The sequence below is a fragment of the Lampetra fluviatilis genome, chromosome 6, assembly GCF_964198595.1.
Source record: "Lampetra fluviatilis chromosome 6, kcLamFluv1.1, whole genome shotgun sequence".
NCBI lineage: Eukaryota > Metazoa > Chordata > Hyperoartia > Petromyzontiformes > Petromyzontidae > Lampetra > Lampetra fluviatilis.
The window spans coordinates 14,673,681-14,804,588 of NC_136280.1; the positions used below are offsets into that span (position 1 = coordinate 14,673,681).

Sequence of the window (130,908 nt, forward strand, 5' to 3'; positions counted from 1 at the left end):
AAGGTCGGGACGGCTGAAAAGGGGGTGGTGTGACCAGCAGAACACATCACCAACATGTATAGAACTACTCCACATGCAGACACAATAAGTGAAGAAGACTTTTCCCGTTATGTACGTTGAACTTCTTTCACACCATGTGTAGCCAGAATCAGAATATACATTTAGACTGGAGGAATCCAATGAGCGAAAAAGCTCTTTTTCACAGATGTCCAGTCGGCGCAGGTCAGAACGTTACAACAACAAACAATACGAAAACATAATAAGGAGTGCAATCGTGCTAATCGAAGGTACTGTGGTAGAACAACAAAGCACACATTCACAGATGCTCATCTTATAGAGATAAACCTCCCACTTTGGTCACCAATAAGATGATCACCACTGCAATGTTTTCCCGAGCAAGAACACTTTTTGACTTGTCTTTTGGTTGCGTGGTGTGCGTTCGCACAGGGCGGCTCGCACTCCGCGCGAAACGATTCGAGCTGCTGGTCGAGAGGATGCTGAGGAGCCTTCTGCGAGCGCAGGCCAGGCGAAGGCCCCTCCGGCTGAGGAGGTCGTCCAGGCTGCGTCGCATCGGCACAATAATCCATCGCAGCGTTTTCTTTTCGCCAACAAGAGACTGCGTCCCTTCTTCAGGCGATTTCTTCACAGCCATTCCTGCTGCGGCGGTGGAGACGTTGGTTATTGACACCGTTGAGAAGATGTGTGTTACTCATAACGTGAACTTGTAACGCAAATGCGCGGGATGTTCTATCACACTATTATAATATATTAGAAAAAAAGCTTTGCTGGCTGGCTGGCAGGCTGGAAGGAGGGACGGTATCTCTTCACTCTCCTTAACACTTTGACCACGGCGAAAAAGTGCCACGTTCTTTGGAGCGCGTCCCAAGTTTGGCTTATGTTGATCGTCTGCAGAGCCAAGACGTCGATCCTGGCTGAGTGGCGCTTCTCTGTGGCCGCTCCCGTCATATGGAACTCTGTCTCCCACAAAGGAAGCATTCACATTCCCTCTAGCGCAGGGGTCGGACACCAAAATCACAAAACGAGCCATTTATTTTCAAATTCGGTGAAAAAACCCCTCATTGTTTTAAGAGCCGCAATGCATGTGCCTTTGAGACGGTCCTTAATAAATAACGTCACGAAGCAGTCCTTTACGAGCCAAATGCGGCTCCGAAGCTGCAAGTTGACGACCCCTGCTCTCGCGTTAGGACCCAGCTGAATGTGCAACCCTTGTTCAGGCCAGCGCACGAGGAACTGAGCCTGTGCGCATCGCGCCTCCGAGTTCGCGCCAACACAACGACTTGTCTGTTGGTCGAAATGTGTGCGCATTACAAATTGTTTCACGATTTAATATTATTATTACCTTCACAACCTCGTGTACTCGGGGCTTAATTTCATCTGGGTCTCAGCTGTAAGTTACCCAAGTTAAACCAGGCCTTGTTTAGGATTGTTGTGAATTGGTCTAAATGCTAAAGGGTACAACAGCCAAGCATACACAGCTCATCAAAGATCTAAGGATTGGTAGGAGAAACATCCAAATTCGCCCAGCGTGGCTGCCTTGTGTATTATGATGGTGTTGTAATACTGGTAGGAACGAAGTGGACCAGACCACCAATAGATTATATCGTCCGTCCGTCCGTCCGCGTCCGTTTGTCCGTCCGTCCGTCCGACAAGATGGCCGCCCGCTCCCCCTGCGATCTGTGAATTAAACAAGATGGCCGTCGCTTCCGGCGCCTCACGGCGAAACTTTTTGATCGACTGACTATGGGCGAACTCATTTATTCTGGTGGGTGAACAGTGGCGGGGAGGGGTGGAGGAGGAATTGATGATAAAAACAAACTTGCACCATCGTTACAGCTGCCGCGACGAGAGATGTGGGAGGAGAAGCGGCGACCGCTGCCTTGCAGGTGAGAGGTGCGTGTGTGTGTGTGTGTGCGCGTGTGTGCGCGTGCGTGCTTGTGTGTATGTGTGTGCGTGTGTGTGTGTATGCGCGTGTGTGTGTGTGCGTGTGTGTTTGCGTGCGTGCGTGTGCGTGTGTGTGCGTGTCTGTGTGTGCGTGCGTGTGTGTATATGTGTGACTGTGTGCGTGTGTGTGCGTGCGTGCGTGTCCGGCCCACTCGAGCGGCGTGATGAATGGGCGCTATTGGGCTTCGGATCGTTATTCACGGCGAACTGGAAGCGTAGCAACACAACTTCATTACGTGTGCGTGTGCGTGCGTGCATGTGTGTGTACGTGTGTGTGTGTGTGCGTGCGGTGTGTGTGCGTGTGTGTGCGTGTATGTGCGTGTGCGCGCGTATGTGCGTGTGTGTGTGCGCGTGTGTGTGCGGTCGATATCCCTGTACCGGCATTAGTATTATTCCTACCAGCCCACCCTGCAGGGTCCTGTTATATTGCTGTATTGTCCATTTTAGTGACTTTTTTTTTATAAGTTCTCAATATTAAACCAATCATATTTAAACCAAACTCGTAGAACTCTTTTATTGACTACTGTATTTCTAAAAGTCGAGCATCGGGATATGCCTGGTGTACAGTACAACTTGACTGTATAACGTGTCTGAACACAACATTTCAGGGCACTCGATGGGATGGGCAAATTGTGGCAACAAAGGGGAGGAAGTTAACGACGTGAATTGTTTCAGTTTCATTTCTTTGGTATAGCCCTGTGAGCCATTCGGCTCTTGAATCGGGTGCAACCGCAACAAACAAAAACAAAAACATGAACAAGAAAACATCTTAAAATGACTATGCGCAAACAGAAAAATCCAGGAAATAACTGCTAAAATCTTCCAGAAAAAGCACCGTACACCAAGGATGAGGAGAGACAGTTGCTTGTGTAATTTATTCATAATTGTACTTTGATCAGCCTAAAAATAATCTGGCCTCAGCGGACTTACACTATGTTACAGGGCATATATTATTCAACATTGTTTCATGCTTAAGAAATATTTTTCATTTATCATATGGTGCAGTTGTTTTGCTTTGATGTCTGTTTGCTTCGTCGCTCCACTTCATTTTGGTTGTGTTTGCTTTTGTAATTATGGTGACCACCCAGGTCTCTCTTGCAAATGAGACTCAGCCTGGTCTCTTGCATTCTTACCTGGTTGAAAAAAATCAACTGTGAGAGACAGTCCCGCTACTTTGATGTCATATCCACGAAGCTCATGGTTCACCCTAAATCGCATTCGCACAAACCATCTAGAACAGATCGTACAACGTATAACGACGCAATGCCCGATCCACAAACGCGAAGGAGACATCACAACGATACACTCCGCTGCTCCTGACGCAGTTATCTATCTTAACCACCTGAATGTGAAATTGTAGTTGTTGCTCCACATCTACATCAGCCTTGCTAAAGAAAGAAAAGATATCGTCTGATCATGGAGAAGATCAGAATTAACTTCCTGTGTCTTTAGAAATGTATTGCGGTGGAGATCAGCAGAACGTGTCTCTACAATACGTGTCTTTACAATACCCATAACGAATACACACCCTATGGATGTGTATTCGGTATGGGGGTCAGGTGGGGTCGTGGCGCTGCGCTTCCTGACCTCATCGTCTGCTTTTCTCGCTTTTTCCGCCCGACCTTCTCCCAACGCCGTGAATGACTAATCACGGCTGGCCTGGTAACCTTTTTTTGCGCCCATACACTATTCAGCCAATTCGATGTAAATTGTCCTGCGACGGTCGGCCAATCCCCTGGCACCAGGAAACCGTGGGACTTTCCTCATAGGAACCCTTCGGATGAAACCCCGTTGTGCCAAGCTGTGTGTGTGTGGGGGCCGGGGGGGGGCTTGCAGAGTGGCTTTGAGGCTGTGGCACCACACGTGAATACATTAATTAATTTAAAGCTAAAAGTGGATTTTAAAAACCGGTCATTAAAAAAAATGTTCTTAAATATTATTTGGGTCTCTCGGTAAAGCCACATAGATAGAAAAATATGAATTCCTGCAGTCACAAAAGCTTTAAGTCAAGATGTTCTTAAATGTAACACGTGCTTGGCTTTCGCGACCGATATTATCGATAATAGAGGTTTCTGGGTTCAATCGCGTAAATTTAAATGTGTCGTTAAACCCGCCACCACCCCACAGCCAATTAGTAAGGTTTGTCATGTAAAAAAAATTCAAATTCGTTTCTAGTACAGCACACCGTTGTGTTGGAGAGTAAATCCACAGCATTTACAATTCAATGAATTGTATGAATCAATGAATTGTAAATGTTTTGTTTACGTGACAAACCTTATTAATTGGTTGTGGGGTGGTGGCGGTTTAACGACACATTTATATTTACGCGATCTAACCCAAAAACCTCTAATATGGATGTTTTAATTGCATTCTCATCAGGCCCCATGGTGTAAAGTGCAGTCTTCAATGTGTATTATCCACTAGCGGTATCTCTCTGGCTCTCCTCTAGTTACTGCACTTATGAAGGGTCATTGCCCGAAGCGTCATTTGCTGTGTGTAGTTTTGGGCCAGTTCAAGTAAATCTGAATGTTGAGCCCAGCGGTTCCAATCACACGTTTTTGTTATTGATTGTGCAACCACCGACATTCCCAATGAATCATTACAAGTACGTCATGTAAACGACAAAAATAAACACGTAACGTAAACAACATTCCCTTAATTCTATAGTACATAATTAACATCGCAAACAATAGCCCTGCTACGTGAATGCGGGCCAGAGATAAAGTTCATATGGGGTGGGCTCTGCGCTTAACACCATGGGGTCTACTCTTTGGTTCTTTCGGTAAAGTTACGTAGAAAGAAAATACATTTAATAATAGAATACGACGTTTCGATTGCAACACAAGCAAGCAAGAGGCATTGGGTCTCTGTGTGTCTATGTTGTGTGTCTCTCTCTGTGTCTCTGTGTTGTCTCTCTCTGCTTGTGTGTCTGTCTGTGTGTCTATGTTGTGTGTCTGTGTTTTGTCTCTTTCTCAAATTTAGTTCTACCTGATGACGGTTGCTTGTGTTGCAATCGAAATGTCGTATTCTATTAAAATTATTTTCTTTCTACGTGGCTTTACCGATAGAACCAAAGAGTAATTCCTGCAGTCACGAAAGCTTCAAATAAAGTTTGAACCATTGGGTCTGATGACAGTTTACATGTTTCTGATGACCAGTTTCAAAGAAGTACAGGTGTATGTATAATTAACTAATAGCTATTGAGTAACAGACGGACTCTTCGGTAATCTTCAACAATCAGCAATTGCTCCTCAATAAACGCATTTATTTGCAAAGTAAATTTTATTAAATGTTGCCTGGCACACTGCATTGTGGGAAGATTTTGTTCGTGTGAGACCCTAAAATGAATTTAACAGATCTACATTCCTGAGGCGGAGGAGTCTGAGAAATAAAGCCTTGAAGCACAACTTCGAAGCAACCGTAAACCGTGCGCTGTAACGTCAAAACGTTTGCCGAGCACTTAATTTATAAACTAAAATGTATAATCACGTCTGGTGCCATCATGCGCATTAACATAATACTACGGAAAGAGGTATCACGTCCCATCCGGGATGTTTGTTCATTAACATAACCACGCCCATCATCGCAATAATTAACATAATTTATGCTGCCACGCCCTCTCAACGGCGCTTCCCAGCTAAAGCGCCACCGCGGTGAAGCGGCCGGCCACTCCGTCAATCCGATCGCATCGGAGCCATTGCCAACGACGCCGCGGCCCCATCTTGGTCTCTACGAGAGCACAAGCCGCCCAAGTTACTCGCGAACGAGGCAAGTGACGCGACGCGGGCCGCGTTTCGCGACACGGTGCCCGCCCGATTGTTCGCGACGCGGGTCGCGTTCAAGCAGCCCGGGGGAAGGGGGGCGGGTGTGTGATGATGAGGGCCCGCCGCCATCTTCCAGTGAGAGGCCTGCCCCCCCCATGGCTCTTGTGCCTCATGACCCGCTTGTCGTTCTCGATGTATCACTACGATCGAGGCTCGCTCGCCTCGCCCGAGCCGCGTTGTTGTCGCCCTCTCGAGCCTGGCCCTCGCCTGCTGTCACCCCCCCCCTCCCCCCATGCGGTTGTTGAGACAACTCCGGAGCGCGTCGCCGGCGTAAGATGGCGGGGAAGGTCGCGGAGTCTTGAGAGCCGCGACAGGCCCGGGCTGGAAATTTGAAAGGGGAAAGGTGGCGGGGTGTGTGTGGGGGGGGGCAACACGAGGGGCCAGTAGGGGTGGTAGGTGGCTGGGTGGGGGGGTCGAGACGTAATTATATGCAAATTAGAGCGTTAATTGGGGCCTTGCTTTGAATGGTCGGTGACGTCACGGCAGCCATGGTGGTGGTCGGGGCATTGGGCACCGATGGTTCGGATTTTGGTGATGGGGGCATTGCCATATTTGAGGTGTTTGATGGGGGGCCCAGTGTGGTTAAAGTTGTTCTCGTGTTCAGTATGAAAGAGCCCGGCGTGGTGATTATGATTTTACCTCCTTGCGGGTGGCTGTGGAGTCGGTGTTCAAATTCCAACATTCGCTAGCCGAGGAGCCTATTGTCCTCCATAGACAAATAACCACCGTATGGGCCCCCCCCCACCGAAGTGGTACTCGTGTGATGTTTATCGACCGCAAAGATGATGGTCCCATTTGGTGGTGACTCGGGTCACTTTCGGCGCCCCCACACCACCTCCCTCCACTGACCCAGCGCCATCCGGGTTGGGTTTAATTGCTTTAACGCAGCTGTGAGAAGTATACATTATTCGCACACGGTGCGAACCCAACTCCTGGTTTTAGATTTGAGAAGAAAAAATAGCAACGGTAAGAATAGACCCATGAACGATGTGTATAGGAAATATACAACGCCTATGCTAGCATCGTGCGGAGGGTTAAAATGTTGTGCTTTTGATTATAATGGCTTACACGAGGGATGTTTATATTCAAACGCTGTAGATGTGCGCCAAAAGCACAGTTGTATATAATTGTTTACAAATAATAAACCAGTAAAATGTTACGAAACATATTACGATCAGTAGGCTGGAATCGCTTGCACTGTGGAAACCTGGCTCTTCAAATAGGCACTGGCTTCCATTTAAATATATAGCACATCGGTTTCATCGTTACATTATTTTTGTGAAACACCTATCTTATTACATCCGGCGGCGTGGTGGTGCTTGTTGGTAGCGCTGAGCTCTTAAAATTGGAGGGTCATACGTTTCAGCTGGGGTACCACTCATCCCAATATCCCTCTGGGGGATAAAAAAAAAATGGGGATTAAATGAGTACCACTTTGTGAGAGAGGTCAACAGATGGCATGCCATGGTGAGCATTGCGTACTATGGAAATATGGAATGGAAAAGTGTTTGCCGATTTCTGTTTTGAAAAAGGGAGACGCTTTGACTCGTGAGAAATATCGCCCCGAGATTCGGCACTTGTCAAAATGCATTCTAAACAGAAATATGTTCTTGTGAATTTATGCTGGATATGTCGAGAAATCTGCACCATGATGCGTGTTATATCCTACAAGAGTAGACCCATTTGAAATATGCCAACATCCCATGCTCTATGTGATAATGTCGGCCACAATGCAGACTTGTGTGTGTTATATGCCACTGACAGTGTTAACAGTGCAGATTTTGATGGATTACATTTAACGCTCGACGAGTAGAGGTCAGGTTAAGTGTTGATGGGTTTCTCAGGATAACAAAGCTAATAAGAGGAAGTTGTAAATGTTGATTGGCACCAATGGTTTGACCAAGATGTAGTGATGCTGTATAAGCTGAACTTTCATATTGCAACATTCATGTGGACCTGAAGAAAAGTGATGGTCAGCTGCCATTGGTCTGTGAATAAGCTGACCTGATCTTTCACACCTGGTTAATGTCAAGATTGGCAGCATTTGGAATATGTTGATATGTTGAGCTACTTTCACACCGTACGTAGCCAACCGTTCTAATCGGAGGTGTGGGGAAGGACAACAAACTAAACACAAAAAGCTGAAATGAATTAGTTTTCAATGTAGATGTAGAATGATCTCTCTTTTTTCGGCAATAAGACCTGCCTCGTGCGCGTGTGTGTTCACAAGTTCTGCTCTCTGGAGGCTTAAATAGATAATGTATGCTACCAGAGAGCATGTCGCTTTGAGATGTAGGGACAGAAAGTTCTTGGGAGTGTTGTCACATCTTGATTTGGGGCTGAATTGCTTGCAAAATAAAATTAATTGAAAGAGAATGTAGGTCGTATGCAGTGTCTTAATTCATGAAATAACAATGCCCTTTACTCGGGTAAGCCTAACTTTTTTAGTTCCAAGACACTTTCAGGATGTTGAGCAAATTAAAAAGTGGCGTGAGTGATGACATGGGCATATTCAGAGAAAAACTACACATGATTCGGTCATGCTCAAAGCTCTGCGTAGTATATTTTCAATCATTGCAGTACGGTCTTCTTCTGACCATTTTGGAGTTGTCCGATCATGCTCCTCTCAGTTTGTAGCTGTGACACAAGTTTTTGTTTATGAGACATTAATCAATTGTGAAAAACGGTTATCTGGTACGGTGCAGGGTAGTGTTTCACTTTTATCTTTCCAGTGCAGCACAGTGAATTTTTATTCCAGTTTTATTAATGTTTGTGTGTGGCAGTCAGCTATGCTGTTAATGAGGAACAATGTGGATTCTTAAGGGATTGGTAAAATGGTTACTTGACTCTTGGCCAATGCCACGGTTTTACCTTCTCGGTTGCCTGCCAAATACCTGTAATGTGTTGTTTACAGTAGTTAAGGTAACCATAGTCGAATAGTGCGTGTGCTTATCACAACGTAATTTTCTATTGAGGCGGTGGTTGAGTTTCTACCACCAAGAGCTTGGTAATTTCCAGACAAAACTATCAAATTGTAACACTCAGTAGACTAACATCAGTAACAGACCATTTTATGCCAATGTCAGTTGAAATCTTACCTTAGAAAATATTTCCTCAAGGGTTGAAACAATAAGTATTGCTTTGTGGATAGTCAAGTAATTGTCTTTTCCATTATAGGAATTAGAAATTTCCATCAGTTGTTTGAACCCAACGTAGGTGTCACCAGCTTCGTTGCACATTGCATTAACCACTATGCCACCTCTACATCATATAAAGTAATTGTTAAATGTGTATGACTCTTATGTTGTTAATTAATTGTCAATTTTTAAAAAAACGTTCTTAATGATCAATTTCAACAGTCACGGAATCGATAGCCAAATCCAGTTAAATTTGAGTAATAATTGAACCGATTGCCACACATGAACATTGAAACCACACGGCGGGTTCCATTGTGATTGGGCATGTGGCAGGACTCTTCATCACTACGTAATACTTTCGAGCAGACAAAGTCAGAGGTTGGGCTTTTATTGTTTGACATTTCGATATACTTGGAAAACCAAAAATTTATTTAAATATTTTTTTTACTTGCATTTATGGATAATGGAAAAAAAACCTAAATAAATGACTACACAGGTTGCCCAGAGATATTGTTCAAATAGAATATCAGGATGAGCTGGTGTCAACCACCGAATAAAGATTACGATGATTTCCGTGTTGTATGTCTACATGACAAAAAATAAGCAGTGCCCTGTTAGTGGTGTTTCATGTTTTTTTAATCGTGCCCTTGCATTATGATACGACAGATTTAAAATGCAAATCCAGTCGTTATTATGAAGATGTACAAATGAAAACCGACACTCAATTGTAATTGGTTGCTCAGGCAGACACATTCGTCTCGATACAGCCAATGCACAGAGAAATACCACTTGGCCTGAAATGTGAGCATGTTCATTACTCCCTGGCTCATTGCAAGATGCGTGCATGCACATTGTGTCCTTGTTACTGTGAAGTGCAGTGTCACTTGGCCTTAGAACATACAGTTTTCTCATGTTGGCTTTATCGGTTGCTCTTTCACTTAACAAATTCAGTTTTGACATTGGCTGTCTGCTTAAAAGTTATGGATTTTAGAATGGTATATTCTGTGTAACTGACCAGCAGCATGGTTGATTACAGTCAAGAAACCCCCGTGACTGGGAAGAATGGCAAGACTTTAATTCAGTAGTTGCTTAATAAAGGGCAATACATTATGATTATTAGTATTTTCCTCTTGTGCTATGGCACAGGGATTATGAGGTGAAGAATTTCCGTTCCGGTCACTCGCTCTGCAGGGCTCCACGCTTTGTCAGGGAATGGCCCTAGAATACAAACCTGGAACTACTTATCACATTTTTAAGAGCCCTTTCTTACCTGACCAGAGACTGCCTGACCCGAAAAGTGGTTTGCTGCATGTCATTTATAAGGTCTGTACAAATTCTAGTCCAGAGTGAAAGTGAGCAGGAAAAAAATTGTGACCATGTTGAGACATATCAAATTGTTAAAAGTGAAAATCCTTTTTCACTTCTTGTAAGTATTATCTATCTCCTTGTGGGTTTCTTCCAGATAATATGGTTTCTACCTACATGTGAACACTTAATGAATTGGACAATAATACCATTTACAGAGCCCTCCTGAAAACAGCCTTAAGACTGTGTGAATTGCCTGTTTAATTAAATGAGCTTGCCATATTATACCATTTTTAACGTGGCAGTATTGTTTAGCCTGCTTGGTCTACTGTACAATATTCAATCTCATTCACAAGCACACCACCTTACTAATTGGAGCGCAGTGAGGTGTTAGTGATGTACATTTCAGCTATGGCGCAGTATATGAGGGGGGGGGGTACCCATTAGCTCTTAATGTCACGAGTGCCTTGTTGACGCACGCAAAAATAACCAATGAATTTTTCATTGCCTTGGGGCTAGATCCAGGATGAAGTCAACACATTCCATACAGTAGTCTCCTGGTTACAGTGTGACTTGTCACACTGCAGTTTACTATAATCTGCAAATTATATGGTGATTTATTGAAACGGTATTATATAACCTGTGATTGAGAATCAAATGCTATTTTATAATTTTGTGTTCACAAAAGTCTCAGGTTAAATACTGTGCATACGAATTGTAAAATATTTCCTAATGCCGTACGTTATCGCTTGACCTACCGCTTAAAAAGTCCGTGTTCAAGGAAACTTGGGTCCGTGTTCATCCCTGTTGGTGGCCCTCAGCCAGCAGTTGAAGTTTCACATTCCCATTGCATGGGCAAGTCTATCCATAGGACAACCACTGCTGACTTCCTGCAAAGTGGTACTTATTTTGGCAGCCCTCAAGGAACGACAGGCAGAGTTGACCCCTGACAAACATTTAAATGTGTAATGTTCCGATTATTATGGGTTTCATTACTGTAATTGTGTTTCTACATGGCTGAATGGGTTTAGAGTCTGTTCACGATATCCTGGAAATCCAGGTTGCATAAAGTTCTTAAAATACACACAACAATAATTATTGTCAAGTCTTTAGTTGGAACTTGAACTGTTACGTCAAAGCAAGTATAGTCCTGTTATTCCCTGCCTTGTTCATTATCACTGGTATGCATTGATGCACAATTATATTGCAGGATGGATGGGCTGTTTATTATGTATGTCTATGAAGTACTATTTCTGCTTTAAGATTTTCTGTTCATAGTTATTATTTAAACCGTTTATGCCAGTTTGAAGTAAAATCAAGCACGTGCTTGAAAAAGAACAAACTTTTCAAATTCCCATAATACATGACCAATTATGTTGTCGTCGTGTGTTGTGTAGGAGAAGCAGCAACAGAAGCAACAGCATCGGTGACGGAAGACACGTGTGCATCTTGTACAGCGGAGAGAGCACGCACCCTCCAACCCACGCGAGCGCGACCTGATGTGTGTGCAGCGCGATGTCCGATCGTGCGGGGTCTAACGGCAAGGGGAACAATAGTCGTCCGAAGTACGCTTCCCTGAGCCTGTACAACACTTACAAGGGGCGCTCCCTGGAAACTCAGCGCACCACCAGTGAGTGCCATCGCTTTCCGCGAACACCCACGCTTTTGCTGCCGCCACTCGCAGAAAAAAAGGCTTGTAAAAATTCACCCCTGCCGCTCTCGCTGTTAACCGATTTACCTTCCCATCCCCCGAGTGATTGTGTGAATTTTCACGATGAGGGGTCCCGATTTGCCAAACTGCCTATATCATTTAATCTGAGTAACACGTAAATTGTCAGATTACAAAGGGCAGTTTATAAGTAATCTTAAATTACTTCTGTTTTCATTGCATAATGAGGTTTGTCACCCCATGTACCCCACAACTGCTGATAAAGCACGTAAATAAATGTGAATCTTCCACTCGCTGAACATTCATCCAACTATATTCATAAAAATATATGATTTATGTTTTGTTAAATTGAGGGTAATAAATAATAAACAGGAAACTGGCTGTTTGACGGCCAAAAAATGTAACCTGCCAGTCAAATTGATCCATTTTTTGACAAAGGGCTGGAAAACATGGGTTCATAAGGACCTGCAGGACTAAAATGTAAAATCTGTTTTGGTGAAATAGATCCCTGTTTCTATTACTCATGAAGCTGCTTAGGATGAAGTTTAAAATTACATTTTAAAAAGGGTACAATAGGAGTGCATGGCCACTTTGAGTCGTGGATGGGAAGGACAAAAGTAATAATTTTCATTGTTACTTTCAAAAATCAGTGTTGCCAGCAAATAAAAGGATGTACTTGCACATATACAAGTGGGTGGGGTGAGTGGTAAGCCTTTACTTAGCTATGAGGTCATGTACAGGGGGAGTGGCATCTACAGGGTCCTGTATAACGTCACTATAGTTCTTCCAAACTGCAGGAGAAAAGAACAGAGTAAGGATTCCAGATGGTTGGGTGGACTTGTAATTCGTGATGGTTGCAATGCCCACAGTCGCAACGCGCCATGGCCTGCAGAGCCTTGGTAAAGTGGCCACAACACGCCGCGTGCCGGCTCCTCCCAACTCGTCCGGCCTGAATGCCGAGGGTGGTACGGACGGTGACGACGCCCAGGGATGGACAGACACTGCCAGGTGAGAGGCAAGGTCACACGCATTAATGCACTCGAACACATGAGCGCAAAAACAAAAGCAAACTCGTCACTTAATGGTGGTGATGTGATTGTGTCAGGCAAGGTTTACTTTGAGTGCAGTTGGAGTGGTGAAAACGCACTGATAGATTACAGGACTGACCATGGTGTTTAAGGGTGAATAGAACAGGGTAACTAGCATATTTACCACCAGGACTCCTCACGGAACCAGTGTTCTGTTTAAGGCCCGTGCTCTGCAGTTGAAAGCGTCACTCCTTTGCCTTCCATTGTTGCCAGAGCTTCCACAGTTGCCCAGTTGTATCTTTCATGATCCCCCTCTACAGAGGCCAATCTTCCTACCACAGGCTACGTACGGGGCAGAAGTTCTCCATACATACTCTATGGGCACATCTCTTATCTTGGCCATTATCATCCCCTTCTCTTGACCAAACAACTTGCTTAGCCATATGGTGGCTGGTCATGCAAGTTTATACAATCCAATAAATGAAGGAGCCTATAAATGGGACTTTTCCCAGATCTTTTAAGTATTTGTGAGCTCCTCGCATCCAGCCTAGATTAACTCTGGATGAATTGTAGAACGGCCAGCTGAAATATTCAAAGCTGGCACAAGTGTCTGTGCAAGGGGGGATCTGTGTTTTGTAGGAATAGAGAAGAGCGAATGATCATGACAGAAAATATCCAAAGTTTATTGTGGAGACAGAGGCTAGACTGCTTCCCTACAGTACTATTTAGCCAATGAAAATATAATACCGCTCTGGTTTTATCTGCATATGAACACTCGTGTATGAATTATCACAAATGGTTTTGCTGTTGTATCGCATTCTTCAGATTGTAACACACCCATTTTTTGTTTTAAAGTACAAGGGTATAAAGTGTTTTATCATCCGGGGAGTACGCCACCTATGCAAGCAAAAGGTCTTTCTTGCATGAGAATAGTCATTCATAGGAATCTTGCTATGATTGTGGTGTGTGTTGTGGTGTTGGTGATGATGGATGTAACGTGGCGCACACCGTAGTGTGTTGTGTACTGTAGCTGGAGTATGCCATGATGTGGTAAGTGCTATGGTGTTGTGTGCATGGCTTGTTTTTGGTGTGTGTGCTCTGTGGGTGTGTCGTGCGTGCCGTAATGTTGTCCTCGTGGCGCCCGGGTGCCTTCCGCAGTTCGGCTGCTACGCAGCCACAGCAGCCACAGCAGCCGGAGTTGCCGCCGCAGCAGGATTCATCTCCATCTGCCGAGACACCGGATTCCGAGAGCACAGAACCAGTTGCCCCTCCCCCAAGCCAGGTTGGTGCTCCGTCTAAACTGGGAACTGCGAGCCACTACCACCATGAAAGCCAGAACTGCTGAAGAGCACTTTAATTAAATAAGCCTATTTTACAGATTCACCTTCGGTTTCCCCTGCTCCGGTAATAGAAAAAATTGAGAATGCATTTTCAGTACAGTGAAACTTCTGCTAGCTAATAGGGCAAGCACTGATTTGGCTATCTGAAAAGTCCAACTAGCTGCTACAATAATGACATTCTAAGTGATGTTGCTAATTATCCTATACATTCACCTAATATTACAAATTTAAAATACATTAGAATCTGTGGTGTTAATTGTGTACTAGGTGGTGGGGTTATGTACTGTATACTGAAGTGTGGTGCCCTCTCAAGTCATGAACCACATGGTATCCTCAATAAAATAACACAAACACCGAGTGAAAAAGAATGCACTACATAGGGGTGAGATTGAAAAAATGTGGAACTTGAAATCTTAACACTGAATAACACAGGGGTAAGAGCCTAGAATATGCTAAACACACAAGGCAGGCACATGGGGAGGGTTGGCAACTGCTTCCACGTGCTGTGAGTAGCAGCAGAGACTGCTCGTAGATGGTCAAAGTTATTTAATAAATTTACCTAATCTGGTGTGGCTAGATGTGTAATCTGGCTATCCAGAATTCTACAGTGTATCAGAGGCCCTTCGAAGTGGATAGAGCTGCAATATTAATCCATGTAGGTCCAAGGAGAACCCAGTCTAGTGAGAGATCCGCAAAAGTGCATTATTATTCAGTCATTAAAGCCCTACTCGTACTAGTTATATATAAGAACTATGATATAATCAAAGCGTCTTCCTTGTCTATTGTGAAATGGGTGGTGTTCTCCATTGAAGGCCCTAATTGAGATTTGGAAATTCCCCATCATATCAGGAACCGTTTCTTCCATATAACCACAGTTGACTTTCATTACCTATTTTGTTACTCGAGGGATGAACAAAGTCAATGTATTACCGGGCTAAATATATCTCGTTTAACCAAAATTATATTAAAGCCACACCTATGTATAATAAATAAGTAAGTACGTTATTGTGTTTTTCTTAGGATTTAATGCGCCACAGATGAGCTGTCACGTTATGTGTATGAATAAACACATCTTACGACTCGGCATGTTCTTATTTAACCCCTCTACTAGTTTTTCCAGTTTTGCCCAGCAGGCTGGGGTGTCATTTTAAGAGAAGATGCAATCCATTTATGTGGACTTAATATCTATTTTTGCTTACGACATGATCGTACTACATTAATAGTTTGTTGGATTTACAAAAAGTCTTAAGAGTATATTTTCTACTTGGGTCCCCTGGTGCTGTGGGTCGACATCAGCACCGAGGAGGCCAGTTATATCGCTGGGCATGCCGCTGCCTCGTGTGCCGTGCCCCATTATTGACGACTGGCAGCACTGACTGTGAGGTTAAACGGAGGTGTTTGCTCTGCTTGTGTTTGTGCGCGTGTACAGACGACGCCTGCGAGTGCAGAGGTGAATACGAGCGGGGCCACTGGCCCCCCAGCGATAGCTGGTGGGAATGGGGGCACAGTGGCCAGAACCTCCCCCCCGCCCGCCGCCACAAGCCGATCCTGGGCCCAACCGGCACCCAAGCCCGTCGAAGGTAGGCTCCTGCAAAGACAAGACCCCCTGTGTAGTTTAGCATGCTGATGGGACAAGTGCTGTTTGTGAGCACGTCATGAAGGCCGACACTGCACACGAGGTGGTTGGTGGCCCGCATCACGTGGCGATGCATACAGATCGCACCGGGTACTTATTTGAGGCTGAGTCGAACGAAGGGAGGCCCAGGACTGATTCGGATAATTGTCAATGGTGTTGGCCATGAGTGGGGAATCGAACACTGGTCGCTGGGTTCATCGCTAAGCACTATAATCGCTCACCACACACGCATACATGTACACAAACACAAGCTGTGTTTAGCATGACATCGGTTCATGTTACGCCTGATCTGCAGTTGGCTAAATGTCATTATTTTGACAGCCTTATAGGAGAATAATACACATTAGGGTAATGTTTTGGGCATTTTTTATTAAACATTGTGTTCTGAAATTGTTCTTCATGTAACCTTTTTTTCTTTTGCAAGATAGGCAATGTTTTATGTTTCAATGGTTTTATCTTACCGCTTGGTTAAATAAGGAAACCTACAGTGGTTCTCAATAAGGGCCATTGAGAAAGATATAGGCCTAATATACATTTTTCTGATAGAAAACGCAGTGTTCATGAAGATTCCGTATTTTTATTTCGCGCAAACACACCACAACCAATCGGTCCATGAACTGAAATGTAATGGTCTAATTCACATGAACTAAATGCAAACCCTGCTTCAGGTTAATCCAATTAGTGTTCACGACTGGCTTTTACCCTATTACGTTTCTATTCTTCTTTACCTATTTTGGGAACTAAATTTTCAACCTGAGGAGAGTGCCTGTTTAAATAACCTTCACTTTCCTGGTGTTCTTAAGTGAGGAACTGAATGTACTCCCCGAGGTTAGATGCAGCTAGTCTTGACTGATGAATTAATGCATTAATATAAAGGTCGGTGTTATGTAGCCGGATGGAGTGCTTTTGTAAAGCTGACTTTGAAAATAAAAAGCAGTATACCAATGTGCATGAACAAGTGATTAAATTAGTACATATAACCCACTATGATTTACCATACACTGATGGTTAATGGAGCAATAGCTAAAATGTGTTCAAAAATAAGCATAGCGACACAGGTGTTTGAAATTACACCTGAGAGATCTAAAGGTGGGGCGTGGATCGGGGCACTAATCAAAATTAGAAACATTGTTTAAAAATAAATAGCCAACTTGGGTGATGGGATGGCAGCCAAAGCAGAGGTTGACAATTGTGTATATGGAGCGAAGAGGTCTGTTACTCTGCAGGCATGGGATTAATTCTGGCATTGCAGGACAATGACTGTTGGTGATGGTGTAAGGAGGCCTTCATCCTGCAGTGGATAGATGGTAGCTGATGGTGATGATGAATGATGGTTTGGAATTAGTTAGCAAGGTTTTTGCATTTCTTCTGATGGTCTTGACATGACTTGGATGGAGGCATTTAAAAAAAATGTAAAAGCTCATTGACACTAAAATGCACTGTGTTAAGGGAGACTTGGATCACCTTTTAAGATAATTACTTTGCTTTTACAAACAGCAAGTTAGACGGACAAAGCAAATAAAAAAGAGTTTCAACCTTAGTTGGATAGGTTAAATTATTGATTCTTAAGAATAAGAGGCTTGTGCCAATTGTGTGTGTGAGCATTGCATTTAGGAAATGCGTAATATAATGATTTTTGGCTAATAATATGGAACATGAGGGAGTGGAAACAAGACAAAAATGTATCTATTGGAACATTTTTTGCCAGTATCAAAATTATTGGGAAAAAAATAGGCTTTAACCTTCCTGGCAATAAAACAGGAGGTTAAGATGTTCCAACCCTAAACAGATACCTACTTCAAAGCATCAAGTCTGCATTCACCACACATGCTTGTGGGAAAAAATGCAAACAAACACGCTCCGATAATATATGCATCGTCTTTGAAACTTATTGGCCTACACCAGAGATCCAGGTGTGTGGCATTCAATCCGAGATCCCCCTTTGTTGTGCTGAGAAGTGGCCTGCTGTGTTGCTGAGTGCAGTTGGAGCACGAGTGGGCGGCCTGGCTCAACTCTCCCAGAGGGAATTCCCGTCGCTGGGGGCGGGTGGGGAGCAGGTCCCGGCCCCTCCCTCCGACGCTACGTCTGGGCGCGCACTAAACCTCCGCCCACAGAGTGCGTACTTGCACACATGCATGCATATGCACGCACGCACACTGACATGCACAACTGTGAGTTTCCAGGAATCCACGCAACTGCCAAGTGACTTGGCAAAAGGTTGTGAGTTTGAAATCCTGGTTGGGGAGTTACTCGGCCTATCATCCGTTTGGGGTCGACATAACTTGTATCACTTTGTGGGGAAGTCAACAGTGATTTTCCCTATGGATATGCTCGATCTTCTCATCGGAATGTAGAACTTCTATTCCTGCCTCAGGGCTGTTAACAGGAGATGCGCAGTGCCTTAACGGTCATTTTGAGCAGGAAATGACTTTGAGTTGGAGCCACACACAGATGCCCTGGAAACATTGTTCGAAGTCAACTTATCCCAGTATTCCAAAGCCTCAAGAAAGCATTTGAGGCTTCATGTTTTGGCAAAAAGGCAGCATTTTTTTCTGATATTTGTCAGTTTCATTCCTGATAAATTTTGCCTGAATTTATAGTTTAATTTTAAATTCATAGTGACTAAATATGACTTAAAGAGGGAATACGTGCATCCAGAGAACCAAGAACAAAAAGAATACAGGCTAGCAGGGTATCTAGTGGAGAAAATAAGTCCGCTGTACATTAAGGGTGATAGAGATGACACTGATTTAGGAAAGGCTTGCAGTTAAAGGAGGAGCAGAACAAAGGAGAGCTCTTAATAGGCCTGGACTTGAACAGGGGGGAGGGAGTCAGCAGCCAAGGGGAAGGAGTTCTAGACGTTGATGGCAGCAGAGGAGTGACTGGATGTTTCTAGAGACACTTGGTGGTTGCATTTGAAATCTTCATACAATGTCTCTTGTTCAAGGAAGACTGAAGTTCAGCTGGCCGATTTAAATGTTTTGTGCAATTACCAATTTTAACATGGGGGGAGGGGGGTCTGAGTATTTACAAAACCCATGGATGTATGAAGAGCTGCACAAATAGGTCAGGAACCAACTTGTTGTGCTGCCATCTCCTGGTTGCATTGCATCCCGGCAAATTTGGGTGTTTCACGGAACATGGTATAATTGGCATGATTCCCAAAGAAGGCCTTTGTTGCTGAGATTGACACCGCCCTTGCCAATGCATGAATCAGGCGGTTGAGTTGGCACTGAGTGCATTGAGAATAATGGACTGGCTGTGTATGTGTGTGCACATTCAGATGTAAGCAGCTGGCGTGAGGGTGGGGGTCCGGGCGGGCGAGAGGAAGGCCCCAGTGCAGGGCTTTTGCCCATCCCCACCATGGGGGGCCCCAACGGGGGTCCCCTTACTCATGCTGCTGGATATCGCCCGGTACGTGCACTTACCTTGCACGCTGTACGTTTGTTATATTGAAGCGATCACCCGTTCTTGATGGTCGTGCCGATGCTCGGTGCTTGAATATAGCTGCGTTAGGGTTGCGCTTTATAGTGCGCCCGATGTGTTTTGGGGTTGTGCCGCCTGTTGGGCACGATGTCGGGCACGAAACTTCAGACCTCATGGCAAAAAACATGCTGTTGCAACCTACCAACACATGAGAGATTTGCCATCAAAATTGCAGATTTTATGTAAGAGAATAATCCTGTTTTGCAATCTTTAGGTCTCGCTTTAAATGTCTTTTATAGTCAAATATGTCGTGCTAAATTGGTTTTATTTTCTTTTGTATAAAAACAGCAAATGCCTATATGCGCAATTGATCTTAGGGCAGTGCTCATCCTCATTGGCAGCCCGAAGCTACAAGTGAAAATGCCCTATTCCTTTAGCATTCGCGGTTCTCCTCAGAACGACCGCTGTTGAAATCACGCAAGGTGATGTCCGTTTCATTGACCCAGGAAGGAAGTTGGTGGACCAAGTCAAACTCAAACCAGGAGTTGTGAACTATTGGCTGTTCGGTTGGCAGTTTGAGGGCTTTGCCACAGTGCTACCTGGCTGATTGTCAGCCATGGTGAAACCTGTATTCAGTGAATCCTCACCGATTAAAAAAAATATATATGTATGGGGTAGGGCAGTGCTCTTTGAGCGGTAATTGTAAAATAAAGTCTTGTTGCGTTGTTTGCCACAGGACGGTACGCCGTTTGGGCCCAGGTTTGGGCCACCACCTGGTGGCCGGGCCTACCCTGCAGCACAGCAGCCTGATGGCAGGTGAGGTTACGTATGAATCTGGCACTTGTGTGTGTGGACTTGAATTGATGTGCACGGTCTGTGTGTGTTCTGATATCAGTTTCCCACAATACTGTAAATACCTCACCTGGTATGTAGCAGGTCGTGGGTTCAATCCTGACGCATGTATATTTCGAGTTTGCATGTTCTCTCAGTGGTCGCATGGATTTTTCTTCAGGTTGTCCGTTTAGAGTATTTGGCTGCTTTACATTTCCACATGATAAGCTACAAAGCTCATTGGGCCTTACCTGCTAAATAAAAAATAATTATAACAATACTTAGTGATACCAGTTTCCCATAATTTCATAATTGTATTTAACTTTATTTTTGTGCTTTGCACTTGCCATAAGATTAGGATCACTTAAAAGTTATAAGTATTTTATTACTGCACCTTTACAACATAACGTTTGTTGGACATGCTGTCAATTACACAGGCAATCATTGAATACATTTAGAAAATTATGAGATGTTATAATCGCCATGCCAGTCAGTTGCTTAAAAAAATCTGTTTAATTGGAATGTTATGCTTTTATTTCAGTAATATTTTGTCAGGAAGTAAAATATGGGGAAACATTTATTTTAAGTGTGATATAACTATTTTGCAAAACACACGATGCAATTATTGTGGATCATATATTATACGATGTATTGTAGTATCATATTGCAGCAACCTGTGCGCACATGCAGTTTGCATGTTCATCGTATTTGACCTGTATGTGGTTGTGTGTGCATTTAATGTGTGTATTTGCATTATTTTCGTATACTCTGAATCATAATATTTATTTAGACTGCAGGATAAATCCGATGAGCTATTAAGCTATTTTTCATAGATGTCCAGTGTGGGCGGGTCAGACAGTTACAACAGCAAACAATAAAAAAAATTATAGGAGTGCAAAATAGAGAAAATGGTAGGCAAGTCACTAAATATAAGTAATGAACAAAGTCATGATTTATTTATGCCAGTGAGATTTATTAAGATTTGGCAAGGCAGAAAAAACAACACCGTCCCAGGCCATGCCAAGAGAACACGCAGTCCCTCAATAAAGTGGCGCATTAACGTTGAACTATCAATACACAGATAATGAGCAAAGTGACGTGCCTGTGTGCTGTTACATGTGCTCTGCATGTGCCCCTGTGTATCCTCAGACGTGGAGCACGGCCGCCCTGGCTTGCAGAAGCTGACCGGCCGTCCATCGTGAAAGCAAATGATTTGAAGGAGCTGGACACCCTGGACACAGATGCTGATGATGGCTGGGCTGGTGCGCACTTTCTTCACTCACTCATGACAATTTATATTTTCAATTATTCTTTTTTTGGCAACGGGAAGTTGAGGTTTGAGCGGTGATGCAACGGTTGGCACGCTGCACTATCGACACGGCGACCGGAGTTCAATTTCCAGCCATGGCGTGTGTGATATCAGAACCGGTCCTATGCCTGCCCCTCTATTCTCAAATCCGCACTGACATCGCTGTAAAGTATGGTACTAAAAACCTCATGACCCGATATTGCATGGGGAGGTTTAATCCATCAGTGGATTGAGAATGGATGGAATGTGTTTTTACCCAGTTTGTCCCATGATTAAATGCACTGGATATGTACCTATTTATATTTTTAAATGTGCTTTAATACGGTGGTTACCCTACAGGGAGACTGGTACTGTTATTGGAACATGCAGTTTATTCCACTAGTGCATGGCTGCCAACAGATGAGTGTCTTCCTTTTGTGCGATGAGAAATAGGCCGCAGCTTATCGTTTCTTCCCCATGCAGATACTATATATGTCATCGGGTATCTTGTATATATTCTAATGTTTCATCCACATGAATATGATGTTTATATTAAATGGAAGCTCTGTTTTTAGTTGTGCTTGCTGTCATGTAGTTATAAAAAAAATCCGTACCCTTTTGTTATTTATTCAGGCGTTACGTTCGTGCCATATACTGGTTCGGCGTGGGGAAAAACTAGCGCATGAAACATTAAAGCCATTGTGCGTGCACACTTAAGATGCAAACATGTAAATAATACTGCAACTACTAATCAATCAGTTTTAAGAAAAAAAAGACACCTTCACATCCAGTGTATTTAGGAATTTTGACTTTCTGCAAGTAGTTATTCAGTTTTTCCTCTCCATCATGCTTTACTCTTGAATCCTAAACTTTTTTTTAATCCCAGAGAGACTTAGAATCCCACTCCTTCGTAATTACTTTCATTGATCTGGCTGTAGCCACTGTTTTAAACAGATCGTTGCCCATTTAACGCGATACTTTGCAGACATTTTTAGGGTGTACACCTCCCTGGTAAACACAGCCGTGAGATAATTAAGAACAATGGCACTCCAGATTCCTCCCACAGAAAAACACTAATTGAAGTGAGAGTTTCTCACGTATTTCAATGCGGTAACCGCATAGTCTTGATACCCTCTAAATTGTTATTTCTTAAACGGTATAGTCCCTGGCTTCATAACTTAAAAGTGGCTTTGTCCATGCTCGTGCAGGTGTGCAGGATGAGGTCGACTACACAGAGAAGCTGAAATTCAGTGACGATGAAGATGAGGAAAGGGGCGGGAGCACACGGTCTTGGTGAGTTACACACGCGCACAAGCTGCTGTGCGTTGCGCATGCGCTGATAGTGGGACGGCAAACTGTGCCACGTGCAGTGGAGTTCTACACACTTGCAAGTGGACATGTTCTCTTACTTGCACGCTGACGCACTCGGAAAGCACACTTATTTGAGTGATCTACCCGATTGTCTTCATCCTTAATGTCATTGATTTAATGAGCTGACGTGTTTTATGCATTGGTAATGGAAGATGCAACTCAAACAAATAGCTTTCAATGCTGCTTATGTAACTGGGATGTCATACTTCCCTATACGCTTTACAACATCACTAGAGAACTAAAATGGAGTACCCTAACTGTAAGTGGGATTTTTCCCCCCAGAAAAAAACAGCTATTTGGTTTTTGGTTTGCATCTTCCTTAAAGTCACTATCATACAATTTAAATTTGTATCGCAAGTGAAAAAGGTAATTTAAAGAATATATTTGGAGCTATAAGGCGAAGATGAGGGGAGGCTATAGTAGTGCAGTAAGAATGAGTGATAAGCACGTTACAAAGGAAAATGCAGTAAACTGTATAGAAGGGGAATATGGAGGTTTGAACAAGAACTTTAATGTTGGGATGAACAATAAAGAGAATGGAGTTTCTGATAGCAGTAGCAGTAAGGAGGAGCAACCGCCAAGGAGGGAGGGTAGGTTAAGTTGACATTTGGCCTGGACAGTTTGCATTATTTTAATGGTGAAGCCTGTTTTGTTGAAACATCAACTGGTTGCTGTGTGGGAGGTTGCTTTGCTGCTACTCCCTGTAGTCTGGAACTCCTTCCCACTGGCCTACATATTGTTGACTCCTTATTTAAGTCCAGACTCTCAAGACCTCAACTGCATCATGACTGTCTTGTCTTTTCTCTTCCAAAACGTTTGTGTGTGTGTGGGTATATGCCTCGTTTACATGTGCCACTGTGTATGTACAGCATTTTGAGAAGCCGGGTGCATAAAGACACTTTATGAATTCAAAATTTTGTTGTTAAAAAAAGTGTGCCATGCTCATGATGACTTTTCACCTGGCTTGCCAGATATACAGATGTTTGTTTGCTTTTTCCATCAATTTGAATTTTGTGGCCACCTTTTAACGATTATGCAAAGTCTTAGGTTGTCAAAGTGGATTTGCCACCACTGGCTCAGGGCCACCAAAGGAGATGAGCTGCACCCTTGTTCTTGCATGAGAAGGGGAGACACTGTGACCTTGTTTTGAGTAGGATTGCCGCGATATAATTTGTCAAAATATGATCAAATGTTTCCCTGACGATTATCGCGATATCGGTTTCCCATACCTTTGTAATTTGTATTATACAATTTTATTGTATTGTTTTTTTGTGCTTTGCTGTACAAATAAAGATTGCTTAAAAGTTCTTCAATTGAAATTCGCTCAACATAAGCCTTCCTTAGGTATAAGTATCATTAGACAATGAACTTCAAAGACGAAGTCATATAATCACCATACCATCAAGATTACTCCATAAAAATGTTGTTTAAGGACTCATTTCATGGGTAATATTTATTTTGAAATTTAATTTGTCATTTCACATTTTTTTAATTATATATATTTTAACAAAATTGAGCTACGCTCATTATGGCAATGATATTTTGCAAAGTGTAAAATACAAATATATTGGACCCTACAGCATATTATGCCTCATTGCATGGCCATATCACGGCAACACATGGTTTGATTAAGGTCATGAGTTCAATGCCTGGAGAGTCAACTGCCCCACTGTCCCTTCAAGGTCTGTAAACAAGCACCACCTGCTGAGGCTGCACCACTTTGATAGGAACACTTTACTGGTTGTACCGCCATGACTAGTCCTCTCCCTTGTGGGAACGCGGATTTCTACTGTCGACTGTCCACTTAACAATGAAGATTAGTGCTACCTAAAGTTACAGCGCTTGTGAGTAAATCGCCCCCAATACAACCGATCTCGTCAGATCTCAGAAGCTAAGCAGAGTGGAGCCTGACTTGTGCTTGGATGGGTGACCACCACACAAAACAGGTGTAGTTGGCTGCTGTGGGGCCAAGTTGTCGGCGGAGGTCAGTGCAGCAAAATCATGTGCTCTGCTGTACTGAACTATGCTCCAACTGCCTATGCTCCCCACCTTAATCACCTTGCACTGACCTGCGTGGTGAAGTATGTCAAAGTAACTCTAACAAGCCGACGTGTTAAACTAACTCCCACAACTCGCACTGTGTGGGGTGGCTGTCATAGAGGAGTGGATTGACAAAAGGCCCGCACACACACACAACATTGCAGAAGAGGTGATGCTTTGACCCGCGATTGTGATTGTCATTATTCACCAGGGCTGACAGTGCGGGTCCAGGAGCTGTGTCCGAAGGGGGGGCTGCTCGTGGCTCTGATGCCTCATCTGGAGCTGTGTCTACGAGCTGGGGAGATACTGCCCCCTCCCCCCCTCCGTCTGGGCCTGGCTCTGCCAACTGGGGAGATGCTCCTGTCAGGCCGCGGCCACAACACCCGGTGTGTGTGCGCATGCGCACACGCGGACATTTATTTGTGTGTGTATATTGCTGGGGAGCAGTTGGTGTAGTGGCTGCAATGCTGCGCTATGAACCTGTCCACCAGAGTTCGATTCCCGCACGAGGCCAACACTCGTGATTATTTTAACCAGTCCTGGGTCTCTATATTGACTCTGCCTCAAATCAGTACGTTGTGTGATGTGTAAATGTTAACACTGGGAAGACAAAGGCAGCCAGGCGTGATGTTGGCCACTCACCCCCCTCGTGTGCCATGCCGGTATTCATAGGTGCTTTCTAGCAGCACTTTCCCCATCAGCCTATTAACGCTATACAGGGATCTTGTCTTTGGATGGGCGCTTGTAGTGTAGTGGTGCAAGCATTGTGCTATGGATCCAGCGATCCGAGTTCAATTCCCGGCCACAGCTAACATACGTGGTAGTTATCTGAACTGATGCTGGGCCTCCAGTAGGTCCACTCAGCCTTAATGAATACCTGATACAGTGTGTTAACCTCAGCACTGGGAATATTGCTGGCCACACTGCCCCCTTGTGCACTGTGCCAGCCTTCATAAGTGCTTGCTAACATCAATAATACCAGTAGTCTATAAGACTATATAGAGTGGTCATTTGTGTATTGGGATTATTGAGGTGTCATGACAATCTGGCGAGGTGCTCGGTTCACAATCAGAACATTGTTCCAGGAGGGTGCACTCAGCCCATCATCCTTATTTGCAGGATTACATTAGTACCACTTTGTGGGTAACAGAGGGCAGTGCAGCAAAACACACCACTGCTATGTCCTCATGTCTGCTCCCTGCCTTCAACCTGCACTGTCCAGGATAGTGAAGTATGGCCAGGTAAACATCCATCATGACCCTCATGGGGATGTAATTTACAGACCTTTTCATTTTAACACGTAGGCTTTTGCGACCAATATCCATCATATAGGTTTTTTGGGTTACATCGCGTAAATATAAATGTGTCGTTAAACCCGCCACCTCCCCAACAGCCAATTGGTAAGGTTTGTCATATGAACAGAACATGCATTCCAACACACAGGTGTGCTGTACTCGTAACAAATTTGCATGTTCTTTTCACGTGACACCTTGCTAATTGGTTGTGTCGGGTGGTCGAGGCTTTAACGTCACATTTATATTTACGCGATCTAACCCAGAAAACGTATATTATGGAGCCATTTTTATTTCCACAAATAAATGTAATGAGCTATGTATTGTGCTTAACCCCATTGGCTTCCATTGCATCGTGCTGGTAATAATATATTCTATCAACCAGCTCTTTCTCCAAGTATCAATCGGCCATTGGTTCAGATTCTTCATGGTTGTGCTTAGAAGGCTGTGTTGTTTGATGAATTAATTCACCTTTTGATTGAGTTTTCCACTGCCCAGTTAGATATTTATTTACCATTAGGCTGGCTGACATGTTTTTAACTGGGTAAGCATTGCGGCACGTTCTATATGGCTACATTATATTTCCCTTTGCAGGCATCGTGGAGTCAACATCAGCCGCCACGGGAGCCCATGCGTGGGGGTCATGAGCACAGGGGAGGTCCCCCTATCGTGGTTCCTCAGCCGCTCTTAGCAGGCCCAAGGGGGCCCCCTGCCCTCATTGTCAATCAACAGGTATTAATTGGTCATGCCAGCTTGCACTCTGCTGCAAATTTAATTCCTCGCAGTTACAAATAAAATGCGTACATTTTTGCATGAAAAGTGTCGTCATACATTGTATAAGTGAAATAGACTTGGGCAACACGGCCGAGCGCACAGTCTGCAGCAGTAAGAAGTTGTACCCTAATAATCTGGACAGGTGGCATTCTGAGTGCGTGACCAAGCAATCTAAAAGTTGAGCGTTAAAATCTCGCAACGGCAGTCGGCTGAGCCTATCATTTAAACTGTAACATTTCAGGAAACATTCAAAAATATGTACTCAGAAAAATAATAACAGCTATGAAGGTTTATAATTGAAACGAGTTTATGATTGTATGGACGTGAGCACCCAGGCTGCCTTGCCCTTGGCTGCCAGCTTGCGTTTACCTCACGCCAGCTGTGTGATCTTCACTCTGTCCCGTTCTCCTCTGCAGCGCTATCTGGGAGGGCCCCACCAAGGTCCAGGGCACCTTCAGGGTCCTATTCTGCACCATGGTCCAGGGCCTCATCAGGGCCCTATGCTCCACCTGGGTCCCCACCAGGGTCCAGCAAATTTCCAGGGTCTCCACCAGGGTCCCGGGCTGCATCAGGGCACTGGTCCCCATCAAGGCCCCGGTCCCCACCATGGCCCCGGTCTCCACCAGGGCCCCGGTCTCCACCATGGCCCCGGTCTCCACCAGGGCCCCGGTCCCCACCAGGGCCCCGGTCCCTACCAGGGCCCCGGACCCCACCAGGGCCCCGGTCCCTACCAGGGCCCCGGTCCCTACCAGGGCCCCGGGCCTCACCAGGGCCCCGGGCCTCACCAGGGCCCCGGACCCCACCAGGGCCCCGGTCCTCACCAGGGCCCCGGTCCCCACCAGGGTCCCGGGCCTCACCAGGGTCCCGGGCCTCACCAGGGTCCCGGGCCTCACCAGGGTCCCGGGCCTCACCAGGGTCCCGGGCCTCACCAGGGTCCCGGGCCTCACCAGGGTCCCGGGCCTCACCAGGGCCCCGGGCCTCACCAGGGCCCCGGGCCTCACCAGGGTCCCGGGCCCCACCAGGGTCCCGGGCCCCACCAGGGTCCCGGGCCCCACCAGGGTCCCGGGCCCCACCAGGGTCCCGGGCCCCACCAGGGTCCCGGGCCCCACCAGGGTCCCGGGCCCCACCAGGGTCCCGGGCCCCAACAGGGTCTTGGGCCCCAACAGGGTCTTGGGCCCCAACAGGGTCCCGGACCTCAACAGGGTACCGGGCCCCAACAGGGTCCCGGGCCTCACCAGGGTCCCGGGCCCAACCAGGGTCCCGGGCCTAACCAGGGTCCAGGCCTCCTCAAGGGTCCTGGGCCCCAACCCATACCTGTTCCCCCACAAGGACCTGCTATCGGGGGCTCAGATGATGAGGCGTGGCGCAACCGTCGCCGTGATCAGCAAGGTGGCCCTGTGGCTGCGGATGGTCCTCATGGAACAGCTCCACATAGAGGCAGGCCTTTACAATGCATCTTGATACATCTTAATGCAGTTGCACCCCTCACAACCCTGGGCTGGATAAAACAAGTACCATTTTTTCCCCGAAGTCAACAGTCGCTGTCCTATAGAGAGAGACTGGCTTCTGTCAATGTAATGTGGAATATTCATTGGCTCGGCTGCTATTCGGCAAATGGCCGCCCAGCACCTGTGTAAGCAAGGAAATGCATTGACTTTTGTACAGTTGTATTAAAATAATTGTTGATGGTACAGAGTATTAGATGCACAGACCTTGTGCAAGAAAATAATGCTGAAATTAGTTATTTTGTAAACGGTATTAATTTGCTTCCGATGCCCATTGTGCAGGCGGGGGCACGTGGGGCAGCAGCGCAGAGGTGTCGGCAGCGGTGGAGCGAGCGCGACAGCGCAGGGCGGCCGAGGAGAAGAGGATGGAGGAGGAGCGTCTGGCAGCCTGCGCTCAGAAGCTGCGTCTACTAGAAAGCAAGATGGCCGCCAGCGTTCCGGCTGGCAGCGGCGGTGGAGCTACGGCAACGGCAGCCGGAGCCGCTCCCGCCGTCGGCGGGGCCAGTGACAGCACTGGCGAAGACACCGTGTCTGAGGACGGGCCTAGCGCCGTGCCAGCATCGTCGGCGGCGGCATCGGCGCCTTCAGTCACAGCGGCGGCTTTCAGCGCGGGGGAGACGGCCTTGAGTGTGGACATGGCTGCTACGGTGGGAGACGAAGCCACTCTGGGCACAACCACGGATGATGCCGTCCCAAGTGTGGGGGACGCCGGGCATTTGGCAGGTGGGGCTGTTGCACCGGTTGGGGGAGAAGTTTCTGCGGAAGCGGCCTCGACTCCAGCAACAGCGATCGTATCATCAGCAATGAGTGGAGGTTGTGCCTCCCCGCTGCTCGACACGCCTGTTTTGAACTTAGGTGCAGCCAAAGATTGTGTCGCTGCGAGCACAGTCGATACCGATAATTCGTCCACCCCCGACTCAGATTCGACAGCTAACGGGAGTCACGCACCAAGCACGCGTGGGCCACCTCTACGAATCGTCACACGGAATGATAGCCGGGGCAATGCCGGCCCGAGACTCGACGGCGGCGACGACGACAGCGGCGGTGGTGGCTGCGGCATCGTTCGGAGTGCCGGTGGTGACCATGACCAACCCAGGGGAGTGGTGGTGGACGACCGCAGGCCCAGGGGGGGGACAATTGGTACCGTTGGACGGACTGTGGGTGCTGGCAGTGGCACCTCTGTACCACCAACAGCTGATGCTGCGTCGGTTCCCTTCTCGGGCCCAGCGGTTGGAGCGAAGGCGGTGACTCGGGTCGGCCCCATTGGGACTGCGGCCTCACCAACGGGAAGCGATGGCGGGCCCGGTGGAGGAGTGAGCGGGCCGCTCGCACCCCCAGTAGCTGCACCGATAGTCAGCACGGGCCATCCTGTTGGGCCTGTGGGGACAGCGACGGCCGAGAACGCCGCTGGGGCCAGGGTTAGCACGGAAAAGCGGCATGCGGTGGCCGAAGGCGAGGTCATGGTGGAACCAAGCGCTGTGGGTGGCCGAGCAGGGCCACCTGGCGGGGAGTGGCGTGATGGTGAGGGCCCGAGCAAGCGGCGGCGGAGGGACAGCCGTTCTCCCACCGCGGCCCCACCGCAGCACCACCCAGGTAGTGGCTGACACATCTGCGATGAGGTTTTTTCTGAGACCTGTGCTTCTGTAAATCCTCTGCACACTGCACTGCCAAGTGTGCATTCCTACTGCATGATGCTGCTTTTTTGTGTTTCAAGCCACATGTTTCACTTTGGAAGCTTATCAATCTAAATTGTCTCAATTCTCATATACGCAGTGGGGTGGCACCCATCTGCATTGACGGCCTTTAGCCATTTACAAAAATGTCCAATCCCATTGTGAAGAAGATTCGTATCGCATGGAGCTGTACTTTAGGCTTAGGTGGATTTAATGAGGTTAAGCAAGAGGTGGTGTTCTGAGCCACCCAGTCACCTTTAAGTTGCATCTCTGAAATTGGAAGGAAATGGAGACTCCTTTTCCTTGGCACATCTTAGACAGCGCAGGGCTCTCAAGGTACGGGTGGCAGTACACTGGCGATTTGCCTTGCTGAGCTAGGCTTACAAAACATCTTAATTTGACATTGGGCCTATTAGGGCTTATGACGGGTGTTATTGCGTGTGATGTTGGCGACACGGCTTTGCTACTGGAGTGGATAAAACAACCTTGTGCCTCCTGAGCCACATTGGGCCTGCTCTGCATGTCCCAGGGATGACTATTTTTGGACAGTTAAAAGGAGGTATCTGTGTGTGCTTTGTCTGATGGTGCTCGGTTATTGTCTGCAGAGCCACGGCCCACGTTTGTCCGCCAGGAGAGCGAGGAGACGCAGCCCCGATCAGAGAGCGCCCCGCTCCCACATGCACACGCGCATACTCATGCTGGGGCCAAGACCTACCATAAGACGCTCCCCCCGCGCTTCCAGCGCCAACAGCAGGTAACATGCACGTGGGGAATTTGTTTTCCTGTGTCGAAGGGAGAGGCATCGCAAAATAAAGCAAATGGTTATTTTGTAGATGAACATTTGAACTTTTAATATGAGCCTCCAGACGTGAGTTTTAACAAAAAAATATGATTGTCACAACTAGGCTTGGTGATCTCACAGGTGCGCGCCAAGTCTTTTACCTCCATTCTAGGAGTAAACCAAATAGCACTTATATCCTTCTGAATAATACGCACTTCATTTTACAGCCGTATTTGAATTCTAAGCCAAATAGTGAAGTATATAGTTAAGGTGTGACGTTAAATAGAAGTGAGCCAGGGATAAGAGCAAAGTAACGTGCTGAAATGAGATGATGTTAATAGTTGTGTAGTCAATTGAGAAAGAGGAGGTTGAGACCAAAGGATGTAGTTATTAGACGTACGGTGTGAGATTCATCATTGGCTGGGTGAGATGCAATAAAGATGGATATAGCGAGATGAGAGCGAGACAATAGATATGAGATAAAAGATGAAGCTTATTTTGGAGCATTTATGTAATTAAGGCACATCTATTAAGCAGAGAGATGTGCATAAGAGATAGAAATGTGTTGAAATGGCAGCTTGTGGATGAGTGAATTCTGTGATATGTAGACAGATTTAGAGAGATGTATGTAGGTGGGGCAGGAAACCACGGTATAACTTGAATATAGGTTTAATCAGGATGGATAGGAGAGGTAAAATATGTATTTGGTTAAGAGAAGAGAGATGGTAGATGTATGCAGAGGAGCTGGCTGATGGAAGAGAAGATCTATTCAAACACATTAAAATAGATGGCGATATTCAGACCTGATATAAGAAAGAGTTCATTTTGAGAAATATGAATTAACATTATGTAGAAGAGCCATAAAATGTACTTAAATATGATACAAGCTGGCGTTTATCGGATGTGTATTGAGACATTATTGGAGATGTGTTCCGATGAGATAAAAAAAACCTAAAAAGAGAGATGTATTAAGCAGACAGAAGGGAGATATGGATGTCAGATGAGAGATGTATGATTAGATGCAATAAAAAGGAGATTATAAGAAATGTATTCATGATCTAGGAGATAAATGACGTTTTCAAAAGAGTAGAAGAATGATTGTATAATTAAAAGCATGTCGGTACAGCACTTGCCAGATTCTGCAGACTGGGGGGAGCCTCTTTGTCCCGGATGTGTCACGATGAACAATACATTGTGGGAATTTCTCCATGTTAGTCTATGGAACCCAATGCACAGAGGTAAATAAAAAAAATGCATAATGGTATTACATTACTGTTCAATAAGAAGCAATGTTTCCACCTTGCTAACACTTTGTTTGCGTTGCTTGCTTTTCTTTATTCTGTATGACGACAGGAGCAGCTTCTGAAGCAGCAGTGGCAGCAATGGCAGCAGCAGGGCCCTGACCCAGGCCAGCCCAATCAGTGGCGGGGAGGTTCTGCAGGTCCCCAAGACCAGAGCCAGCCCACTCAGTGGCGGTCAGCCGGTCTACCGGACCCATCTAGCCAGCCTCCTCAGTGGAGAGGGGTTATGGGCGGTGGTGTCGTTGGCCCCGATCCGGCCTCTTCCATGCAGTGGCGCGGCGGCGGCGGCGGTGGCGGCGGTGGCGGCGGTTGTAGCGGGATGATATCTGACCCAGAATCTCCCACATCACGGAGGGGGGGTGGCGGGCGGCACATGCCAACGTCGCCACAGGCGTTCGATGCACGGAGGCCTCCTCAACCGTATGTGGACATGCGATTTGCCGCAGGTGAGTGGGCTGGGCAGATCTCCGTTTTGGAATGCAGTTTGCTCGATTTCGTCAATGTCAGGCATTCTGCCAAGGTGAAATTGTCCTTTCAAAATGCCCGTCAAAATATTACATTGCCATGATTTAGAACAGCCCTCAGCAGTGGTAGAAATTACACATTCCTTTAGCAGGAACCTATTTCCATAGGAAAAGCAATCAGACTTGCCAAAAGGAGGTATTGTACAAGCACCCAGTATATTACGGTCAGAGTTAGGCCCCTTACCAGTAACTGACCTCGCGATAAAACGATTAATTAAGTGACTGGCTGCTCTAAATGCGTTTTTAAGCACTTCGATCTGTTGGCGAGGAAGCTGCCACTTAAGTGCCATGACAACAAGAGATCTGAGTGTAGTAACCATTATTGGGTGTGCCTTTGTGCGTGTGCTTGGTGTGGGTTCAGGACCTACCTCTAGGCGCGAGCGAGCCGACAGCGCCAGCTCAGAGCCGTATGAACCCCGTCAAGGTCACGTGGTGGAGCGAGATGTCCGTGTGGGGCATCCCAACGTCAGCAGGTAAGGTAGTAGTCATAAGAATCGGATCCTTCCGTTATTCAGGGAAGTCCCAATGAGAGTTTATATTGTACTTTTTTCGCACCGTACTCAGCCAACCATGCTAATCGGAGGTGTGGGAAAAGGGCAACAAACTAAACACATAAAGCAGTTTGCAGGTGGTCCTGTTTTGTGATATTATAGCCAGTTCATATTTGTGTAATTTTGCTTGTGGGAGGGAGTTGGAATCCCTGGTGGAAATCTTCACATACGAACTGACTGCAATTGAAAATAAATCCAGTTGGCCTGAAGGATATTTGTTATTGTTGGATATATGGCCTGTAAATGGAAATATATAATGGGTAATGCATAAAACTAAATTGGCATAATCATACCCATCGGGTTGGGGGAAAGTCCCTTGAGCTGTGTGGTGTGAGAGTGTAGCAATGGTGCTGTTAATATATTTGTATATATAGCATAATTCATGCAAAATATCCATACTAAATAAATTGTAATGCACGTAGTTTTCGCATTGAGGCGTGGGTAACCACAATCGGGAATACAACCAGAACCGGTGCCAACAATTGCCCAATCGCTGTTGTCCTATATTGGGATGTTTGGCCACCTCCATGAATTAGTGTTAATGTGGGAGAAAAGTAGAGGACCTGGAAAAAAAACCTGTGTGGGCTTGAGGGGTTGTGGGTAGAAAACACTAAATCCCTGTACAGATTGAATACAGATGAAAATTTATCCAATTGCTGTACAACTGTATCTTGGCAAGCCAAGAGATGGATGGATATCGCTATAGCCTTGGGTTGAGAGTTTCACAAATACATGTGATCCGCTGACTCGTTTCCAAAGTGCTGCATTGCAGGTGTGCCACAAGTGCTATTGTACCTATCTACCTGCCACACATACCATTTTTGGTATTTTTTTACTGCGGTTAGGGTTATTATTAGAGAATATCGGAGAGAGAAATGTGTATATCAGAGGACTTCAGCTAGAATTGCAATGACAGTTTGCGGCATGACTAAGTTTTCGGTACGGTGGTAACACTTCTACCTGACAGCAGGTAGGCCCTGGGTTCAATTCTCAACTTTGGTGCCATTTTGTGGAGTTTATGATGCTCCCCCCTTTGTCCTGTATTGGTTTCTTCCTGGGTTCACCCTTCCATAACTTAAAAAAACATACAATGTAGCTGGCATTGGCCAAACATCCCAATGCTGGAAAATCACCTGCAAATTATGAAATTTGGATTACACAGCAACATGGCCCCCCTAGTATAAAATCTTGGGAGGACCCTCCTAAAAGAGAATATTCAGACTCCCATGAGATTTTCCTGGGTAAACACTTGTCATTATAATAATGTTAACATGGTTTAGTGCTTGTGTATTTACGTGAAATTAACGTGCATGTGTGCGCGCGCGCCTTCAGGCAACACTCGGACACGGAGGAGCGCCGTGGTCCACTGCTCCGCAATCCAGATGAGCCGGCACATGGACCTCGGGACCAACAGCCCCAGCAGCAGTTGCAGCAGCCTTCAGAGCAGCCGAGAGGAGGACCTCACGCACAGGCGCAGCGCAGCAACCAGGTACTGCGTCATGCTTCTTCTTGAGCTGCAACACCCACTCATTTGTTGGGGCATATTTGGGCTTAACACGTAGGTTTTCGCAGTCCCAATCTATGTTGTATGTGAGCCCTACGTAGCCACCAACGGTGCTAATCGAAGGTGCGGGAAAATCTGATATTGCTGTTTTTTGAGAGTTTTGGTTGTCATGGTCATGAACCTGCCCCACCACTGCCTACAGCTGCATACGCTATCCACATGTGCCGTCTTAGTCCAATCAACTTACATTTTAGACCACAGTTGCCAAGACTCACAGGAAAAAATGCGGCGCTGCCTTTAAAAAAACAAGCCCAAAACCCGCCGAAAGTCTGTCCATATGGAGGAGAGGGGTGGGACCCAAAGAGGAAATGGGTCAGGGCCTACAAAGTAAGGTGTGGAGCCTATCGAGGAAAGTATGGTGCCTACACAAGAAGGGACGGTGTATAAACATGAAGGAGGCTGCCTGAAGGGTCTAAAGAGAAGTCGAATTATAGCAACCTCCAATGAACTTCCCTATTGGTTTAAGAAAATTAAAGCATATCACCAAATATGTGTAGCAGTTAGCAAACATTTAATGCCGCCAATGTTGCTGCAGGCCAACTGCTATTATGATTCTTGATAGATTTTGGGTTACGTCATGTAATGATCTTGACCAAATCTTTGTCAGTCATGACCTATTTAAAAAGTATGGTCAGGTGATATTGTAATGCTGGCTTCCTGGATCTTCTCCGGATGTTTGTAGTTTCAAAAGGGAAAATCATGTATAATTGAATTTTTTTTGTGAGATTTTTCTTAAATTTATCTGCGAGATAAAACAATAAGTGGTGGTTTAAACGCTTGTACATGTGACACTACTGTGTTTGGGCTGCGTTAGTAGTGTGAAGTAACACTGTTGTGAAATCATTACGTGACCTAACTCAATTGGTTATAAATCTGATATACTCTTGCTAGTGCCTAATGTGGTTGTAGTGTAACGGTTAGCGCTTTGCGCTATGAACCCGGCGACCCGTGTTCAATTCCCACTCACGGCAAACACCAATGACGATTATCTGAACTTCTTGTAAGCCTCTTCCCTCTGTCGACTCGACCTCAAATGAGTACCTGGTGTGGATTGTAATCCTTGCCACTTGGGAGACAAAGGCGGCCAGGTGTGGTGCTGGGCACCCACCCCCTCGCCTTCATAGGTGTTCGCTAACAGCACTCGCCCCAATAGTCTGTTAAGGCTATAAGGGTATCTTGTTTTATGTGTGACAAGCTAGGTGTACATAGGGTGTGTGGGTGTCCAGTTTTCATTGGATGCACTATTTAAGATGCTCTTATGAATATAGTATTGTGTGTGGGAAGAAGTCATTATATGCCTGGTTACCAGCATTTGCAGATTAATGCCGGAGTGGTGGAGGAGTTGCCTGGCTCCAGGTGTGGCAGGTGAAGTTGTCCACTTGAGAATGTCATTCCAATGACTGCTGTGGCCGGAGCATGTTATTAAAAGGGGGAACGGTTGCTGTTGAGAGATGTGCCGCATGTTCTGTTATCGCACTTGTATTGCATACATTACCTCATAATAAAAAATGACAAACATTCAGGTTCTGCATTGCTGTAGCAGTTTTCATTTATTCAAATAATTGTTACATTTGTCAATACTGAACTGCAATCAAGTCAACATAATAATATACTTTTAGACCTCAAGTCATTTTCCATTTTTATAACTTTAGCAAGCAACTTTTAATAATTTAATTCATTCAACACAGCATTCATTTGTATATATGTTATATTCTTTTTCACTTTTTGCTTCGTATTTCTTAATTGTTAAAGGCACTATTCAAGATATACCAAGACAGAGCACTATAATCCATTCGCTTAGTATTACACTTTAAATTGTGATGAGTCTTAAGGTTTGGATTTTATTTATGGCTTTTGAGATGTTCATTATCACTTCCCTTCGGGGACACATTCACACATCTGTAGGCTTGCTCAATTGTCCTTGGTGGTAGGTAGGCACTGGTTTCAATAATCACCCTTACTCATCCGTGGGTGTTCCCAGGCTTGGTGCAGAATCTGTCTTTATGGCCTCTGCTGCGACCGTAGCCAACTTGTTAACCTCGTTGATTGAGACTATGTTTTTTTCTGTGGTTTCGTCGTGTAATTCTTTTACGACAGGTTCCTTCACTGTTTGTTGAGGAACCTTGACTTTTTTTCCGTGTCCTTTGGGCTTAGTCGATCCAGTCTTTGCAGGTTTTACAGATTCCTTAGAGGGTTTGTCAGTTAAGTTTAGAATGTTCCTTGGTGGGTTTTGCATCCTTCTTAGTTGGTGTAACAACTTTCTTGAAGGGCTTTGCTTCCTCCCTGGTTGGTGTAACAGCTTTCTTGAAGGGCTTAGCTTCCTCCTTTGTTGGTGTAACAGCTTTCTTGAAGGGCTTGGCATCCTCCTTTGTTGGTGTGACAGCTTTCTTGAAGGGCTTAGCTTCCTCCTTTGTTGGTGTAACAGCTTGCTTGAAGGGCTTGGCATCCTCCTTTGTTGGTGTAACAGCTTTCTTGAAGGGCTTGGCATCCTCCTTTGTTGGTGTGACAGCTTTCTTGAAGGGCTTGGCATCCTCCTTTGTTGGTGTAACAGCTTTCTTGAAGGGCTTGGCATCCTCCTTTGTTGGTGTAACAGCTTTCTTGAAGAGCTTGGCATCCTCCTTTGTTGGTGTAACAGCTTTCTTGAAGAGCTTGGCATCCTCCTTTGTTGGTGTAACAGCTTTCTTGAAGAGCTTGGCTTCCTCCTTTGTTGGTGTAACAGCTTTCTTGAAGAGCTTGGCTTCATCCTTGGTTGGTGTAACAGCTTTCTTGAAGGGCTTTGTATCCAACTTGGTTGGTTTAACAGCTTTCTTGATGGGCTTAGCGTCTTCCTTGGTTGGGGTGACAGCTTTCTTGATGGGCACAGCGTCTTCCTTGGTTGGTGTAACGGCATCCTCGATAGCTTCTTCCTCTGTTGGTGTAACCAATTTCTCGATAGCATCTTCCTCTGTTGGCGTCGCAGCTTTCTCAGGAGCTTCTTCCTTGGTTGGTGTGACAGCTTCCTTGATGGGCTCAGCTTCTTCCTTGGTTGGTGTGACAGCTTTCTTGATGGGCTTAGCTTCTTCGCCAGTTTGTGCGGCAGCTTCCTCAATAGCTTCTTCCTCTGTTGGTGAAACAGCTTGCTCGATAGCTTCTTCCACGCTTGGTGTCACAGATTCTTCTATATCTCCTTCCTCGCTTGGTGCGACAGCTTCCTCGGTTGGTGCAACAGCTTCCTCAATAACTTCTGCCTCAGTTGGTGTGACAGCATTCTTAATGGGCTTAGCCTCTTCCTTGGTTGGTGTCACAGCTTTCTGGATGGGCTTAGCTTCTTCCTCTGTTGGTGAAACAGCTTGCTCGGTAGCTTCTTCCTCTGTTGGTGAAACAGCTTCTTCAATAGCTTCTTCCTCTGTTGGTGAAACAGCTTGCTCGATAGCTTCTTCCTCTGTTGGTGAAACAGCTTCTTCAATAGCTTCTTCCTCTGTTGGTGAAGCAGCTTGCTTGATAGCTTTTTCCCCGCTTGGTGAAACAGCTTCCTCAGTTGGTGCAACTGATTTCACAATTGCTTCTTCCTCAGTTGGTGTGACAGCTTTCTTGATGGGCTTAGCCTCTTCCTTGGTTGGTGTCACAGCCTTCTTGATGGGCTTAGCCTCTTCCTTGGTTGGTGTCACAGATTTCTTGATGGGCTTAGCCTCTTCCTTGGTTGGTGTGACAGCTTTCCTGATGGGCTTAGCTTCTTCGTCAGTTTGTGCGACAGCTTCCTCAATAGCTTCTTCCTCTGTTGGTGACACAGCTTGTTCGATAGCTTCTTCCTCTGTTGGTGAAACAGCTTCCTCAATAGCTTCTTCCTCTGTTGGTGAAACAGCTTCCTCAATAGCTTCTTCCTCTGTTGGTGAAACAGCTTGCTCGATAGCTTTTTCCTCTGTTGGTGAAACAGCTTGCTCGATAGCTTCTTCCTCTGTTGGTGCAACAGCTTCCTCGATAGCTTCTTCCTCTGTTGGTGAAACGGCTTGCTCGATAGCTTCTTCCTCTGTTGGTGAAACGGCTTGCTCAATAGCTTCTTCCTCTGTGGGTGTGACAGCTTTCTTGATGGGCTCAGCGTCTTCCTTGGTTGGTGTGACAGCTTTCTTGATGGGCTTAGCCTCTTCCTTGGTTGGTGTGACAGCTTTCTTGATGGGCTTAGCCTCTTCCTTGGTTGGTGTGACAGCTTTCTTGATGGGCTTAGCTTCTTCCTTGGTTGGTGTCACAGCTTTCTTGATGGGCTTGGCTTCTTCCTCTGTTGGTGAAACGGCTTGCTCGATAGCTTCTTCCTCTGTTGGTGAAACAGCTGCTTCAATAGCTTCTTCCTCTGTTGATGAAACAGCTTCTTCAATAGCTTCTTCCTCTATTGGTGAAACAGCTTCTTCAATAGCTTCTTCCTCTGTTGGTGAAACAGCTTCTTCAATAGCTTCTTCCTCTGTTGGTAAAACAGCTTCTTCAATAGCTTCTTCCTCTGTTGGTGAAACAGCTTGCTCAGTTGGTGCAACTGATTTCACAATAGCTTCTTCCTCAGTTGGTGTAACAGCTTTCTTGATGGGCTCAGCGTCTTCCTTGGTTGGTGTCACAGTTTTCTTGATGGGCTTTGCCTCTTCCTTGGTTGGTGTGACAGCTTTCTTGATGGGCTTAGCCTCTTCCTTGGTTGGTGTGACAGCTTTCCTGATGGGCTTAGCTTCTTCGTCAGTTTGTGCGACAGCTTCCTCAAAAGCTTCTTCCTCTGTTGGTGACACAGCTTGCTCGATAGCGTCTTCCTCTGTTGGTGAAACGGCTTGTTCGATAGCTTCTTCCTCTGTTGGTGACACAGCTTGCTCGATAGCTTCTTCCTCTGTTGGTGAAACAGCTTGCTCAGTTGGTGCAACTGATTTCACAATAGCTTCTTCCTCAGTTGGTGTGACAGCTTTCTTGATGGGCTCAGCGTCTTCCTTGGTTGGTGTGACAGCTTTCTTGATGGGCTTAGCCTCTTCCTTGGTTGGTGTCACAGATTTCTTGATGGGCTTAGCTTCTTCCTTGGTTGGTGTGACAGCTTTCTTGATGGGCTCAGCGTCTTCCTTGGTTGGTGTGACAGCTTTCTTGATGGGCTTAGCCTCTTCCTTGGTTGGTGTCACAGATTTCTTGATGGGCTTAGCTTCTTCCTTGGTTGGCGTCACAGCTTTCTGGATGGGCTTAGTTTGTGCGACAGCTTGCACGATAGCTTCTTCCTCTGTTGGTGAAACAGCTTGCTCGATGGCTTCTTCCTCTGTTGGTGAAACAGCTTCTTCAATAGCTTCTTCCTCTGTTGGTGAAACAGCTTCTTCAATAGCTTCTTCCTCTGTTGGTGAAACAGCTTGTTCGATAGCTTCTTCCTCTGTTGGTGACACAGCTTGCTCGATAGCTTCTTCCTCTGTTGGTGACACAGCTTGCTCAGTTGGTGCAACTGATTTCACAATTGCTTCTTCCTCAGTTGGTGTGACAGCTTTCTTGATGGGCTTAGCCTCTTCCTTGGTTGGTGTGACAGCTTTCCTGATGGCCTTAGCTTCTTCGTCAGTTTGTGCGACAGCTTCCTCAAAAGTTTCTTCCTCTGTTGGTGACACAGTTTGCTCGATAGCTTCTTCCTCTGTTGGTGAAACAGCTTGCTCGATAGCTTCTTCCTCTGGTGAAACGGCTTGCTCTATTGCTTCTTCCTCCTCTGTTGGTGAAGCAGCTTCCTCAATAGCTTCTTCCTCTGTTGGTGACACAGCTTGCTCAGTTGGTGCAACTGATTTCACAATTGCTTCTTCCTCAGTTGGTGTGACAGCTTTCTTGATGGGCTCAGCGTCTTCCTTGGTTGGTGTGACAGCTTTCTTGATGGGCTTAGCCTTTTCCTTGGTTGGTGTCACAGATTTCTTGATGGGCTTAGCTTCTTCCTTGGTTTGCGTCACAGCTTTCTGGATGGGCTTAGTTTGTGCGACAGCTTGCACGATAGCTTCTTCCTCTGTTGGTGAAACAGCTTGCTCGATGGCTTCTTCCTCTGTTGGTGAAACAGCTTCTTCAATAGCTTCTTCCTCTGTTGGTGAAACAGCTTCTTCAATAGCTTCTTCCTCTGTTGGTGAAACAGCTTGCTCGATAGCTGCTTCCTCTGTTGGTGAAACAGCTTGCTCGATAGCTTCTTCCTCTGTTGGTGAAACGGCTTGCTCTGTTGGTGCATCTGATTTCACAATTGCTTCTTCCTCAGTTGGTGTGACAGCTTTCTTGATGGGCTTAGCCTCTTCTTTGGTTGTTGTCACAGCTTTCTTGATGGGCTTAGCGTCTTCCTTGGTTGGTGTCACAGCTTTCTTGATGGGCTTAGCCTCTTCCTTGGTTGGTGTCGCAGCTTTCTTGATGGGCTTAGCCTCTTCCTTGGTTGGTGTCACAGCTTTCTTGATGGGCTTAGCTTCTTCCTTGGTTGGTGTCACAGCTTTCTTGATGGGCTTAGCCTCTTCCTTGGTTGGTGTCACAGCTTTCTTGATGGGCTTAGCCTCTTCCTTGGTTGGTGTCACAGCTTTTTTGATGGGCTTAGCTTCTTCCTTGGTTGGCGTCACAGATTTCTGAATGGGCTTAGTTTGTGCGACAGCTTCCTCAATAGCTTCTTCCTCTGTTGGTGACACAGCTTGCTCGATAGCTCCTTCCTCTGTTGGTGAAACAGCTTCTTCAATAGCTTCTTCCTTTGTTGGTGAAACAGCTTCTTCAATAGCTTCTTCCTCTGTTGGTGAAACAGCTTGCTCAGTTGGTGCAACTGATTTCACAATTGCTTCTTCCTCAGTTGGTGTGACAGCTTTCTTGATGGGCTTAGCCTCTTCCTTGGTTGGTGTGACAGCCTTCTTGATGGGCTTAGCCTCTTCCTTGGTTGGTGTCACAGCTTTCTTGATGGGCTTAGCGTCTTCCTTGGTTGGTGTCACAGCTTTCTTGATGGGCTTAGCCTCTTCCTTGGTTGGTGTCACAGCTTTCTTGATGGGCTTAGCCTCTTCCTTGGTTGGTGTCACAGCTTTCTTGATGGGCTTAGCTTCTTCCTTGGTTGGTGTCACAGCTTTCTTGATGGGCTTAGCCTCTTCCTTGGTTGGTGTCACAGCTTTCTTGATGGGCTTAGCCTCTTCCTTGGTTGGTGTCACAGCTTTCTTGATGGGCTTAGCTTCTTCCTTGGTTGGCGTCACAGATTTCTGAATGGGCTTAGTTTGTGCGACAGCTTCCTCAATAGCTTCTTCCTCTGTTGGTGACACAGCTTGCTCGATAGCTCCTTCCTCTGTTGGTGAAACAGCTGCTTCAATAGCTTCTTCCTCTGTTGGTGAAACGGCTTGCTCGATGGCTTCTTCCTCTGTTGGTGAAACAGCTTCTTCAATAGCTTCTTCCTCTGTTGGTGAAACAGCTTCTTCAATAGCTTCTTCCTTTGTTGGTGAAACAGCTTCTTCAATAGCTTCTTCCTCTGTTGGTGAAACAGCTTGCTCAGTTGGTGCAACTGATTTCACAATTGCTTCTTCCTCAGTTGGTGTGACAGCTTTCTTGATGGGCTTAGCCTCTTCCTTGGTTGGTGTCACAGCTTTCTTGATGGGCTTATCCTCTTCCTTGGTTGGTGTCACAGCTTTCTTGATGGGCTTAGCCTCTTCCTTGGTTGGTGTCACAGATTTTTTGATGGGCTTATCCTCTTCCTTGGTTGGTGTCACAGCTTTCTTGATGGGCTTAGCTTCTTCCTTGGTTGGTGTCACAGCTTTCTTGATGGGCTTAGCTTCTTCCTTGGTTGGTGTCACAGCTTTCTTGATGGGCTTAGCTTCTTCCTTGGTTGGTGTCACAGCTTTCTTGATGGGCTTAGCTTCTTCCTTGGTTGGTGTCACAGCTTTCTTGATGGGCTTAGCCTCCTCCTTGGTTGGTGTCACAGCTTTCTTGATGGGCTTAGCTTCTTCCTTGGTTGGTGTCACTGCTTTCTTGATGGGCTTATCCTCCTCCTTGGTTGGTGTCACAGCTTTCTGGATGGGCTTAGCTTCTTCCTTGGTTGGCGTCACAGATTTCTGAATGGGCTTAGTTTGTGCGACAGCTTCCTCAATAGCTTCTTCCTCTGTTGGTGAAACAGCTGCTTTAATAGCTTCTTCCTCTGTTGGTGAAACATCTTCTTCAATAGCTTCTTCCTCTGTTGGTGAAACAGCTGCTTCAATAGCTTCTTCCTCTGTTGGTGAAACGGCTTGCTCAATGGCTTCTTCCTCTGTTGGTGAAACAGCTGCTTCAATAGCTTCTTCCTCTGTTGGTGAAACATCTTCTTCAATAGCTTCTTCCTCTGTTGGTGAAACAGCTGCTTCAATAGCTTCTTCCTCTGTTGGTGAAACGGCTTGCTCGATGGCTTCTTCCTCTGTTGGTGAAACAGCTGCTTCAATAGCTTCTTCCTCTGTTGGTGAAACAGCTTGCACGATAGCTTTTTCCTCTGTTGGTGAAACGGCTTGCTCAATAGCTTCTTCCTCTGTTGGTGTGACAGCTTTCTTGATGGGCTCAGCGTCTTCCTTGGTTGGTGTGACAGCTTTCTTGATGGGCTTAGCCTCTTCCTTGGTTGGTGTCACAGATTTCTTGATGGGCTTAGCCTCTTCCTTGGTTGGTGTCACAGATTTCTTGATGGGCTTAGCCTCTTCCTTGGTTGGTGTCACAGATTTCTTGATGGGCTTAGCTTCTTCCTTGGTTGGTGTCACAGATTTCTTGATGGGCTTAGCCTCTTCCTTCGTTGGTGTGACAGATTTCTTGATGGGCTTAGCCTCTTCCTTGGTTGGTGTGACGGCTTTCTTGATGGGCTTAGCTTCTTCCTTGGTTGGTGTGACAGCTTTCTTGATGGGCTTAGCCTCTTCCTTGGTTGGTGTGACAGCTTTCTTGATGGGCTTAGCCTCTTCCTTCGTTGGTGTGACAGATTTCTTGATGGGCTTAGCCTCTTCCTTGGTTGGTGTGACAGATTTCTTGATGGGCTTAGCTTCTTTGTCAGTTTGTGCGACAGCTTCTTCAATAGCTTCTTCCTCTGTTGGTGAAACAGCTTCTTCAATAGCTTCTTCCTCTGTTGGTGAAACAGCTTCTTCAATAGTTTCTTCCTCTGTTGGTGAAACAGCTTGCTCGATAGCTTCTTCCTCTGTTGGTGACACAGCTTGTTCGATAGCTTCTTCCTCTGTTGGTGAAACAGCTTCCTCAGTTGGTGCAACTGATTTCACAATTGCTTCTTCCTCAGTTGGTGTGACAGCTTTCTTGATGGGCTTAGCCTCTTCCTTCGTTGGTGTGACAGCTTTCTTGATGGGCTTAGCCTCTTCCTTGGTTGGTGTGACAGCTTTCTTGATGGGCTTAGCCGTTTCCTTGCTTGATGTGTCGGCCTTCTTAATGGGCTTTGCCTCTTCCTTGGTTGGTGTAACAGCTTTCTTTGTAGGCTTAGCATCTTCCTTGGTTGGTGTAACAGCTTTTTTGATGGACTTAGCCTCTTCCTTGGTTGGTGTGACAGCTTTCTTGATGGGCTTAGCCTCTTCCTTGGTTGGTGTCACAGCTTTCTTGATGGGCTTAGCTTCTTCCTTGGTTGGTGTGACAGCTTTCTTTATGGGCTCAACTTCTTCCTTGGCTGGTGTCACAGCCTTCTTGATTGGCTTAGCCTCTTCCTTGGTTGGTGTGACAGCTTTCTTGATGGGCTTAGCTTCTTCCTTGGTTGGTGTAACAGCTTTCTTGATGGGCTTAGCTTCTTTGTCTGTTTGTGCGACAGCTTCCTCAATATCTTCTTCCTCTGTTGGTGAAACAGCTTGCTCGATAGCTTCTTCCTCTGTTGGTGAAACGGCTTGCTCGATAGCTTCTTCCTCTGCTAGTGCAACAGCTTTCTCAGTAACGTATTCTTCGATTGGAGTAACAGCTTCCTCGATAGCTTCTGGCTCGGTCGTTGAAGCAGCTTCTTCAATTCCTTCCTCCTTGGTTGGTGTTACAGCTTTTTTAACGGGCTTAGCCTCTTCCATTGCAGGTGACTGAGCTGCTTTCTTTGCCACAACCTGTTTAACCTTAGGTTCTGTAATTAATCGTGGCATCTGCTGAGATTCTTCCTCTTTTACTTCTGGAGCCCCCTCCACGGCAGTCTTCTGCGCGTCCACATGTTCCGTGACTTGCTTAGCAGCAGGTGTTAGATCTTCAGCTCCTTCTGTGACTGTTTTATCGTCTTCACCATTTTCTTGTTTCTCTGCTTCTACCATGCTGGGCTCCTCAACAACAGGTCCGTCTTCATGGTGGCTTGTTTCTTCAGGTGTTGTTTCTTCAACTTCAGGTTCCGTTTCACTTTCCTCAACTTCAGTGTTTTGTTGTTCCTGTTCTACGTCAGGTTCCTCTTTAAGTTCGGCTTCTGTTTCAACCTCTTGATCGTCAGCATCGTCTAGTTTGGTTTCCACGGTTTCTTCACTGCCTTCTTCAGTCGCAGGTTCATGTTCACCTGCTGCTATTCCGTCTATTGTTTCCTCAACTTCATCTTCTGCTTCATCATCTTCTGCCTCTGGTTCAGAAATGTCTTCAGTTGTTTGTGCCTGCGTTTTTACAGCAGATTTATCTTGTGGCTCACCTTCTATGGCTTCTTCAGTTTCCTGCTCTTCAGTATCACTTTCAGTCTCACCTATCTCCCCAATCTCAGCTACAGCATCTGTTTCCCTCACAGTTTCTTCAATTTCGGCTTTCTCAGCCTCGACCTCTTCTTTAACTTTCTCGTCGTGTGTTTCTTCAGCTTGTTCCACTCTGAGAGTGGGGAGCACTTGCGTCTCTTCCACGAGTTGCTCGCTTGCGCTATCCTCCAACTTTGTGTCTGACTCACGGCTCTGCTCCTCGTCGGCCTCCGCTTTGGATGCGCGCGGTGCAGTGCTCATGACTGGTGCCCTAGGCATTTCGCTGCTGTAGTGAGCCTCCTCCCCATCCAGCAGTGTCCTGTATGAAAACGGAGAGAACAGCCATTGTTGGAGGAGGGGGGGTGTTTATAAAATGATGTGTCGTCTTTGTGCAGTCTGTTATTAATGGTTTTGGGGAGTCTGTGAGCAGACTAGAGCTGTTAAGTGCGGCAGCAGCTGCAATTGCACCGTGACCTATGTGATGCAGGGAACGTTGCCCAAGAGCCCATACCAACGCTGGGCAGGAGCCAAACCTGTAGGCAGAGATCTCGATGTCGAGCGCCATCTTCACGTTGAGCAGGTCCTGGTACTCGCGCAGGCGACGCGCCACCTCCCACTTGGAGTCTCGCAGCTCCCCCTGTAGCTGTTCCATCACGTCCTGTAGGTGTGTGTGGGAGGAATGGGCACCACCGTGTGAGCTCCACTGTTTAGGTTAATGTGGCCCAAAACCACTTCGCCCAAGTGGCATGGAGACCAAAATGGCTCTTGAGCAAGGGGATTGATTCATGTAAAATGTTCCTCAGATTTACGGGGCATGGGGGCAACTTTCCTCTGTCAGCAGTTCCGAACCACGTGTCAAATTCCACTCTTTATATTATGGGAACCAGGCTAACGAAAAGAAAACTCTTCTCGATTTCTCACTATGGGCTCTGTTGACCCGCGATTTAAACTTGTGAGTCGTGTGTTTTGGCCACAGCGTCACCTGACTTTTTTCAACGCACATTGAAGGGGTATTTGAATGTCATGTCTTGCACAAATTAGGCACAAACCAGTGGTGGTTGAGGGAGGGCTATAGTTACCTGCAAGTTGCCCACGTCGATCTGGTGCCTCTCCTCCATGTCGTTCAGTTGCCTCTCGAGTGAATCCCTGGTTCCCAGCAGCGCGTCCAGCTCCGTGCTTCGCTCATTGAGCTTGTGACGGTGCTTGGAGAGCTCCTCCTTTGTCGATCGCAGGGCCTCCTCGTTCTGCTCCGCTGCCTCTGTGAGCTGCGTGAACTTGGACTGGAAGCGTTCTTCTGCAGCCCCCTCAACCTGCCCTTTGAGCTGAAATTTGCCGCGAATATCACGCAGGGCTGCTGCGATGCCAGCCTGTCCATAGTCTACATTCTCCACCGAGACGGAGGAGGATTTGATCTGCTCCATAAGTTGGTCCACCTCCTCCTCATGGTTCTTTTTGAGGAAAGCGATTTCATCGAACAGAGCCTGTATCTGCTTCTCATTGCTCATTTGTACCAGAGGCATAGCCTCTGTGTGCTTGCTGAACATCTTAAAGAGCTCGTCAGCTTCATTGCGTAGACGAACTTCTTGACCGCATTTCTCTTCGAGCTTCTTGATCTCTTCATCCAGATGCTCCTGCTCCATCTGCATGGATGTCTTTTCTCCATTAATGTGTTCAATGAGCTCTCGCAGCTCTTTGATTTCACACTCGTAGACATCGTTAATGCCAGTGTGAGTGGTGCCAGACTGCCTCTGTTTGAGTGCTGAGATCTCATCGTCCAGGTCTTTGTTGTTCTGCTCGAGATCGTGTACCTTGGCAATGTAGCCTGAGAAACGATCGTTGAGATCCTGCAGGAGCTGCTTCTCGTTGACTCGAGCTTGCTGCATGGCGTCTCCTGTGAGCCCGATGGGGCGGCTGTGCTCGAGGCTGTCGGTGTAGTTGAGAGCAGGCATGCTGTAGCCATGCACGAGGCTGCCGTAGCCCGAGCGCTCACCTCCGAGTCTGGTTGACGAGTATGATCGGACTCCGCTGGAGAGGATGCTCTGGAGCCGCCTGCTGGAGTGAGGCGCGTCCCCGTGAGCTCGTCGGGAGGAGCTGCTGATGCTTGAGCCTGCGTAGCTCATGATGGCGGTGCTGGAGGAGGTGCTGCAGTCCGATGCGGGCTCGGAGCTGCTGCTGTCTTCCTCTGCTCGTCTCGCCCCTTAAATACACGGTTTATGCTGAGCGCTGCAGAATGTCACAGCTCATGCCGCATCACACCTGTAGGCAGATTGCGGCTCTAAAAAATGCAGTCTCATTTCTTGGCTGCCTTACCCGTCTGGCCCGTTGTTGCTGCACTCTGCAACTATTGATTTTTTTTACATTGAAGCTATGTTTGGAATTGATATTTGTGAAGGCTTTAATGTAATGATACTTTGGTTTTAAAATGTTTTTCCATTTTATATGCTTGCGATTTCATATTATTCATAAGTTCTGATGGAATTATTTTTTTAATCAGTGGAAGCCTTTGCATTGTTTTTTGGACAAATTAGGAATATATTTTACAGGCTTCGATTCAGTTTGTCGTATGCAGACCAGTTATATAAACGGAGACCCCACCAAACATTTTTGGTTGACATTGGAGATATTGATCAGGGCTTGTCCTTTATTGACCTTCGAAAATTTCAGCTTTCACTTGCTTTTGTTTCTGTGCAATTTCATGTTTTTCTACGTATTACAACAATACTAATCAGGAAATTATGAAATTAAAAGGTACTTGCTTGCTGTGATTGATTTTAGAAAGTGGTAATTCAGCTTGAACGCAATTGATTTTCGGCTGAATGGAAGTAGATCTTCTTAGCACTGCTATTTCTGGACTGCAGATGGTTTGCTAAAACACAATGGCTTTTGTCATCTTCATCCTTAAGCGTGTTTTACGCAAGATTTTGCTGTGCAGTGGTTTTTCATGCTGTACATATGTTGGCACTGCCTGTTATGTGCAAAATCTCGTGAAAGAGAAATGCAGAGGCTGGCTAACAAAACACTACTTCGAATTGCAGCCTTCACTTTGCAATACCGTGAACAACATTGATCAACTCGGATGTAATTCATTATAGAGGTTTTTGAGTTAGATCGCATAAATGTGTCGTTAAATCCACCAGCACTCGACACAGCCAGAGTTGGCTGTTGCCTGAAGATGGAAGATGTAATTACTGGCGGAACGTCGTACTCCAATTGGAAATGTTGTGGGTTTACTCTCCAACACACCGATGTGCTGTACTAGTAACAAATTGCCATGTTTTGTTCACGTCACAAACCTTACTAGTTGGCTCTGTCGGGTGGTGGCGGGTTAAACGACACATTTATATTTACGTGATCCAGCTAAAAAAAACTATGGCAATCCATGGATATTACATTTCCAAATAGTAACACTTAACCTTTCTGGAATGTCACTCGCTTTTAATATGAAGTGTGCAGAGTTTGACTGAGGAAGAGGAGATGGGGCCTAAATCGGAGGGATGGCAGGGCCCTAAGGCTTTATTGGGCTTGCACCCAAGGTGTGAAGGAAGCGGTGCATAAAGAGGGATGGTTCCCGAAGGAGTAAGAGGTGGGGGGGCATAAGAGTAAGGAGGCAGGGGTTGAAAGAGGAATAGACGGGTCCAAAGCAGGAAGGGGTGGGGCTTGAGGGGTGAGACAAGGGTGGGGGGGGCATAAAGAGGAAGGAGGGTGGGTACTCAGGAGTAAAGAAAGACGTGAACTTAACTGGTAAGATGATTTGGCATCGAGGAATCAACGTGGCCTAAGGGGTAAAGGATGAATCCTAGAGATTTTGTACTTTTCAGTTAATAAATGCAAAGCATAGAATAAAATACATGTAGCAAGCAACATACCTTTCTTTAGTGACCAGGGTGTGGCTCACAGGCAAACTTGTGTGTAATGTGATTCAATTGCTCCTTTGAAACAACACATTTTAGGGGTGATCACTATTTTTTTCAGTCATCCATAACTTATAGTTGGTTACAGATGAAATCAAAGAGACACACTGGGTTGTCACTAAAGAAGAGTCAGCTAGCTTGTTGTTTAGTCCCAAAATGTTTCTTAAAGATTCAGCTTGGCAAACCTATGGAGGCTGACAAAGACTTTTAAGACTGCAATGAATTCTTATACCCTGAGGACTTATAATCATTGACCAGACGGAATAGCCAGGAAAGGACCCATTGAAGTGTTCGCTCAAACCTCATGTTAAAAAGGGCCAGTCTCAAAGCCAGTTCATTGTTGGTGGCCTTATCCACTCATGGAGTGTCCTGTAGCAGATATAGCCAGGATTCTCGTGACAGAATTTCAAAATGGTGGTGTCAGCAATCAAGGTTTGGAGTTTGCATGTTCTCCTTGTGGTCGAGTGGGTTTTTCTCTGGGTCCACCGGTTTTTCCCTCCACATTAGAAATGTGCGTTTAGAGTATTTGGTTGCTTGAAATTTCCACATGATAGGCAACTTTACTGAGCCATCATTTGTGGCTATATAGCTCAGTGGGCATTACCTGGAAAAAAATAGTAACAGTACATGAACACCATCCTGTACCTGGCACCCATCTATATATATAAAATCGCGAATCTGTCTGTCTGTGTGTCGCCGGACCATACGCAGTTTCATTGGACGGCGGTTGCCCCTGGCAACGGGTAGCGACGCCTTCGCCGCTTTCATTGGACGGCGGTTGCCCCTGGCAACGGGTAGCGACGCCTTCGCGGCGGGGTGGACGCCATTTTTAATTCCCGTTAAAAATAGGCGCACGCATTAACACGCGACTCTGAGGTAAATTCATCAAAGTTTCACGTCCTCTTGACTCCCCCCCCCCCCCCCCCACCACAATGTGTGCAATTACTATTATAGGGTCGGTCGATTATAAAATTATAGCGATTAGACAGTATTATTGTAGCGCGGGGGGGGGGGGGGAACGGCACCCGTACCCAGCGTCAGCCGGGTGGGAAAATCAGGCGAGGCCGGAGGCTCTGCACGGTACTAGGCCTCGACACCCACCACGCGACTCTGAGGTAAATTTATCAAAGTTTCACGTCCTCTACAGAGTGGTGAGGGAGGGAGAGTGGTGAGGGAGGGAGAGTGGTGAGGGAGGGAGAGTGGTGAGGGAGGGAGAGTGGTGAGGGAGGGAGAGTGGTGAGGGAGGGAGAGTGGTCAGGGAGGGAGAGTGCTGAGGGAGGGAGAGTGCTGAGGGAGGGAGAGTGCTGAGGGAGGGAGAGTGCTGAGGGAGGGAGAGTGCTGAGGGAGGGAGAGTGCTGAGGGAGGGAGAGTGCTGAGGGAGGGAGAGTGCTGAGGGAGGGAGAGTGCTGAGGGAGGGAGAGTGCTGAGGGAGGGAGAGTGCTGAGGGAGGGAGAGTGCTGAGGGAGGGAGAGTGCTGAGGGAGGGAGAGTGCTGAGGGAGGGAGAGTGCTGAGGGAGGGAGAGTGCTGAGGGAGGGAGAGTGCTGAGGGAGGGAGAGTGCTGAGGGAGGGAGAGTGCTGAGGGAGGGAGAGTGCTGAGGGAGGGAGAGTGCTGAGGGAGGGAGAGTGCTGAGGGAGGGAGAGTGCTGAGGGAGGGAGAGTGGTGTGGCGTATTAACATCGCCACTGGGGAGACAAAGGCGGCCGGGCGTGGTGGATACAAGTCCCGGGCGAAGCCGGGTAGTACAGCTAGTGAAGTTATATTTATAGTGAAGAATGCATTTATTATGTTTTAGATGTGTGGGCATGGTTCTCAGAGTTTTTTTTTCTAGTGCTACACTTAGGGCAATAGTGCCCAAAATTGTTTAATATGGGACGTCTAGTCACCTATAGTAAATAAGGCGACAGTCGCCGAGTGTGAGGAGTGCTGGGATGGGCCGCTCCATAGCTCCAGTGCTTCGCAGACGCAAGCCGAGGAGAGGGCTGTATTGGGTGGGCTGACTGGAGGAGTTTGACATCTGAGAGACTACTGGACATGTGTGAAAAATAACTTCCTAGCCCATTGGGTTCCTCCAGTCTAAGTAAAGATTCTGATTCTTTTTATTTGGAGTTGTGAAGGTCCTGTGGTCGGGATGCCAGCGGCCAAGGGGAGCATTGCGGGGTATCCAATGGGCCCCCTGGGGCTGGAAACATACCTACCCATTGACCTCCCAGGAGACCCTGAGAGACAAAGGCAGATCGGAGCCATTGGGCAGTTCCCGTCTGCATTGCCAAGGTGAAATTAACCCGGAATAGGGTGATACGCCGCCGGTAGGGTCCATGTCTGAGGGCAAAATGCAGCTAAGGGTTGCGGCTCGTGTAAAAGACCAATGCCAGGAGACTGGAACTAGCCAGCAAGAGGGACCATAGCCCCTTGCCAGAGTAAGATAAGCTGGGAGCTCTGAAATCTGGATTTTGAGAACTGGGAAAAAGCTTCTGAGCTATGGAGAACTCAGGCAGAGGACAACCTGAGGTTATCCCAGAGAAATACCTTTGAGGAACTTGAGATCGCCATCCCAGGCTTGGGAAACAAAGTTTTCAGTGTTATTGTAGATGGGGCGAGAGCCAAAACAAGCAAATACAGTGCCCAGTCCTCTCCCTAGCAGGGTAAACGGGACACCGTAACCAGTAAAAATGGTAATTACAATCAAAATGAACAGGCTGAGGAAGGGGGAGTACTTGGAGGATGAACCTTGCACTGCAAGGAGCTAGAGAGGAAGGGGAATATTTCTCATCGGTAGAAGCTACTGCTGAAGAGGGTGAATTGTTTTAAGAAATTTTCCAGGTAAATGTCAGAAGGTTCAGAGTGGTGGCTGAGGGGCCTCCAGCGTCAATCAGTAGCGCTGCAGCACATCGCCCATTTGGCCCTCACAATCCTTTTCAACCCTCGTCAGGAAATATCTGGGCTCGGCAGCACCCTCACCTGGACGTTTAATCAAATTGCCACCAGATTTTAATTCTCTGTCAATACAACAGCTTTGGCCATAGTGACTCAGCCAATTTTCAAAACCTAAACCCCAAGACCAGGCAGTTCCTGAACTGGACAAAGACCTGACAAATGACAAACTTGCCATCTTTTAAGGTGTAAAAAAAAATGTTGCAGATGCATTCAGCCACCACGGGATGGCTTGACCCCTGGTTAGTGAGCACTGTAGTTGCTCAAGGACCTTACAATAACAAAGACGCTTTGTCCGCTCGACGCCGAGCTTGTTTGTAACTGAGGCCAATCACTAGTTACCTCGCTTTCCTACACATGGATAGTGGGGGGGGGCTTGACGAACCAGGCTCGGTGCTTTTGGATGCAGATGACGTCACCACCACATGTGCGCACACCTTGCACATCCATGAATCCAGCCAGGCAGCCCTGAATCCAGCCAGGATTTTTTTTACTTTCTAATATAGTACGATATTCTCCACAATGACTGTTATTATTATTCTCATGGTGCCAGGATTGTAGGCACAATCAAGACTTACAATTAAAAACCTTTTGAGTTGGCTTATTTGGAGCCAGATTGATTGGGCAGTATATTTTTTATTGTATTTTTTATTGTAAAGTGCCCCCGAGGGGCTTTGCATTATACATGCTATCATTCATCCTTTTATAATTGTGTAGTGCCGTAGATGGGCCACGCTTACCAGCAGTGGTGGACGAGGTCCATCTGCAAGGGTGCCCCGTACTGCCAAGGGGGGGGGGGGGGGGGGGGGCTGCAGGGGAGCTACGATGCCACACAACGCCACCCCTCGATGGGGACCCCAGGCAGCTAATCCCCTCGGCGCCACCAACGGGGGGGCTGCGGGGGATCTACAATCCCACGCAACGCCTCCCCTTGATAGGCAAAGGGGGATAAAAGGGGACCTCCCCAGCCGATCGGGACCAGTCGCAGCTCAAGACCCAAGACCAGCTTAGGACCCTGGCCCCCCTCGCCCCGCTTGTCCTAGTAAGGGCCGGGACGCTGTGCGGGCCAATGGTGGGACTCTGGGACTCCCGGCTCTACGTCCTTGTAAGGGCGAGTTCCGAGGAAGCCAGAGTCTAGACCCGCACCTTGGTTGGGTCGGGTCAGGTAGCCTCCCCTAGGGTAATCGTAGCCGGAGGACCCGAGAGCGTAGCTAGAGTAGGCTGTGTCCCTAGGCTGTGTCCCTAGGCTGTGTCCCTAGGCTGTGTCCCTAGGCTGTGTCCCTAGGCTGTGTCCCTAGGCTGTGTCCCTAGGCTGTGTCCCTAGGCTGTGTCCCTAGGCTGTGTCCCTAGGCTGTGTCCCTAGGCTGTGTCCCTAGGCTGTGTCCCTAGGCTGTGTCCCTAGGCTGTGTCCCTAGGCTGTGTCCCTAGGCTGTGTCCCTAGGCTGTGTCCCTAGGCTGTGTCCCTAGGCTGTGTCCCTAGGCTGTGTCCCTAGGCTGTGTCCCTAGGCTGTGTCCCTAGGCTGTGTCCCTAGGCTGTGTCCCTAGGCTGTGTCCCTAGGCTGTGTCCCTAGGCTGTGTCCCTAGGCTGTGTCCCTAGGCTGTGTCCCTAGGCTGTGTCCCTAGGCTGTGTCCCTAGGCTGTGTCCGAGTATCAGGACTGTTGGAGTGTGGTATCGTAATAAAGAAGTTACCTCTACAAGTATCTCCGGAACCCATTACAATTGTACTTCTACAAAATGGATACTCAAGAGGTTACGGAAATTGAATATATTTTGTTTTTCCTGGTTAATCAAGTCATTACAAAATGTGCTATGCAATGGATACATCACTCTTTGCTTTATGAGCTGTATATAGCTCACACTTCATGTTTTTATCGTGCTAGTGCATTGTTGCAATTTTTTTAGACTGATAATTATTTATGGTCTTCGATGCTGATGATACAGGGTGTTTGAAAAAGATGGACCCAATTTCAGAGCAGTATATTTCACGATGGCAACATGTTACAATTACACAAAAAGTTAGACGGTTTAATGAGTTAAGTTTAACTAATCATTTTATAAATGTTCTGTGCCCTCCACCTGCTATACGGACAACATCGAGACGATAGTTGAATTCGTCCCAAACGCCTCTCAAAGTGTCTTCTTCCACTGAAGTCACCGATTCCGTGATTCTGTTTTTGAGGTCATCCAGATTAGTCGCTAATGGTGGCACAAAAACACGGTCTTTAAAGTATCCCCACAAGAAGAAGTCACAGGGTGTGATGTCTGGGGATCTTGGGGGCCAAGAGTGTAGCGCCAAGTCTTGGGGTCCCGTGCGACCTATCCAACGTTGAGGCAGCGCGTCTCGCGAATGACTGAGGCGAGGGGCTGTTTGTGCGCTGGGAGAGTCATCTAGGGGTAATCATTTGAAACTCTATGCCCCGCCCTTTCAAGTGGTAAGCATTTCATTCATGGGTGGTTCGTGGTTGCAGAGATATAGTGATTTCAAATCAGGTCCATGGTTTTGAAACACCCTGTATTTGAATAACCGGACTAATTCATCATCAAATAAGATGCGTGCATATATGGATTATTGTCTCCATGATTTGTGTGGGGGTGCACATTTTTGACATCGCATCCCCATTTAAGGCCAAAGACTGGAGGACATTTTCACAATTCTGGCAACTGTCTGATGATGCTGATTGTAAATATTGGTGAAACTTTTTGTCCATTTGTTGAATTTCATGAAATTTCCCTCTGACATACTGGCAATACATTGACACTTTTGTTCATGTGACAACTTTATTCATTGGCTGTGTTGATTGGAAAGGGTTTTCACCACACTTTTACTGACACGATATGACCCAAAAAACAATTGAGTTCATCCACAAGTTCTAATGTGAGAAGCTTGCTGCTGAAAGTTTGGCTATGGTATGAGATCCATAAAGTGCAAAGGACTCGAATGTTACGTGAAATAGTTAGCCATAAATTATATATTTTTGTTACCATCTTGGAGTGTCAATGATGTTTGTTCAAGACATGATTTGTAGTTCTGTGATATGTCAGAAAACGTCTGGGCATGAGGGAGGTGAGCTTTGTGTACCATGCCTGGGAACTAAGTGGGTAACTTAAATTTCAAAATACAAAGGGGGAAAATAGGCAAATGTAGGGGGGGAAACATACTTAAGGGAAGTCTCATGGTCATCTTGAGATGTGGAAGTTGGCTATGCCACTGCTGATTTAAATAAAATAAACAACTTAACCTCTGCAATAATATAGTATTTATATATGATGGAATACTAGAAATAGTAATGCAGTATAATTTGTATACCATCTAAATTAGTTATGGCAGTATAAGATTAACATTTTAGTTTTTCTTGTATTATGTATGTAGCATATGCAATAACTTGATTTTATATTAAGAATTGTGGTGTAACCTGAAAAATTTACTTTTAAGAAGTAATCGTTTTTGATGGCAATGGTAACTTTGTGTGGCATACTTTTTTCTCACATTGAGCTTTTATTGGCATTTTCTTGGTAAATTGCCATTTTAAAAAGTTCTGAGCACTTGTGTAAACGACTAACTAAATTTAGCAACATTTTAACCGTGCATTTTGCATAATCAGTTGGCTCGTGGGTTAGTTGTGAAAAATATCAGTCTCACCTTAAATATACCCAGTTATGAACCATGATCACAAGGTCGTGGTGTTAAATTAAGGTCAGGAGTCAAAGGATGTGTGCAGCAAAATTCATTTATTTTCTTTAAGCATCAGCCCTCCAGGAATACCATGGTATAACATCGACACTTGTTATACTTTGCTAATTTCCTATTGTCCTTTTCCATTGCAAGCATCTGGACACGAAACGGCCTTTGCCGATTTTAATGTTTGTCTTGCATACATTCGTGGAAATATTTAACACATGCCACTCTTTTATTAGCCACAGGTACTTAGGCACACGATACAGCTGATGTGCAGAGCACAATGCAGGGTGGGTAATATTGAATGCGAGTTTCGGGTGGTGTTCAAATCGTGGTTCCTTGTAAAACGTGGGAAGGTGCTTGTTAAGGGTTGTCCGCTTCACTTATGGGATGATCTCGATGCCGATCTAGCTTTGCCGTGGTCACCCTTCTTGGTCGTGGAAACCACGGTCTCCTCGATTATCTCCTCGTATTCCTCCATCTCGGTCTCAGAGCTAATTATCTCTTCCACCTCGACTTCCTGCTTGTGGTGAACTGTCTTGGTCGAGAGGAAGGTCTCCTCTGTCGTCTCTTCATAGGTTATCTCCTCCTGAGTAATCTTCACCTCGTCTTTCGTCACCGTCGTCTTTGTAGCAGAAGCTATCGGCTGAACCTTGAAGGAAAGGATCTTGAGGGCACGTTTTGACTCTGTGTCTTTCTTTGGAGCCACTGTTTGTGGGACCGTTGTATCTTCCTTTTCAGGCGTGCCTTGTTCTTTTTCACTTTCTTCATCCTTGGCTGGTTTATCATCTTCCTTGATGGATTCGCTGCCACCTTCTTTGGCTTCGGGCTCCGCCTTGTCACTCTCTGCATCCTCGACTGCCTCTTTTGCTGGTGCTTCATCGTCTTCTGCAGCTTCCTCAGTCTCGTCTTCAGCAGCTTCATCATCTGTAGCCTTCGGTGCTTGTTCTTCAGCCTTGTCTTTGGACGATGCTTCCACTTTCTTTCCCTCCTGTTCCTCTTTGTGTGCTTCTAGATCTTCACTAGCATCCTCTTCTTTGCCTTCCTTTTTGTCTTCAGCTTTGGATTTTGTATCTTCAACCTTTTCATCCTTGATTTTCTCGTCAGCACCATCTCCCTTATGTTTCTCCTCTTCAGGAGGAGCAAGAGCCACAGAACTTTCCTCAGCCTTTTCCTCAGCCTCGACTCTATCAGGACCTTCAACTACAATGTCCACTGTCTTGGATGCTGCCGTATATTTTTCCTCGGCCGCAGCTTTGTCTATTTCCGATTCTTTGCCATCAGCTCGGGCGTCCTCTTCGGTTTCCTCTGCTTCATTTTTAGCATCTTTCTCCTTGCTAGGCGGCTCCTCCTGGGACTTGGCCTTGGGTGTGTGGGTGTAAATGGACCTCGCTGAGTCCAAGCTCAGGCTGCTGCTAAAGTGTGAGTCCTCTCCATCCAGAAGTCTCCTGCAGGAAAAACACACCAAAATGCAATTAAACCAATGATCTTAGGAGGTGACTGGTTGGCTTAGGAAGCTGACGTTTGCATGTGAACAGTATCTGGGATTTTAACACCCTAAATTAGAATCCAGGGAGTCGTGTGATATCACATTTTGTAGCAAGTTATTGTTGTGAGCCCGGTTTCCAATTAATCTATTCAGGTTTAAAGTTTCCAGATCTCACTGGTCTTCATTGACAAGCCCAGAGCTAGTGGTTGAAATGTCAATTTCTTATGGGAGTGGCCACTTGGGTTACTCCATATATCAAACACTGTAGACTGGAGCAATCAAGCGCCGAGTTGGTTAGCAGACCTGGGAGTGGCAGCGCGCACTAATCATAGTGTAACTTTGCCGTGCATACGGGAATTATTGATAGACTGCATGTACACAGATGGTGAGCACTGGGTAGGTGGGCACAGCCCTCACCTGTAGGCAGAGATCTCGATGTCGAGCGCCATCTTCACGTTGAGCAGGTCCTGGTACTCGCGTAGGCGACGCGCCACCGCCCACTTGGAGTCGCGCAGCTCCCCCTGTAGCTGTTCCATCACGTCCTGTAGGTGTGTGGGAGGAATGGGCACCACCGTGTGAGCTCCACTGTTTAGGTTAATGTGGCCCGGAACCACTTCTCTAAAGGCATTTGTTTGAAACCACCCAAGTGGCATTGAGACCAAAATGGCTCTTGAGCAAGGGAACTGATTCATACGAAATGTTCCTCAGATCTACGGGGCATGGGGGCAGCATTCCTCTGTCAGCAGTTCCGAACCATCTGTCAAATTCCACTCTTTATATTATGGGAACCAGGCTAACAAAATGAAACCTCTTCTCGATTTCTCACTATGGGCTCTGTTGACCCGCGATTTAAATTTGTTAGTCGTGTGTTTTGGCCACAGCGTCACCTGACTATTTTCAACGGACATTGAAGGGGTATTTGAATGTCATGTCTTTGACAAATTAGGCACAAACCAGTGCTGGTTGAGGGAGGGCTATAGTTACCTGCAAGTTGCCCACGTCGATCTGGTGCCTCTCCTCCATCTCGTTTAGTTGCCTCTCGAGTGAATCCCTGGTTCCCAGCAGCGCGTCCAGCTCCGTGCTTCGCTCATTGAGCTTGTGACGATAAATCGAGAGCTCCTCCTTGGTCGATCGCAGGGCCTCCTCGTTCTGCTCCGCTGCCTTCGTGAGCTCCTTGAACTTGGACTGGAAGCGCTCCTCTGCCGCCCCCTCAACCTGCCCTTTGAGCTGAAACTTGCCGCGGATTTCACGCAGGGCTGCCGCGATGCCTGGCTCTTCGTAGTCTACCTTCTCCACCGAGACGGAGGAGGATTTGATCTGCTCCATAAGTTGGTCCATTTCCTCCTCATGGTTCTTTTTGAGGAAAGCGATCTCATCGAACAGAGCCTGTATCTGCTTCTCGTTGCTCATTCGCACCAGAGAGGCGGTGTCTGTGTTCTTGCTGAACATCTTAAAGAGCTCGTCAGCTTCACTGCGTAGACGAACTTCTTGACCGCATTTCTCTTCGAGCTTCTTGATCTCTTCCTCCAGACGCTCCTGCTCTATCTGCATGGACGTCTTTTCTCCATGAATGTGTTCAATGAGCTCGCGGAGCTCTTTGATTTCACACTCGTAGACATCGTTGATCCCGCTGCGGGTGGTGCCCGACTGCCTCTGTTTGAGTGCTGAGATCTCATCGTCCAGGTCTTTGTTGTTCTGCTCGAGGTCGTGCACCTTGGCAATGTAGCCCGAGAAGCGCTCGTTGAGATCCTGCAGGAGATGCTTCTCGTTGACTCGAGCTTGCTGCATGGCGTCTCCTGTGAGCCCGCTGGGACGGATCTGGTCAAGGCTGTCTGTGTAGTTGAGAGCAGGCATGCTGTAGCCATGCACGAGGCTGCCGTAGCCCGAGCGCTCGCCTCCGAGTCTGGTTGACGAGTACGATCGGAGTCCACCAGAGAAGATGCTCTGGAGCCGCCTGCTGGAGTGAGGCGCGTCCCCGTATGTTCGTCGGGAGGAGCTGCTGATGCTTGAGCCTGCGTAGCTCATGATGGCTGTGCTGGAGGAGGTTGCTGCAGTCCGATGCCGGCTCTTGAGCTGATGCTATCCTCCTCTGCTCATCTCGCCCCTTAAATACAGGGTTTGTGCCAAGCACAGCAGAACTTCATAGCGTGTGCCGCATCACACCTGCAGGCGCACGTGTGCAGATTGCAGCTTCAAATCATGGGAAAAAAATGCATGCTCATTGCGGCCTGCCCGTCTGGCCAACTGTGCCACTCCCATGCGCCTGTTTATTGATTTGCCATTGGGCATTGGCTTTCCTCGCTGGGTGATATTGCGTGCGTCATCTCTAAAGGAGAAACTAAAACAATTTGACCTTTGTAAGTTAACACTGCACTTGGTACCAAGCTGAACGTCAAGTCAACACACCACTTTCCAACTGTAATTCTAAACTTGTTTACAAATGAACCGTGGTCTGATACTGTTCTTTATTCATTTTTAACTGTTGATTGAAACGAGGTATGTGCATTTTACAGCCGGTGGTTTTATTGCAAGAGCATGAATAGGATATTTAATTTTGTTACTTATGTTACATAATGGAATAGCATTGACAGAAACTGTATGCAACCAATAAGTGGCAAATATCTGAACTGGTCCCGGGACCTCTGCCGCACTGGGGAGACCAAGGCAGATGGGCGTGGTGTTGGCCACCCACCACATCGTGTACTGTACCACCCTTAATAGGTGCTCGCTAAAAGCACTTGCCCCTACAGTCTGTTAAAGGTTGCACAGGGGATCTTTCTTATCCACGTTTATTTGAAGGTTGACTTGGCATTAAAACCTAAGTGATTAGTGAATTTGATCGGCGTTTTAATCATCGTCATCTGAACAGTGAAATGGTGAATATGCAAAAGCCACAGTAACATTTTTCACATGAAAATGTTCCCATTTTGTTACATGCCATTGTTGTAAATTGAATTAATGGTTTCATAGTTAAGTCTGCACATATCTTTGTAATTGGGAAAAGGATTAAGCTTGCTGTGGAAAAATGTACCCACTGTTTTCATGTATTACCTTCCACTAGAGACCGACATTTACATTGGACATTGCTGTATGTAGCAGGTGGCATTTTTGCTATTAGTGCATTAAATTAAGAGTGGGCTGATCACACCCGAGCTGAGCTCATTGGCATTCTGTGTGCAGGCTGGCACTGCTGCGGGAAAATACGTGTGCGCATTGAGTGTAATCTGACCCCGCCTTGAGCCACTGAAAAAAAATGCAGGAGTTATATTGAAATGGTCCATTATAGAACATATGCTATTTGAATAAATGGATGCAAACGAGTGTATCCAATGCATAGTTCTTGATCGGCATGGACAGCTAAATGGAAGGCCATGTTCACCAACAAAGGACATGGCACACAGGGAGAGAGAAAGGGGGTGGTTTGTAAAAGAAAGCTTGGAACCTTTTATTAAATTTTAATTGTATTGCTTTTGCCTTGAATCCAAATATTTTGGTGGTGTTTATGGGAATCTGAAATTTGACGTGCATGATGTACCCTCATAGCAGGATGGTATGCAATGGTGTGCCTTTTTATGGGCGTTGCAGCAAATAGCGTTTTGACACGTACATTTCTGATAGCGTGGAGGGGTTTCAGTTTCCAGGTGTTTGGGCAATTTATTTTTTCAACAAGATTGTCCTCACACATTGGGCAGAACCCTCCTGAGTAAAGATATTGAATAGATGGCACTAAAAAGCCAAGTACGATCTGTTCTCCCTATAACGCAGCAGTTGTTTATCCGAAGAACATCGTTATGGACAAATCGCATGAAAATTATTTATAATATAGGATAAAGCACAGTCTGTGATAACACGTAAAATGCATATGCTGGCTGAATAAAGACCAAGGCGCGTGAGTAGCATCTAGAAGAATCCGGCATCATCCCGTCTCGTGTGATGCTACGCCGAGGCAGCCGTACGACCGCTTATTCCTACTCGCGCAGCGTAGTTCTGTTGACTCTATTGCGTTATATCCAATCTCGCATCCGCGTTATAGAAAAATCTGTTACCTAATGTGTTTTTATCACTGTTATATCCAATTCGCTTTGTGAAAATATGCATTATTAGAACAGACTGTATATTCCCATGCCGAAACAAGAAGAAAGGGATCCTCCGCCCTCCTTGAGCGAACCGGCCCTTCCAAGAGAATCTGCAATTGGTGTAAATTGCACGTTACTTTGACGGGGATTGTCGCCATTAAAAAATCCTTAACTGTTCAAACTCTCTTTTTGCATTGACCCTAAAAAATATGAAGGGCTGAGCTAAATTCTCACATGGGATTTGATTTTTGACCAGTGCATTTCCCCTTCCAGCTATTGTACATCGCAAGTGAATTTAGATTTTCTGTCAGTGGCAGTAGCGGGAGTTGTGTATCAGGATGCGTTGAGTGCACTGTAATTATACGAGCAAGTTACTGCATCGTAATTGAGCATACGAGAGAGAATGAGACGAAAGGTGGGGTTTTTTCGGTATTAATGGGTGAGAGTGAGGTGTGGTGATTATGGTTGAGTATTAAGCATTGTATGGTCAAGTGCCTATCCTGACCAACAGTGTTGTTCTCTCATCTTTCAGGAGCGACGACCGAAGGAATTCCAGGTGCCCGCGCCAGCCCAACGTTCGACGTCACTTGAAAATGGCCAGGCACAGCCAGTGAGCGCTCTTCCATCCCCAGCGAGCGGTGTGACTGCACGCCACCCAGCCCCGTCACCTGCCACCAGTCCCGTGTTCTTGCCCACGTCTGCTCCGCCGGTTCCTTACCAGGGGACGTCCAAGCCGCACCCGGTATCCTCGGCGCCAGGCTCCCAACAGCCGGTGACAACGCCCAGCGGCGCCCCTCTCCCCGCCGCCGCCCCTTACACCAGCAGTGGCGAGGTGGCAGCCCCAGCCCGGGAAAGACCCCATTCGTCTTCATCGTCGGTGGTTTCAGCCTCGTCGTCTCAAGGTGGCAGTGTGCCTCCGCAACAGCAGCAACAGCAGCAGCAGCAACAGCAGCGGAACACCGCACCACCCATGTCGTTCTCTGGTCGCCGCGAGGCACGCACAGAAACGCGGTGGGGGCCAAAACCAGGCAGCGGACGGCGCAGCAGTGCAGGCTCCCAGGCCAGCACCGGTGGGAGGAAGCCGGTTTTGCGTGACATGAAGGTCGGGGAAAAGAGCGACGAAACTGATGACGGTAGGGCAGCAGGTGGCAGCCGGCAGCAGCAGCAACAGTCCTCGCATCAGCAGCAGGAACCAACGCAAAACACTAGGCAAGCATCCCAGAGCAAAGGTGGCTCGCGCAGCCGGGGCGAGAGGGACGACGCCAAGGCCGCCGACGCCGGAACAAGCGACAAGGCCAAGGGTGACGGATCTCAGGGTTCGGTCAAGGGGCAGGAGCCGATTGCACCCCCGGCACCCGGTCCACGTGGCAGCCAGCAGTCCAAGGAATCAAGCCGGCAGAGGGATGTCTTCCCCAGTAACGACAGCCATGGCTTTCCGCAAAACCAACGACGACGGGATGGGACATGGCCGCGGGGCCGGGGGTCTGGACCCCGAGCGTTCATGGCGCCTATTGGCACAACTGGCGGGGGCACATCTAGCAGTGGCAGCGCAGACGGGAATGCCGTGCCTAGCACCGTCTCTGGCCGGGAATACTCTGGCCGAGGTCGTGGGGGTGGTGGTGGTGGTGCCAGCGCTCGTGGGGTTCGACCAACGCCTGCGTACAGAGGCGGCCGTGGTCGGCAACGTGAGTTTCAGGCGAAATTCCCGAATCAGCATCCAGTGCAGCAGCAACAGCAGCAGTACCAGCAGCCCAAGGCTCGGGCAGCGCAGCAGGCGAGCTCACCGGCACGGAGTGAGGGCTCCGAGTACGAGGACCAGACGATCCGACGGAGACGGCAGCGTGGCTCGGAGAGCGAACCCGAGAGCGACAACAACAACGAGGACGACGAGGACAACGACCGCGCGAGCACGGATGCCAGCGAGGGCCCGGCCCCCGTTCCCGCTACTGCGCCTGCTGCGCCCAGTGGTGGTGCCGGCGGTAGCGTTGGAGGTGGCGGTGGTGGGGCTAATCGGCCTGACGGGAGGCCTCATCCTCGCAGGGACGTGGGCTCGGGGAGGGTGGGTGAATCCAGGGGCCACCGTGCAGCCCCAGGAGCCAGGTGGGTTGGAGCTTATGGTTCATATATAGCCACGTCTCTTGCTGGTTGCTAGATGCTTGCATCACAGTTCGTAACATTCTTCAGGCTAAATTTCGATTTAAAGCTTTCGTCACTACAGGGATTCATCTTCTTGGTTCTTTCGGTAAAATCACGTAGAAGGGAAGTAATAAAATAATAAAAATAAAACGTGAGAATTATTTTATTATGTTTTATTTTTATTATTTTATTACTTCCCTTCTACGTGACTTTACCGAAAGAACCAAGAAGATTCTTCAGGCTAGTTCTGTGTTTTGAGAGTGGAGCAGTGGCTAACACATTGTGCCGTAGTCCCTAGATTCGATTGCAAGTCATGTGTCGGATCAGTGTCAATTATCCGAAGCAAATTGCTCAATCCTTATTCTTCATCGCAATCATTGCCCGCTACTGGCAGTCCAATGCCACTCTTGAAAATTAGACTATCCTGACTTAAAGCTTTCGTGACTGCAGGAATTAATATTCTTTGGGTCTTTCCGTAAAGTCACGTATATAGCTTCAAAGAAAATAACCAAAAATAACAACTACGACGTTTCGATCGCAACACAAGCGTCCGTCATCAGGAAGGGGGGTTAGCTTCTAAAGGTAAACTGTTTATAAAGGTTTGAAATGGGCGTAGCCCAAATGTAACCAGCCAATGTTAATGTAAGTGGTGGGCAGCGACCGTGGCGGTGGCGGGTTTTTCCCACATTAACAGGTAAAATTTCTCGCCCTAACAGCCACCTCGCTCGCCGACCTCGTGGTTTTTGCTTTGCGATCTTCGAATTAACATGCTAATCTCTCAAATTAACATAGCCACGTCAGGGCGCCCGCCGTGGAGGCCGCTCGACGATCTTACATTATCATGCAAATTTTAACTGGGCAGCCCTTTGATTGGTGGGAAAACCCACCACCGTCGCTATGTATGTATTATGTTGAACTTCTTTCTCACCGTACTTAGCCAACCATGCTACTCAGAGGTGCGGGGAGAAGGACAACAAACTAACTGCACAAAGCAGTTCTAAAGGAATGAGTTTTCAATTTAGAGTGCTTTGGAACGTACTCCTGTGTCCTGCAACACTAAACAGAGGATAATTGTTGTGCATGTTGTCTATTTAAATGGTCCCATTTAAGGTCTGGCCACAGAGATCACCGGTCGGAAAACACCGACATCAGACGGGGTGACACTGACAAGCAGCATGACTACGAGCGAGATGACCGGCCTCCAGCGCCCGACCGCCGACGCGACAACTTCGCTGGCTCCGGGGGAGCGGGCGGCTCCGGCACAGGCGAGAGGGGCAGCGCGGCAGGGGGAGAACGCGCAGAGAGGGGAGGCGCCGTGTTCTCGGCACGCGGGCAACCGTCTCGCCGCGGACGAGGCGCTGCGTACCTGGGGCGCGGGCGGAACGGCGCGGCCCCCCGGTCGCACGGGGGTTCGAGGGCCGGGGAGGTGGGCGAGGGGGGTGGCCCTGCTGAGCCTGGAGGCGCTGACAAACCCGCAGACAAGTCGCAGGTAACGTTTGGCACGGCTCACGGGCCAGCAAGTTTGCAACGGTATGAACGTGTTAGAGGGTTATAAACAAGGCTTATGTCTTTGCTCTCGTAGTGATTTGGAATTGTCACGTCACTGTGGCGTTGGTGGGTCACGTGCGCGTGCATGCCAGCACCGTGGAGGCAGGTGTTAGTGCATTGCACAAATGCCACGCTACTCCGAGGGCGTCGAGACGGAGCCATTCCCTGGCTCGCCAGATGGAGGGGATACAGCAAAATTTGGACTATCTCCATTTGTCATTTCTTTATGGAATAATGTTGCCCCCTCAATCGTGCTGGTTTTCTCCAGGTGCTCCTGTTTCCTCCCACCTGCATGAGCACTGTTTAACTGGCTAAAAACATTTAATATCCAGAGGACTATATTGCTTGGGCAATTGTTGGCACCAGCTCTCACAGCCTGGCTGCCTTCCAGCGTGTCTGGGTTTTCTCAGCATTATGAGATGCAATTTCTATGAGCGATGCTATGTAAAATTAACCGTTAACCATAACTTATTATTATATCGGGTGCCAGTCTCCAATTAGATCAGCCATTTTGAGCACTTTCAAATTAAGGTTGAAACCTTTAATGCATTTGCTCTGTTAACACTAGCTGTCCCCATCATGAGTTTGAAAGTGTGACTAAAATAAAAATCACAATTTTATGATTTTTCTGTCTTTAAATTAAGTCTGTATAACCGTTATGAAGGGCAATTTCTCTAAATTGTTTCATGTCTTGACTTAAAGCTTTCGTGACTGCAGGAATTCATGTTCTTTGGGTCTTTCGGTAAAGTCACGTAGATAGGTTCAAAGAAAATAACAACGAACGCTTGTGTTGCGATCGAAACGTCGTAGTTTCTTGTTATTTTCTTTGAACCTATCTACGTGACTTTACCGAAAGACCCAAATAATATGTTTCATGTCTATTTTCGCTCAGTGGCAGCCAAAGCCAGAACGGCGTTTCACTCGAGGAGGAGGAGGTGGCGGCGGCGGCGGCGGCGGCGGTGGTGGGGGTGGCGGCGGCGGCACCGGTGGTCCCCCATCACGGCGTGGTGGCACCGAGGGCCCACCCAGGCGCCACCAGGCCCTGGGCCACCCGCATGGCCACGCGGCGTCGTGGCAGCGGTGGCAGGATCGACCCCCGCGGTTCACGCGTCGACGCCACTCTCCCGGGTCGGCGGCGATGGCGGCAACCAGCGGCCGCGTGGATCCCTCCTCCCGCGGGCCGGCTGGCAATGCCACGTCTGGGACCGCCGTGTCACCCGAGGGGGCGGCCATCGGTGGAGGAGGGGCGGTTGCCGGGGGGGCGACAGTCGGAGATGATGCAGCGGGCCCTCCAGGTAACAGCGCGCGACCGTGCCATTGAGGGTTTGGGTGGGTGGTTGGGGGGCGACTCGTTGCATTTAGGCTGAGGCATCAGTGAAGCGTACGGCGCTTGGATTGAGAGGGCCAGCTGGGAGTAAGTGGACAAGAATTCCCTGCCTCAAAATGTATTTAGTGTATTGTTATTTACAATCAATGTGTGGGTTATTTACTGATGTATGGCTGAGATACAGCTCTTTGTAGAGCTTCAGGAATCTTTGTCATGAGCTGGTGAGAAAATCTCAGCCTGGATCCACTGGCTCCATCAGCTCTCCTCCTCCCCTTCACTCTTATTGATTGATTTATTATTCTTCCCCCATCTGCATCACTTTCCCAGTCTTCCTCTCCCTCATCCTTTTAAATGTCCTCTCTTCAATTTTATTTCCCACTCTCCATTCCTCTCTTTACTTCCTCCGTTGCCTCCTGCTTCTTTCCTCTGCAGTCAGTAAAATGGACACCTTGTGAGGCTGCACTGATTATTTTATTGCAGTCTACAGCGGTTGTCATTGAGTCAGTTTTCATTCTACGAATGTGGATGCCACAGTTAAAAACGTTGTCCACTGCTGGTTTAAGCATGGGGATTCAAGCACTTTGTGGCTTACTTTGTAGGTATGATATTAATGTTTGCTTTACTCTACACTGTGTGGTTTGGGAAATTCTCAATGGAATTTGCTGGGCAGTTCAGTTAAATATTTTGAGTCCATGAAGCAAATGGCTTTTTGCATTCAGATGTAGAGGCTGAGATGGGGTTTATTAACTCTGTTCTGCAGTGCTTATGGGACGGCAAAGTGAGGGCAAGTGACTTTGTTGTTTAAATGATGGGCAGCCATTGGGATTAAAACCCGACCCAAGGTTATTTCCTTCTGATCCAAAAAAAACTGTGAAGTGAAGATAATATTGACTGAACGCTGTTAAAATGGCGCGGTGGCTTGTGTCTTTTCCAGTGACTTTAGAGACAGGGCTGGTGGGGGATCATGCTGAGATGAAGTGCATGAAACGCCACCTTCGGGGGCAGCAAAAGTGCCTGTGATAGGCAGTACAGCCGAGGAGGTTGGCGACCAGTATGGACGTATTTTTGAGTGCATGTTATGGGTTGTTTTTTTTGTTCTTCTGTTACTCAGGTGTATTCCCAAAAGGGGGTAAAAATAAGTTCAAAGGAATTAACCAAACATCCCAAGTAGGAACTTCATAAGTTTCGTGTCTTAATAAGGTGTTTGTAGGGTAAGGAAATAAATTATTAGTGTTATTTGTTACAAAAGATAATTGTTAAGATAACACTGTGTTGTTTTAATTTAGTTTTACTGCCCTGTTTTAATTTGTGAGGACTACAACACACGTACCGCTCGCTTTCCTGTGTTTTATATCACGTGTAATAACAAGCTTAAAATGGCATGCTGGAAAACTGAAACATCCCATTACTCGTTTCACTAAATTGGGAGCCAGTAGTACTACAGGCTTGTCTCGCTTAACGAGCGAGATATACGTTCCGCGGAAATTGCTCGGTTAAAGTGAACGGTCGTCGTTTTTCTGATTGACTACTCCCATATTAAAAGCAAGAGTTACATAACAGCCCCCAAAATCTTCCACTTTTGAACAACTTTTTTTCACATGAGAAATACAAATTGCTAAAATTTTAAAATAAAGTAATGAATATCAAATTTAACACTTGCCACACGTGAGGAACCACAATGCAAGATCCCCCATATATAGCATATGATATCACCTCGTTCCAGCCACATTTGAAATCAACAATCGCGCACACTCTCTCCACTCAGTCACACAGCCCTCTCACGCTCGCTGTCTCTCATGCATGCACACATACCTCCCCCCAAGACAAAGATCCCCTGTATAGCCTTAACAGACTGTTGGGTCAAGTGCTGTTAGTGAGCACCTTTTGAAGGCCGGCACCGCAGGGCGGATGAAGGGTGGGTGGCCAGCACCACACCTCATTCGTGGCGATGTTTGTTTACACACTCCACCAAGTACTCATTTGAGTCCGAGTCGTCCTAGGGGAGGCCCAGGACCGGTTCAGATAATCGTTACTGGTATTGGCCATGAGTGAGAATCGAACTCGGGCCGATGGGTTCGTAGCGCTGTGCGCTTACCGTTTCGCCATCGCTCCCCACAGCCACCCATCCTGCCAGCCACCCATATGGTACAGTGCTTTCACGAGGCCCACACACTGCCACCCTACCCCTCTCCTGCACCCACCTAAATTACATGGTTCACGCAGCACGGCTGCTAAGCAAATAGCTGCGGGCCGTGGTTTTCCCTCCCTGCCACCACTGGACGCATTTGATAAATCGGTCTCTGCTTGTTACGCTAACATGCAAACATTCACTCGTTTTTCTAACAAATTTGGTCAAATTCAAATTGCTCAAATTCTCGTAAAAAAACGCTCGTTAAGCGAGACACGCCTGTAAATGTATGAATGGTATTGATCAAATTCCTTACAGCTTCCTCATTCAGTGTAAATCCACACGCTGTAAATTTCTGTTCACCGAGATCTCACAGCACCGTTTTTGGGTATCCATTCCCCATAAAAGCAATCCACGATTCAGTTAATATCAATGAGCAACACGCATTCAGCTGTGAGGAATTTTAATCCTTACCGTGTGCTTCATGCGCATGTTACTGCTGGCTGCAATTTAGACCTATTGCCATGCTGTTGTCGTCGTCGTCGCTTAAAATAGGGAAGTGGTGGCATGTTCGTCGTTTAAGTAGGTGAGATTCGCCGCTGCCATACACCAAGCATACACCCAGAACAGACTGGAACGTAAAACGACTCCATGCCAGATTCACTCGTGCGAAGGTGGCATCATCGCAGCGATACCACTCTGCTACTCCTGACACATTCATCTGGCTCTCAACCGCCTCTGTAAAATTCCACTTGTTGCTCTACATCAATCAGCCTTATGAAAAAGAAGACCAAGAATAATTGCTCTTGTGTATAAGCCTCAAAAGACTCCTCCTCTGTGTACCCTGCATGCTCCACCAATCCGGATAAAGAATGCTCACCGGCCAACTCACCACTTAATATAACTAACAAAAGCAAGAGGCAATGAAATAATTGGCGACTTTCCGTTATGCATTTCATCGTTCTACAAAACAAGCAATTGACTGACAAAAGTGTAGCTTTTCTTTGAAGCAGCATGACACCTGCTTAGTTTTTTAGTCTTTTTAAAACATTTTAAAGGAGTTTTGTAAAAAAAAAGTTAAACTTGCGGAGGCTCTGGCAGCTGACTGAGGATTTGGCGTTTCAACATTGCGCCCATTCGGGTCTGCTTTGTAGGTTATGTCTGACCTTGCTGTTGTACATAACTGTACATGACACCCGTTTTACAAAATAAACATGTGCTACATTGTTAACTCTGTCTTTTTAGTAACTGTTAAGTGAAAGGATTTTAAGATACAGAAAAAAACATCATCCCAGTAGTGATTTTTTTTTATGCTGAGGAATGTGTTTACAGATTGTGGTCAGGAAATATTTTATGTTTGTGACAAAAAAAGTGCATGCGTGTGATGCTGGAATAAAATCCCTAATTCAAAGAGGTCGCCGCGTGACTTGGGTGAATCTTGATGCCCTTGTCTGAGCACTAAAACAACACCTTTGGGAGTCCTGGGTTTGAATCTGGGCAAGAACCTGTGATTAAACCGGGCTCTCAAGTGTTAGCAAGTTGATGGTCTCAGCCCCGGTCACTCATGACTTAACAAGCCCATCATGATTGGTTTTTTTTATTTTGGATTAACTTTGCCGTGGGGAGGTACATTGATAATTATATTGAATTATACAGAGCAGCAGAATAATATTGTCCTGCACGGCATGAATGAGCACATGTAGTGATAATTAACATCAGTATAATAGAGATTTAAAATGCATAACAGGTAACACATTAAGCCCATTTTACACCGCATGGGGGAAACACTCCTGTGATCAGAGGTCTATTGAGGAAATGCTTGTCAAAGCAGTTTGGTATATTCTTTCAGCGCTTTTTCAATAAATAGCATCACTACCTGAGGCTCGGCGTTCACAAGTTTGAATATTGCTCTAAATATAGTTAAATATTCTAGCTGTGCCTAAAACTGTCTGCAGCTCTCAAAGATGCAGAAGAAACAACGAGGCTCATAGATAGTGGGTGGGGGAAGTAAGTTGACAAAAAAGCCTCATACCTCATCGGATTCCTCCAGTGTAAGTAATGATTCTGATTACGAAGGTGGCAGCAGTGAGAGACGGTGCCCACCCCAACAACTCTGCATCACGTTCCGTGGCCCTAATGGGAATTGATAGTTGAGATTGAGTAGTGGCATGGACCAGAGAAACAAGTTTTTACCAAGGTACAAAATCTTATCTATTGCCTTGGTTCCTTGACGACAAGGTTATGTCAGTTATAACAAAATCCACATCTATATATATGGTCCCAATTAAAAAAAAAACTTGGTGTCCATGTTTAATAAATGTAAGTTGTATGAACTTATTTCGCACCATACGTGGCCAGCCGTGCGAATGTGAGGTGCGGGGAAGGACAACAAACTAAACACAAAAAGCAGTTATAAGGAAATGAGTTCTTAATCTACGAAATGCGTATTCAATCTAAATCAGCGTTTGACAGTGCTGTCACCTCTATTGTTGGCACTGGGCCAGAAGTGGAATTTTCCCATTAGTCTGTCTGAAAAGCAGTTTACGTTTTTACAGATTGGAAAGGATTCACGAGCACAGAGGGGCGAAGGGGAAAAGTAAAACCATCAGAGGGGATTTGAACTCACAACCATCTGATTGTGAATTGCACACTTTGAGCCCCACCACCACCACCTCAACAGTTCTTCCAGAAAAAGAACAAGGGAAATCAAAGTATAATATAAAAAAAATTCAAGTGAAATGGTGTTTTAAGATTGAGTGCTTTGATTTTACGACTCATTTGGGGGAGCGGTAGTGTAGTGGCTATTGTGCTGTGCTACAGACCCGGCAACCCCGAGTTCAATTCCCACTTATGACCAATAACAGTGGTCAATATTTGAATTGGTCCTGGGCCTCCCCTAGGTCGACTCGTCCTTAAATGAGTGCATGGTGTGCTGTTTAAACGTCAGCATTGGGGAAACGACTGCCGGGCGTGGTGCTGGCCTCCACCTCCCTTGTGTGCTATGCCCTAAGTATGCACTACCAGCACTTGCCCCAAAGTCTGAAAGGCTATACGGGGAACGTTATTGTAAAACAGTGAAGGACTCTTTATCCCTCATGTAGCATTGTATTTTCTGATTTCACAACTCCCATTGGAATCCTACCTCTGATTGTATGTAACGTAGTCTTTTGCCAACATATCTACCCTGCCTGCCCATTCCTCACTAAACCAGCGTGTGTTGGTTTTTCACTTGAGATTAGACTCAAATCTCTGAGCTGTGTTGATCTACAGAGACTTTGAATATTCTCATAAAATGCTTTTTAGAAAAAATAAATTTGAAAGATTAAGAAAGGTGGAAGGGAACTCATTATGCGGTGCACGTACACGAGTTGATCCTGTCACTGCTAGGGCCAGTCAAAAGCTGCAGAATTGTAGCTGCACTACTTTAGGGTACAGATGGCTTGAAGCCCCGGACTACCTCCTTAACCTCAGGCTTGTGGCACACTCACGAGTGGTGAACGTGGATGGTCAGCTGTGGATGGGGGGGGGGGGCCTTGTTGCTCCTCTGTCCACCCAGGGAGGCTGGTGAGACCACACCATCACCGGGGAGGAGTGGGCAGCTCACACCCAGTGGAGCCCAAGGACGATGAATGACAACCTCACATACAGTCCTGTGTATGCGGAGAGAGAAGAGTGCATTTCCTAATAAGACCGATTTAATTGTATTGGTCTGACAAAGTTACATTCAGAAATGTGTCCCTAATGGGAGTGAAATGGGAACTATTAGGTGGATTGAAGCCTGAATGGCATAAAGTTGAGGATAGAAGATTCGGGCTATGCAGCCGTGCTGAAGCTAATAGATTTGCAGACCACTGACCTTTAGCTATCTTAGCACAAAAGAGCTGCATGAAATGCTGAACATTCTGAACAGAGCTACAACAGAACAAGGGTTGAAGATCAACATCGAGAAAACCAAAGTGATATATATTTAAAATTAAGAGGTTCGTCAATATTGTCGTCAGACTAACCATGCAGCACGTGACAATGAGGCCAGGAGGTAAAATGCATTGGGAGCATTACAGCTGAGAATGCCGGGGGTTTAGAAGATCTAAGGACATGAACTGGCAGTGCATAAACTTATTGGACAATTATATATTGTGAATTTAATTGGTAAAAGGCTAAGAAAGAACACACCGATAACGTATGTTGGGAGCGGTAACAAACATTTTATGAATATGTAGCTTATGTTGAACTTTGCACCGTACGTAGCCAACCGTGCTAATCGGAGGTGCAGGGGAAGGACCAGCTAAATACAAAAAGCAGTTCCAAAGAAATGAGTTTTCAATCTAGATTTAAAACTGCACAGCGCTCCAGTGTCTTCGTAATATCGGAAGGAAGAGCATTGCAGACGGCCACAGAATGAATGTGCCATTGCATTAAAGAGAACTCAACAGGACCTAAAGAAACAAGGACGTGTGTTCCGACAACAGTAAGTGAAACGCCACACACATAAATATGGTTAATTTAATTAATGGTGATAATAATGGCTTTCTCTAGCGCCGAAACATTTGGAAGGCATTTCAACACCCCACACAGGAGCAAGCTCACTGGCTCGGCAGCGAAGAAAACGGCGTTGCATTGTAAACACTTTTGGAAACCCTCGTTTAAGACATCCGTCCTGGAGGTACATGTGCAGCGTTGGAAGAGACCCAGAAGATGCCAGGTTGTGGAAGTCGCGTGACCTTGTGTTTGGTGTTGACTTTGGGGAACATGGACGACCGAAGGAGAAGAATGAAACCACACATGACAAAATATTTACTTCATCCATTTTCCTGCAGTTCTTAGGAGCACTCGGTGATTGTTTTGGATCATGAATGTACATTTCGGGTGAAACAAAAGATAAATAATATAATGATCTCTTTTGCTTTGGATACATTCGAAGTGTGCAGATACAACACAGGGTTGTTTGGACAATTGGCTCAATACTTAGGAGTATTCATCGGCCATCAGTCTCGTCATATTTTCATTTTATAGTTCTACTTCTGTCCTACTTTTCTCTAAACTCACTTGAACAGCTTTTCTGGTTATGAAATCGTATTTCATTATACGGTATTGTACAGAATACACTTAACCCTTTCCCGTTCCGAGACGTCTGCAAGTTGCAGGGTGGGTCCCGTTCACCTTTGAATCTCAGAACTCTCAATCGGTTGGCGTTAATTTGATTTAGAGACTCAGAGCGCCACTATTTTTAAAGACATTGTGCTCACCGCAGAGAACTGTAGTGTCACGACCGCACAATGATAGCTGGCGCCAAACTGCCACGCCCTCCCACATGGTCTTGTGGGAGCCTCTGTTTCTGACTTGCTGATGTTACGGTAAAGTGATTTTATTTTAGTTTTTCCTCCGATTCTGGGAACGGGTTTATGATTCCTTATCTACATGCCACATTTGGCGATCCTAATCAATGCTGGCAGCCGTGAAACAATGTAGGGAAAAAAAACAGATTTCATTGGTGGAGACCACTCTTAATATTACACCCTCTACTAACTTACCACAGCCCCAGAGGGATGAAGGGCTGACATGACCCCTGATTGAGATTGTAACGTGATCTTACGTTTGTGAGTTGAGCCACATCGCTACCCAGCCAACATGGACCCTATTCAGCCTGTATTCAAACTCATCACTAGTTTCTTGCCGAAACGTGTACTGGGGCACAATATCATTCAGAGTTTATAAAATCTAAATTGTAATTATATTGAAGGCAATTTAAAAAATCAGTTGGCTTTTGTGTGCCATAATTGCATGTGTTTGTGATGGTATCACGGTGATGATGCATCGCTGCGTATCCCATTGTGGAATGCGCTCACTACAATGATAATTTTGAAAGTCAAGAGTTGAATTTCCACCACAGTTGCCCAATAACTCCTCCTGTGCATTACTATCAAAGTGCACGCCACATGGTGTCCATAGTCATTGAAGGCGCAGAAAATGCACGGTTGTGCGTGTGGAGCGTTGTGGAGCCTGGTGGAGCGGAGCGCCGGGCGGCTTAAACACAGCACATTGGCACAGTAGGGGGCACAGGTGGTGCATCGGCCAGTCATCTCAGTCAGGTGACCTATGGCACCTGAGTCTGCCCCGTGACCTGCCAGCAAGCGTTCGACACTTCACGTAGCCTTTACGTGCACACAGCCTGGAACAAACGCCGTGGTGCGTCACCGCCACTTAGTGGCGAATGGCGGTTGTTGGTGCAAGTGTTAAGCACGGCGCACTGACATCCTGAACACTTGTGTTTGGATTCTGCTCATTGTCAGCTTCAGTGACACGTGAAATCTAAACCATTATTGGGCCTCTCTTAGGTCGACTGTTTTTAAACGAGTACCCGGTACTCAGATTGTAAATGTTATGGATTTGCTCTCCAACACACTGGTGTGCTGTACCAATAACGAATTGGCATGTTCTGTTTACGTGAAAACCCTTACTAATTGGCTGTGTCGGGTGGTGGCGGGTTTACCGACACAATTTATACTTATGCGATCTAACCCAGAAAACCTGCACAATATCTCGTAGTGTAAGCAAACACCAGCGGTGGGGAGATGAGGGCAATGCGGCGTGGTGTTGACCACACTTCCTCCTGTGTCATGTCGGCCTTAACAGGCACACACTAAAAGCACTTTTTTTCCTGCAGTCTTCACGCCTGCACAGAAGACCTATGTCTACGTTTGTATGCGTCTGGGTACATGTGTGTGCCTCTGTTTCCTCCCGTGTCTGCGTGTGTGCATCCAGGTGGGGGAGCCCGCTCCCCCGAACCGTCCGACCTTGCGAACGAGGAGTGGGAGACGGCTTCAGAGAGCAGTGACTTCACAGAGAGAGAGCGCAAGATCCGCACTCGAGACATGCACCCCAGGTACAATGGAGTGCCACGTGTTCGGTTGGATCGGTGGGCTCGCGGTACATGCGCCAGCACTGAGATCTCAGATAGCATCACTTGAGTATCTAGGGTTTATTTACATTTTATTTCACGAGGTGTGGCCCACTGAGCTATAGCTCTCTTTCAGAAGCGACCTGGCCACAAATGATAGCTCAGCAAAGTGGTTTATCATTGGAAATTTCTCGCAGGCAAATACTCTTAAACGCGTGTTCCTAAATGTGGAGGGAAAAACCGGAAAAAATGTAGGTGGCGACAGGGTTTGGATTAAACCCACGACCTATATCCTACGTGAGGCAGATAACATCTTGCCAATGGGGGGCGCCCTTTTCAAAGCGGATTTCAGACACCTGGGGGTAAACTCATCTTCAAGTACGCTTGGTTCTTTCGGTAAAGTCACGTAGGTAAAGAAAATAAAATAAAATAAATTATGAATTAAATCACGACGTTTCGATTGTGTTGTAATCGAAACGTGATTTTTTTATTATTATTTTACCTACGTGACTTTACCGAAAGAACCAAGAGTATGGATCCTTGCAGTCACGAAAACTTCAAATCTAGAATCATCTTCAAGTGTAGACCTTGCCATTTCAGCTCTGGTGATTGTATTGCTGGAACTCCCCCATTAAATACCTTTTGTCACTTCAACAAAGATGTACTAAATGGCCTCAAATAAGCATGGAGCATTGATCATCTCCTTAAGGAGCAATAAGTAAGGGATGGAAATTCCACATTGCTGTGGCAGAACACAGTCTCAATGGCAGCGTCCACTAGGTCTTGCACAATTGTTTCACTCTTACTGCTGGTCTCTGCTTTTCCCTTCACCCCCTCTCCAACCGCCCACTCCCCTCCCATAGGGGTCCAGACTCCTCGAGTGGTGATGGCAGTGGTGGTGGCGGAGGCAGTGGAGGAGTAACCGGCGGCGGTGGCGGCGGGGGAGGAGCAGGTGGGGGCGGCGGTGGCGGTCGCGGGGCCGCTCCCCTTCCCGGCGGCCCTGCCCAGGGTTCATCTCGCCGGGCACTGGGGGGTGGCCCTCGGGGAGGAGAGCGGGAGAGGACAAACCGACGGCTGGCGGGGGGCGGGAGGGGGGACCGGGTGAGCGCGGTGGCACACCGAGCCAAGAAGGGGTACGTGGCCGGCTGACAACGCTACACACCAAGACAAAGATAAAAGACAAAGATCCCCCATATAGCCTTAACAGACTGTAGGGGCAAGTGCTGTTAGCGAGCACCTATGAAGGCCGGAACGGTACACAAGGGGGTGGGTGGCCAGCACCACGCCCGACCGCCTTTGTCTCCCTAGTGGCAATGTTTACACACCGCACCAGGTACTAATTTGAGGCTGAGTCGACCTAGGGGAGGCCCAGGACCGGTTCAGATAATCGTCACTGGTGTTTGCCGTGAGCGGGAATCAAACCCGGGTCGCCAGGTTTGCAGTGCAGCACGCTAACCGCTACACTACTGCTCCCCCGGGCACACATACACACCCACCCCCCCGTGTACTTCCATGCGAGTTGTCACGGCGACATCACTGCCCCCCCGCCGCTGAGCCGACACGATTCATCATCCTCATCGTCACGATTCATGGGAATTTCGTCATTTGTTTTTTCTTTGCTTTGTCTCGTGCTTATATGCTCAAGTAGTGCACATCTTTTTGGCACCAATCTCTTATGTCGTTGTCAAACCATTCTCTGTTGCATCTTTCTCTCTTTACAGTTCCTTCCATTCAGAACACAGTAAAACATTTCCTCGGTTGTCCATTCTGCACATGTGTCTAAATAGTACCAGTTTCATTCTCACCATGACCTGCATCAGGTCTTCTCTGTGCAACGTTTTATTTAAATTGTTTTGCTGCTTTACATTTCCACGTAAATGCACTATCATTCGTGATGGCGGGTCTCTTCTGAAAAAAAATCTAATAGCTCAGTGAGCTTTACTTTCTAAGCTGAAACATAGCTTAGTTTTAGTTGTATGTTTTATTAAGTTATTTGTTTGCCTTTCCTATACTTTTCACTCCTATATTGTTTTTGTATCGTTGTTGTAATATTCTGACCCGCCTCGACTGGACATCTGTAAAAAAAGCTTTATAGCGCAACCGATTCCTTCAGTATAAATAAATATTCTGATTCCGATTCATATGAGCTTAAGCAAACACCATGACAAATGCACACAGTTCCGCATGAGCATTGTTGGTGTTTATCCCCTCTCCTTTTGGACGCCACGGTGACAAGACACTAACCACCTCGCCTAGTATACAGGAGGTAATGGGTTCGATCCCAACCCTGACGCCTGTATATTTGGAGTTTGCATATTCTCCCCATGGTCATGTCGATTTTTTTCTGGGTCCTCTACTTTTTTTTTCCCTCCACATTTAGAATCAACATGCATTTAGGGTATTTAACTACTGCTATGAATTTTCACGCAATAATCTGCTTAATTGAGCTATCATTAGTGGCCAGTTCACTGCTGAAAAAGAGAAATAGCTCTGTGGGCCTTACCCTGGTAACATGAAAGGTAGTTGAAGCAGTTTTGGGATTGCTTTTGGCATTGTGCGCGCCGGCGGCGCATGCCCTCCTTTTGAAAATGAACGGGGGAAGACACCTTTCTTCTCGGGTTTCTTGTTGGTCGCGTGTGTGCAGAGTGCCAGAGCGCATCGCCAGCGCCGCAGGGGGTGGCGGCGGCGGTCCCCCATCGGAGCCCCCCCCAGACCCCCAACAGGCTCAGGCCAAGAGGCAGGAGTCGGAGGCCAAGAAGGCCAAGGAGAAGGCGGACGCCATCTCACAGTTCGACCTCAACAACTACGCCAGTGAGTGTCGCGGTGGGCGAGGCGCGCTCATAGCTGCGAGGCTCCCGGTGGAAACTTGCTGGATGGCGTTCTCGTTTCGAGCACTCGGCTCTTAACCCGTTCCGGTTCCGATGACCTACGTCATTGGAATGGAAACGGAAGAAACATTTTTACAACGTTTATCGATTACCAACGCTCCCACAAGCTCATGCGGGAGGGCGTCTGGTACAGTTTGGCATCAGTTATCATAGAGTGCGGTCGTGTCACGATGGTTCTCTGTGGTGTGAGTACATTGTCTTTTAAAACAACGGCGCTAAGCTTCAATTTTATTTAGAGAAGCCAACTGCTTACGCGTTCCGAGATTCAGCGGTGAACGGGGACCCACCCTGCAACTTGCAGACGTGTCGGAACGGGAAACCATTAAATAAGTACTTGACGGAGAGACAAAGGCAGCTGGGAGTGGTGCTGGCCACACAACCCTCCTTGTGTCGCGTGCATGCCTTGATAGATGCTTGCAAACAGCATTTTCTTGGACGGTCTATGATGGTTGATGTGTCTGTGTGCGTGTGTGCGTGTGTGCGTGCCCGCAGGCGTGGTGATCATCGACGATCACCCCCTGCTGAGCATGGAGGAGGCGGAGGACCCACAGAGCGCGGGCGCCGGCTTCACTCAGGTTCTGTCCAAGCGACAGAAGCGTCTCCAGGACAAGAAGGAGGAGCCCATCGCTCCGGTAGAGCATGCCACTACGCCATACGGCATGACTTGCCCTCCCCCCAGCCCCCCTTGCCTCACGTCTGCCACTCCTCTTATCCCCACGACATTTTTTTTTTACCTTTTTTTATTAAACGAGAGACCGGTACAACGCGCGAGTGACGGGGATAGGGGAGGGGGGGGGGGTACAGATATTCCGCAGATGACAAACCCCGACGCCAGGTGCCCACGGGGTACGGTGGTTGGGTGCACTGGCCCACTACTCGCGTAGTAAGGGAAAGCGTAACAATCACTCGGAGTGATTGTTAAGCATTTCTGCTTGACGTTTTGGATCGTTTGCGATGGCCTGCTGGTTAAGTCAGGGCGCTTACGGCCACGTCAGATCACATAAGATGGCACCGCTGAAATATTCGGTTCAGTCCAGGTTCCAGCCGCCCGTTATTAATAACAAGGGCACACGTTGTGCCCTTACCCTGATTGCAAGTTTTTCTCTGCCGTGCAGCGCCATCTGCAGAGAAAATCTAAGCAGGTACTGGTGTCTGCATCTGACTGCACAAAGAAGCCAGCATGTTCAATTGTCTTGGCGTCCTTACGAGTTTTTTTGGGTTAGATCGCGTAAATTTAAATGTGTCGTCAAACCCGCCACCACTCGACGCAGGCAATTAGTAAGGTTTGTCACGTTAACAAAATGATTCGAGTGATGTTTCACCGGTAATTACAACCAGCGCCATCAGGTGCCAGCCAGGATTGTGTGGAAAGATTCTCCTGTAAGAAAACCTCATATGGATAATATTGGATGCGAAAGCCCTCGGTGTTAAAATAACTTGGTGTATTCGACCCGCGAGGCCAAGGACATTTATTTGGCTGCCCATTCGATGAACACTCTTTGAAGGCATATCATTAGGTGCTTTACCGTGTGTGGATAAGAGGGGAATTGAAGAGATGTCAGAAGTCAGTCTGCTATATCACTAACTTGGGCCGTTATTTCACACAATGGGAAAGTTCCAAATAGAGATTTGTCTCGTGTTAGGAATGTGATAGAACAATTAGGATATTATTGTGGGGGAAAATGCTAGTTTGTGCTCTGCCTCAATCTTAACCATAATGGTGGGTTCCAATTGCGATGGTGAGCTAAATCCTTACTGTATGTGGGAGGAAACCAGAAAGAGTGCCGTGTATGAGGGCATGATGGCACTCAACCTACAACAGACATGATTACCACCTATTTGCCTTCCTGTAAACTTCTGTGGGCACCTCAATTCGAATTATGCAACTGTACGACATTTTCAGGGACGGACACGGAAAAAGTTGCACTTTTTACTTTCACACAGTTAGCTGGTTTGTTGATGTCGATGACGCCGACGATCATGATGTCTGATCCCTGCCCTCTGTTCACACAGCAGGTGGCGACCAAGGGCCGCCCCGAGAAGGAAAAAAATCGCAACAGCAATAAGCTGCCGCCTCGCTTGGCTAAAAAGCAACAGCAGCAGACGCAGCAGCAGCAGCAGGCTGCACAGCAACAGCAAGGGCAGCAGCCAGCCCAGCTGTTGGGAATTCAGCTGCAACAACAGCAACAGCAGCAGCTCCCAGCCCCCCCACAACAGCCAAACCTGCAGCAACTTGGTCAACAGCAGCCAAGTCAGCAGCAGCAGTCACAACCTCAACAGCAGCAGCAGCAGCAGGGCAAAGTGCAAGAGTTTGGAATGAACGGAGCGAGTGATGTTGGAGCAGCTGTGGCTGTTCCCAGCAATGGAGCGCAGGCAGACGTTGGCAAGAGAGGTTTGTTGGGGTGGGAGGAGGTGAAATAAAATATTTAAAAATACTTTTTTTTAAACACGCTTTAATGAAATGTACTGTCCGAGCTGCCCCTCCCCTTGCCCCCTTCCCCCATCGCCCCTCCCCTCCTTCCACATCCCCCGCCCCTCGGCGTGGCTCCCCGAGGCTTGCCATAACATAAGGGACGTGGTGATTTACAGCCAACGTGAGTTGAGCGTGGACAATTAGAGCCGTAAAAAAGATTGTTTAAAAATATATATTTTAATGATAGAATATATTATTGTCATCAGTATGACATACCTATACCAAGTTTGCCGTCGATACGACATTGGAAAGACGGTTGAAATTGAGTTACAAGATTTGAGGATACGACAACAGACGGAGTGAGTTAAATAAAAGCGTGTAAAAAATGCTCAAATAGGAAATGATTATGGGAAATGGTCCTCATCGATTGTAATTCTCATTGGAAGGCATGTTACGTTAATTGTAAAACAGTTGGATTTTCACAGAGCGTTCGTCTTATTCCATAATGCTTTGAAACATGAACGTTCAGGTGAACGTTTAGCCCCTCGTCAACCTGGTAGAGTGTGGGCTCATGTAGTTGGATAATTCTGCTGAATCATAATAAAAGCTATGTTTCAGAATTCTTGAGTTGATAATTACCAGAAGCACATCATAGTTGGAAACAAATGATGTTATTTCGAATATTGGAAATACATCTGTGTCAGGTCAACTGCAGTCGTAGCTTTATTTATTGTCTGATGAATCCCAAGTTTCTGCTACAATACTGTGTAATGGGATTAACAATGGGTTGCAAATAAGTAAACCGGCCTTAAATGAGTACCTGATGTGATGTGTTTACATCAGCACTGGGGAGACTAAGACTGCCAGACGTGGTGCTGACCACCGACCCCCTCGTGTGCCATGCTGGCCTTCATAGCTGCTGCTCGCGAACAGCACTTTCCCCAACAGTCTTTGTCTATATGGGGGGATCTTTTTCTGTGTCTTGATACATATCTTGTGTGTCGGTCTGTGACTTAGATTGTGCTTTTGTGTCTTCTTGTTTTTCGTGTCTGTGCTTTAACTTTGTGTCCTCTCTCTGCATGCGCGTCCAGTTGGGCCTCTGATTGCAGCACCCGTGCCGCCTCCTGTGAATGCGTGGAACAAGCCCCTGACGGCACGAGCCGGCTCCACGGAGGTGAGCCTCCCCCACTCGCACTGTGGGGCGACACGCATAGCACGCTCGCTCACACCCGCGATCATAGACGTGAAGACACATACGCACGTGCGCGCACGGACACACACACACACGTGTATACACTCGCACGCGTGGATAAGGTAAACATCCCACCCTGTAGCCTTCAACAGATTGTTGTGGCAAGTGGTTCTGCTCGGAATATCTGGCCAACTGGTATTTTCATTGTTTCGAATGTGGGCAAAACCCATATACTGGCCAGGGAAACACGGATATTGGAGGAAACACTCAAATTCTGCACAAACTGAATTTTTTAACTTCCTTACATTACTGCCTTCGTTTGCAGGAGTTGAAGGTCTTTTGTGCCCGTGTGAATTTCCCGCAGCTGGCCCCAGGAAAAGCGGAGGGAGGCACGGAACCCGCGCGGGAGGATGCCGTGGCGGTCTCTAGCCCCGCCATCCAGCAGACCCCTACCCACCAGGTCCCTGGCCCCGCCCACCAGGTCCCTGGCCCCGCCCACCAGGCCGTCACAACCTCCGCCCTGCTCGCCCCAAGCTCCGCCCAGCAAACTCCGTCGGGCTCCGCTCACGCTCCCAGCTCTGCGTACCAAGTCGTGGGCTCCACTCACCTGGTGTCGGGCTCTGCGCCCCACCCCAGCGTAAGCTCGAGCCACATCGTTGGGCCCGCCCACGCGGAGGTGCCTCCGGGCGGTGTGGAGGCAGTCGGAGGAGGTGCCGCAGGAGCCGAGCCCAAGGAGCAGAGAGCGCGGTCGTCCCGGGCCCAGCGCGAGCCGGTACGGGAGCCAGGGGTTTGCCGTCCGCATTATGTGCAGGTCCGGCACAAAGCCATAGCTTCACTGAGCTGGAGCCGAGTCTTATCTGTGAACTACTGGACATCTTTGGAACCTCATTTGCCAGTAGAAAAATATGATAATTGTTTTTTTTACCATTTTATCTGGCAACAAAACTGACAACTTTTTTACAAGGAGTCATGTTTGCATAGACCACAATACCTGCAGTCGGAATGCAAAAAAATCCACATAACTCTGATAATGTAAGCACTGTCCTTGAAGTTGATTGGTCCACACCCGAGACAGCTTTCCTTAGAGCCTAGTCTCACATGGTGTTGGACCAGATGCGCCTTTTGGCATTCCGACTGCAGGTATTGTGGTCTATGCAAACATGACTCCTTGTAAAAAAGGTGTCAGTTTTGTTGCCAAATAAAAGGGTTAAAAAAACAATTATCATACTGGACATCTGTGATAAAGAACTTTTTCGCTCATCGGATTCCTCTAGTATAAATAAATATTCTGATTCTTAAGCTGAGAGTCCCAGTAGGCAGGCCATCCCTGCCAATAATGCCTACCGCCTACTCAAAGTGTACCGGTTCTTTCTCATACGCCGTGCCTCTTGTTCAGCAGACAATGTATGGACAGGGTTACATTGAAAACGTGCATTTTAAACACGTCGCGTGCTTGTGTGTGTGTGCCTCCTGCTGGTGTATGTGTGTCCCATGTGCTTGTGCGCACATTTGTTTTACTCGTGCACAATTGCTGTATATGTATGCTTATGTCCCATGTGTGTGTTCTTTCGTATGACAGCGTTGTATATTTGCGTGTGCGCACGCTTCCATTGTAGGTCTCGTGTCCCCATCCCCCTACACGTCTGTGGTCATCGATCGAGTGTCTTTTGCACTCGTATGTACCAGGTTGACACATGAATCCTGTGTTTGGTGCGTGCGTTTCTTATAGGTTCGGGAGACTGCAAGCGATCGTGCTGATCCTACGCCAGGCCCCGTGGGGAAGGAGCGCTCGCTGAGGCAGAGGAGGGATGACACCCCGACGGGTGAGGCTACACGCGCGATCAGGCGCCATCTCACACACACACACGTACGCCACACACACATACGCCGCACACACTGAAGGCTCAATACATTTAGCAGAGAGGTTAATCCGTTCATTACGACTGCATTTTTAGTGGTTGTGCTACACAGGTGTCTGATGTATTTTCGGGTTGTGTTGCACCTTGTTCAGCGCGATGTCTGACATTTCACTCCACATGCTCTCAGAGCTTCCTCCTGAACTGAACTGGCTTTGGACATCATGTGAAAAAACAAACGGAGAACCGCAAACCACATCGGAGACGGCAACCACCAAAGTCGTGTCTTTCTCCGATTGTCTCTCAAAGCAAAACATAGCTGAGGCCACACGGCGCAAGCGGGCAGCAGTGCGATCACGTTTCCTGTGGGCCACTGCAGCCAAGGCTTTCGTTATTGGGGCGTGACACAGGCTGCGCTATGCGTGTCTTTGCAGCAGCAGCAGCAGTTGGTGGTGGTGACAGCACCACCGTTGTTGCCGCCGGTAGTGGAGGAGTGGTGCTGGGTGGCAAGATAAGCCCGGTCGCCGTTGGAGCGGAGACTGTGAGCATCGCGCTGACCGGGGTTGAAGCACCCGAGTTTGTTCCCAGCCAGGCACCGTGTTCATCGGAGGAGCGTCGGCAGCATGGCCACGCTGCCATTAAGGTAATGGGCATGTCAAGTCCTCTTGTCTCCTTCCTCAGGGGGTGGCGCTTGTATTCGGTCACAGCTAGAAATGTAGAAAAAAATGTACAGCCCATTGCCAGACACTTCTGAATTAGAATTGTTGCCCAAGTTATCAGTGTTTGCTTGTGTGTGTACAACTTTTGTATCAATCCACTGCTGAAGGGAAGGCCTTCCCACACTGAGTAGTATGAAGTTTTACCAAACTTCATCATACTGGTCAGGGTGGGTTGGTGAATGTGATGTACAGCGCACAACAGTTATTGCTGAACTGCCATCTTGTGCTTAAAGTAGTCCCCCCGCAACTTGGCCCCCCATTCAAATTTTATCCAGACTCAAACTTGCTTAGCTTCTAATGGGAGACCGGGAAGAATTCCAGGTGATGTTGGCATAGGCCAGGGTATCACAATTGATCAACGTATTCCTATTGTCGCCGCTCTGTGTATCTGTGTCTCCGTTTACAGGAAACCGTGAATGTGTACACGTCGACTGCTGTATCGACGGAACCCCTGTCGGCCCATGACCCCACCGCACTGGACACATCGCTCGTGTCTACTGTGAGCCTCCCGTCGCACGCAGATAAATCTGCCCAAATGTCACCACGCGACCCCCTTTGTGCACCGTGACAGGGGCTGGGTGTTGCGGCGGTTCGGGCGCTGGACTTTGCATTAGGGGAAGTTTTTCATAAGAAGTCGTCTGTATTAGTTGTGCAATGCAGAGATTGACTCCCCCCCCCCCTTTCCCCTATGACAGAAATGTAAGATCTTCACCACTGACTTGGCACTTCCAACAGAGATTAATGCCACTCTGTGTGTGTGTGTGTTGAATCCCCCAACTATTATATTAACTCACGACTTTTTGTGAATGTGTGTTGAGCACTCCTGCCACACCGGGATAGATGTGGAATTGGTCACTTTAAAGAAATAATCTTAAGAAGTCACCGACTTGTAAGATGCATTCCAAAAGACGCATGTTATTTTGTATGAAGGGGAACATGGGTTATGTGTTCCTTGCTGTTTTATATGATTTGGATGCATTATTAATCCGTTAAATCAAACTTTTAACATCTCAGATGGCTACCTCATAATGCTCAAGTGATGTCACCGAGGTGCGAAAATTATGGACTTGACCATAATTCGAATTTCTTTTTGTCGTTCACAAATTGTTCAAACTCATGTCAGACAGCACACGACTCAGTCTAGGTGTGCACCTTGAAGATGAAAAAAACGAAAAGTCATTGCTTCTTTAATTTGATATTCAAAGGACCCTGGATCTTTGGGGAAATCTCAGCCATGTGAATGTGCTCTTCTGTTCATCTGTGTGTGGGGGAGCTTGCCCGATAATCATGCGACTCAAGTGTGTGTGTGTGTTGGGAGTGGTCAGCTCATTTGCATTGCTGCCTCTAATGGGTTTTTTTTCCTTTGCAGGTGCCCATCCCTCGAACTGTCCCACGCAGCAACAGTAACAGCAGCATCATTCCTGGGGCTCTGTCTGCAGCTGACCTCACGCTAAAGGTCAGCACAGACTCGCACAGGCTTGCACGCTCGCACTTGTACGCAAGAGCACACGTACAGAGATCTTAGGTGCAGAGCCTCCATTTCGCATGCTAAACCTAAGGGGCAAGTGCTCTTGCCAAGCACCGACCCGCAAAAGTACCTAAGTCGAGAGGCCATCATTGACTAGTCAATAAAGGCATGATGAACTTCCAGTAAAAGCCAATGGCACCCACAAGATGGTATTGAGAGCCAGTGTATTCGTGGCAATGTGCCTATGTACTTTGAACTTCTTTAGCACCGTACGTAGTCAATCATACTAATCGGAGGTGCAGAGGAAGGTTTGTGTGGGTGGGTGGGTTCGTGTTGTGTGGGTTAGTTTGGGTGGGTTTGGTTGGTTGGTTTGAGTAGCAATAAAAAGGCATGTGCAATGGTTATGCCCCATATTTATCCTGTAATGTCTTGGTGAGCCTACAGATTAATTTAGGTAGATTCTGAAAGAAGATGTTTGGCCAGTTTCTTTTCAGAAGTTGGGAAGGAATCTAGTTGCTTATTGTGATTATTCCAAACCTACTTTGCTGCACTTTCATCATCTGGCCACATCTCAGCCCAGCATGTCTTATAGTACACGAAGATGTCTGCATGATGCACCGTGCCTGCCTTCCACAGTGCGGGATCACGGGCGCGTGCCACCACATCGGCGGCGCATATTATTATTTTTTTACCGGCGGCACGTTCCACACTGACCCAAGCGTCGACACGAACCGTTGCGTCCGCTCGCAGATGGAGTCGGCACGGAAGGCGTGGGAAAACTCTCCGCGCCTGGGCGGTGGCGGCGAGCCGGCGCCGGTGCTCCCACCGGCGGGGCCCCCACCGCCACCCCCCACCGCGGCCAGCACCGTGGCGGTCAACGTCGTGGCGGCACCAGGGCCCGGCGGGCCCGTGGGGCCCCTCGTCTCGCCCCGGGACAGCATGGGGCCTGCTGCATACGGCGGCTACGTGGGCACCATGTCGATGGCCGACGCCGGTGTCTCTTCCATACCCGGTGGGTTGCACTGAGGTCGCCAGCGTTTCCATGACGGGTCCGTCGGGAGCACGCACCAGAGCCTCTTGTGCCGTCACCAGAATGGTTGACGGAAGCCGAACGGTAGCACGGTTTGCCCACGCAGTTAAAACTTTTGATTGTTTTACTCAGCTTCGTTTGTGTGTGGACTAACCAAATTCGTTCGGTATAATATGTGGCACACGTGTGAACGCCCACGTGACTTGGGCTAGATGTTCGGCAACGGATAACATCATTGCTACCTCCTGAACCTGTCCTGGGCACTTGGTGAGGTCACGTCGAATGTGATCATCAGCACTGGTTGAATTGAAGATGGTGGCTATGCGTGATGCTGGCCACCACCATTCCCTCCTGTGCCTTGGCCGGTCTTACCTTAGATGTACCTTAGGGAGCAATTTGGCTTCCAGTTTAACCAAGACGTATTCCCGTGTGCCCGCAGTGAGCTACCACGGGGTGGTGGTGTCATCCTCATCCGCGTCTTCGCTCGCGGCCAAACCCAACCTGATGACCTCTGAGCACGCCAGCAACATCTGCAAGGTGAAGCCACAACAGCAGCTTCAGCAGCAGCAACAACAGCAGCAGCAGCAACAACAGCAGCAGCAACAGCAGCAACAACAGCAGCAGCAGCAGCAACAGCACCAACAGCAAGCTCAACAGGCGGCCAGCCAGCTGTCCCTCATGCCGCAGCTCACCCAGATATCACAGCTTTCGCAGTTGTCCCAGCTGAGCTGTGCGCCGTCCATGATGCACCAGCAGCAACAGCAGCTGTACCTTTCTCAACCGGGACCAGGTGAGTGGCCAGTGTTGAGAGGATGATGTGGAAAGTAATCTTTAACTCATTGCATGAGGTGTTCGAAGTATCCAAACATATTCTCCCGTGCATGATGTTTTAAAGTACCGATTGCTTCTGTTAACAAGATTCGAAAGTCGTCCTGCTGAAATAAGCGTTGGTGCAGCACTCCTCTCCATTTAGTGGACATGAGCTGTCAGCGGAAAAAAAATCCACATTCCCATAATGGGGACAAGTCTCAATATAGGATGACCACCATTGATTTCCCATCGTGGTACTTTGGTTTGACATCAGAGGGAAGATGATGGGCTCAGTTCACCTCTAGCTGGTGCTTAACCTTATTACCTTCCAATTCTAACCCCAACGCTCCGAACTTGGTGCTGCTCGGCTATATTTTGGGCATTTTTTTCGACGTGACCTGGTCCTTTTGTTTGACTTTCGCCTTTCCTCTTGCAGCCCCAACCGGACAGTTCCCGACGTACTACCACGTGGACACGTCGCACCTGTTCCCGATGCAGCAGGCACGCGTTGGGGGCGGCCCCCCAGCCATGCAGCAGGGCCAGGCCTACCAGGGCGGGCCGGGTGGTGGGGCGGCTCCACCTGGGCCCCCTCCCGGCCCACCCCAGGCCATGCACCACCAGCCCCAGATGCCCTTCTCGCTGTACTCGCAGCAGCTGGGCCAGCAGCAGGCCGTGAGCCAGCCTGCACCGCCGCAGGGGCCTGAAATGTTTGGGCCGTCTCTGCAGCTGTTCCGGTGAGCGTGGCCGTGCTTTGTTGCCGGGTGTCGCTGCAAATGTGCGCTCGGCTTGGTTGCGTGAAGGCTGCCGACGTTTAAAGAAAGATGCGACGCAAAAAAAATACCTCTTAACCTTACAGATGTACACCTCCGCTGATTGTTACTTCACTCGTGCCGTTCCCTCGGTTGATCTTTAAGTAGCAATTCCCGTTTCGTGCGCAGGTCCGGCCAGGCGTTCCTGCAGCCAAGCCTGACGCAGCCGTCGGCACTGGTGCTGTCGGCCGGCAACCCCCCAAAGCCCCTGTACGGGGGAGGCTTCGCGTCGGACATGGGCAAACAGTACAGCCAGGCGGCCCCCCAGCCTGCACCGCCACCACCGCCGCACCAGCCTCTGCCCGCCTTCATCTATGAGCAGACGCCAATGATGGACTCGAGTCACCTCATGCAGGTGCCTGTCCGTCTGCGATGCAGGGCTTGGCGTGCGTGTGTATCTCTCGTTGAATGCGAGGTGGTCGGAGCGTGCGCGCGAATGTGTCGTGTCGTGCATGCCAATTTAGTCTGTCTGGTGGTTTTTCGCGTGTTTGTGCATGTGGTGAACATCAGCACCACAGACTAAAGCAGCCCCACACTCGACCTTTCATAGGTGCTGACTCACACCACTTGTCTGGGCAATCTCTACAGCTCAATGGGGGGTGATTGTGTGTGTGTGCGCGTGTGTCCGTGTGCGTGCACGTACGCGTGTGCGTGCACGTGTGTGTGTGTGTATGCGGGCTCCCCCCAGGCACGACAGGGCATGGGCCAGCTCGGCGTGTACTCCCAGCCCCAGCAGAGTGGCTTCTACGCCACATCACAGTCGCCGGCAGCCGCCCTGCAGCACATGGGGCTGCCCATGCAGGGATACGGAGGCACCCAGCAGACGCTCATTGCCCTCCAGGGGTAAGGGCTGTGTGCGAGGAATGAGCGCCCGCCTGTGCTTCGTTCACAGGGACTTTGCTCTGTCGTCCAATACATATGTATTGAAAACTCATCTTGATTGAAAAGTCAATTTCTTGACAACTGCTTTTTGTATTTAGTTTGTGGTCCTTCCCCTGTACCTTGGCTACGTACGGTGCGAAAAGTTCAACATACGTCGTATGGCCCATTTTTATTAATGGTGTTGTCGGTTGAAGATTACACATCCTTAGGCGATAGCTGTTTTGCCACGTGAGTATCACCATTTCACAGTTTAATTTAGCGTCTTCCCACAGGGGCCGCATGGAACGTGTGGAGAGAAGGCTTTTGGAGGGGGAGGACACAATTTGGATGGCACAATCCAGAATAACGATCTCATATTTGTGCATCCGCAGCTCCCTGTTCTGGCTTCCAGACCCAGATTTAAAACTTCACTCGCGAGGACAAAAGACTTTTACAGTCAACTCTGGTAATGGGTGTGCAGGCATAACTCAGGGGGGTAATGAACGACGATCATTAATCCTGCTTTAACAAGATGTTTCCCTGTTATAACCAGCGTGAGGCCTTACTCTCAGCCGATCCAGCCACGGAACCTACGCGCACCTTTCGGACGCTCGGCTGTTGCTGCTGTTGCTGCTGTTGCTGCTGTTGCTGCTGTTGCTGCTGTTGCTGCTGTTGCTGCTGTTGCTGCTGTTGCTGCTGTTGCTGCTGTTGCTGCTGTTGCTGCTGTTGCCGCCGCGTCGCTCTCATTGAGGACTGGTTTGTGTCTCGCAGGATGTCACAGCCGTCGATGGCGGTCCCGCAGACGAGAGGCGTCCTCGCGCACGCGGCGCCGCGAGCCATCTCCAACCAGGTCCCACGCTACACGCCCAGCCAGCACAAGGCAAGCCGCGCACACGTCTGTGAACCGTCGTCGACGTCATCAGCCGCGGTCTTGTGGGCAGTGACGTGCCCCAGTGGCAGCGCGTTCGCCGCTTGCTGTGGAAGTACACGGCACGATTGCAGCGGCCGCCCTCAATATTAATGCAGTTGGTTGTAATTAACATAACAATTTTGATTTAAAGGACTGCTGGGATTCATATTCTTGGTTCTTTCGTGACTTCACCGAAAGAACCAAGAATATTAACATAACAATGTCACCACGCCATGTGCTTCATGCTGGCGAAATGTTAACTACCTCGCCTGGTATACAGGAGGTCGTGGATTCGATCCCGACTCTCACGCCTGTATATTTGGAGTTTGCGTGTTCTCCCCGTGGTTGCGTTGATGTTTCTCAGAGTCCTCCGGTTTTTCCCCTCCACATTTAGAAGCATGCATTTAAGAGTATTTGGCTGCTATAAATTTCCACATGATGAGCCACTTCGTTGAGCTATCACTTCTGAAAAACAGCTGTGCAGCTCAGTCAGCCTTACCTGCTAAAATAAAAAGAGTAAATAGTTAAAAATCCCGTGACGCTATTCGCAAAAGTAGACCATGGTGTTGACGGCATCATGGTCCAAATTAGAATAATTGTAATCTATCACAATCATTTGCCACTGCTGTAAAGATACCGAGGCTTTCCTGGGTAAACGAGCATAATAATAAGGAAATTAAATCCTCCCAAAGCCGTCGCCATCTCTCTGTTATGCAATGCAATCGTTCTTCTGCTCATGCACACTGCCATGTTAGCAGTTTCCAGCAAAACCCTCATGACGTTCACTCGTGTGTTGATGTCACCAGTGTAACACTGCGGTGCCATTACAATAAATCGTTTGAGCATAAGCCGGTTGGCCTGGAGGGAAGCATTTATTAACCCGATGGTTTGTTTGCACACCCACCCCATAACCAGATTTTCCAGGTGTCGGATTATGGCATGGCCGGAGAGGTGAAACATCACACTCCTCCGCAAACTCCGCACGGCAACACCCCGGCTACGAGCCCCTTCAGGTAGCTTGGCTTGCGCTGTGACACAAAGCAACAGAAACGAACACAAAGATCCCCTGTATAGCCTTTACCAGACTGTTGGGGCAAGTGCTGTTCGTGAGCACATTAAGGCTGGCACGGCTCATGAGGCGGTTGTTTGCAAACACCTTTGGCTCCCCAATGCTGTTGTTTCCAAACCAAAACCAGGTACTTGTTAAAGGCCACTTCTGTTGGCATTGAGCGGGAATATAGCGAGTACCACATCGCATACAGCACACACCACATGCCATACAGATATCGACCACCCCTCGCATACATTTTTTACCACGCCGCATACACCACACCACACCACATATAGCACTGAGAACCTCATAAAGTTCTCGGCACCACATGCCACGCACCACATCATGTACAGCTCGCACCATGCTACACAACACACCATGTCGAGTACACACCTTGCCAACAGGCATGATGCAGCACACCATCCCATTCACGGCACGCACACCCATTGATAATGGTACAATGTAGCATACAAGGTTTGCAGTGTACAGCACCGAACACCACTATATAGGGGCACCACGGTGGCGAGATGTTAACTGCCTCGTCTGTTATGCGGGAGGTCGTGGGTTCGATCCCAACGCTGACGCCGGTAGGTTTGAAGTTTGCATGCTGTCCCAATGGCCCCGTGGATTTTTCTCCTGGTCCTCTGGTTTTTCCTAAGCATTTAGAAACCTGCTTTGAGATTATTTTGCTGCTATAAATGACCACACGATAAGCCACTTCGTTGAGGTATCATTTGTGGCCAAGTCGCTCATGAAAATAAGCTATGCAGCTCAGTGGTCCTTACCTGGTAAAATATTTGTTTTTTATTAGTTTAGTTTTGCATGATTGTGTATAACGTTGCGTGTGTTTTCACTGATGTGTATGTGCGTGTGGTTCAGGCCGGGTTCTATCAGTCCCAGTTTGGCCGGGAGTTCCTCGACTAAAGGTTCAGGGGTCGGCAAAACTGGGGGAGGCCCCCCACAATCCACCCGTATGGGCCAACCTTTCACACAGGTCTACCAGCACCAGGTGAGCCGTTGTGTGGGCTTCTGGGTGTCTTAGTGCGTGTGTGAAGTTGTGTGTGTGGTACAGATACAATGGGAGGCTGATCGATGCCCGGGTGCAGCCAAGGGATGGCTGCCTATTGGTCAACCACGTTATGTATGCCGATGATCTCGTAATTGCGGCTCACTCAGGAGGAGTTGGAGGCGCTGCTGCTGAACCTGGAGTATGCCACTAAGAGGTGGGGCCTTACCATCAGACCCACCAAAACGAAGCACCTGCCTTGGGTATATTTTACCATCGGGCACTCCACCCCCACAACTCCCAATCAGTGATGGGGCAGTTGTGGAGAGAGTGGAGAGTTTCCCATACCTGGGCAGTATGCTCATGACCGGCTCCGGTTTAACAGCAGAGGTCTCACTCCGAATCAGCCGAGCGGCATTATCTTTTCATCGGTTGCGTAACGCTGTGTGGAAGCCACCTGGTCTGTCGCCCCACACGAAGCTTCGGGTCTTCTCGGCCACAGTCATTCCCTCCCTTCTCTACGCTTGCGAAACGTGGACCTCCTAATGGAACATCTTCGTCGGTTTGAAACATTTAGGCTGGCCTGCCTACGATCAATCCTGGGTTTAACCAGGCTGGATTGTGTGAGGAGCTCACAAATCCTCGAAAGATCTAGACAAAGTCCCATCGGTGAGCGCTTCCGGCAGGCAAGGCTGCGTTGGCTGGGCCATGTAGCCCGCATGCCCAATCACCGCATGCCAAAAGAGCTTTGTTCGGCCGGATCGAGGGGGCTAAACGGGCGCAGCACGAGCTAGAGAAGAGATTAAGTGATGTGGTACAGGAGGATGTGGAGCTAAGTGGACTTGCCGATGACTGGTACCAGCGGTGTCAAGATCGGCCTCTGTGGAGGAGGCTTGTGAAGGACGCTGCTGGGCAGTTAGAGGCAGTTGCCCTCCAACAACGGAGGGCGGAGGAGCGACGCTCACAACAACGAGCTTTGCGCCGGGTGGCTAAAGCACAGCAAGTTGGCACAGTAGGGGGCACAGGTGGTACATCAGCCAGTCATCTCAGTCGACCCGTGGCACCTGGGTCTGCTCCGTGACCTCCTGCCAGCGGGCGTTCAACACTTCACGTCGCCTCAACGTGTACATAGCCTGGCACAAGCGTCCTGGTGACGTCACCGCCACTTCGTGGCGAATGGCGGTTGTTGTATATGTACACGTGAGCGTCTGCATTTGCATCCATGTTTTTGTGTGTGTACGCACTTGCTTGTGAACTAGTTTATCTTTCATGTATGTGCGTTGGTGAGTGTCTTAATCCGTGATAGAGCAGTAGTGCAGTGGTTAACACACTTACAAACTGAAGAATCTGAATTTGATTTTTTTTCACAATTTACATAAACGGCGAGTGATGTCTGAATTGGTTCTGGACCACCTTCAGGTCGTCTTAGACTTAAATGAGCACCTATTGCGGGGTGTCCACAACAGAACTGTGGGGAGACAAAGGTCACCACCGCGAGTGGTGCTTGTCACCACCGCTTGATGTGCCGTGACTTTCTTAATAGGTGCTTTAAAAATTGCCCCTGAAGTCTGCAGGAAGTCTTGTTAATCGGTATGTGTACATTAGCACTGAAGAAGAGACAAAGACTCCGTACATTAACTTGTGCATGCCAAACAATTCTAATTAGATTTTCTGCTTGCGCGCTGAAAATTAAGTACAGTCATTCCTAGTTTTAGCGTGGTCGACGCGTTCCTGAAAAGTGCCGTGTTCAGCGAAAATGTGTTAAGCGAGGGATTATTGTATATGCATTACGGGGCATAAATAAATAATGACATGGAAATTATAATGACATGGACTGTAAAATCAGCCTGCAGCCTATCCACAACCTCCTGTATGCCAGGCTGGAGGTAGTTAACGTCTCGCCACTGCGGTGCCGACAAAGTAACAGTGCAATGAGTCCTTGCGCCTAATCTGGGTGTGAGCGCAGGACCTTCATGTTTGCTTCCCTCCACAGGCGCCCCGACCCCCGCCAGTGTCATCCCTGAGCACCTCTGCATCGCCGTTCTCCCCGGTGACGCCCATCCAGCGCTACACCGTGCCGGCCCCCACCCAGGCAGCCCCACCGGCTGCGGCCCCGGTTAACGTGGCTCCCACGTCCGGCACGCAGGCGGCCGGCGTCGTCATCGCCGCCGCCGCCCCTCCAATGTCCCAGCGTCCCGTGAGCGCCCAGGTAATGGCACGCCACACAGCGTCCCACCACATTCGTGGGTGCTTGTGTTATTCTGCAGACATTTTGCCGTGTATTGTCACTGGTTCCTTGGGCTGATTGCACGTTTGTGGCAGTTGAATTGCCTCTTCATCCCACGAATGTGCTTGCAATTGATGACAAACGATTGCACGTGCTTCTTAGACCAATACAAAACATTAACGGTCAATGTGACTCGGTGCTAAATCTTACATTGGGTGCTGCTCAATATTGGCATGAACACGCTGGCTTCCTGTTCCAGCAGTGGCTTTAAAACTCTTTGGTTTGGCTGGGCCCCCACAGGTTCCCATGCCCCCCCACTGGCCCCCCCCTCCAATTTCCACCACTCTCCCCAGGTTACTAAGGACAACAATATAGAGATCACGTGTTCAACGCCTCTAGTCAGCCCGGTGTCAGTGCGTTTTGTGTTCAGGCAAATGTATCACGTGTATCAGTGTGGTGACGAGATGTTACCTACCTCGCCTGGTATGCAGCAAGTCGTGGGCTCGATCCCAACCAATGACGCATGTACATTTGTCTTCTGTCCGTGTGGTGGTCATTTGGATTTTTCTCCAGGTCCTTTGGTTTTTTCCTCCACAATTAACTTGCATTTCGATTAATATAATAAGCCAAGAATGTGTGTGTCCCGCGTGTGACGTCACTCCACATGCTGCACCCCTCCCCAATAATCATGAGGTGATGTCACTCCACGTGGGGAACCCCCCCCCCCTAATTAATAATCATGACCTGAACAATTTTTCTATTTATTATTTCAGATTTACTGCAATATACACCCGTCCTTGGGCGGGACAAACAAGCTAGTTTAGATGATTTGGCTGCTGCTATAAGTTTCCACATGATAAGCCACTTTGTTGACCTACCATCTGTGGCCAGATCACTTGTAAATAAAGAGCTATATAGCTCAGTGGGGCTTACCTGGTAAAATAAAAAAAAATTAGTTCAAACCCTTGCCCTGGACGCCCTCAACATTGGTCAATAATGCTTAACTGTAATTCGAATAACTCTTAACTTTAATATTAACCCGATGGTCTAATCCTTAACCCTTTACTCGAACACAACGCATTTTTTTGCAGCCTCAAACTCATGGCAAGTGGAAGTTTTCAAAGTGTTAAATATATTCTATTAACTGTTTGCACCCTTTGTGTTAAGTGCTACGCTCGCACATTACTGCTACACACACAGACACGTGGCTATGTTAATGTGTAGCTGATACACAGTTGCATGTTACTGCTTTGTGCACACACATGCTCCCGTTGTTAAGTCCACTGCTACAACTGTACCAACACTGAGTTGCGTTGCACACGGTGTTTTTTCACTGTTGCGTTGACCCATGCGCGCCCTTGATACACGCGTGCGCGCACGTACGCCTCCTTGTGCGTGTACATGCTCGCGTTCGCTGAAACACCGCTGCTGTGTTCCCAGGGACAGGGTGGGGGCCGAAGCAGTGGGGGGGGAGCCCCACCCCCATCACTGGGCCCAGCCGTGGGGGGGGGGCAACCACCCGCAGCCTCGCTGGGGGGCCCGGCGAGCGTGCGCCCCGGCGTCACGCACGGAGCCCCCTTACCCCGCGTCACTGACCAGATCAAGGTGAGGACTGCCAAACCTGGTTTGGCCTTGGGTATGGAAAAGGTGAGCCCCTCTGTGTTCGGGGGGGGACACTGACTGAAGTGAGGAGATCCGGCCTAAATCGGTACCCGCTAACAGCGCTTGCTCTGAGAGGGAAAGGTGGAAAGGTGACCTTTGTTATGTATCTGTGCGGCTGTGAAAAACAGGCGAGACAGAGGGCCGAGGTTCTGCAATCCACGCAGCTCTTCTTCTCCGGACAGCAATCGGTCGTACACCATCCGCAGGTGCCGCAACAACAGCAGCAGCAGCAGCAGCAACCGCCACCACCCCAGCAGCAGCAACCGCCACCACCCCAGCAGCAGCAGCAGCAGCAACAACAACAGCAGCACAAAACGTCAACAACAACAACAACCAAACCCGAGGTGACGGAGGCCCCACCGGAGCGCGCAGCGGTCGAATCCGAGCCGACTCTGATCACGACGCCGATTGCTGCCCAGACGACGACGACAACGCCGCTGGCCCAGACGCCGTCGCCACAGGCAACCATTGGGAAACCAGTGCGCACCGGGCCCATCAAACCCCAAGCGATCAAGTCAGACGAGGGCAAGTGATAAAGGGTTGGGGTGTTGTCGTTGCGTGTTATTGGCGTGCGAGTATGTGTGGGTTGCTTGCGTGGGGCAGCCTGCAAGGCTTGACGTGTAAGTGCGAGCGGGTGGGGTACATTTGTGCGAACGTGTGAATGTGTGTGTGGTGTGTGTGTGTGCGCGTGCACATGCGTGCGCATATTAGATCAGGCCTTGGCTACAGGCTTGGTGTAGAGTCTATAGCTTAATTGCTGAAGTCATTCATAGCTCTGAAGCTTGGGGTAACCAAATGCCGTTGTTACTTCAATTGCCCTGGCCCAACCCGGTGTATGATGGTAGTGACGTCCTCCCCCGATTTCGATTGCCTTCACGCATGCGGCAGCCCTTGCAGTGGGGACCCCCAGAGCGCGTTGTCCGTGACACGTGGGAAGAAATGAACTACATTACCTTCTGATATTTACAGCTCTATTAAAATCCAGCGCTATCACTATTGCTGCACATCTCTTATTAGTATTACAAGCTTGAGGCGAAGCTGAGAACCATAATTGTAACAATTGCTTGCCCATGCAACAGCATAGACGTCTATTAACTGGTATGATGACTAGTTTAACGAAACAATAAAATTGCTCGTGATTTACAACAATGTACTCGGACAGCATGGCTTGAGAGCTTCCAAATTGGGACCCGCACCGCATCCTTTGATCCCTAGAAAGTTCCATAAAGAAAATCTTAACCTGACATCCGAATGACAACTGAATTAACGGTGTAAAGCTTCACAGTAGATTTATTTTTCAGTCTCGACGTTACGATTGCTGTATTGTAACAAGCCCAGCTCGCTCACTGTTCGCTGGCCAGTAACTTTAACATTGGCTACTTGCAGTCCGACCCTCGCCCACCCCATAACCAATGTACACTGGGCATCGCAGGGCGCTGTCTCTCGCATGCTCAGCGACTTTGCCTAATTAAAAAACAGGACTGAAGTGGCAACAGTGGCAAGTCATGGCGGTCGAAAAATATTATTCGATTTACTGTAAAAAAAAAAGCTATTCATGTTACTCATGGAATGCTGCTTTTGCTTTTAGTCAAATGCTTTCTTTCCAATTCGTGAAATCTTTTTTTTACGTTATTTCTTTCTCCGTTGCTGGTTTAAATTTAGGCTGATAACAGCGTGCACACCGCCGTGAGTTTGCTGTGACAGCGCCGCAGCTGTTGTGCTTTTACCCTGAAATCCACAATGAAGATTCTTTGCCATCAACCCCTCGCCAAATAATCAAGTGGCGGCCAGAGGTCAATAGGAAGCACCCCCCCCCCCCTCCTCTCTCTCTCCTGTTGGTTGAGTTTGGGTCCCGGTCCAACTGCTGTGGCACGACTCGTTTTTCGAATCAAACCGGAATCGTGTTCGCCGCATGTGGCACGCGACGCAAGAATGAGTTCCTGTATATTGTTTCGGTGTGTGTCTTGGTTTTTTTTTTTGCAACAAAACAAATAAAGCAGTGAGGCCACAAGTGTAAGACGACGCAGCCTGGAGTGACATTTGCTTTATTAACGGCGACGCTTTGTTGAACGTTTTGATGTAAACTTCTGTCCAGGGGGGGTGGCGATACCAGCTTATGAAGCTGAGCCCTAGGAAATTATGACATGAGGCTTAGTTGCATGTGAATGCACAACCACGTCCTGTTTGAAGTTAAGGTCTTTACGCGTAAAAAAAATATGAAATACATCCTACTCAGAAATGCTTTTTTAGTGGCTTTGCTTCACATGATATCTTGCATTTCAAAATGTTTTCTTCCGGAGGTGCACATCTCTACTCCACAGCTATGTTTTTAAACGCAACGAGACATCGTTTATTGCAAAATGCTCTTTATTCAAATACATATTGCTATGGTAAAAAACTGCAATTGTTTCACGTGGTTTGCCAAAGCAATTTGAGGAAACCCCTGATCATGTGACCCTCGAACGGCCAATCGTGAGGTTGTTAAACTGGGTGCTGAATGTGGAGGCCTTTATAAGCAGAGATATCCTAAATTAAAACAGCTTTCTCAAGGAGTAAAAATGTGCTTCAAAAGTATGACAGGGAAACAGTCCTCCGGATGCAAATGAAGTGTGCATCCTCATGCTCCCAAGTCCTTCCTTCATCTCATCGGTCAATCAACGTGCACGTGCTGAGAGCCCTTTGCAGAGGCCTTGTGCACGCAGTTTGTGCTCTATTATAAAAGCGTCCCTTAGATGCAATAGGAAACTAATATTTAGATTATACACACATTAATATTTAGTCTTGTCCATGACTTTAAATTCCACCTCACTTTTTCCCTTGTACTGCCAAGACTCTACCTACACATCTGAGCTCCAGGGTCTCCTCATCCTGTCTTTTTACCAACGTCTGGCTTCAGAATTGTCCTGGATTACCAGCCACTCTCGCGGCTAAGCCTGCCTTCAATCCTGCACCCTCTCCTACCCTATTTCTGATGGCATCTACAATACTGTTTTTTTTCCGTGAGCTGTTCCTCATTTACAAGTTGGTTCAGCCTGTCCCGTCGTTAAATACATTGCGTCAACTTTTGCAGGGAAAAAATCCGTGTGCCCGTCACACCGGCCCAATCTTGCCTTTGGGCAACCGCTTGGCCTCCCACTAAGAGGTAATGTTATTGATCTTGGGATGGATGAGCTGAATTAATCTTTTAAATTGAGATTTCAGCAAAATCTTAATATTGCGAGTTTGGGCATTACAACAGTGCCACCACCAAGCCAGATACCATTTTAAATGTAAAATAATTAGATATACTGAAAATCCTTATTTGAAAGTCATATATACACACACCCACACATCCATTTTTATAATATGGGTATGTGTGTGCATGTGTGTGTATATGTATGAACGTATATAATATAATGTGCAACAGTTTGAGACATGTGTTTTATGATACTGCTGGTGTATTGCTGTTATGACATTTGTGAAATGTGTGTGTGTGTGCGTGCACAAGCCTCCGCTCACTCATGTTCTCTCAGTGGAGGCGAGCGTCTTTGTCGGGACGGGAATAGGAAAATCTGTTGGTTGACCTTTAGAAGCGTCGAGGAATAAAAGCATCATGAAAATGTGTGGAGTGAACCAAAATAGTAGGGATTGCAATTACTTAATTTTCTCCTAGCACTGCAATTGAAATGAACGCTTCAACATGGTTTCCGTTGGAGCGAGCTCTCCCCTTTCGTTCTTGGTTGGGGCTTCCTGCTTGTTCATTCATTTACCAGCCTTTCTAAAAGCAGTGCGATTACCGAAATTTATTTACACCTCGTACCCTTTTTTTGGTTGTCCTATAGGATACTTAAGTTGCGAGCGTTTGAGTACCGCACAACACGTCTGCACGTCAAAAGCGTAATACAGCATATGTCTATTATATGAAATCCAATCTGATGAGTGTTCCAAAGCAAGTTATTTAAACCATATTATTACTGGGTTTTTTCATTGCTGCGATTTCTGTTATTTTCGTTTTTATTGCTTTGCACAAATTCCCTGTTTGGGTGCAAACGTGAGCTTAGGTGGCCTGCTTGTAATTACATTTATTCTTTATGTTATCCTTAAAGGGTGTTGGTGGGGGGGTGTTGACATTTCTTCAGTGTTGATTTACTGGACACTATATGGGCTGGTGCTCTGTTAATTCATTTCACGAAACTGCATGGGCCTCATGGGTTTTGTTGTCAAGCGTCACGATGATAGCTTTTACGGGGCACTCGTGGCCAGCTTTCCCATTCAAGCTGTCGAGTCCGGCCGTTCGTGCGTCTGTTGCATTAGCCGGCGGTGCTACAAAATAACACCACGGGGGCCGGGAACTGCGGTGAAAAGTCGAGCGTCGGGTCTCCCTGCTCAAACGAGCATTGTGGCACACATCTCTCCCATTGGTGGCCCTAAGCCGGAACCTCCAGTGAAGTTGAGTCTCACTCCCATTTTTTTGTTTGAGCTGAGCGGCACTTTAACTTGGATTATATTTCATGGCACTTCTGGGAATCGCAGAGCACGTGCCGGTATCGCCACAGTGCTGGAAATCCAGCCGCGTGACTGGATTGTGGTAACTATAGGAATGAACCAGTCCACCCCCGTTCCACGGACCGTCCCCGTGTGGCACGCCCCTTGCCTTCCGCACCGAGTTTACAGCAGGTTTTAAATGTCCGTGGCTCAGTTCTTGGCTTTTCTGAGGGCAGTTTTTTTTCTCTCAATGCTTTCATGCTTTGCTTCAAAACACCCTCTGATCGTCGGCAAACACATTGCGTTCTCAGTCTCCAATTGGACTCCATACTGCAACGGGGCGCATAAAGTGCAAGCGTAGAGGCAAAACCACCTCGTTCTTTGATAGTAGTGGTGGTGGGTCCCGTGGTGGAGAGTTCACCTTCCCTCTGGCAGTGGCCAGCGTCTTTGTAGGACGACTGCTGTTGCCATGTTGGATTTTCTTCGGCGGTGCTTGCGCTCTCAACCCGCGCGATTCGACCTCGCAAAACCTTCTGATTGGCCGAGTCGAGCACTCTCACTGACCCAACCACTCGGCCAGACTGCATCTGCTAGAACCAGAGAAGGCAAGGGGGAGCGAGGATGGTTCTGACCTCTTCGCTGTCCTTGTCCCCAGGTTTGCCACGTCGGCCCTGCTGGTCGCGGTCAACCCAAACTGGATGTGAAACCGCGTTGCTAGAGGTCTATTGAATTGGCCGTTAAGACCCATGACCCAAATTTGGCTGGCCTGCCAAGGGATGGGCACGTGGGGTCAACTTTGGGTGGAGTGAGAATTACACTACTGTGTACGGTGCTAGGTTAATTGCTGCACGCTCTTGCTCTAAAATTGCTTACAACTTAACTAACAATGCACAGGGTTTAATGTTTACCCCACCGAGTCAAATATCTGTCAATTGCACACCCACAGTTCACCCATTGAGACAGCACATCAAGTTTTTGGAGGAGACTTTTACAGCATCAGCTTGTGTAATCATCAACAAGTAGATATTTTTGTTTTTACTTTTTCGCAGAAACTTTCAATGTTTCGTTGAACAATCATCCAGGTCAAATTAATTTTGCAGCGGCACTGACCTCCGTTGGTTACCAAGGCAGCAGAGGAAATTACACATTCCTATGGCAAGGTCCACAACCACCGTTCTCAAAAAGTGGCACTCGTTTGAACAACCCCAGATAATGGTCCGCGTTAAGCCCAGACGATTAGAAATCGCCACTTGCCGATTGCGAGTAGAGCAATTTAACTGCAGTGGTCCAGTCGGAAGTGAAAAATGCATTGTATAAACAAGAGGCCGCCTGGAGACGTGCAGAACGTGCGTCCACCCCCGCGCCTATCCCAAAAATTCGTTCCCACAAATCTTTAAATCGGGCGAGGGCGATTTACTGGACAGTAACTCGTTCCTGTCTTCGGGATTGCACACTTTGGCTTTCTTTTGGGGGCACGTTTGGGTTGTTGTTCCATTGTGACCCGAGCCAGTTTTGTTTTCCCTTTGAAATGGATTTGGTTTTGATTTGTCGTTGCGTTCTCCGAATTGCGTTCCCACCACCCCCCAAGCCTGTGTCTTGTAGGCTTCCGCGAGCAGCGGCAGGGCGGTGTGTGGCGCGGGAGAGATCGTTCGAGAACGCCGCGCTGTTACCGATTTTCCCCCCCCCTTCACACACCGCTTTCCTCTTCACACGGCGACTGTTTCGGTGCGGCAGTGTGAGAGACAATTTACCGTTACTACGTCGCGGTGTAATTAAAAGTAAAAAAAATACAAATAAAAAAACGCTGTAATTAATGCTTCGCTGAGTACCAGAAATGTGTTTTTTTTACGTGTGCTTTCTCGAACTAGGTATTGATTGGAGTACAGTAAACTCTGAAAGAGGATAATAAACATTGTGGTTTCATTTGGAACTTTTTTGTGGACTCGATCTTTGTTTCTGATTGAAATGTGGGGTGGTTTTGTTTTTACTTGTGTTGATGCTTCTGCGTCCAACCCAGTTTGGTGTCACAGTGATTTAAAGGGAGCGCTGCTTGTAATAGATTACACATTCAAACCCTTGTTGGGGATAGACTCAGCCCGTCATTCCTTTGGAGGTCAATAACACGGGTTAACCACTTTGCAAGATATAGAATTGTGGAATTTCCATCACTTCCTCTGGATTACCAGTGGATTTAAGCACCCATCCCATTGCGCAAAATATTGGGCGAAGATTATTTTTGAGCGGCCGCCAGTCGCTTAGATTTTTTTTTCTCAACTGTCATAATAGTCTTGGTCTTGGCATCAGATTAAAACAAGTTTGAAATTAATATATTGGTACACTGGGGTGGCACTCATCTCGAAACGTGCGTTTAGAATATTTGGCTGCTATAAATGTCTGCGTGATAAGCCACTTCATTAAGCTATCATTTGTGGCCAGGTCGCTTCTAAAAAAAAAGAGCTTTATCTTCGTTGGCCTAAGCTGGTAAAATAAAAATTAGTTTAGTATAGTTTATATTTTTGGTCAGGAGTCCTTGAAATTACACATCCCCATGGTAAGGGCTAGTTTTTCCACAGGACCAAACCAAGTACAGTACTGTACCAGACAAAATAATTGCGTTTGGGTGATAACACTCAACCCTAGTACTGACAAGAGTCCTAAACCTACTTGCTCCACCGTCACATACTGGCCGTCTCCTTGCTGTGTAGGTTGGGTGAAGTACATCACGACTTCCATCTATTCACGGTCCACCTCACCCAGGCGGACAGAGCCACATCGGGCTAAATGTTATGGTTGCAAGAGTTCAGTACGGTGCAACACTGGCAAACGTAAACATCATTTGTTGAGTGCCGCATTCCTGATAGCTGCACAACAATTAGGGCTTGAATGTTTTCCGCCCGTGCAGCCCGCTCCCGTCGCTATGGCCAATTGAACATGTTGAGCGTAAACATCCGCTGGCACGCACATGGGGATGTTCACTCATCTACTCTTTTTTTTTCGATTCAGCCGGAGACATTGAATTCCCGAAAAAGCACGTCCCATTCTCAGTGGCGAACTTCACCCTCCAACGTTCGTCAAAGTGTCTCCCTGCTCAAACAATGGGGACAGCCGTCATCTCTGTTGAGGGCCCCCCCCCCCCCCCCCGATTCGTTTGTGATAATTCCACATGTTCATGGTCGGGGCCAGCCTGATTGGACGGCCACTTGCCTCCGCTTATCGCATTGGAGAGCGACTTGTGCTTCTGTATTGAAAGGGTGTTCGTGTCAGGCAGCACACGAACTTGTTTCTTCCTCCGCTGGAGTTGGGCCAAATGAAGTAAAAAGCCCCCATTCAGTGATGGGATCTCTTTTGGTTGAAGTCACTTTGCGATCGCGCCAAGACGGTGAACTTGACGAACTTGGGAACCCGGTAGTTGTCACGGGTAGCTGCAAGTTTTATTTGACATCCATTTGCTATTCCTAAGCATCGATGACACTGCCGGTATTTACTGTAAAAGTTTTTCTAAATATAATTGGTGTGCAAAATATATTATATTTTCATTTAGCATCGGTGAACGAGATCGGTTTCAATCTTGATTTGAAGATTTCGTGACTGCAGGAATCCATACTCTTTGGTTCGTACAGTAAAGTCACGTAGGTAGAAATTAAATAAAATTGGTAAACGTAAAGTAACATTTTTAGTCTTTACCTAAAGGCCCTTTGAACCAGTATTACCCAGCAGCTTTTATTTAAGCAAGCATACCCGTGGACTGGTTTAAACAGGGTTCAGCCTGGAAAATGTGGGTTTGATCAGTTTGGGGCCCATTGAGAACAACATTGACGAAACGTCTGCATGCTGCCATGGTGAAACGATTCGCGCACGGGACTTGCTGGTTCGGTATCCCGGCTCGGCAGTTAAAAACAACGGCCAATTAACTTAATTACCTCAATAATATGAAACGAATCGATAAACCTTTTTTATGTTAGCAGGTAAGTCCCACTGAGCTATGTAGCTCTTTTTCAGAAGCGGCTTGGCCACAAATAATAGCTCAACGAAGTGGCTTATCATGTGGACATTTACAGTGAGGGAAAAAAATATTTGACCCCCTGCTGATTTTGTACGTTTGCCCACTGACAAAGAAATGATCAGTCTATAATTGTAATGGTAGGTTTATTTGAACAGTGAGAGACAGAATAACAACAACAAAATCCAGAAAAACGCATGTCACAAATGTTACTTATTTCCCTCATTAAAATGCAAATCAATTTATAACATTGTTGACATGCGTTTTTCTGGATTGTGTTGTTCTGTCTCTCACTGTTCAAATAAACCTACCATTAAAATTATAGACTGATCATTTCTTTGTCAGTGGGCAAACGTACAAAATGAGCAGGGGATCAAATACTTTTTTCTCTCACTGTATAGCAGCAAAATACTCTAAATGCACATTTCTAAATGCGGAGAGAAAAAAACCGGAGGACCCAGAGAGAAATCCACGCGAGCACGCCGAGGGAGACACGCAAACACCCAATATACAGGCGAGGTCGTTCACATCTCGTCGCCGTGAATTTGTACGCTACAGTTAATCGCCTGGCAGGTCACACGGGGTGGGATAAAGTGTGGGTGCTCCAACCCCTTCCAAGACGTCTGGCCGGTGTGGAAGAGGAGGTCAAACATATCCGAGCTCTAAAGCTCCCAGAGGTGGGACAAAGTCATTGTTATGCAAGTCCAAGTCGAGTCGCAAGTCATCAAATTCATGACTCGAGTCTGACTCGAGTCCAAGTCACATGACTCGAGTCCACATCTCATAGGTGGGACAAAGTCATTGTTATGCAAGTCCAAGTCGAGTCGCAAGTCATCAAATTCATGACTCGAGTCTGACTCGAGTCCAAGTCACATGACTCGAGTCCACATCTCATAGGTGGGACAAAGTCATTGTTATGCAAGTCCAAGTCGAGTCGCAAGTCATCAAATTCATGACTCGAGTCTGACTCGAGTCCAAGTCACATGACTCGAGTCCACATCTCATAGGTGGGACAAAGTCATTGTTATGCAAGTCCAAGTCGAGTCGCAAGTCATCAAATTCATGACTCGAGTCTGACTCGAGTCCAAGTCACATGACTCGAGTCCACATCTCATAGGTGGGACAAAGTCATTGTTATGCAAGTCCAAGTCGAGTCGCAAGTCATCAAATTCATGACTCGAGTCTGACTCGAGTCCAAGTCACATGACTCGAGTCCACATCTCATAGGTGGGACAAAGTCATTGTTATGCAAGTCCAAGTCGAGTCGCAAGTCATCAAATTCATGACTCGAGTCTGACTCGAGTCCAAGTCACATGACTCGAGTCCACATCTCATAGGTGGGACAAAGTCATTGTTATGCAAGTCCAAGTCGAGTCGCAAGTCATCAAATTCATAACTCGAGTCTGACTCGAGTCCAAGTCACATGACTCGAGTCCACATCTCATAGGTGGGACAAAGTCATTGTTATGCAAGTCCAAGTCGAGTCGCAAGTCATCAAATTCATGACTCGAGTCTGACTCGAGTCCAAGTCACATGACTCGAGTCCACATCTCATAGGTGGGACAAAGTCATTGTTATGCAAGTCCAAGTCGAGTCGCAAGTCATCAAATTCATGACTCGAGTCTGACTCGAGTCCAAGTCACATGACTCGAGTCCACACCTCTGAAAGCTCACTCCTGCGGAAACCCTTTTCCCAGCAACAGCGTGAACAAGAAATTGCAGGGCTGCACCTTGTATTTATATATATGTGTGTGTGTGGGGGGGGTGGGGGTGCACAGCTGGTGCATCTGCCAGTCATCTCAGTCAAGTCAACCCATGGCACTTGGGTCTGTTTTATGACCTGCCAGCGAGCCTTGGACACTTCATGTGGCCTCATAAGTGCACCTGGCCTGGCACAGGTGCCGAAGTGACGTCATGGTCACTTAGTGGAGAATGGCGGGTGTGCCCCTGCACAATAATGAATGTGCCCTGAAACAATCAACATTTCAGAACATGCCCCATGATGAGCTTGGAAGGCCCTTGCCTATATGACACCAGAAAGCCAAACACTGCTGATTTCAACGGGCCAAACGCAGATGCTGAGGCAATAGAAATTTGAAACCAGGTCCTGGAGACCCCTTGGATCCAGAAGACCCGTACATACCATACGTCACGTATACTTGCGTCCAAAATGTCACTTATTGATCCGTTCACGGGCACAAGATATTCAGTCATTTAGTATGTACCGCGTATGACGTAAACGCCGTGCCGAGGGCTGCATCCTCGAGTTGATGTGCCAGTCGAAGCCGCAAATATAATCTCCCAGACCCCATCCAGGTGTGCGCTTAAATTCAAAGGCGTGTTGTTGTTTTTATCATCAGAAGTTGCCCTTTGCCCTCCACCAGTGTAGTGTAAGAACGCGTCCCTTAGAGCAGGGGTCCCCAACCCCCCGCCCACTTATCGGTCCGTGGCATGTTAGGAACCGGGCCGCACAGCAGCAGGAGGTGAGAGCGGTGAGTCCGAGCGTGGCCCGACCTAATTATTTTATTGACCACTTCCGTCAGCGCCTCTTTCCCGCACTGCGCACTCGTCTCAGCCACAGTTTTGATAAGCCCACAAGCTGCTAACCCCGAGCCAAAATTTGTAAAAAAAAAAACGTCGCCTGAGAGCTTCTTTGAAAAGGGTGAAAGACCCAATGATGACCTCCCCCCCCCCGGTCCGTGAAAAAATTGTCTTCCACGAAACCGGTCCCTGGTGCTAAAAAGGTTGTGGGACCGCTGCCTTAGAGCACAACTGCGATTCTGCTGTTAGCTACGTTTTAGTAGTGAAACGGTTCCTTGCATCTTGATTTGAAGCTTTCGTGACTGCATGAATCCATACTCTTTGGTTCTTTCGGTAAAGTCACGTGGGTAGAAATAAAATAAAACAAATCACGACGTTTCGATCGCAACACAAGCAATCTTCATCAGGTGGAACAACCACAGCAAGAAAATGCTGAAGTTGGCGAGAGAGCTGCCGTGGCAAGAGGTTATATCGGTAAGAAAGGGGGGAGAGAGGGGGGGGGGTAGGGGAAGGGGGGCTGCGTGAGCGCTAGGGGAAGAGGACGTGAGGCTGGGGGGGGGAGTGGGCGGGGCTAGAAGTGGGAAGCTGAGTGTGGGACACGGGGGAGGGCTACCTGTAAACGACAGGTAGGATGGAAAAAAACCACAACCAGTTAAGGCATTACCTGGTTAATGACATCCTTCCAATGATAGTTCAATTTGTATCCATCTTCTCGGTTGAAGTTATGTCTATGTTCAAGCACTGGGTGTCTTGGCAGTGTATGTGTAAGCGTGGCTCTGTGGTGCAGCGGTTAGCGAGGTAGTTGACATCTCACCACACACTGATACACGTGGTACATTTGCCTCGTTTAACAGCGGTGAGTGCAATGCGCTACGAACCCGGCCGCCAGAGTGCGATTCCCGCTCACGGCCAGCACCAGTGACGATTATCTGAACCGGTCCCCCGCCTCCCCGATGTCGACTCAGCCTTAAATGAGTACCTGGTGCGGCGTGTAAACATCGCCACTGGGGAGACAAAGGCGGGCTGGGCATGGTGATGGCCACCCACCCCTTTGTGTGCCGTGCCGGCCTTCGTAGGTGCTACTCGCTAACAGTACTTGCCCCAACAGTCTCTGAAGGCTATCTGAGAGATCTTTGCCTTGTCGTTGTTGTTAGCCTTGGGTACAGAATCGTGCATTCACATCACCTGTTTCCAAAGCTTTGTGAGATTATTTTTTTTCTTCCAAAAAATAAATGCATCGTTGGTAATGTAAATCCAGCCAGCGTGATTGGGTGTATTATTCACAGGCGTTGACAGGCGCTGACACAAGCAGCTGTGCTCTGCCCCCTTTATTATATCCACTCTTTCACGTCAGCTTCACCGCTTCCCTGTTGGGCATCGGTCCGCAGGCTGCGGCATGGATCTCGTGCAGGAGAAACGTTGAATTTTCACGGGGAACGTCGGCGCCGATGCTGTGGAGGCAATACACCGATACCCAACGTGGAACCAAAACTTAATTTTATTTTAGCAGGTAAGGCCCACTGAGCTATATCGCTCCATTTCATAAGCGACCTGGCTATCACAAATGATAGCTAAACGAAGTGGCTTATCACGTGGAAATATATAGAAGCCAATTCTCTTAACGTACGTTTATTCTAAATGTGGAGGGAAAACTAAAGGACCCAGAGAAAAATCCACGCGATCACGAGGAAAGAGAACATGCAAACTCCAAATTTACAACAGGCGTCGGGGTCGGGTTCGAACCCACGGCCTCCTGCATACCAAGCGAGGTAGTTAACATCTCGTCACACACTGATACACGTGATACATTTGCCTTATTTAACACAAAACGCACTGATACACGTGGAACAAATGCCTTACTAACACCACGCTGACGAGAGGCGTGGACACGTGACTACTATGTTGCATCCTTAGTAATCTGGAGTGGGTGGTTGCGATTGGGGGGGGGGGCATGGGAACCAGTGGGGGCCTGGGCAAACCAAAGGGTTTGAGAGCCACTGCTGAAGGTGTAAGCCAGCGTGTTCACGCCAACACTGAGCACCACCCAATGTAAGATTTAGCACGGAGTTGCATTCACTGTTGATTTTTTTGATTGGTTCAACAAGCACGTGCAATCGTTTGTCATCAATTGCAAGCACATTCGTGGGATGAAGAGGCAATTGAACTGCCATAAACGTGCATTTAGCCCAAGGAGCCAGTGACAATGAACGGCGAGATGTCTGCAGAATAATACAAGCACTTGAATGAACGGTGACATCTGGTAAATCGCACTGGCATTGTGTTTTTTTCTGTTTGACTCTTGTGCCTATATATTACAGTTACCTGCTACAAACACGATTGACGCATTGATTGCGAGTGAGGTGAGAATGAATGTGATAAGGCTGTGAAGACAAAAGTTCAAACCCCACCTCGGCCAATAGTGCACAACTTCAAGATGACACGCGCTGCCGTGCTAAGATTTGTTCTGAAATTTGTGATTGCGAGCTAAGTGTGTCTCCCTGTGCGTGGGCTCATATTGGCAACGTCGCTTAGTATAGAATTGCTCCAGTACCGCTAAGGTTTCGTGTCTGGGTTCTGCGTTTTTGCTCACTCGGGATGTGGTGTGCGTTCCACTGCTGGTGATGTGCGTTTGTACAGCGCGCGAGTGCTTGGTGATCTGATTGGGCAAAATAAATGTCTTACGCTGGGTGTATTTTGAACTTTTTTCGCACCATACATAGCGAACCGTGCTAATCGGAGGTGTGCGGGGGAAGGACAACAAACTAAACACAAAAAAAGCAATTCGATAGGAATTCGTTTTCAATCTAGATGATCTAAGAAGTGCATAGCTCCAGTGGTTCCCTTATATCGTAAGGAAGAGCGTTCCAGACGGGCCACAGAAGCGCATCCGAAAGCGCGCGATGCGGTGCCCGTCTTTGTTCGACGGCCTGCAGCCAAAAGCCGCCGCTGCTGCTGCTGCTGCGAGGGTGACCGCGAGTTCGAGTCATCGTTTACGCATCCTTGACGAGATCAGCGAGGTTCGTTAGTGGCAAGCACTTTGTGTGTGACGAATGCGACCTCTGACTTGAGCACAGAGCGCCCTACTGCTGGGCCCCAGACAACTGGTTGCTTGGGGGCCGTCCATAAATGACGTCACGCACCTGGGGGGTCAGATTTTTGTGACGATGTGTAACGAGGGGGTGGGGGGGTGTGAGAAATGTGACGTCACATCAAAATGCTCAACTTTGAATAAATATAGAATTGTTATAACAACACTAATTGTTATAACAACACTCCTCCAACATCAGAGTACAGCGCCACATTAAATACGCACTACAATGACAATAGTTTAAAGCGATTTGAAGCATATTCTTTGGTTCTTTCGGTAAAGTCACGTAGGTGAAAATAAAAAAATAAAAAAATAAAGACTAAAAAGAACGAATAAAAATCACGACGTTTTTATTCTCTATTTTTATTTTCACCTACGTGACTTTACCGAAAGAACCCTATGGATCCTTGCAGTCACGAAAACTTCAAATCTAGATTTGAAGCATGTTTTATTTTCAAAATGGAAATATGGTTTTGGTGGGGAGGGCAGAGCTTTGTGACGTCATATTTGAGGGGGGGGGTCTGACTTTTTGTGACGCCGTGTGACGAGGGGGTGGGGGGGGGTGTCAAAAATCGTCCAAAAATCGCGTGACGTCATTTATGGACGGCCCCTTGGCACAGCGAAGACAACGGCGTGCGGGTTGGGCGTCAAGGGAACGGCTGCCGAGACGGGCATTGGAGATCGGTCTCCCAAGATTCCGGTGACCCTGAGACCAGGTGGTGGGGGAGGTCGCGAGTCGAGTGAGTAGCAGCAGCGGCAGCTGGATCGGGTAGAAGGTGGAGAGCGCTTTGGCGAGGCGTGGTGACATCAACGGCTGCAAGCCGTGGTGTCGTCTTCATCTTTGATCCCGAGCCAGGCTCAAGGCTGCTCGGAGCCTGAGTAAATTGGACACCTTGTAGCAATACAATAATAGTAGTGGCAGCAATAATCCCAACTTGTCATGCGCCGCACATTATTCGCTCGCTCTCGCGGAGAAAGAGAGAGGACGACTCGGAGGCGCGATGGGGAATCGCAGGCGGGGTCGCCGGATGAGCCGGCCCCAAGAATTGCCAAAGCTTTGCGGTCCTCTGCGTAGTAAGGTGTTGTCGGCCATTGTTGTGTGTTTACAAGTGGGACAAACCTGCACCACTCAGCAAAAAAAAAAAATCCACGCGTGTGAAGGGGGAAACACTCGATCCCCACACGAAACGGAACAGGTGGAGGTCCACACATTCACTGCACCGAGACAGGTTACGGCTCCTCCTCGATGCCCACGATCCACCAACTCTCGCAGCTGCCCCCCCCCTTCCCACAGCGCTGGATTACCTTCCACGCACAGCACAGCCACCGCCACCACAGCCGCCGTCACCGCCACCGCCACCCCGGCTAAACATTCGGGACGATTTGCTCGTCGCCCTCTTCCGTCAAGGCCCATCAATGATTGCCTCGCCGCCGCCTCTCACCTTGAGTGACTTTGCGCTGAGCATAACAACACCACCACCAGCACCACCACACTCGCTGTCTCCCACACTCCTCGTGGTAATTTTCCACTCACGTCCCCCCCCCCTCCCCCCGGTCGCCCCTTGACGCTGTGCGCCCGTCGGGCACAGGTAGACTTCCGCCGGTGCCTCTGGGCATAAGCAACCTTGGCAAAAGTGCAGGGCCCCAAGCGGCCCAAGGGGGTCTCAAATTTACGAATAAGATAGGGGGCCTTAAAACAGCGGTCCCCAACCTTTTTGGCACCAGGGACCGGTTTCGTGGAAGGCAATTTTTTCACGGACCGGGGTGGGTTCATTATTGGGTCTTTCACTCTTTTCAAAGAAGCTCTCCAGCGATGTTTGTTTTTTACTCATTTTGGCTACTAGGGGTTAGCAGCTTGTGGGCTTACCAAAACTGTGACAAGTGCGCAGTGCGGGAAAGAGTCGCGGACGGAAGTGGTAAATAAAATAATTGGCGGGCCACGCTCGGACTCACCGCTCTCACCTCCTGCTGCTGTGCGGACCGGTTCCTAACAGGCCACGGTCCGGTAGCGGTACGCGGCCCGGAGGTTGGGGACCCCTGCCTTAAAACGCAGCATTTGCCACAGGAGCAATTCATCCGGTGCGCACCTTCTATACTCTTTGTTTTTTTCGGTAAAGTCACGTAGGTAAAAAATGAAATCAAATCATTGAAAACAACTAAATTAAATCACGAAGTTTAGTGGTTTTCATTCATTTTATTTTTTTGCCTACGTGACTTTACCGAAATTAACAAAGAGTATGAATCCTTGCAGTCACGAAAACTTCAAATCTAGAATGAATGCGCACCTTCTGTTCATAGCTTCGTTGGTCAGACGGGCCGAATGATCCGCATGAGACTAAAATAACATCAAATATGAAATATGAAATGCTCCCAAACGCAACTGTCGGCAGTTGCAGAACATGCGTGCCAACAAGGACACTCAATTGATTTTGATAATTTTGAGGTTCTATGCAAAACTAGTTACTACTGGCCAATACTCATTAGAGAATATATTGAAATTGAGAAAACATTTGTTTTACCGTTCTTATAGCAACAGGCTGAGTGCTGCTTGGAAGCGTATTATCAAGTAATAACACTGTTTAATTTCATGCCCATACACGTCACCGTTAGTCGATGGTAATTAACTGTGAGCAGTCAATAACAGGTATTGCGGTTTCAAAGACGACAGAATGCACACGCATAATGCCCAAACATAATGTACATGTACAGTATATATGTTGATTAGCTGTGAATAACCCAACCGATAATAGATACCCATTGTATATGAATACATTAACCCCCCTCCCGTCTTCGCACCTGATTGCCTAACAAGTGATGACATCATATTTATTCCTCTTTAAGAACGAAAGAGGAGAATATCTCCACAACCCTGGCTATCACCAGACGAGGCTGGTCGTACTCGAATTGTAAATGTTGTGGGTTAACTCTCCAACACACCGGTGTGCTGTACTAATCACGAATTGGCATGTTCTGTTTACGTGACAAAACTTACGAATTGGCTGTCGGGTGGTGGCGGGTGTAACGACACATTTACATTTACGCGATCTAACCCCAAAAAACCTTCATTATTAGTATGAATGGTAAATTATGAAGTGTTTACAGTATGAAATGGAAAGTTATAAAGTGCTGGGAACACATCCTCATAGTATACTGTTATACGTGATTCAATATACGAAGTTTCAATATACAAACGAAACTCCAGGAACGCATCTACTTCGTATTATATCGAGCTATTATAGTACTGTATAAATACATATTTCCTTTTGAGGTCAGTGACATTGATGAATGTGTTGAGTTCTTTTTACGTGCTGTTAAACCAGCATAGCATTGAGGCTCCTGTGAACATCCTGACAGAGATAGAGACACAGACCCAGGGCTTGAACCTTGAATCCTGAATCGTGCCGGTTCCAAAACAGATGCTACACGATTCCACCGGCCACCTTATTACATTATTTATTTTAAATGAAATATGATCTTTATTCGGGTGATAGAATGACACGGGGGGGGTGATGTAATGGTTTGGGTCACTTCCATCTTTCCAGAGCCCTTTGTAAAATGTGACGCCCGGTGTTGAAATGAGAACAATTTCAACATGTGTTTGTCATGGCGTCAGTACGTGTTTAACCTACAGCATGGCCGGCGACGTGAGTTCGCAATGACTTTGAGCGGGCACAGTGGCTCAACTCAAGAGGGTAGAGGAACCCCGTGCCGTACATGCAAGAAGGCAGCTACAGTGAGGGAAAAAAGCATTTGATCCCCTGCTGATTTTGTACGTTTGCCCACTGACAAAGAAATGATCAGTCTATAATTTTAATGGTAGGTTTATTTGAACAGTGAGAGACAGAATAATGACAAAAAAATCCAGAAAAATGCATGTCAAAATGTTATAAATTGATTTGCATTTTAATGAGGGAAATAAGTATAAATAATTATGGACTGATAATGTATTTGTCAGTAGGCAAACGTACAAAATCAACAGGGCATCAAATACTTTTTTCCCTCACTGTACGTGATGAGCTGGCACCAACAATTGCAAAATTCAAGCCCCCATGCTCTGCGGTCCTCTCTATATGAAGATGTTATCGGCCGGTTAATGAATGTTTACTTGTGGGTGGAAACCGGAGCATCCGGAGAAAACTCACACGTGCGAGGGGGAAACACTCTATCCCATACAGACGGGACAGGTGGAGTCCACATGGTTTCTGTACCACATTCTCCTGATCTCGTCAAGGAATATAAACCATCGCACGAACTTCGGTCATCCTCGCCGTAGCGGCTTTTGGCTAATTATCGAACAAAGACGGTGGTCACCGCGTCACGTGGTGCTTTCAGACGCGCTTCTGCTGCCGTCTGGAACGCTCTTCCGAGATGAGGAAGCCACTGGAGCTGCACACTTTTACATCTCGATTGAAAACTAATTTATTGAGAACTGCTTTTTCTGTTTAGTTTGTCGTCCTTCCCCCGCACCTTCGAGTTTCACGGTTGGCTACGTACCGTGCGAAAGAAGTTCAACATAAATACATATACGCATGGCTCCTTGACACCCACTGGAAGAGAGTTTTGCATCCACCAACCCCCGTACTGGATTGCAGGCCGCGTACGAATCCACCACGCAAGCAGTACTTATTGGTTTGACTCCAGGGATACCATTACCGTGGAGTTATGTTCATGGTAACCAGGTCAGAAAGACGAAAAGTTCGTTAACTTTTGCACGGAAATATACACAATAAGTAAGCATTCTTGACCTTTGCAGAGTCCGAGTTCCTTTCGTGAGAGCGTTATACAAGGCATGCAGGTAAACACAACCTCTGAATGCTGTATTTTGCAATCATCGGTTGGAGAAAACTAATGAGAATCGAGAAATCGTACCAATCCACCTTTATCCCTGGCCCTAACAGACTATTATTTGGTTCTTTCGGTTAAGTCACGTCTAAAGATAAAATAATAAATTAAATTAAATAATAGAATACGACGTTTCGATTGCAACACAAGCAATCATCATCAGGTATAATGAAATAGCGACATAATATCTAACCAGAAAACTATAGACAGATATAGTTTTCTGGTTAGATATTATGTCGCTATTTCATTATACCTGATGATGATTGCTTGTGTTGCAATCGAAACGTCGTATTCTATTATTTAATTTAATTTATTATTTTATCTTTAGACGTGACTTAACCGAAAGAACCAAATAATAATTCCTGCAGTCACGAAAGTTCTAAAATTAAGATCCTAACAGACTAGTTAACCAGCTCCTAGTGTAATGAGAGCACCATCACCTGGATTATCGGGAAGGGGGGGGGGCATATATTACTTATACAGTCCATGCTTATCCAGGTGGGGCTTAGCCTCCGGAGGGGGGATATGAGCGGGGGACAGAGCAACGCGAGGGGTCGGTGCTGAAGACTGAAGAGGAGCTCCCCGCCGCTGCTGCTCCGCCATTTCCATCGGCCACGTGGCGGCTCGACCTCCAGCCGCTCCCTAGCGCACCGTCAGCCAGCGGTGCATTGGTGAGCGGGTGAGCGCCACGTGGCGCGGGGCAGCGTAGCCACAAGGAAAGGGTGGACGCCTGCAAAAGAAAGAGACGGAGACAACGTGGCTGTACCGAGCTTTATTGAATAAACAACCGAAGTTACTTACCGTGTCGGAGACCACTCATTACACTAGTGTAATGATATGATGACATCTGCTGGTTGGTAAAAGGAAGCACGGGTAAAGGCACCACTATAAACATCATCCAATCCCAAAGGGAGAGGTATCTGGGCCAAAGGTGAAGGGAAGGGCCGGCCGAGAAACTCCGGGAACCAGCTAGAAGGTTCCACGAGAGGGCGTGGCCGGAGGCGGAGCCTAGCCGCGCTTGCGGCAATATAAGCGGAGGTGGTTATTTAATTTTAGTGTGTCTTTCTCCTAATTTTCAAGCTTGCGTACCGTACCACGTCGTCGTCCACTCATTGACATGCAAATTTTTTCTCTGCCCCCTCCCTCTCTCCGCCCCCGCCCCTCTCTATATTTAATGCCTCGTCACAGAGACGATCCCTCTCTCTTTGTGCCGATACGTGCTCTCTCTCTGTGTATCTTTGTGATATCTGTCTGCTTATATGTCTGTCTGTAGTTTTCTGGTTAGATTTTTGTTGCTATTTTTTTTATACACGATGATGATTGCTTGTGTTGCAATCGAAACGTCGTAGTATGCTATTATTTAATTTATTATTTTATCTTTATACGTGACTTTACCGAAATAACCAAAGAATAATTCCTGCAGTCACGAAAGCTCCAAAATTAAGATTTTACCCAGACTGTCACCCTAACAGACTAGCCAACCAGCTCCTAGCACTCACCTTAACCCAGACTCTAAGCCTAACAGACTAGCCAACCAGCTCCTAGCACTCGCCTAAACCCAGACTCTAAGCCTAACAGACTAGCCAACCAGCTCTTAGCACTCGCCTTAACCCAGACTCTAACCCTAACAGACTAGCCAATCAGCTCCTAGCACTCACCTTAACCCAGACTCTAAGCCTAACAGACTAGCCAACCAGCTCCTAGCACTCACCTTAACCCAGACTCTAAGCCTAACAGACTAGCCAACCAGCTCCTAGCACTCGCCTTAACCCAGACTCTAACCCTAACAGACTAGCCAACCAGCTTCTAGCACTCGCCTTAACCCAGACTCTAACCCTAAAAGACTAACCAATCAGCACCTAGCACTGGCCTTAACCCAGACTCTAACCCTAACAGACTAGCCAATCAGCTTCTAACACTCGGCTTAACCCAGACTCTAACCCTAACAGACTAACCAATCAGCACCTAGCACTGGCCTTAACCCAGACTCTAACCCTAACAGACTAGCCAATCAGCACCTAGCACTCGCCTAAACCCAGACTCTAACCCTAACAGACTAGCCAACCCGCTTCTAGCACTCGCCTAAACCCAGAGTCTAACCCTAACAGACTAGCCAATCAGCACCTAGCATTGGCCTTAACCCAGACTCTAACCGTAACAGACTAGCCAACCAGCTTCTAGCACTCGCCTTAACCCAGACTCTAACCCTTACGCAATAACCAACCAGCTCTAAGCCCGAGGTCTAGCCTTGACCCCACCTCTCTAACCACAGCCCTATCGTCCCTCTGCCTTTACATTGTATTTACTGTTCGCTTTCTGTGTTTACTGTGCCTCAATATATGGGCTGGGGTCACCAACGTCACCGGCTCAGGCAACAAAGTCTTGCTGGTATATTGAGTTCCGACCACCCTGTAAAACGTATAGCCTTCACTTCACTTGACGTCACCGCTGACCGTGTAAACGCTTGCAACGCACGCTCACAACTTCAACAACTTCATCCCCTGGGATCTCGCATGTATAAGTGACCCATTATTGATGGTCCTGTGGATAGACTGGCCCCCTGCCATTGGGAACGTGTAATTTCCACCGCTGACAAACTTAGGGCCACCGACGGAGATGCGCTGTCTCGTCGTTCGTTGGGAGCAAGGAGGGCACTTCGGTATGAATGGTTAAAGCGTTTGTTTACCAGGCAGGCATTTGGCTCGGCAGCACAAAATGGGCCACTTAGCAAGGCGAGCTGGCTTGTTGTTATTGTTGCAAGTGAACCCTTCATTATTTTTATTCACCCGATATGAATCCCCACTCGGAGTGTGGCGTCGCAGGACAACGCAGGATGGTGCCAGCATGGGGAGGCCTTCATCCAGCAGCGGAGAGGCAATGGCCGAGTGGTGATGGTGACGGATCCTCAATCGTATTCTCATCTCGACTCCTGGCCCACACGAAGCCTGCGTTCGTTGTATAAACCGCACGGCCTCGTCTGCGAGGGGTGGTGGAATGATTGCTATCATGTTCAGCCCGTGGACTTCTCAAACCCTTTTCAATTAGTCTCAGATTCTCCCACTCTCAGCCGTAACATCTTTATCCATGACCACCACTGAGGTCGGACGAGGAGATGAGCTGGAGTGTGAGAGCTGGACGGATGGGTGCGTTTGCAGGATGGTGTGGGATGGCAATGACTTAGGGAGGCCCTTTATCAAGCAGTGGGTGGATTACGGCTGGCGATTACGATGAGTATTATGATGTATAGTTTTGTGTATAAAGTACAGAGGTGAATGGGCCAACCCCATCAAGAATGTCCTTACTTCTTAGTGACATGAAGCAAATTCTGATTATCATTAAGCTGTTGTTTGTTTCGGACTGTTTAACTATTATTGTCTTAGCTGCTTTCCCCCCACAATTAAATTACATTTGTTGCTATCAGCAAGCGTGTAACGAGACAAATACATCATTGCATTCGGTAAAATATATGATAAGTCGCTGAGACAAATCCCAAGTGATGCAATGCACCTCCGATCAGCACGACTGGCTACGTACGGCGCGAAATAAGTGCTACACAGTAAATTCCGGGGCGTTTACACACCAAGTGCTCTGTACATTCGGCCGCTCGCTCCGACAGCGTCACCTTGGACAAGACAAAAACTCTGACTGACCCAAAGGAGTGTTAACAACAGCAGCGCGCGGCACGCCCGATATAACGCGGAACGCCGCGACATGATGCCGCTCGCCGTGCAAAGCATACCTGTCAACCCCTTATCAGTGCCCTACCTTATTACGGACCAATTCAGACCTTATTGGTCACCCCGTGCCCTCTCAACGTTCATCCTACAAAGTCCCATCACAATGGAGAAACACAAACAAATAGACCAAAACAACTTTTTTTGCCCGTATTAAAACGGCTATACAACGAAAGGACCTGGAAACTCAATTTCCCTGCACAGGAATACGGGGTTAAACCGCGCACCTGTTGACACGGTACGGCACATCTAACTGCAGCACTGTTGACTCAACCGTCTCAGGTGTAACATGCGGGCCCGTCACTCGCCGCCAAAGCCGCATTCAATCGAGCGTCTGGCCACTCAAACGGGCATCGGGTGCAGAGCTGATTGTCTGCGTGGAAAAGCCACGAGCAAAACGATTCTGTCGTGGAAAAAAATTGCTCACTCTCCTTCGCGGGATGAATTCTCTCCTAAAGGACCGCCTCCTGTGGACCTCTCACGAATTGGTACTCGTTTTAGTGACCCTAATTTAGACGGCGAGGGATTGGTGCAGTTGTAAATGCACTGCACCATGAGCACGGAGGCCTTCGTCGTTCCGGTGCTCACAGAAATGATGTCGCGAGCCATGGCTGACCAGGTTTGGGGTGCGGATTGGCTGACCAGGTTTGGGGTGCGGATTGACGTCCCCTCTGGAGGTCCCAGCTGCAGCTCAGCAGACGAACCAGGCAGGCTAGCACGAGGACAACAAAAATTGCCTCTTAACCCCACACATGCCTCTTTTCCAACGCCAGTCCAGCCAATTTGAGTTCAGTGTTGGGATTGCATTAATGGTATTGTGTCATACTGTCGAGCATTTACTGCATGTGGAGTTGTATCGTATTGTACGTGTGTTGAACTTGTGTTCGCACACTACGTAGCCAACCGTGCTAATCGGAGGTGCGGGTTGAGGACAAAAAACTAAACACAACAAGCAGTTCTCGTATTTTGTATCGTCAGTAGTATTCGAGTATTATTTTGTTGTAAAATTTGGATCATAACGCTGGCACACATTGACCTACTCTGCAAATGACGCCACGGGATATTTAACAACGACTGTTAAATAAACAATGCCTATTTTATGGTTAATACACCCACAGTATTAACGAGGGTGGCCCGCCACATTCGAACCGCAAGCTTCTGCAACAATCTGCGAATGCATGATCACACTGGGCCCTGTCACCGACCCAGAGAAGACAAGCACAAATACAAAGGAAAATAAGTCGAAGAATTGCTCAGAGAATAATGAAGGGGTCCATGCTTGAAATCACCCTGTATGTATGTTACATTCTTTAGCACCGTACGTAGCCAACCGTGCTAATCGGAGGTACGGGGGGGAAGGACAACACACTACACACAAAAACTGTTCTAAAGAAATTAGTTTTAAATCTAGATTTAAAAGTGCACAACACCAGTGGCTTCCTAATGTCGGAAGGGAGAGCGTTCCAGACGGCCGCAGAAGCGAATCTGAAAGCGCGCGATGCAGTGACCATCTTTGTTCGATGGTTAGCCAAAAGCCGCTGCTCCGAGGATGACCGGAGTTCGCGTGATGACGATGTATGCGTCATGACGAGATCAGCGAGGTATCTTTGTGTGTAACGAGTGCGAGCACTGGACGAACGTGGTCGGTTCTTACATCGTGTTCTAGACATCACGTTGGCTGGTCATCTTAGCGGGGGCTTGCGCAGGACATCTCGCGAGAAATGGGATGCTGGCTTGTGGTCGAGACTAACGACAGAGTGGCAGGCAGAAGAGGGAACTCACCCCGGAGGATGACCGCCACTGAGATGGGACGTGGAGATGAGCTGAGGTGCGAGAGCTGGACGGATAATTGCGTTTGCAATTATGACTTGGGGAGGCCTTTATCCAGCAGTGGATAAATTACGGCTGGTGATGACGATGAGTATGCTTGTGCATAGTTTTGTATTGTGCTGTAGTGAGGATGGTATTGTTTGTATCGTTTTAAGGATTTACATTATGTCGCATTTAAATGGCTTGGCATCTCATAGCGGATTAGTACTCAATACAGAAAATATTAAAAACAAAGGCCAAAGGAAAGGAAGATGGGTAACAGCCAATAATTGCCCTAAATATACATACACAGTTTACAAGAAGTAAATATTACGAACAGAGCCAAATGTGGTTTGTAAGAAGGGGCTAAATGTTGACTACCTCGCCTGGTATGGAAGAGGTTGTGGGTTCGGTCCCGACCCTGACGCCTGTATATTTGGAGTTTGCGTGTTCTCCACATTAAGAATGAACAGCGTGCGTTTTAGAGTATTTTGCTGCTAAACATTTACACTTGATAAGACACTTCGTTGATCTCTCATTTGTGGCCAGGTCGCTTCTGAAAGAGAGCCATTTAGCTCATTGGGCCTTACCTGGGAAAAATAAAAAAATGTTTGAGTAAGGACATTGCTCACGTCGAGAGAGATACATACCCTTGTGTTTTCCAGGTGTATTCCTCCAACGAATGCCTTCACTTGCCGTGCGAAGTCATTGTACGTTTGGTTTCAGCATGTTTATCTTGGACTCGCCTTATCTTGACTTGCAATCTGGAGGTCACCGGTTCAATTTCCTGGCGCGGCGGCGGTTAAAACAATGGTACGAACGTTTCAAATCCCACATCACCCACCACTGTTCTCTCAACGGTGTGACTAAGTTCACCGCAGTCGACCGCGGCAGGTCACGTACGGTGGGCTAAACTGTGGGCACCTCCATCTCTTCCCAAGACGTCTGCCAATGTTCGTCTTCTTTTTCTTTCGTACGACTGACTGCTGATGTTAGATGCAGAGCAAAAACTACAATTTCACATTCAGGCGTTCAAGCCAGCAGACAACCACGTCAGGAGCAGCCCGAGGAGTGTTATCATCGCTGTGACGTCTCCTTCGTATTTGTGGATCGGGGGCATTGAGTCGTTATCTGTTGAACTATGGTCTGTTTTGTGTACGGTGCTTTTTCTGCAATATTTTACTGTCTTTTCATGGATTTTCTGTTTGCACTCAGTCACATATTTACTTTAAGATGTTTTTGTTCATGTTTTTGTTTTTTGTTTGTTGCGGTTGCACCCAATTCAAGAGCCGAATGGCTCACAGGGCTATACCTAATAAATGAACTTGAACTTGTTCTGGATTACCACAGTCACACACTACTGGAGAGTTTTAACATTTCCATTTGTGCATCAGATATCCACATCTGCCATGGTTTGTCTGGCCAACGAGGGTGTTTCTAAAGCTCCCTCCAGTGGAGGGCCTTCTGCCAGCAGTGGTGTGAGCAAGCAATTGCAGGGCTGCACCTCTACCTTGTTTATCTGAAGCTCAACTTTGCAGCCTTCTTCATCAAGCTATTCAATCATTTGTTGAAATTCGTTGGCACTTGTGGTTAAATAGTGGACGCAAAGAGCAAATCCGAGATCGTTAATTATTTTCTCCGTTTGCGTTCATGTCCTTATTTCTCCAATCCTATTTTCGGAAATCATCTGCGGGCATTGGTGGCTATGCACGTGGCCTTGTAATCCAGCAGTGAGGAGGCAGCGAGGGTCGGTGAATCGCCGCACAAATGTTGTGAAACTCCCTTCCCCGTGGGAGTCGAGGGGGAGCCATGACCTGGCTCGCCGGGAGGATACAGTCAAGCAAATGTGGACTCCACCTGTGTGCCGTCTGTATGGGATGGCGCGCTGTCCCCTCGCACGCGTGGGTTATCTCCGGAAGCAATCACTCACTTGGCAGAACATATCTTCACATATAGAGGACTGCAGAGCTCAAGCAATTGTTAGAGCTGGCTCAACAACTGGCCGCTGCCTTCCCGCTTGTCTGTGGGTCTCGCGCCGTTGAGTCATTCCCTGTATTTGGCACGAATTCTGCGTGCGTTAAAAGTTGAAATAATTTTTCATAAATTATATTATACAACAGGTACATGTCAGAAGGGGAGTCGAGCGTGGGTATAGTGACATGTTTTCTGCCAATTGGAATGGAGAAATACAGTCATTTAGTTCCATACTTAATTAATAATTGTTATGTATGTTGAACTTCCTTTTCACCGTACGTAGCCAACCGTGCTAATCGAAGGTGCGGGGGAAAGGACAACAAGCCAAATACACGCAAAAAGCAGCTCTAAAGAAATTAGTTTTCCAAATAAACCCAAATTCATGAACACTCAAAACACAATTGTCAGTAACAATGTGGCCCTAAGAGGACAAAAAAATCTATCTATAATCAGCAACGTTTCGGGCAACGTCCCTTCTTGACAGCACACAAATGGGGTGGTGCCCTTGGTGGAGACTGGGCCTCTGACCTACATCATCTCGCTACAGCTGGCGAACCACTACCAAGAACGAGCGGCGGGCCGGGTTCTAGGGCGGCATGACCTCAGCATCGCTGGCTCGGTATCAGCCGCCCAGCCACACAGTCACCTCCCCTCCCCACTCCCGGCTTGACGTGACCCGCATACATTGAGCCCCAAGGGGGGAGGCACAGTCCAGCCGCCGCTGGCTGGAGGCGACGACTTGGAGGTCACAAAGGGGAATCTCTGCAGTCGTGTTCGAACGGCGGGTGCGCGCACCTGTTTATTGCTGTTAATGGCTCATGTAATAACGGCGAGGTCACGGTGTTCACCGTTTGCTTAAGCGCTCATTCCCTCGCTCATTACACATTCTTAGCGACAAATAAAGCACTCGCAGGTTCGAGGGTGTAAGTGCACTATAAACAGCGACGAGCGGTGGGCGGCACCGCCTTGCAACTATGACCGACGTTCTGGCTTCTCTTCCCAATGAGGCACTCCTCCTTCTATCTTAATTTAGGAGCTTTCGTGACTGCAGGAATTATTCTTTGGTTCTTTTCGGTTAAGTCACGTCTAAAAATAAAATAATAAATTAAAATAACATATTACGACGTTTCGATTGCAACACAAGCAATCATCATCATGTATAAAAGAAATAGCAACAAAAAATCTAACTAGAAAACTATAGAAAAACTCTTTGTGCCGATGTGTGTCCTCTCTCTGTGTGCCGTTGTGATGTCTGTCTGCTTGTATGTCTGTCTATAGTTTTCTAGTTAGATTTTTTGTTGCTATTTCTTTTATACCTGATGATGATTTCTTGTGTTGCAATCGAAACGTCGTAATATGTTATTTTAATTTATTATTTTATTTTTAGACGTGACTTAACCGAAAAGAACCAAAGAATAACTCCTTCTCTTGGGCAACGGCTCAAACGCCCTCCGTCGTGACCGATCTTAAGATGTCTTCTTCTAATAGGGGGTTTTCCCCCTTTTTTCTGGCAACAAAACTGACTCCTTTTGCAAGGAATCATGTTTACATTAACCACAATACTTGCAGTCAAAATGCAAACAAAACAATAATATGATAAAAGTCACGTAGAAGGGAAATAATAAAATAATAAAAATAAAACATTATTATGTTAAAATAATAAAAATAAAACGTAATTTTTTTTTCTTTGTTTTCCCTTTTACGTGAATTTCCCGAAAGAACCAAGAAGACGAATCCCTGCAGTCACGAAAGCTTTAAATCGAAAAATACTATGATATTTTATGCATTGTCCTTGAAACTCATTGGTCCACACCAGACAGCTTTTCTTAGAGCCTCGTCTCATATGGTGTTCGACCAGATGACGCCAAAAGGCGCACAGTTCAAAGACAAAGCACTATCAGAGCAATGAGAGCTCGGGGTAAGCATCTACATCACGAGGTCTCCTTTGCCAGTACCAAAATATACTCATCGGGGTTTTCCCCTTTTTTCTGGCAACAAAACTGACTCCTTTGACTGCAAGTATTGTGGTTAATGTAAACATGATTCCATGCAAAAGGAGTCAGTTTTGTTGCCAGAAAAAGGGGAAACCCCCTATTAGTATATTTTGGTACTGGAAAAGGAGGCATCATGATTTCTTCTTCTTGGTTTCAAGCGATCAAGCAGCAGCTGCTGTGTCTCTGCCTCTCAGCTCCCTTTCCCAACATCCCGCCTGCGAGAACTCCCTCCGTCAAACTCTTCATCTCTCGGATAGGTGTGCCCAATGCACAACTCTATCCTTTTGTGACTTGTATCTCCTGAGACGCCTCTCATTCTGAACCTGTCCAGAAACGTCATCATTCTCTCTCTCTCTCTCCAGCCAACTGATTGCCACACAGTAGCGTAACTAGCGTAGGGGCAGGAGGTACCTTGACCCTCCCTCACCCCCTTGGTGGTCAAAGCTACAAGCTGGGGCCCCCTTGACAACCACCATGAGATGTGGTTTCAACAGTATTGGGGACCCCACCTGACCGATCGCCGCACCCCACTGAACTGATGATAACGTAGTCACTACACCACCGACGCCACAACTCACCGCACTACAGCGTTGTTGGATTTGCACACTCATTGTGCTTTTTTGTTGCTTTAATCTCGCCCCTGCCATTTGAAATGAGGAATTTCCGCCACCGGTCCAGGGCCACCAATAGAGGCGCGCACCGCCTCGCACTCGCTCAGCAGGGAAATTCTTTTGGGGTCCGGCTCACTGAGAAATGGATGTTGCTGTTTGCTCTATTTTTGGCAACCCCCCCCACCCCGCGCTGTACGATAGTGGTCACGCAACCCAAACTATGGACCACGCCGTAAACCACCGTGGGTCTGCGCTCCTGCGAAGGAGGAGGAGAAACAGCAGAACTGCACGAACTCTCTCTCTCTCTCTTCTGAAGCCCTCTCATCGTGGCCAGCGGACCTCGACACCGGAATTTAGCTCCTGAACATATTGTTGCCTTACGCAAGAAGAAGATAGATAAACATCGTGCTACGTGGAGACCCACAGAGATACATAGAGACATATATACAAATACTGTTTTCTTGGAATTTCTCTCACTTGATACAGCTATCGTGCTGTGACAGTTCCACCTGAAGACGGAAGCTTGTGTTGCCTCCGAAACGTCGTGATTTTTATTTTATTTTTATTTTACTTTTATTAATTTAAATTTTTTTTACCTACGTGACTTTACCGAAAAAACCTAAGAATATGAATCCTTGCAGTCACGAAAGCTTCAAATTTAGAAATACATAGAGACCTACAGAGGCACAAAGATACATACAGTCACATAGAGACACATAGAGATGCATAGATACCCATAGCGATGTCTAGAGATACATTAAACACAAAGTACAGTAACTGTGACCATTTGTGTGTGCCACGGTGGCGAGATCTTAACTCCCTCGCCTGGTATATAGGAGGTCGTGGGTTCGACCCTGACGCCTGCTGTATATTTGGATCTTGATTTGAAGCTTTCATGACTGCAGGAATCCATACTCTTTGGTTCTTTCGGTAAAGTCACGTAGGTAAAACAAAATACCTACGAGTATGTATATTTGGAGTTTGTGGTGTCTCCCCGTAGTAGCGTGGATTTTTCTCCAGGTCCTTTTTCCCCCCTCCACATTTAGAAACACGTGTCTAGTGTATCTGGCTGCAATACATTTCCACGTGATGTAAGCCACTTCGTTGAGCTATCATTTGTGGCCAGGTCTCTTCTGAAAAAGAGCTATACAGCTCAGTGGATCTCCCCGGGTAAAATACATAAACTAAATGCAACCCAAACTATGGACCACACACAACACGGAGAAATCGCAGGAGGCGATGGGCCCCAGATGCTACGTCGAGATGTAAAACTGGCCCTGCGACTCTAAAAAACAATGTCACGGTTGCCTGTTGCCTCTGCCTCCCTTCAGCACAGGGGCGAGGAGGTGGGGGAGGGGAAGGCTTCAGGTGCGTCGCCGGCTCTTGTCAGCCTGTGCTAGCTCAGGCAGGAGTGAAGGGATGGATCTTAGGGGCGGCAAAGCGATGCGTTTAAACCACTCAACTCCGTGAAAAAGATTAAAAAAAAACACAGAGGGCATAAAGGACATCACAACAACAACAGACGTCATTTGCCACGAAACAGCGGCGACGTCACCACGGCGCTCGTGCCAGGCTAGGTGCAGTTTAACAGGTAGGCTTTCGCGACCAAATATTATTCACTAGACTTTTGCCCGTCCAAGGACGGGTGTATTGCAGTGAATCTGAAATTTGGAAGCGAAAAGCAGACCGCGACGTGATATTCATTGCATCAATTCGTGTGCAGTTTGTAAGGTCGTGGTGACACAGACATATTTCACTTGAAGGCTATAATCCCTTGTTCATCATGACGTCCTTTTTACTTCGATGTCTCAATAGCGTTACGGAGATCGCGTGACGTGAGGGTTCTGCCTTTGTAGTGAGGATTGTAAGTTGACGCTGAGGAGTGACGCCACTTGCTCATGATTAATAATGTGGGGGGGGGGGGATCCATGTGGAGGACGTCATCTGTTCATGATTATTAATGAGGGGGGCTGGCCGACGTGGAGTGACGTCACGCGCAGGACACAGACATTCTTGGCTCATAATAGTAGTAAATAATAAAGGTTATATTCTTTGGGTCTTTCGGTAAAGTCACGTAGATAGGTTCAAACAAAATAACAGAAAACTACGACGTTTCAATCGCAACACTGATGACGACCGCTTGTGTTGCGATCGAAACGTCGTAGTTTTATGTTATCTTGTTATTTTCTTTGAACCTATCTACGTGACTAGAATAAGAATTCCTGCAGCCACGAAAGCTTAAAGCAGTGGCGGCTCGTCAATAGAGGGCGCAGGGGCGCCGCCCCCATCAAGACTCAAGAATATACATATACAAAAATTATATAAAAATACATAAATAAAATATTTTTTTCATACGATGTGCCGGCTGGTAGTAAGAAAAGCATCAGCATTTAATAAAAACTGGCTTTAATCGGTCAACTATTTTCTATGTTTTTCAATGTGTTTCATGCGGGGCGCCGGACAAATGGATGTCTATGTGAGACTTTACATTTTCGGACAGCATGTGACCTGAAGCTGGTCTCTAATTGGTTTCTTAAAGATTCTCCTCGGGGCGCAAGTCGTTGCGTCCCTGGCCAATCAGAATTGGATACATGTTATTTTATCCAATCTGATTGGTTCTCGTCACCTGTCATTCAAATTTACGCTCTGGGTCACTACTGCGAGTGCGCAGGCGACACCACTTCGACACTTGCTAGGCTGATCAAATTTTTTGTGTAAACAATGGCAGCAGTTCATCCAAATTCTGTAATTTATTTACAAAAAAACCCTTTCACAAGGCTTTCGCTGGAAGAAATAAAAAAGATAAAGGATCTCGGACCGGACCAACCCGATTTACAAATCCAGCAGCAGGCCAGTGACAGAGGACGAAGCTACACACGAAGCTTCACCCGCGCTTGTTATGAGAAACGGAGGTGGCTGGCTGGATGTGATGTTAGCAATTCTCTTTTTTGTTTTCCCTGTCTTTTATTTCAAAGTGTCGGCACTGAAGTTTTGTGGACAACGACGGGGGTAAGAGACCTCAAACATCTCTCTGACAAATGCAAACGTCATGAAAGTAGCCGCAGCCATATTGATAATAGCATGAAACTAACGTTTTTATGTTCAAGTAGGAAACATGCTTTTTGGTACTTTGGTCTGAAATGTATATAAAAGAGAAACATTTATGTTCAAGTAGGAAACATGCTTTTTGGTACTTCTTTTGGTCTGAAATGTAAATAAAGATCATCAAAATTTATATTCAAGTAGTCAAAATGGTTTTTGGTACTGCTTTATATTTATTTGCCCCCCTCAATAAAATAAAAAAAATGCGCCCCCCCAAAAATAAATATCACCAGCCGCCACTGGCTTAAAGTCAAGCTTTAATCAAGGTTAGTTGCACTTTGAGGCCATGCGAAGTGTCGAAGGCTCGCTGACACACAGACGGCTAGAGCTGGGCTCTCCGATGATTGAAACCATCGAATACTCTACCGATTATTGGTTCGATTATTGGAATAATATTTGGGGGTGGGGGGAGTCTCACGCATGTCCCCACGTGTGCCGGCGGTGATGGCTGCGGCTCGGTGACGTCATTGTAATTGACAGCTGTGCCACAATGAGCGTGGCTTAAGTTCCACGTGATAATTCACTTCGTTGAGCCGTCATTTGTGGCTAGGTAGCTTCTGAAAATAGCTATGCAGCTCAGTGGGCCTTACCTGGTGAAATAAACCTTGTTGGGAAAAAATTATAGCATGCGCGCATGCACACGCGCACGGACGACCAGACACGGACTCTGTGTTAAATACTACTCTGTTTTTAACAACAACAAAAAACACATTCCTGCGGAGGGAGCTGGTAGGAACGTTGGGTTGCTCGGTCAATGGCCAGGGTCAACGGCGGCGTGGTGTATTCCGCAAATATGGCCGGCTGTGAGGGCGGGCACAAGCCGGCGTGAGTAGGTTAAACGTTGAGTTTTATAAGGGCACCACGGGGTGACCAGCCCCTCCCCAACCAGCCCCACCCCTCCCACCCCCCACCCAGCCCACCCTCCCCACCCTCCCCACCCAGCCCCTCCCCACCCTCCCCACCCCCAGCCCCTCCCCACCCTCCCCACCCAGCCCCTCCCTGCACGACGGACACAATAATCCCCTGTGGGCTGGTGTAACCAGGAGGTTCCTACCAGTAAAACGTGTTGAGAAAGAGGAGAGATAAAGTGATGGAAGATACTAAACTAAAACAAGAATACACAGAGCAATGCAAAACGATTTGGAAAAGAACGAGTAAATAAATCAAATGAAATATTACGCAACATTTACCGAAATGGTCTCAGTGGGAGCATTCAAGCGACAAAAAGGAGGCTGATTATTTCGCTGGGCCATTGGTGGCTACGCTGCACGTGGCCTGTAACCCAGCACTGTGGAGGCAACAGCGAGGGTTGTGCGGATCACCGTACACAGATGTTGTGAAACTCCCTTACCGAGGGCGTTGAAGAGGTGCCGTACCCTGGCTCGCCAGGACAAGGCCGGCAGTACAGCAACAATGTGAACTCCACCTGTTCCACCTGGATGTTATAGAGTGTCCCCCTCGCACGCGTGGATTTTCTCTGGTGGTCCAGATGTCTTGTGACCCCCCCCCCCCCCAATTCATTGACCCCTAACAAAGTTTTTCACCCATTGCTTGTTCATTTCTGTTTTCACACCCATTGGTTTACAAACATATTACGTTTTATAGAATTCAATGGGGGTCACAGGACATCTGGACAACCCTGTACACTCATTCCTTGGCCAATAACACCTTAATGTAGAAGAGGACTGCAGAACTTGGGTAGGAATTGTGGCGGCGGCTCACCTCGTGGCTGCTACTGCCTTCCCGCTCGTCTGTGGTTCCTCCGCACGCCTCTGAGTCGTCCTCTCTCTTCTAGAACGTCCGGCGCTTTGAAATTATCATCACAGTATGATTGGTAAGACACACAATGTATTCTTTGGTGAGAAATAATGGAACCATAACGCACAATGAATGTCGCCAGGGAAGGAAATTCAGATCTTTACTACCAAACTATTCAGACATCCGAGGCATATTTTTTTCAGATGAACGGGGAAGAAGTACCACGTAGCTCATTCTAAGAAGTGACGTTGGTCAACCCTAACCCTGGACAATATAAACAAGGGGGAATATTCTGGACATCGGGGTGCACGTGACCATATAACTCATCATATGCGTGGTCCCATTGCCTCCTTGGCTTGGTGTTGATGGAGTCACTACTGTATTCAAGTGTCAAATTAAACAAAACGGTTGTGTTGCGATCGAAACGTCGTGATTTGTTTTATTTTATTTCTAACTGCGTGACTTTATCGAAAGAACCAAAGAGTATTAAAAAAACAATTTTCATCAGGGCGCCTTGGTGTCAAAGTGCAGTTTTCCTCAACTATTATTATCCATCCATCTCTTT

General features: G+C 47.5%; 2 protein-coding genes across 7 annotated transcripts; one reads left to right on the forward strand and one right to left on the reverse strand.

Moving 5' to 3' along the window:
* The first annotated feature begins 5,561 nt into the window (after nucleotides 1–5,561).
* On the forward strand, nucleotides 5,562–102,692 carry LOC144933192 (uncharacterized). 6 transcript variants are annotated; one of them, XM_078857821.1, is made up of 43 exons: nucleotides 5,562–5,730; nucleotides 11,626–11,858; nucleotides 12,767–12,905; nucleotides 14,084–14,207; nucleotides 15,695–15,845; nucleotides 17,885–18,016; nucleotides 19,185–19,315; nucleotides 20,064–20,143; nucleotides 21,308–21,420; nucleotides 22,655–22,739; nucleotides 25,069–25,243; nucleotides 26,744–26,881; nucleotides 27,340–28,360; nucleotides 28,711–30,021; nucleotides 30,707–30,855; nucleotides 32,236–32,629; nucleotides 33,069–33,180; nucleotides 34,591–34,747; nucleotides 62,020–63,587; nucleotides 64,734–65,112; nucleotides 66,064–66,466; nucleotides 75,389–75,509; nucleotides 76,388–76,657; nucleotides 78,169–78,335; nucleotides 78,905–79,044; nucleotides 80,426–80,804; nucleotides 81,917–81,999; nucleotides 82,382–82,789; nucleotides 83,747–83,840; nucleotides 84,308–84,516; nucleotides 84,999–85,091; nucleotides 85,962–86,048; nucleotides 86,811–87,072; nucleotides 87,530–87,880; nucleotides 88,337–88,634; nucleotides 88,839–89,064; nucleotides 89,398–89,552; nucleotides 90,342–90,450; nucleotides 91,396–91,493; nucleotides 92,411–92,540; nucleotides 94,531–94,746; nucleotides 96,205–96,369; nucleotides 96,555–102,692. In XM_078857821.1, the coding sequence occupies exons 2-43, from the start codon at nucleotides 11,744–11,746 to the stop codon at nucleotides 96,957–96,959; spliced, it is 11,343 nt and encodes a 3,780-aa protein (XP_078713947.1). In that variant the 5' UTR covers nucleotides 5,562–5,730; nucleotides 11,626–11,743; the 3' UTR covers nucleotides 96,960–102,692. The 6 variants fall into 6 exon arrangements, with proteins under 6 accessions (XP_078713947.1, XP_078713950.1, XP_078713951.1 ...); XM_078857824.1 differs by having other exon boundaries at nucleotides 96,211–96,369; XM_078857825.1 differs by having other exon boundaries at nucleotides 89,407–89,552.
* On the reverse strand, nucleotides 56,259–59,424 carry LOC144932926 (neurofilament heavy polypeptide-like). The gene is made up of 3 exons (XM_078857327.1): nucleotides 58,396–59,424; nucleotides 57,829–57,953; nucleotides 56,259–57,370 (listed from the first exon to the last, which is right to left on the reverse strand). Exons 1-3 carry the CDS (start codon nucleotides 59,263–59,265, stop codon nucleotides 56,302–56,304), a joined length of 2,064 nt encoding a protein of 687 aa, XP_078713453.1. The 5' UTR covers nucleotides 59,266–59,424; the 3' UTR covers nucleotides 56,259–56,301.
* Nucleotides 102,693–130,908: the final 28,216 nt, after the last annotated feature.

Bases quoted from the DNA above. Each gene is read 5' to 3' on its own strand.
- LOC144933192 (XM_078857821.1), top strand. From the start codon at position 11,744: ATGTCCGATCGTGCGGGGTCTAACGGCAAGGGGAACAATAGTCGTCCG. The intron at 78,336-78,904 runs GTGAGTGTCGCG...GCGTGCCCGCAG, and splicing joins CGACCTCAACAACTACGCCA to GCGTGGTGATCATCGACGAT. The intron at 90,451-91,395 runs GCAAGCCGCGCA...CCCCATAACCAG, and splicing joins ACACGCCCAGCCAGCACAAG to ATTTTCCAGGTGTCGGATTA.
- LOC144932926 (XM_078857327.1), bottom strand. From the start codon at position 59,265: ATGCCTGCTCTCAACTACACAGACAGCCTTGACCAGATCCGTCCCAGC. The intron at 57,954-58,395 runs GTAACTATAGCC...ACACACCTACAG, and splicing joins TCGACGTGGGCAACTTGCAG to GACGTGATGGAACAGCTACA. The intron at 57,371-57,828 runs GTGAGGGCTGTG...TTTTTCCTGCAG, and splicing joins ATCGAGATCTCTGCCTACAG to GAGACTTCTGGATGGAGAGG.